At 44.6% G+C, this 144,179-nt stretch overlaps 2 protein-coding genes across 5 annotated transcripts; one reads left to right on the forward strand and one right to left on the reverse strand.

The window, feature by feature from the left end:
- Window positions 1-11,228: 11,228 nt before the first annotated feature.
- On the forward strand, window positions 11,229-42,306 carry LOC144509866 (putative glutamate receptor). The gene is made up of 11 exons (XM_078238789.1): window positions 11,229-11,364; window positions 14,107-14,183; window positions 17,184-17,215; window positions 21,648-21,710; window positions 23,479-23,661; window positions 24,829-25,055; window positions 31,683-31,780; window positions 35,985-36,202; window positions 38,184-38,409; window positions 38,956-39,200; window positions 41,989-42,306. The coding sequence occupies exons 2-11, from the start codon at window positions 14,117-14,119 to the stop codon at window positions 42,070-42,072; spliced, it is 1,443 nt and encodes a 480-aa protein (XP_078094915.1). The 5' UTR covers window positions 11,229-11,364; window positions 14,107-14,116; the 3' UTR covers window positions 42,073-42,306.
- An 8,547-nt stretch (window positions 42,307-50,853) lies between these two features.
- On the reverse strand, window positions 50,854-118,268 carry pank4 (pantothenate kinase 4 (inactive)). Of its 4 annotated transcripts, none has more exons than XM_078238790.1 (20): window positions 118,106-118,268; window positions 107,820-107,902; window positions 106,130-106,177; window positions 105,820-106,028; window positions 97,741-97,924; window positions 96,504-96,596; window positions 94,795-94,948; window positions 91,140-91,321; window positions 90,867-90,948; window positions 90,005-90,105; window positions 85,824-85,979; window positions 80,855-80,967; window positions 77,809-77,896; window positions 71,799-71,950; window positions 69,489-69,544; window positions 68,757-68,806; window positions 65,462-65,566; window positions 55,608-55,708; window positions 53,902-53,970; window positions 51,070-51,518 (listed from the first exon to the last, which is right to left on the reverse strand). In XM_078238790.1, exons 1-20 carry the CDS (start codon window positions 118,245-118,247, stop codon window positions 51,305-51,307), a joined length of 2,382 nt encoding a protein of 793 aa, XP_078094916.1. In that variant the 5' UTR covers window positions 118,248-118,268; the 3' UTR covers window positions 51,070-51,304. The 4 variants fall into 4 exon arrangements, 3 of the variants coding, with proteins under 3 accessions (XP_078094918.1, XP_078094916.1, XP_078094917.1); XR_013500533.1 differs by having other exon boundaries at window positions 51,238-51,518; window positions 65,462-65,532; XM_078238792.1 differs by lacking the exon at window positions 65,462-65,566 and having other exon boundaries at window positions 50,854-51,518.
- Between the last annotated feature and the right edge of the window lie 25,911 nt (window positions 118,269-144,179).

Consider the following 144,179-nt stretch of genomic DNA (forward strand, 5'->3'; position numbering starts at 1 on the left):
GGAGTCTGCACGTTCTCCCCGTGTCTGCGTGGGTTTCCTCCAGGTGCTCCAGTTTCCTCCCACAGTCCGAAAGATGTGTTGGGTAGGTGCATTGGCCATGCTAAATTCTCCCTCAGAGTACCCGAACAGTACCAGAGTGTGGTGACTAGGGAATTTTCACAGTGGCTTCATTGCAGTGTTAATGCAAGCCGACTTGTGACACCTAATTAAAAAGTTAAACTGCGGATCTTAAGCATACACCTGAGAAAGCAAACAGACCATCTCATCCAAAACAGCATCTTAGACAATGTGGCAATCCCTTCGTATTTGCACTGGGTATGTCAGCCTGGATCCTACATTGAACGGCTTGGGGCGGGATATGAACCCTAAATATCCACCATGTAGAGATGAGAGTGGCAGTCAATAAGCCACAGTTGACACCAGTAAGCAAAGGGCTGACACAACATTTCCTTCACCACAGTCAGATAGGACAACGAGATTGGACCGGCAGTGATGAGTTCGCCTCTGGGAGAGTTCCCAATTACTGGTGAACGACACCATCTATAATTTTCTTTTCCTCCATTCGTGCACAAACCGTGATAAGCTCCCACACCCTGAGGCCCTGCAGATTAATGGGCCAGGAATAGCTGTCCAGGTTCTGCTTGTGATATTCAAGCTCAGAGTTTTATGGTATGTTTCCGTTCTAAGAAATGGTGCGTAAAAATCCAACTGAAATCATTATTTTGAATCCTGTGCCTTTGACCTGGCTTATTTGTTTGCTGAAATTGGCAAACGTTGAAGTGTGTGAACCCAGTTTATGCCCATTGTACATTCTGTCTACACTAACAAGCGGCAGGGCATGTCTCCATGCAGTCAAACAGCAGGGGGACATCACCGCTTAGGAATATTTACAAGTAGGGCCAAGGGAACTTATTCTCTAACAGGGTGAAGGCAGCCTTGTTCCTTCTAATTGGGGTGAACAGCACTCATCACTCTGCACTGCAGTCGACGATGGAAGGGCTTAAGCTCACACAGCAGAAAACTCCTAAGAGATTACACAGTGATCCCAGGTCACCTACATGCTGAACAAGCCACAGACCAAGTTCTGATTCAACTGTGTGTGTGTGTGTGTGTGTGCAATTGTCACAGCTTGCCGTGACGGACTTTGTGAGCTCATTAAGGACTTCTCAATAGAGGACTCGGTGGGAGTGCATCCGAATGAGCCTTCATTCGGAATGCTTGAGCGCTCCGAATAACGATGATCAACCTTTGCGCTCTGATCGAAAGGAACCTTGTCACCACGTGTCCAGTTCTGTGAACAGGGGCGTGGGTGAACAAAGAACAAAGAACAGTACAGCACAGGAAACAGGCCCTTCGGCCCTCCAAGCCTGTGCCGCTCCTTGGTCCAACTAGACCAATCGTTTGTATCCCTCCATTCCCAGGCTGCTCATGTGACTATCCAGGTAAGTCTTAAACGATGTCAGCGTGCCTGCCTCCACCACCCTACTTGGCAGCGCATTCCAGGCCCCCACCACCCTCTGGGTAAAAAACATCCCTCTAATATCTGAGTTATACTTCGCCCCTCTCACCTTGAGCCCGTGACCCCTCGTGAACGTCACTTCTGATCTGGGAAAAAGCTTCCCACCGTTCACCCTATCTATCCCCTTCATAATCTTGTACACCTCTATTAGATCTCCCCTCATTCTCTGTCTTTCCAGGGAGAACAACCCCAGTTTACCCAATCTCTCCTCATAGCTAAGACCCTCCATACCAGGCAACATCCTGGTAAACCTTCTCTGCACTCTCTCTAACGCCTCCACGTCCTTCTGGTAGTGCGGCGACCAGAACTGGACGCAGTACTCCAAATGTGGCCTAACCAGCGTTCTAAACAGCTGCATCATCAGACTCCAGCTTTTATACTCTATACCCCGTCCTATAAAGGCAAGCATACCATATGCCTTCTTCACCACCTTCTCCACCTGAGTTGCCACCTTCAAGGATTTGTGGACTTGCACAACTAGGTGTGTTTCTATACTCCTTATGACTCTGCCATTTATTGTATAACTCCTCCCTACATTATTTCTTCGAAAATGCATCACTTCGCATTTATCCGGATTAAACTCCATCTGCCACCTCTCCGCCCAATTTTCCAGCCTATCTATATCCTGCTGTATTGCCTGACAATGCTCTTCACTATCCGCAAGTCCAGCCATCTTCGTGTCATCCGCAAACTTGCTGATTACACAAGTTACACCTTCTTCCAAATCATTTATATATATCACAAATAGCAGAGGTCCCAGTACAGAGCTCTGCGGAACACCACTGGTCACAGACTTCCAGCCGGAAAAAGACCCTTCGACCACTACCCTCTGTCTCCTATGGCCAAGCTAGTTCTCCACCCATCTAGCCACTTCTCCTTGTATCCCATGAGCCTTAACCTTCTTAACCAACCTGCCATGTGGGACTTTGTCAAATGCCTTACTGAAATCCATATAGACGACATCCACGGCCCTTCCTTCATCAACCGTTTTTGTCACTTCCTCAAAAAACTCCACCAAATTTGTAAGGCATGACCTCCCTCTTACAAAACCATGCTGTCTGTCACTAATGAGATTGTTCCTTTCTAAATGCACATACATCCTGTCTCTAAGAATCCTCTCCAACAACTTCCCTACCACGGACGCCAAGCTCACCGGCCTATAATTTCCTGGGTTATCCCTGCTACCCTTCTTAAACAACGGGACCACATTCGCTATCCTCCAATCCTCAGGGACCTCACCCGTGTCCAAAGAAGCGACAAAGATTTCCGTCAGAGGCCCAGCAATTTCATCTCTCGTCTCCCTGAGCAGTCGAGGATAGATGCCATCAGGTCCTGGGGATTTGTCAGTTTTAATGTTCCCTAAAAAACCTAACACTTCCTCTCTTGTAATGGAGATTTTCTCTAACGGGTCAACACCTCCCTCCGAGACACTCCCGGTTAACACGCCCCTCTCCTTCGTGAATACCGATGCAAAGTATTCATTTAGGATCTCCCCTATTCCCTTGGGTTCTAAGCATAATTCCCCTCCTTTGTCCCTGAAAGGTCCGATTTTCTCCCTGACAACTCTTTTGTTCCTAACGTATGAATAGAATGCCTTAGGATTCTCCTTAATCCTGCCTGCCAAGAACATCTCGTGACCTCTTTTTGCTCTTCTAACTCCCCGTTTGAGTTCTTTCCTACTCTCTCTGTATTCCTCCAGAGCTCCATCTGTTTTCTGTTGCCTGGACTTAACGTACGCCTCCCTTTTCATTTTAATCAGATCCTCAATTTCCCTGGTTATTCACGGCTCTCAAATCCTACCTTTCCTATCTTTCCTTTTTACAGGTACATGCCTATCCTGCAGCCTTATCAATAGTTCCTTAAAAGGCTCCCACATGCCAGACGCGGACTTACCCTCGAACATCCTCTCCCAATCAACATCCACCAATTCCTGCCTAATCCGGCTATAGTTAGCCTTCCCCCAATTTAGCACCCTGCCCGTAGGACAGCACTCATCCTTGTCCATTACTATCCTAAAGTTAACAGAGTTGTGGTCACTATTTGCCACATGTTCCCCTACCGAAACTTTGACGACCTGACCGGGCTCATTTCCCAGAACTAGGTCCAGTATAGCCCCCTCTCTAGTCGGGCTATCTACATACTGTTCCAAAGAATCTTCCAGTACGCATTTTACAAATTCCTCCCCGTCTGGACCCCCAGCTCTAAGCACTTTCCAGTCTATACCAGGGAAATTAAAGTCCCCCACTACAACAACCCTATTTTTTCTGCACCTATCCAGAATCTCCTGACATATCCTTTCCTCCACTTCCCGTGGGCTGTTGGGTGGTCTGTAGTACACCCCCAGCATAGTGACTGCACCCTTCCTGTTTCTGAGTTCCACCCACAGCGACTCAGTACATGGCCCCTCTAAGTTGTCTACCCTCTGCACTGCGGTAATATGCTCCTTAACTAATATCGCTACTCCCCCACCTTTTTTAGCCCCTCCTCTGTCTCGCCTAAAACACTTATACCCCGGAATATTCAGCTGCCAGTCCTGTCCTTCTTTTAACCAAGTTTCCGTCACCGCAACCACATCCAAATTCCGCATAAGCATTAAGGCCCTAAGTTCATCTGTTTTACCCGTTACGCTCCTCGCATTGAAGCAGATGCACTCCAGACCTCCAGGCCCACTCAGGTCATCCTCCTCCAGAGTGCTCCTCTTCTTAGCGAGCCTTGCCCTGACCCCCAGCTCAACCCTATTTCAATAGTCAACCCTAGTTCTGGGAAATGAGCCCTGTCAGGTCGTCAAAGTTTCGGTAGGGGAACATGTGGCAAATAGTGACCACAACTCTGTTAACTTTAGGATAGTAATGGACAAGGATGAGTGCTGTCCTACGGGCAGGGTGCTAAATTGGGGGAAGGCTAACTATAGCTGGATTAGGCAGGGTTTTAATCAGATCCTCAATTTCCCTGGTTATCCACGGCTATAATCAATATGATCAATAGTTCAGGCAGGGTTGATGCTCTCTCCACTCACATTGTTTTGTTTCTTAAAGACTTGATTAGCTGTAAGTATTCGCATTCCAACCATTATTCATGTAAATTGAGTTTGTGTCTTTCTATGCTCTGTTTGTGAACAGAATTCCCACTCACCTGAAGAAGGGGCTTAGAGCTCCGAAAGCTTGTGTGGCTTTTGCTACCAAATAAACCTGTTGGACTTTAACCTGGTGTTGTTAAACTTCTTACTGTGTTTACCCCAGCTCAACCCCAGCCTCAGTATTTACTGACCTACTGTTTTGTTCCCCACCCCCCTGCCACACTAGTTTAAATCCTGCCGAAACACTCTAGCAAAACTCCCAGCCAGGATATTTGCTCCCTTCCAGTTAAGGTGTAACCCATCCTTTCTGTACAGTTGCCATCCTGACTTGAAGATTTCCCAGTTATCTATGAATTTAAAACCCTCCCTCTTGCACCAGTCCTTTAGCCACGCGTTCAACTGTAGAATCTCCCTGTTCCGAGCCTCACTTGCACTAGACACCGGGAGCAGTCCAGAGATTGCTACCCTGGAGGCCTTACTTTTTAGCCTAGCACCCAACTCCCTGAATTTCTCTCGTATGACCCCCCTGCTCTTCCTACCTACATCATTTTCACCAATGTGTATAATCACATCCGTTTGACTACCTTCCTTTTTAAATATGCTTCCTACCCTCTCGGAGACATCCAGTACCCCGGCACCAGGGAGGCAGACTACCGTCCTGGATTCTCGTTCACTCCCACAGAACCGCCTGTCCGTGCCTCTAACCATTGCGTCCCCCACAACTATCGCTCTCCTAAACCCCTTCTTTCCCTTCCGGACCCCTGAGCCTGTCTCCGTGGAGGCGATCTGGTCCTCGTGGCTTACCCCTGGAGGGTCATCCCCCTCCACAGAATCCAAAACAATATACTACTTTGGAGGGGGACAACCACAGGGGATCCCTCCACAGACTGCTCACTCCCTTCCCTTCTCCCATCTGTTGCCCATCCCTTTCTTTTATGGGAGACTGCCACTGGGGTACTTTCTGGCACATCACCCTTCTGACTATTACCCCTCCTAACTGTGACCCACGTGTCTTCCTTCCGAGACCCTGGTGTCACTACCTGACTATAACTTTTATCTATTAATCTCTCATTTTCCCTAACTAAACTGAGTTCATCGAGCCTCAGCTCCAGCTCCCTTACACGATCCTTCAGGAGTTGCAGTTCCACGCATCTGGCATAGATATGGACTTCCGGGAGGCAAGTTGTCTCCAGGAACTCCCACATCCCACACCGAATGCAGTATACTGGCCTCCCACTCATACCAGCCATGTCCTTTTTAGTTTTTGGGAGATAAAACAAAAAAGGGGGTGTAACAGAAGAAAAACAAACAACCTTCTTCGCCTTCGCCGAAGCCCTGTGAGCCAAAGCCCTTACAGCTCACACTCTGCTCCCTGCTCACTCCACTGCCCGCTCCAGACGCTGCCCGCTCAAAAGTGCGGCCTGCTTTTAAATGCTCCAAAAAACCTCCCCAGGCTGCTCCTGGGCCTACTTCCTGTTTTGAAAAAAAACCTCCGATTTTTAAGCCAAATTTAACTGAAAAATAAATAAAATGCAGACACAATCTCTCTTTCCCTCAGCCTGCTCCTGTGGAACAATGGGTGGGGGTGGCTTGGGGGGGGGTGGTGGGGGGGGGGGGGGGGGGGGGGTCGGTGGGAGTGGGGGGGGAGAAATGAATCTTCCCTGTTTTCTTGGCAATCCCACAGCCAAGGCAGGAGAGTACAACAGGGCACAGGAGTGGGGTTGCAATGTGTATGTTTGTAGGTCAAGCAAAAGTATTAGTTTACTCAATGAGTCATCAATGGATTGGAGGGGTGGGGGGGGGGGGGGGGGGGGGGTGGTGGGGGGGGGGGGGGGGGGGGGAGGATGGTGGGGTGGAGGATGGTGGGGGTGAGGGTGAGGTTGGGAGAGGGACAGGACATTGAACCCATTCACCAAAACAACAGCTTTAATGTCGAGAGATATCCGCCCCCCCCCCCCCCCCCCCCCCAAAAAAGATAGAACTTGAAAATGTCACACAGTACGATCCAAACCCAAAACCTGGCTTAAAGAAGCCGGGGTAAGTGGAGGGGTGGTGGAGTTCAGAGTGGGTGGCGACGGGGACTGGTTGTGTTCCTGGGGGGGTGGTGTGGAATGAACAGACACCGAGCAAACTGGTGGATGCTGCAATAGGCTGACATTAGGGTGTTTCGATGTGGAGATGCCGGCGTTGGACTGGGGTAAACACAGTAAGGAGTCTAAGGTGTTGTTAGACTCCTTATTAGGGTGTTTCATCAGGGAGGGATCACCTTTACAGAAAACCACGCTTTGACCTCCACAGCAGATTATTCTGATTTTTAAAAAATATTTGTTTTAAATCTTTACCTCTGGGGGGAGGAGAATTTCTGGAATCAGAAAACCGGGTGATTTTAGCCTAATTCCATTCCCCACATCTGCCAGACTCCGCTCTCTCTCTCTCTCTAACTCCGGTTTGCCTCATTGAGTCTGCTTGAAGATGCACCTGAGCCTGTATCTATTGCACCGGGTTTTACCTTCAGTAACAGACACACTGTTACAGCACAGTGGTCAGCACTGCTGCCTCACAGCGCCAGGGACACAGGTTCGATTCAAGCCAGGGGTCACTGTCTGCGAGGAGTCTGCCTGTTCTCCCTGTGTCTGCGTGGATTTCCTCCGGGTGCTCCAGTTTCCTCCCACAGTCCAAAGGTGTGCTGATTCGGCTGAATGGCCATGCTAAAGTGACCCTAGTGTCAGGGGATTAGCAGGGTAAATATGTGGGGTTCTGGGAATAGGGCCTGAGTGGGATTGTGGTCGGTGCGGACTTGATGGGCTGAATGGACTCCTTTTGCACTGGAGGGATTCTATAATTCTATGTTTCGGGTTCTCCTTCCATGGGTTTGAAGGAGAAATCAATCACCAGCAACTTCAATCTCCTGACAAAGAGGATGGTGGGGAAACTTGGTGAGGGTCTTTAAGATTTTCGTGGGTGGATAGAATTTTGACCCATGGATTTGAGGACTAGTGCACAGAGTCTACAGTGGGAACAAAGAAACTATGCTGAGTGCGTGCACACCTGCCTGTACTGACTGTGTACACATCCACCGGTACTGTGTACATGCCCACCTGTACTGAATGCATATATGCTAGTACTGAATATATACTCACCTATCCATACTGTGTACACACCCACCAATGCAGTGTATATACATGCCTGCATCGACTCTACACACACCCACCCTGTATTGAATACACACCTTTGGAATACAACATGTGTGGGGAAATAGAGATCAGTCGCAGAAGTTTACAGCACAAAGAGAGGCCATTGGGCCCCTCATGCCTGGGCTGGCTCCATAGCAAGAGCTATCCAATTAGTCCCAATCCCTTGCCCTTTGTCACTGGTCCAACAAGTTTCTCCCTTTCAAGTATTTACCCAATTCCCTTCTGAAAGTTTCTATTGAATCTGTTTCCACAGTCCTTTCAAACAAGACATTCCAGATCACAACAACTTGCTGCGTTAAGAAACAGAATTCTCCTCATTTCCCCCTCTGGCTCCTTGCTCGCGATTTTAATTGAATGCTGGAACAGGCTCACTGAATGGCCAGCTCCTGTTCCTGTGAGATGATCAGACTGGGAATGAGAGGTACAAAGTGCAGTTTGACTTTGAGCTGTGAAGATTATGTAACGCAGAAGAATGTTCAGTGTTTCAGCCTGTTCTGGGTAGCATTAGCACAATAAATCAATTTTTCGAGCAAAAGTTCTTTGCCTGCAGCTTGAGTTGGACGGTCTGACTATGTCTCTGCCAGCGACAGAGGCTGAAAAATCCAGCTCCAGCCAAACAATGTGCAGATGGATCTAGGCTACAACTCATCTTGGTTAACAATTTAACTCCCTGGTTACGAAGGCCTAAGACAGAGTGAGAGTGACCTTGCGTTACTCGTTCTCTGTTGGAAGCACTCAGAGACACCAAATACCTTACAACACCTCACAACAACAACTTGCAGTTACATTGAGCCAGTAAAAACCTCCCAAGGAGCTTCACAGGATTATGAAGCAAAATTGACCTCCGGGCTCGGTGTTGATCTTTCATCTCAGGTGGTGAATGAAATAACTCACCCTGGGCGGCACAGTGGGTTAGCACTGCTGCCTCAGATGCGCCAGGGACCCGGGTTCGATTCCCAGCTTGGGTCACTGTGTGGAGTTTGCACATTCTCCACATGTCTGCCTGGGTTTCCTCCGGGTGCTCCGGTTTCCTCCCATAGTCTGAAAGACGTGCGGGTTAGGGTGCATTGGCCATGCTAAATTCTCCCTCAGTGTACCCGAACAGGCACCTGAGTGTTGGTGACTTGGGGATTTTCACAGTAACTTCATTGCAGTGTTAATGTAAGCCTACTTGTGACACTAATAAATAAACTTTAAACTTGCTTGTGAAGGGCCTGTTCCACTTGCAATGCACACAGGTCCAATGTCAGTGAAAACTGGTTTGAAAAACAATATAATTTAGCCAGTAGAATGCTTGGCAAATAAATAAAATCCTTGACTGCATCTATCTTTCCTGACCATGCCTTCATTGATAACTTTAATAATCACATGGAGTACAGATGTTCAAGAAGAAAGTCCACTCGCACTTTCTCAGGGGCAACTAGGGATGGTCAATAAATGACAACCTTGTGGCCATCTACTAGTGTTGGTAGTTGGGGGGTCTTATGGTTCAGGTCAGAAACTCCAAAGTGTTTTATGGAGCCCACCTGGATCATAAGTTTTGCATTTGAATTTGGTGAGGATAAGCATGATAGTTTCACTTCAGGTATGATTCAAATGACCCGCTGGGGTGCTTTTATCAAACAAAGTTTAATTAAGAATGTAGTTAACATGTGTGGAAAGAAAATTAGCAATAACTTTTAACAATTACAAACAAAATAACAAAACAACCAAGATAATGTATAATCTTTAACAAATATATCTAATGTCTTCCAATCAAAACCAAACTTCCTTCAGACAAAACACTTTAAACAACTTCAACACAGCAGAGTCTAACGCTCACGTGATACTGCAATTGATCCTTTGGGTGAATTCTACTGTTCCCTTGATAGACTCAGAACAGTTTGAAGTCAGAACAGCTTCCCCAGAACCCCAGGGCGAGACTCTGGTCATGCCACCAACAGCAGATTTTCTACTCCAGGAAGGCAAGACCTTGTTTTCAGATAGCCAGCAGAATTTCCAAATAAAACAGGGAGAGAGAGAGAAACACTCCTTTCAGCTTGCTGTCCCTTCTAAAAACTAACCCTTGCAGCACAGAACTGAAAATGAAAGAGTTCCTGTCATCTGACTTCAATCATTCTCCCTCCTGACAATGCAGGGCCATAAACATCCCAGTAAAAATGAACAAAGTCACTGGGTCAAATCCTGGAATTCCCTCCCTAATGGCATTGTGGGGCCAACCCACAGCAGGTGGTCTGCAGCGATTCAAGAAGGCATCACGACCACCTTCTCAAGGGCAACTAGGGATGGGCAATATTCGCTGGCCACCCATGTCCCACAAACAAATTTTTAAAAAACCCCGTTTAAGCAGCAATAAAAGGATGTCTCCGGACAAGACGGCAACCATGACATCAGATAAGGCTGTGAGCATGATTTTTCAAAAAAATCTCTTGAAGGCACACTAACGTCACAGGGAATAAACATTCGTCAGCACACCAGAGGAGAACTTCCTTGCTCCTGTTCAAAATAGAGGATATGGGGAGTAGGCAGGAAAATGGAGGCGAGGATTATCAGGCCAGTCATGATCACATTGAATGGCAGAGCAGACCTGATGGGTCAAGTGTCCTAGCTCTACGTCTTATACTCCCTGTGTGACCTTCGCACCAATCTAAGAGAGTGGAGGAGGCCTTGGTTCAACATCTAACCTGAAAGATGGTATCTCCAATAATGAAGCACTCCCTCAGTACTGCAGTGTCAGCCTAGAAGGTAAAGGAGCCCAGGTTTCCCACAGCATTCTGATCCAGAACATAGAACATTACAGCGCAGTACAGGCCCTTCGGCCCTCGATGTTGCGCCGACCAGTGGTACCAATCTAAAGCCCCTCTAATCTACACTATTCCAAATTCCAATAATTCCAGAGGTGAAGGTGCAATCAATGAGTCATGGAGCTGACGCTAGGATGCAGGCATATTCAAATATATATGATCCTCCCCTACAGGTTGTATGAACAGAATCATGTGGGGAACTAGTGCGTGACTCAGAAGAAATCTTCTGACTTTCTGCTCACTCCTAACTTGTTTGAATTTCTCGTGAGCTACATAGTCAGCACCCCTGGGTTTTTCACTCATCAATCTTGCTGCCATGCGACTAGGGAAGACTGCATGCAGAAATTGCAGATTCACTTGCCACCGCAATACATTTTGTTTCTCTCCAGTAGAACATGGGTGGTGGGGATGGCCTTTTACCAGCTTCAGAGAGAAGGGAAAATAAGGAGTTGGGAATCTATCACTAGTCAGTTTAGTCACCCACGGACAGCTTGCAAACTAATTTAACATTCAGAGCTCCAAGTATCAACGCTGTTCCAGTTGCTAAGGGTTCCTAAACTGGCTCCTCCCAGTCATCCCAAACCCTCCCTCGTTCCCAAAACACTCTTCATTTACATTTCAACTGACCTGAACCATTCATATGTTGGGCTGCTTACACAGGGACAGGAAAGGAGAGAAAAGTAGCTCTTAACACTGATGCTCGCATGAAATGTGTTGACTGAAGTGAGGAACTCTGCAGTTCTTTCTTTGCGACATCACATTTATATCTGAGTAAGTTCTTGTTACTGATCTTGGGGTGGGTGGGGGGGGGGGGGTGGCGGGAGGGAGGCGGGTGGTCTATAGGAGGTGAGAAAAAGTGGAGGATTGAATTATCTTTTTTTTTAAAAAAAGAAAGTGTTCAGAGCACATAATAAGGTGATTCTAGCCCTCTCTCGCTCTCCTGCCTTTGCTCATTGGGCTGAAGTGCAGCAGGACTGAGAGAGTGAGTGAGATCCACACTCTGTGTCTGTCAACCCCCTTCTCTTCCAATTTAGTGCTTCAGGACTCACTGAAAATTGGAAAATCGGTGAGGGCTCTGGCTCTAAGCTTGCATTTTTAAGCAATAACATATGGATCCCTGGAGCTCTGAGAACAATTGTGATCAGCTGACTTCTGTTTTTCAAAGCTCCTGAGGGTTTTTTTTTTATTAACTGTCTGCTGCACTCTTCTAATAACTTTGTGATATTACAACAAGAAAATAATTGCAAATCAAGTGCTGGATTGGAGCAGGATGATGTGTCAGATGTTATATGCTGCAGAAAGCAAAAGAGAAAATGCTGGAAAATCTCAGCAGGTCTGGCAGCATCTGTAAGGAGAGAAAAGCAGGGTCATCTGGACTCGAAACGTCAGCTCTTTTCTCTCCTTACAGACGCTGCCAGACCTGCTGAGATTTTCCAGCATTTTCTCATTTGGTTTCAGATTCCAGCATCCGCAGTAATTTGCTTTTATCCAATATTAAATGTTACAAAGTGGAAGTAGCTGGGTTAATCTTTCCACTCTCGGTCCACGCAATGGCTTTGCCATCTCGCTCTGCATCGGAGGGCACTGTGGGCAACATTAACCCACTCATGCAAATTTGGTGCAAAACGGACTTTAAACACTCTGACTGATTTTACTTTTCAATTAAGTCAATATTGGACAGGGGCGTAAAGTCCACCCAATACCAATGGGAGGGTTATGTTAAAATTGGCCTCATATTTGGTCCTCAGATTGGTTCATTCTTCTCAAAGGGTGGGTGGGGGGTTGCAGGGTGGTGGCGGGGGGGGGGGGGGGGGGGGGGCGGAATAAGCACTTGGACTGAGAGCAGCCCATGTCCGACAAACAGGAACCCCTAAGCCAAAGTTCCAAAATGCTGGACACCGGGAAACCTCGGCGTTGGGACAGCTAATACTTTGCCTGTTGCCGCAGGCATTATGCTTGAGGGACACCTTTGAGACACACATTAAAGAAAGTATCTGCATTTATATGGCACCTTTCATGAGCATCCCGAAGCTTTTCACAACCAATGAACTGCTGTAATGCAGAGGGATGCAGCAACCAAATTATGCACAGCAAGGTTCCACGAGGGGAGGAGAAATTTATATACCGAACGAGTTATCAGGATCGGGCATTCACCGTCTGAAAGGGGAAAGTGTGGAGGGATGGAACTAATTGAATACATTAACCAAAGAGAGCGGACTGGCCTCTTCCTTTGCTGTCTAAGGGCGGGATGTGCTCGCCCCAAGACCGGAAAATCCAGCCCAAGATCAACAGACCTTTGCATGGTCTGCCCCTCCCCGCCCACAACGATTGCCGTGGCGGACAGGACAGGAAATTCCAGTCTATGAGTCTACGATCATTTGTTCTGGTGGTGTTGGTGGAGGGATAAATGTTTCCCAGGGAGAACTCAACTCCCCTTCGAAATAGTGCCACACCTCATCTAAAAGACAGGACTGCCGGTGCATTGCACTGAAATGCCCACTTGGATTACACACTCAAATATCTGGAGTGGGCTTGAACCCACAACCTTCTGACTCACAAACATGAGAGGGACCCACTGAGCCACCGGCAAAACACAAGGGTAGCAAATGTAAATCTAAATTTGTCTTAGACTAAATTTGCCGTAAGTCCACATCCACAGTAGATTAAAGCACATGAATCTGGCAATATTTATTAAATAGAGGGAAATTGGGTCGGAGCGATGTTTAGGACAGACCCGGGAAAGGATACGAGTGAACCAGAAGATCCTTTACATCAATCCAACAGCTTCATGGCCACTTTCAGTGGTAGCTGCTTTACTAAACGGAATTCTCAATCCACCTGATTAGGAATGAAACTTGTGTTCTAATGAATTATTATTGGATTACCAGATCTAATAACATAACAACAACACCAAGTCCCTGCTGTCCTTCCAGAACCCCAACTCAGGGCAGCCCATGCTACTTAACTGGACAAAAGGTTATCATAGAGCCCCGACAGTGCAGGAAGAGGTGATCCGGCCCATCGAGTCTGCACTGACTCTGCGAAAGAGTATCCCACCCAGGCCCTCCCCTCTGCCCTATCCCCGTAACCCCGTGCATCTACCATGGCTAATTCACGTAACCTGCACATCTTTGAAATTGTGGGGGGGAAACCGGAGCACCCGGAGGAAATCCACGCAGACACGGGGAGAATGAGCAAACTCCAGTCACTCAAGTCCGGAATTGAAACCTGGGTCCCTGGCGCTGTGAGGCAGCGCTGCTATCCACTGTGCCACCCAAAGTTAGGAACCAAATCCTATTTTCCTGCTTGCCCCTTGTCACTAATTGGAAATGACTCGGATGCTTTGGGAGGTGACAATCGGCCAAAGGTACAGGTGTTTGTCAGGATACTGTCAATCTTTCACCTCAGTCTGAAAGCAAGGGGGAGGGCCTTTGTCCTGTCTCTTACCTAACACAACGCTGTTCCCAACCCTGGGCCAGTGCTTCTTTCACTGTTGTGTTTGTTTTGTTTCAGCTCGATCATTATGAGGGACGTTATGAAGTTATTGCTCTCCGTGATTGTCCTGCTGTCCTTCACCACCACTAGGACAGGTATGAAGATGAAATATTGTAATTTCTGGATTATTGAAAGCAGAACAGTTAAACAGAATGCTCTAAGCCTTTTTAAATGGAAGAAATTGCATTTCTACGACGCCTTTCGCAATCTCAGAATGTCCCAAAGTGTTTCACAGCTAATGAAGGGCTTTCAAAGTGTACTCACTGTTGTAATGTAGGAAACATAACAGCCAATTTGTGCACAGCAAGCTCCCGCAAACATCAGTGAATGACCTGATAATTTCTTTTTAAGTGTTGTTGATTGAGGGATGAGGATTGGTCAGGACAGTAGGGAGAACTCCACTACTTTCTTCAAAATAATGCAGAGAATAGGGTTCCCAATTGAGAGGGTGACCACAGCTCAGTAAGAAGTCCCACAACACCAGGTTTATTTGGCAGCACAATCTTTCGGAGCACTGCCCCTTCATCAGGTGAGTCACGGTCCGAAAGCTCGTGCTATCAAATAAACCTGTTGGACTTTAACCTGGTGTTGTGAGACTTCGTAATGTGCCCCACCCCAGTCCAACGCCGGCCATCTCCACATCTTGATCATAGCTGAACGAGATGGACCATTGAGATGGACCAGTTAGAGAGACCATTAGTCCACAAAGCACCTTCACGAAAGTTGGGGGAAATTTTGTTATAGGCAGGGTTATTTTCCTTTCTTTTATCATCTCGCACTTGCAGCACATTCCGTTGAGAGTCTTTTTGCGCTCATCATCTCCTTGAATTTGGGCAAACTGCAGTGGGCATTCTTTCATTATCTGTCTGATCTGCAACCCGGATGCAACCCTCTCCCCACACCCACCTCTCGGGAGCTCTTTAGTCCATCTCGGAGTGAAATTAATTAAAGTAAAGATGGCCCCAGTGAGATTCTGCACTCATACTCTGATTCAGACAGCAATGAAGCAATTGAAAGCTGGGATTCTTTTTTTTAAAAAGACAAGTCTGTTTTTTTTTCCTGAATGATTCAGCGACCCAGCGTGTTGGCTTCCTTTCTGCTCTTCATTCAATTGTAAACTTCCCTTTTTTTTTGGAAAGGAGTGAAAGGCCTCTCTTGTTCAGCCTCGGCTGTTTTATCAGTTTCATTGTCAAGATTCAGAAGTGGGAGAGGGACAGAGTGAGGGGGGGGGCAGGGGGGGGTGGGGGGGCGTGGAAGGGGGGGCGAGAGTGTGTGAAGAGTGCCACTGGGGGGATTTCTGGAATAAAACACAAAGAAAACAAGAGGTCATCGAGGACAGGTCTTCCAGCCGCTCTCAGGATGGAGAAGTGATAGCATCTTATTCACCTTCTAATGCAGAAGATTTAGAGATGTCAGGGATCAGTCTGTAAAGACTGTTGGAATACGAGCGAAATTCCCTTATTGATGCGAACTAGTGGGATGCATCAACTTTTCTCTGCCTAATTAGCACATTCTCTGAAGTTAGGTTTCAAAACAAATCCGTGCAAAATCATGAAGGGGATGCGCTGGGGTAAATGAGGTGAAGGCGCTTTCGCTGGTGAGAGTCTGAGGTGACAATTAAAACTGAACAGTGTTATCCAATGTTGGGGGCAGCACGATGGCACAGTGGTTCGCACTGCTGCCTCACAGCGCCAGGGACCCAGGTTCGATTCCCGGCTTGGGTCATTATCTGTGCGGAGTCTGCACATTCTCCCCGTGTCTGCGTGGGTTTCCTCTAGCTGCTCCCGGTTCCTCCCACAGTCCCAAAAGACGTGCGGGTTAGGTGCTTTGGCCAGTCTAAATTCTCCCTCAGTGTACCCGAACAGGCACCGGAGTGTGGCAACTAAGGGATTTTCACAGTAACTTCATTGCAGTGTTAATGTAAGCCTACTTGTGATACGAAGAAATAAACATTAAATAATAAATCTGTGGAGATAGCCTCAATCCGTTTGCAATCTGAGTCTCAGGAACCTTGGAGCCCAAGGTTCTGAGTGCATTGGGAAGGTCAAGGACACACTGCAGGGGGTATCATGAATGTATGGACAAGCTGCGGGGTCTTTTCCTGCCTGTCATTTTTTTTGCACGTTCTTTTGCAGCCTGGGGACGCAGAATTAAGATAATTCAGGAAAGGACCAGATGGGGAGATGAGGAGAAATGTTTTTATGCAGCAAGCTGTCATGATCTGGAATGCATTGCCTCAGCGGGTGGTCGAAACAGATTCAATAGCAACTTTCTAAAGGGAATAGGATAAATACTTGAAAAGGAGAAATAAATAAGTATTTGAGACTTTTCAAAGAGTAGGTACAGGGCCAAATGGACTCTTCCTGTACTCTAAGATTCTGACACCCAGTCCTGCGATTTTGTTGGCGGGGAACTGGCATTTTCTTGTTTTTCAGTTAGGACAGTGTTGATCGCTGAGCCATACAGACCAGCCTTCACTGATTTCAGTTCAGCAGAAGTACAGAGCCCTACAATTGAGCTCGGTGCCTCTTGAGCTCGGAACGGGGGTTGTGGGAGTGGCCCGGAGTTAGTGGGATAGAAAAATGAGCTGCTGATCGTTAGCCACTGCCTTCTGCTGGGTGCTCAAATGAGAACAGAATATTGCTTGGTTCTGCTGTGCTTTACTCGTAACATGGGTGGGAGGGCAGTGGGGATGGGGGTGGGGGTGGGGGACGGTGGGGGCTAACCCAACTTTCCCACAGTTCCCCTACAGTCCAATGCCCCCCCTTCCACCATGAATGACATGATTTCCCAATGACCCTGCATGGGTGGCCAGTGAGGCTTAAGATTAAGCTTGACTGCGATGCTCCCATGGTCGAACAGCTGGCTCCCACTGACTCTTTTGACTGGTCACCTGGACAAGGTACCAGGGAGCAGTGGGCACTCACAGAACCGCAGCTCAGCCTGATTTACAGCCTCGGAGGAAAAACGATTTCCTTCTGCATTTTTATGTCTACGAAGAACCAGGTTCTTCGGTATTCAAATCTTAGATAGTATTTCGGACGCCTTTGTTGCTTTGATGCCAGCCTAAGATCGGGTCCCTTCTCTTTTCACAGGTGCTGTGGAGGATCATGACATCCCTCGAGAGGTTAGTGTGACCTTTTCACACTCACAGGGCCAGGGGGCATGTGACATCTTTAATATTCCCAATATATCATAAATATTACAATATAAATAATTGTCCCATCTATATATTGCCCATATATAAATATTCCCTGTGTCGATAAATAATCCCTGTATAGACAAATGTTACTTATATATCAAAATATTGTTCGTATAAATATAGCCAATATATAATTTTCGCTCTACGTAGAAATATTCGCTGTGCATAAATGATTTGTCTATCTAAATATATTCTGCACACAAATAAATACTTTCTCTGAAAAGATGTGTTCTCTATGTACATAACTCTAAATGACTTGGACTTGGCACATTACCAAGAATTGCAACTGACTCATAAAAAGAAAACATAGTTAATTGAGGAGAGGGTTGTAAGTAATCTCAGGAGTATATGATCAGATTGTAGATCTAGATACAGAAACAAAATCCAATTTGGAGGAATGCAAGATGATAGATTTGCAGAGGATAAATAAGGAGAGGGCAACGCATATCTCCACTGAACAGTGGAGATCTAAAAGAAGAATAGAAAGTCTTTGTGGTGTACCCAAACACTTGATGGAAAGCAGTTATAAAAGTGTGAATAAAGCATATAGGATCTTAGGTTTTATAAACAACAGCTTGTATTTATCCAACAGCACCACTGAGTGGGTGGTACAGTGGCACAGTGGTTAGCATTGTTACCTTACCTGTGGAGTTTGCACATTCTCCTCGTGTCTGCGTGGGTTTCCTCTGGGTGCTCCGGTTTCCTCCCACAGTCCAAAGATGTGTGGGTTAGGTTGATTGGCCAGGTTAAAAATTGCCCCTTAGAGTCCTGGGATGTGTAGATTAGAGGGATTAGCGGGTAAATATGTGGGGGTAGGGCCTGGGTGGGATTGTGGTCGGTGCAGACTCGATGGGCCGAATGGCCTCCTTCTGCACTGTAGGGTTTCTATAATTCTATGACAGCACCAGGGACCCGGGTTCGATTCCCGGCTTGGGTCACTGTCTGCATGTTCTCCCCGTGTCTGCGTGGGTTTCCTCCGGGTGTTCCGGTTTCCTCCCACAGTCCGAAAGACGTGCTGGTTCGGTGCATTGGCCATGCTAAATTCTCCTTCATTGTACCCGAACAGGCTCCTGAGTGTAGCGACTAGGGGATTTTCACAGTAACTTAACTGCAGTGTTAATGTAAGCCTACTTGTGACACTAATAAGTAAGCTTTAAACTTTAAGTAGTAAAACATCCCGAGGTGTTTTACACGAGTGTTGTGAAACAAAATTTGACATTGAGCCACGCAAGAAGATATTAGAATAGGTGACAAAGAGCTTGGTCAAAGAGGAACATCTTAGAGGAGACAAAGAGCGAGAGATGAATTCCAGAGTTTAGGACCTTGTCAGCTGAAGGAATCACCACCAATGCTGGGGAGATTCAAATCACAGGGCTGTGCATGAAGCTAAAATTGAAGGAATGCTAAGATTTCAGGGGGGTTGTAGGGCAGGAGGAGGTCACAGAGACAGGGAGGGATGAAGTCCTGAAGAGCTGAGAATGTTAAAATCAATGTGTTGCTGGATTTCATGCTCTTTTCCACAAAGCTCTGTGATTTGCTCCACTTCAAGCATTTATTCAATTTCCTTTCAAAGTTAATATTGAATCTGCTTCCACCACCTTTTCAGGCAAAGCATGCCAAGTAATATCCATAGAATCCCTACAGTGCATAAGGAGGCCATTCGGCCCATCAAGTCTGCACCAACTCTCTGAAAGAGCATTTTGCCCAGTCCAAACCAATGCCCCCGTCCTATCCCCATAACCTTGTGAATTTTTAACATTGCTAATCCACCTAACCTATACATTTTTGGACACTAAGAGGCAATTTAGCATGGCCAATCCACCTAACCTGCACATCTTTGGACTATGGGAGGAACAGTCAGAAGTCTCACAACACCAGGTTAAAGTCCAACAGGTTTATTTGGCAGCACAAGCTTTCGGAGTCTCGCTCCTTCATCAGGTGAGTGAGGAGTTGTGTTCACAAACAGGGCATATACAGACACAAACTCAATTTACAAGATAATGGTTGGAATGCGAGTCTTTACAGGTAATTAAGTCTTAAAGGTACAGACATTGTGAGTGGAGAGAGCGTTAAGCACAGGTTAACGAGATGTGTATTGTCTCCAGCCAGCTCAGTTAGTGAGATTTTGCAAGCCCAGGCAAGTCTTGGGGGTTACAGATAGTGTGACATGAACCCAAGATCCCAGTTGAGGCCGTCCTCATGTGCGCGGAACTTGGCTATCAGTTTCTGCTCAGCGATTCTGCGTTGTCGTGTGTCGTGAAGGCCGCCTTGGAGAACGCTTACCCGAAGGTCAGAGACTGAATGCCCGTGACTGCTGAAGTGTTCCCCGACAGGAAGGGAACACTCCTGCCTGGTGATTGTTGTCGAGCGGTGTTTATTCATCCGTTGTCGTAGCATCTGCATGGTCTCCCCAATGTACCATGCCTCGGGACATCCTTTCCTACAACGTATCAGGTAGACAATGTTGGCCGAGTCACAAGAGTATGTACCGTGTACCTGGTGGATGGTGTTCTCACGTGAGATGATGACATCCGTGTCGGTGATCCGGCATGTCTTGCAGAGGTTGCTGTGGCAGGGTTGTGTGGTGTCGTAGTCACTGTTCTCCTGAAGGCTGGGTAGTTTGCTGTGGACAATGGTCTGTTTGAGGTTGTGCAGTTGTTTGAAGGCAAGAAGTGGGAGTGTGGGAATGGCCTTGGCGAGATGTTCGTCTTCATCGATGACATGTTGAAGGATCCGGAGAAGATGCCATAGCTTCTCCGCTCCGGGGAAGTACTGGACGACGAAGGGTACTCTGTCCACCGTGTCCCGTGTTTGTCTTCTGAAGAGGTCGGTGCAGTTTTTCGCTGTGCCATGTCAGAACTGTCGATCGATGAGTTGAGCGCCATATCCTATTCTTATGAGAGCGTCTTTCAGCTTCTGTAGGTGTCTGTTACGATCCTCCTCCTTTGAGCAGATTCTGAGTATATGGACAGCTTGTCCGTAGGGGATGGCTTCTTTAACGTGTTTAGGGTGGAAGCTGGAGAAGTGGAGCATCGTGAGGTTATCCGTGGGCTTGTGGTACAGTGAAGTGTTGAGGTCACCGTCCTTGATGGAGATGCGTGTGTCCAAGAATGCAACCAATTCCGGAGAGTAGTCCATGGTGAATCTGATGGTGAGATGGAACTTGTTGATGTCATGATATAGTTGTTTCAGTGATTGTTCACCATGAGTCCAAAGGAAGAAAATGTCATCGATGCATATGGGAGGAAACCGGAGCACCCGAAGGAAACCCACGCAGACACGGGGAGAATGTGCAAACTCCACACAGACAGTGACCCGAGGCCGGAATTGAATCTGGGTCCCTGGCGCTGTGAGGCAGCCGTGCTAACCACTGTGCCACCGTGCCGCCCTAAATATTTTTATCACTAAGCTATTCCCAATTGCCCGCGTTTGGCCCAGAATCCCTCTATACCCATCTTACCCATGTAACTGTCTAAAAGCTTTTTAAAAGACAAAATTGTACCTGCCTCTACTACTACCTCTGGCAGCTTGTTCCAGACACTCACCACCCTCTAAGTGAAAAAATTGCCCTTCTGGACCCTTTTGCATCTCTCACCTTAAACCTATACCCTCTAGTTTTAGACTCCCCTACTTTCAGGAAAAGATGTTGACTATCTACCAAATCTATGCCCCTCATTATTTTATAGACCTCTAGAGGATCACCCCTAAGCCTCCCAAGCTCCAGGGAAAAAAGTCCTAGCCTATCCAGCCTCTCCTTATAACTCAAACCATCGAGTCCATCAATTATTCTACTGACTTTCTACACAGCAGAATAGGGAGCTCCACGTTCTCTCTCAGCCAGAGGTGGGCAAGCCCAATGCTGGGAACGTTGATGAATAAGGCTCTACATCACCAACATTAGCTCATTGGGGTGGCACGATGGCACAGTGGTTAGCACTGCTGCCTCACAGTGCCAGGAACCCAGGTTCAATTCCCAGCTTGGGTCATTGTCTTTCTGGAGTTTGCACACTCTCCCCATGTCTGCGTGGGTTTCCTCCAGGTGCTCCGGTCTCCTCCCACAATCCAAAGATGTGTGGGTTAGGTGGAATGGTCATGATAAATTGCCCCTGAGTGTCAGGGGGGCTAGCTAGGGTAAATGCATGGGGTTAAGGGGACAGGGGCTGGGTGGAATCGATGGGCCAAATGGCCTCCTTCTGCACTGTAAGACCCTGTGATTCTCCCATTGCTAAATCCTCCTGTCTGTCCACATGGTCAGCAGAAGCTTAGCAATCTTTGCATGTTCTTTAATGAAAGGGAATGGTCCCACTTGCTAACAAGGAGCTGGCAGCAAATAAAATCTTTTTCTTTTACTTTTCAGCTGGCGCAGGGGAGAGAAAAGAGGCAGCTTCCAGAGCAGACACTGATGGTCACCACCATTATGGTAATGTTTCCTCTATCGGCATCTTGTTACACACACAGCACAGCCACACAAACCACAGCAATCACTTCTCACTGCCAAACATTACACACAGGAACTTTTCCCATTGGATAAATGCATCAGTTTCTCCCTTCACAATTTTGCTTTCGAAGAGCAAAGCCATAGTCCTTACCATGGACTAATTTTAGCAAGGAATTAGCTATAGCTCTTGGGGCTCAAGGGATGAAGGGATATGGGGGGAAAGGCAGGGTCTGGGTATTAAATTTGATGATCAGCCATGATCAGAATGAATTGTGGATCATGCTCGAAGGGCCGAATGGCCTACTCCTGCTTCTATTTTCTATGTTTCTGTGACTCAGCATCGAGACAGGTTAGATAGGCAGCTTTTCACTTTAAGGTTCAAATCCAGCCCGCAGTTACTGGCAGACAATCTGCTCGGCCTGAGTCAGGCTCCTGTGTTGAAATGAGGACTTCAGCCAGCTCTCCGTGACCATGGACTTACAGCACCAAAGTACCATTGAATTGGCAAATCTTGCTTGTGCAGGTCAGAAGGAAGACTGATGCAGGGAAATCGTTTTGTTGAGTGAGGTTACTGTGAAATGATGGGATTTGCCTTTAGAAATTTTGGGGGGATGGTTGGGGGTACAGGCCCAAAGGTACTTTGAGAGCCTAACAAAAACAACACTTTCATCCCATCGGTTCTGAGATACATTCACAGATTGTTCTCCCTGCGGCTGCTCTAATGCGCTGCCTCATCCCACCGTCTTCACCACCCCACCCCAGTGTGGACTTTTTGAATGACAGGAATTCTCGGCCTTCACATCAGCATCACCATTTGTACAAAAAATCTGGCATCCTCTGTATGACTCCTGTACCAGGACATTCCTGTATATCACAATAATGCAACTCAGTTTATCTCTGGGGGCAAAACATTCAGGGCTGTCTTCTCCTTTTAAGACTATGAGGGGAATTTTCCCGTCTCGCCCGCCATAGCAGGCTGGGGGCTGACCATGCAAAGGTCTGTTGACCTCGGGCGGGATTTGGGAGCGAGCGAGGCCGTAAAATCCCGCCCAGTGAGCCCACAATCTAGGTTGACGCACCCAGTGCAGTGCTGAGGGAAGGCTGCAGCGTTGGAGACGCTTGTGTTAAAAGGAGAGCCCCTGGTGGCTGTAGAAGATCCCACATCCAATAACATTCCCGGTTAACATTTATCCCTCAGCTGAATCACTAAAGCAGGCCGCCGTGTTATCATCACATTGACGGCTGTGGGAAATTGTGGTGGGAAATTTGACTGCCACGTTTAAAACTATCACTCCACTTCAACAAGACTTTCAAAAGGCTTTGAGGCGCTTTGGGACGTCCTGAAGTTGTGAATGGTCCCACAGAAATGCAAGACTTGCTCTTGAAAGCAAAACACCCACCTCTCGCTTCAGGATGTTCTTAAGGATATTTTCAGGTCTCTTCAGATTAGTCTTCAGTGCCCAAAAGATTCCAGCTTAGAAAAATATATTCTACCTTCCAGACAAATCTCAACAAGATTACCAGCTGAAGTACATTGAATGTTGACTTGCATGGTGAGGTTATCATGAACCCAGCAACCAGAATGGATGAGACTAATTGAAAGGTTCAAACACCCGGGTGAATAATAGCCATTTGGACGCTATTCACCCAGGCAAGAAAGAAAAGACTTGCATTTCTATACCATCTTTCATTGGTAGGATTGGTTCAGTTCACACGCTAACGCAGTTTCCTTGATGTTTTCATCCAAAAGCAAAACCCATTTATAATGGCCAAGTCCACAGGAGGTTTAGAAGGGTACTGCATCGACCTGCTCCAATTACTTGCAGAAAGATTGAAATTCCGCTATGATATCAAGCTGGTGAAGGACGGTTTCTATGGCAGCAAACTGGGAAATGGCAGATGGACTGGAATGCTGGGAGAACTGATGTCAGAGGTAAGCTTTTATAATTCACATTTTGGATGCGAGTGAGATTCATTGGCCATTTGTTGTTGCCTGTGGTGGTGGTGGTGGTGGTGGGGGGGGGCTTCTTCTCGTGGAGTAAATTCGGAGCCTGGGCCTCCGCATTACTAGTCCAGGACCAGAATCTCTTTGCTGTTCCCTGTTCAGCAGGTTGGCTTTCCCTCTCCGTGGGCTGACGGGAGTGAATTGCAGCGATTCGAGCTCCAGAGGTCAGTGGCAGAATGGCTGAAGTTGCCGTGATGCTCACGATGCACCTCCTGCACGGAGGTTGCCGAGTTTGTGATCTGGCCTGAGTGATGAGGTGCCGGGTTCGTGGTTTAAGACAGAAGCATCATATCTGGTCCCGGCTCCTAGCACACAACAGCCCTTCGTGAAATCAGAGTGTGCGGATGACAAGGAAATTCGCCTCAGCTTAAGCAGCACTAGTAAAGCAGACACATCCCTCAGGCTGTGGAGGAGGCACGGTTAGCTTACCGTGAAGCAGTACAGATTCAGTAAAACAGTCTATTCACTGAATATGGTAAAGGCAGTTAAAAAGAGGGAGATGTTTCGACAAAATGTCATGCCACGCTTTTTGGGAGCAGCAGAGAGTGTCAGTAGGATTGCCAACTGGGACTAAATGTATTCCTGGAGGTTTCATCACATGACTTTCCCCCTGCTCCAGCCATTAGTCAGTCAATTTGTGATATACTGCCTTCCTACACCAATTGGATGATGCATGACTGTTCGAGAGAAAGACCAGGGTTTTTTTTATTCATTCGTGAGACATGGGCGTCGCTGGCTGGCCAGCATTTATTGCCCATCCCTAGTTGCCCTTGAGAAGGTGGTGGTGAGCTGCCTTCTTGAATCGCTGTAGTCCACGTGCTGTGGGTTGACCCACAATTCCGTTAGGGAGGGAATTCCAGGCTTTTGACCCAGCGACTGTGAAGGAATGGCCATATATTTCCAAGTCAGGATGTTGAGTGGCTTGGAGGGTAACTTGCAGGTGGTGGTGTTCCCCATGTATCTGCTGCCAGCTTGTCCTTCTAAATGGAAGTGGTTGTGGGTTTGGAAGGTGCTGTCTAAGGATCTTTGGTGATTTACTGCAATGCATCTTGTAGATAGTAAGAACTTTGACATCCTCTGGTTGACTCTTGGCAGGAGGCAGATGTAGCCATCGCTCCACTGACCATCACCAGGATGCGCGAGGCGGAGTTTGGCTTCACCCGACCGTTCATGTCTGTGGGGATCAGCATCCTGGTGCGTAAGGACTACAACTCCCAGGGCACCAGCCTTTTCCAGTTCCTGAGCCCATTCTCGGTTGAAGCCTGGCTTGGTCTTTGCATCGCCTACGTGTTGACCTGCTTCTGCCTGTTCCTCGCAGCAAGGTATTCTTTAAATGTTAACCAGATTCAGTTCAAGAAAAGTGCAAGCGAAGAAGGGCTGCACGGTGGCACAGTGGTTAGCACTGCTGCCTCACAGCACCAGGGACCTGGGTTCAATTCCCAGCTTGGGTCACCGCCTTTGCGGAGTCGGCATGTTCTCCCTGCGTGGGTTTCCTCCGGGTGTTCCGGTTTCCTCCCACGATCCAAAAGATGTGCTGGTTAGGTGCACTGGCTATGCTAAATTTTCCCTCACTGTACCCGAACAGGCGCCAGAGTGTGGCGGCTAGTTGATTTTCACAGTAATGGCATTGTGGTGTTAATGTAAGCCTACTTGTGACACTAATAAACTTTTTTTTAAGATTAGTCAAATTATAGTAGATGGCGGGTACAATTTTGTTTTTTAAAAAGCCTTTAGACAGTTACATGGATAAGATGGGTACAGAGGGATGTGGGCCAAATGTGGGCAATTGGGACTAGCTTAGGGGTTTTAAAAAAAAAGGGCAGCATGGACAAGTTGGACCGAAAAGCCCGCTTCCATGCTGTAAACCGCTATGACTCTATGATTCTAAATCAGATTCCCATTGAGGAAGAGAAAGGAAGGAAATTGTGTGTGTGGGGGTGGGGGAGGAGGGGGGGAGAAGTAAGAGAATTTTTTTGCACTCCTCCATTATATCTGTTCATTCCAATGCAGCTTACATTTCCTGGCTGGCACAGAAATTGCCATATCAACAGCTATTCCTATGAACCATTCATCATGTTCAGAGAAGATAGAGTTATATATAGAATCATAGAAACATTGACAACACAGAAAGATGTTGGGAGTGACAAGGGAGAGATGTGGTGTAATGTTTGGCAATGCAGACACTGCTATATCACCTCTGGGACACAGACCCAAATATAGCCACGCGTCAAGGGATGAGGAAAGGTGCTCGATGGCCAGCGCAGGCACGATGGGCTGAAGGGCCTCTTTTTGTGCTGTAAAATGTAATGACTTTATGAAATGCCAACAACCATTTCCGAGTTGATTTTGGGTTTTTTCAAGCCAGTGCAGTGACTGAAAAATGCAAAACTTGCCCGTAACAAAGAATAAATTGTCAACTTTGTTAAGGAAGGTCATAATAAAGGCCTATACAAGAAAGGGAAAGGTCACATAGGGTGGGGTGTTCGTAACAGTTTGGAATTAAGACACCTTGTCGGCAGAACCGACATAGCATTTACCCCAACTGCAAACAGTGCCACAGAACTGCGCTTATCCCCTCTGGTGGTACGACTGAGAATGGGAGCTTACAGCAGCTCAGTTGTGCCACCGACTGGAATTTAGTTGGTATAACAAATGTCTGTAACTTTTATAGGTGCAGCACAGGGTTAGATATAGAGTAAAGCTCCGTCTGTATAGTCCCTTCAAGCAGACCCAGGGCAAGGACAACACGAATAAGATACACAAAAGTAAACATTGCACATTAAAAGTTCATAGGATCCCTATAAAGAGGAAGGAGGCCATTCAGCCCATCGAGTCTGCACCAACTCTCTGAGTAAGAAGTTTAACAACACCAGGTTAAAGTTCAACAGGTTTATTTAGTAGCAAAAGCCACACAAGCTTTCGGAGCTCCAAGCCCCTTCTTCAGGTCTGAAGAAGGGGCTTGGAGCTCCGAAAGCTTGTGTGGCTTTTGCTACCAAATGAACCTGTTGGACTTTAACCTGGTGTTGTTAAACTTCTTACTGTGTTTATCCCAGTCCAACGCCAGCATCTCCACATCATGGCCAACTCTCTGACCCAGGCCTTTTCCCCATAACTCCATGTATTTACCCTGCTAATGCCCCATGTGAAGCCACAGGACATTGGAAGGGTGTTAAATGAATACTTGCTATTGGTCTTCATACAGATTTCATACAGAGTGGCCAAAATTAGTGGGGAACTAGAAGATTCGGAAGGCTTTAAAAAACAACAAATAACTACTAAGAAAGCAATAAAGAAAGGAAAGATAGATTATGAAAGTAAACTGGCACAAAATATAAAAACTGATAGTAAAAGTTTTTACAAATATATAAAATGGAAAAGAGTGGCTAAAGTAAATGTTGGTCCCTCAGAAGATGAGAAGGGGGATTTAATAATAGGAAACAAGGAACTGGCCGAGGCCTTAAACAAGTTTTTTGTGTCGGTCTTCACAGTGGAGGACACAAATAGCTTACCGAAAATTGACGGTCATGGGACTGTAGGGGGTGAGGACCTTAAAACGATCACTATTACTAAAGAGGTAGTGCTGGGTAGGCTAATGGGACTAAAGGTAGACAAGTCCCCTGGTCCAGATGGAATGCATCCCAGGGTACTAAAAGAAACGGCAGAAGAAATAGCAAATGCATTAGTTGTAATTTATCAAAATTCACTGGATTCTGGGGAGGTGCCAGCTGATTGGAAAACAGCTAATGTAACGCCACTGTTTAAAAAAGGAGGTAGACAAAAGACAGGTAACTACAGGCCGGTTAGCTTAACATCCGTAGTTGGGAAAATGCTGGAATCTATCATTAAGGAAGAAATAGCAGGACATCTGGAAAAGAATGGTTCAATCAAGCAGACGCAGCATGGATTCATGAAGGGAAAGTCATGTTTGACGAATTTACTGGAATTGTTTGAGGATATAACGAGTGCGGTTGACAGAGGGGAACCGGTGGATGTGGTGTATTTAGATTTCCAGAAGGCATTCGATAAGGTGCCTCACAAAAGGTTGCTGCATAAGATAAAGGTACACGGAGTTGGGGGTAAAGTGTTAGCGTGGATTGAGGATTGGCTATCTAACAGAAAGCAGAGAGTCGGAATAAATGGGTGCTTTTCCGGTTGGCAATCAGTGACTAGTGGTGTGCCGCAGGGATCGGTGCTGGGGCCTCAACTATTTACCATATACATAGACGATCTGGAAGAGGGGACCGAGTGTAGGGTAACAAAGTTTGCGGATGACACAAAGATGAGTGGGAAAGCAAATTGCGTGGAGGACACAGAGAGTCTGCAGAGAGATTTGGAGAGGCTAAGTGAGTGGACAAGGATCTGGCAGATGGAGTATAACGTTGGTAAGTGTGAGGTTATCCACTTTGGAAGGAATAATCGTAAAGTGCACTATTATTTAAACGGTGAAAAATTACAACATGCTACTGTGCAGAGGGACCTGGGGGTCCTTGTGCATGAATCACAAAAACGCAAGTTTGCAGGTGCAGCAGGTAATCAAGAAGGCAAATGGAATATTGGCCTTTATCGTGAGAGGGATGGAGTATAAAAGCAGGGAGGTCATGCTGCAACTGTGCAGGGTACTGGTGAGGCCGCACCTAGAGTATGGTGTACAATTTTGGTCCCCTTATTTAAGAAAGGATATATTAGCTTTGGAGGGGGTACAGAGAAGGTTCACCAGGTTGATTCCGGAGATGAGGGGGTTAGCTTATGAGGAGAGATTGAGTAGACTGGGCCTGGACTCATTGGAGTTTAGAAGGTTGAGGGGAGATCTTATAGAGACATTTAAGATAATGAAAGGGCTAGACAGGGTAGAAGCAGCGAGGTTATTTCCACTTACAATGGAAACAAGAACTAGGGGACATAGCCTCAAAATACGGGGGAGTCAATTTAGAACAGAGTTGAGGAGGAACTTCTTCTCCCAGAGGGTAGTGAATCTTTGGAATTCTCTGCCCAATGAAGCAGTAGAGGCTACCTCGTTAAATGTGTTTAAGTCACAGATAGATTTTTAACCATTAAGGGCATTACGGATTATGGGGAGCGGGCGGGTAAGTGGAACTGAACCCACAATCAGATCAGCCATGATTTTATTGAATGGCGGAGCAGGTTTGAGGGGCTAGATGGCCTACTCCTGCTCCTATTTCTTATGTTCTTATGTCTTCTCTCAGGAGAAGGAGGACGTAGGTACAGAATTCAGGAAAAGGGACTGTGAGGACCTTGAACTGTTTGACAGAGGAAATGAATAAGTATTAGAGAATCTGAGAGGCTTAAAAATGAACAAATCCCCTGGCCCAGATGAACTGCATCCCAGGCTGCTGTGGGAGGCGAGGCAGGAAATTTCAGGGACTCTGACACAAATTTTTAATTCCTCACTGTCCACGGGAAAATGCCAGAGGACTGGAGGATGGCTAATGTAGTTTCACTTTTCAAGAAGGGTGGTAAAGATGAACGAGGAAAGTACAAACCAGTGAGTCTCACATCAGTGGTAGGGAAACTATTGGAGAAAATTCTGAAGCAGAGAATTAATCTCTACTGGGAAAAACATGGGTTAATTAGGGATAATCAGCATGGCTGTGTCAAAAGGATATCATGCCTAATAAATTTGATAAAATTTTTGGAAATGCGATCAAGTGTGTGGATGAGGGAAGTTCAGTTGATGTAGTTTATATGTATTTTAGCAAAGCCTTTGACAAGGTCCCACATGGGAGACTGAGTGAGGTTAAAGCACATGGAACTCAGGGAAACTTGGGGAGATGGGTCCGAAACTGGCTTAGTGATAGGACGCAAAGGATGGTGGTAGAGGCTGTTTGAGTGACTGGAGGCTGGTGTCCAGTGGCATACCTCAAGGTTCAGTGCAGGGTCCCTAATTGTTTGTTATATACATAAATGATATAGATGATAATGTGGAAGGAATAATAAGCAAGTTTGTAGATGACACCAAAATTGGTAGGGTGGTTAATAGTGAAGACGTTTGTAGGTTACAGGAGGATATATATTGGTTGGTTAAATGGGCAGAGCAGTGACAGATTGTATTTAACCCTGATAAGTGCAAGGTGATGCACTTTGGAAGAAGTAACAAGACAAGGGAGTATTTAATGAATGGCAGGACACGAGGAAGATCAGAGGCACAGATGGATCTTGCAGTACTTATTCACAGATAACTGAAGGCGGCAGAGCAGGTGAGTAGAGTAGTAATTAAGTCATATGGGACACTTGCTTTTATCAGTCATGGCATAGTGTATAAAAGCAAGGAGGTAATGTTGGAGCTGTACAGAACGTTGGTTAGGCAACAGCTGGAATACTGTGTTACTTCACTATAGGAAGGATATGATTGCACTAGAAGGGGGTACAGGGAGAGTCACCAGGATGTTGCCTGGGATGGAGCACTTGAGCTATAAGGAGAGACTGGATAGGCTTGGATTGTTTTCTCTAGAACAGAGAAGGCTGAGGGGAAACATGATTGAGGTGTATAAGTTTATGAGGGGTATGAACAGGGTGAATAAGAAACAGCTGTACTCTTGGTTGAGGAATCAATCACATTGTTTTAGGGCAAGAGGCAGGAGATTCAGAGATTTGAGAAAAGAAATCACTCAGTGCTGGGATTCTGGATTTTTTTTAATTCATTCATGAGACATGGGCATCACTGGCTGGCCAGCATTTATTGCCCATCCCTAGTTGCCCTTGAGAAGGTGGTGGTGAGCTGCCTTTTTGAATCGCTGCAGTCCATGTGCTGTGGGTTGATCCACAATGCCATTAGGGAGGGAATTCCAGAATTTTGACCCAGCAACTGCATAGGAACGGCGATATATTTCCAAGTCAGGATGGTTGGAGGGGAACTTGCAGGTTGATGTTCCCACATATCTGCTGCCTTTGTCCTTCTAGATGGAAGTGGTCGTGGGTTTGGAAGGTGCTGCCTAGGGATCTTTGGTGAATTGCTGCAGTGCATGTTGTAGATAGTACACACTGCTGCTACTGAGTGTTGGTGGTGGAGGGAGTGGATGTTTGTGGATGTGGTGGCAATCAAGCAGGCTGCTTTGCCCTGGATGGTGTCGAGCTTCATGAGTGTTGTTGGAGCTGCACCCATCCAGGCAAATGGGGAGTATTCCATCACATTCCTGACTTGTACCTTGTAGACAGGCTTTGGGGAGTTGGGGGGTGGGGGGAGGGTTTACTCACCGCAGTATTCCTAGCCTCTGACCTGTTCTTGTAGCCACTGTGTTTATGTGGCGAGTCCAGTTGAATTTCTGGTCAATGGTAACCCCAAGGATGTTGACAGTGGGGCATTCAGTGATAATTACACCATTGAGTATCAAGGGGCGGTGGTTAGAGAGTGTCTCCTATTGGTGATGGTCATAGCCTGGCATTTGTGTGGAGCGAATGTTATTTGTCACTTGTCAGCCCAACCCTGGATATTGTCCAGATCTTGTTGCATTTGAACATGGACTGCTTCAGTATCTGAGGAGTTGTGAATGGTGCTGAACATTGTGCAATCATCGGCGAACATCCCCACTTCTAACCTGGGAAGGTAGTGGAGGCCGGGAACCTAACAACCTTTAAAAAAATATTTGAATGAGCACTTGAAGCATTATAACATTCAAGAATATGGGACAAATGCTGAAAAATATAATTAGCGCAACTTCAGCAATAGTTATTGTTGGTGCAGGCACAATGGGCCAAAGGGCCTTTTCTGCGCTGTGACTGTGACTAAAACATGTAAACTCCACACCGTCAGTCACTTGAGGCCGGAATTGAACCCAGATCCCTGGCACTGTGAGGCAGCAGTGCTAACCACTGTGCCACCCCACTGCCTAGGGATATAAAAATAGAAAGAGCAAAAATATTATTGCTGCAGAGATTTGCCGTATGGTATTACTTGACAATATGCAGTCTGTGATGTGACTATTATTTTGCAGACTGAGCCCCAATGAGTGGAATGAGCCTGAAGTTGAAAACAGCCGTTTCTCTCTGCTTGACAGTTTCTGGTTTGGAATCGGAGCTCTCACTCTACAAGGTAAGGATCTTTTTGATTTGATTTATTATTGTCACATGTATTAGTATACAGTGAAAAGTATTGTTTCTTGCGTGCTATACAGACAAAACATACCGTTCATAGAGAAGGAAACAAGAGTGCAGAATGTTGCGTTACAGTCATAGCTAGGGTGTAGAGAAAGATCAACTTAATGCGAGGTAGGTCCATTCAAAAGTCTGACGGCAGCAGGGGAGAAGCTGTTCTTGAGTCGGTTGGTACGTGACCTCAGACTTTTGTATCTTTTTCCCGACGGAAGAAGGTGGAAGAGAGAATGTCCTGCGTCCGTGGGGTCCTTTGCCAAGGCAGCGGGAAGTGTAGATAGAGTCAATGGATGAGAGGCTGGTTTGCGTGATGGATTGGGTTACATTCACGAACTTTTGTAGTTTCTTGCAGTCTTGGACAGAACAGGAGCCATATCAAGCTGTGATACAACCAGAAAGAATTTTTGAAATTCTTTGAATTTATTCAAAGAACCTTTGTGTATTGAGGGCCAGCAGCTGCCAGTGGGCCTGAATGAGCCTCGAGCCTGTTTTCTGTCCTGCAGATGGTCATATTTTCTATTACTTGATTTTTGCCAAAGGGTAAAAGGCCAGGCAGTGCTAACCTTCCAATCCAGCTTTGTGTCCAATTACCAAGTGATGTGAAATAATGTAACAACCCAAAACCTCTTCAATTTCTGTGCCTCAAGTATCTGGAGCTTTCACTGGCCCCTGCTCTTCATGGGATTCAGGGGAGAAGAGTCAGTAAGAGTACCGTAGATACTGACCTAGGCAAGCATGTTCTTCAACAGTGATAATAGTCTTTGGCAGTGCAGCATTCCCTCTGTATTGCTCTTGTGAGTGCACACACTTTCACGCCAAACAGTGCAACACTTCCTCCATACGGCCCATTTGACTGTGCAGCATTCCCTCAGTACTGCACTAAAGTGTGGCTCTAGATTCTGTGCTCAAGTACCTGCAGTTAAACTTGAACACAAAGCCTGCTCACTCAGACGCACAGTGCTGCTGCTGACTCACAGTTGATGTACTTTATAGGAACAGAACTAGGCCCATTCAGCCATTCGTTGAGATGATGACTCACCTGAACCTAGCTCCTTGTCGCCTAATACCTGTAGCTAACAAAAGTCAATCAAACTCAGATTTAAAATTAACAATTGACCTGGCTGACATCATCAATTTTTGTGGAAATTAGTTCCATATTTTTACTACCTTTTACAGTAAAAAAGTCAAAATATTTAGGCAACACCAACCACTCCTATACCCCTCAGCCAGCAGAAATAGTTTCTATCTACCTGATGGGCTCTCCTTAACTTTGTGAAAATGTCAATCAAATAACCCCTTAATCTGCTCATTTCCAGCGAATACAACCTTAGTTTGTGTAACCTCTTCTGTGTAGGCATCATTCTGGTCAATAAAAACGAAGAAACTTGAAGCAGGTAGGCCAATCGGCCCTTTGAGCCTGCTCCACCATTCATTTTGATCATGGCTGATCATCGAATTCAATACCCTGATCCCCCCCTTCCCCCCATATCCCTTGATCCCTTTAGCCTCAAGAGCTATATCTAATTTCTTCTTGAAATCACACAATATTTTGGCCTCACCTACTTTCTGTGGTAGTGAATTCCACACATTTACCACCCTCTGGGTGAAGAAATTTCTCCTCATCTCAGTTCTAAAAGGTTTACCCCTTATCCTCAAACTATGACCCCTATGACTTCCCCACCACTGGGAACATTCTTTCTGAATCTACTCTGTTAGAACTTTATAAGTTTCGATGAGATTCCCTCTCTCTTCTAAACTCCAGTGAATATGATCCTAACCGACTTAAGTCTCTCCTCATACGTCAGTCCTGCCATCCCAGGAATCAGCCTGGTAAGCCTTCACTGTACTCCCTCTATAGCAAAGACATCCTTCCTCAGATAAGGACACCAAAACTGCGACACAATACTCTAATGCTACACAATACAATGCTGCCCTCTCTTCAATGCTAATATATCCTTCCAAACATGTGCTGTCCTGAATTGCTCAATGTTCTCCAGGGGCGGTCTAACTAGATTTTCATATAGCTGCAACTTAACCGCTACCCTTCTGTATCCTAGTTTTCTAGGTATAAAGCCCAGAATTTCATGAGCCTTTCTGAATATTTTCGGTACTCACCTATCACTTTTTAATGATCCATGTTCATTGGCCCCCTCAGACTCTTCCGAATTCCCACTGTTCCTCATTTTTCACCATTTAGAAAGTACTCCGCTCTATTCCTTTTAGGTTGCCTACATTGAAATCTATTCACCAGCTTTGCACATTCACTGAATCTATTAATAACTCGACAATTTTATACTTCCGTCTACAACTACTTGAACATTTATCCCACATTTAGCAGAGTAAAATGCCCAATCCCACACTGAATACAATGCCGCACAACTGTGTCATCAGAAAACTTAGAAATGTTTATATTTCATCATCTATGTTGTTAATGAATACGCCAAATAGTTGAAGCTCCAGCACTGATCCACTAGTCATAACCTGTCGATTAGAATGCTTGCCCATTGTTGTTCACCTTTGTCTACTGCTTTTCAGCCCACTTCCTAACCAGGTCAATCATTTGTTTTCAACTCCTTCATTGTGGAATGGCCTGTCTGAGTTCACAGAGACACCACAGGGTGGCTGATAGTTTTGGAGCTATATCCCAGCTGAATTAACCCCTGTCAATGTTACAACATAAAGCAAGAGCCCATGGTGTAGAGGAAAACATGTGAGCGTCATCGATAGAGGATTGTTTAGCCAACAGGAAGCAGACTAGGCATAAACGGGCTGGCAAAATGTGATGAGTGGAGTGCCACAGGGATCATTGCTCGGGCCTCAACTATTTACAATTTATAGCAATGACTTGGACGAAGTTTCTGATGATATGGTTGCTAAATTTGTCGATGACACAAAGATAGGTGGGAAAGTAAGTTGTGAAGAGAACAGGGAATTTGCAAAGGGATATAGACAGATTAAATGAGTGGGTAAGAATTTTACAGATTGAGTTTAATGTGGGAAAATGTGAACTTACCCATTTTGGCAGGAAGAGTGGAAGAGCAGCATTTTATTTAAATAGAGAGACTATAGAACTCCGAGGTACAGAGAGATTAGGTGTCTTGGTACATGAATCACAACAATCACTAATATGCAGATACTGCAAGTGATTAGGAAGGCAAGTAGAATGTTATAATTTGTTGCAAGGGGAATGGAATCTAAAAGTAGGGATATTATGCGAGAGTACAGAAAGAGATCAGGCAGGATATTATGGCCTTGCTTGTCCCGAAACCACAAAATCCCGCCCGAGGTCAATGGACTTTTCCATGGTCCACCCCTCGCCCACTACGCTTCCTGTGGCAACGATTAGCACCACTGCCTCACAGCGCCAGGTACCCGGGTTCGATTCCCAACTTGGGTGACTGTCTGTGTGGAGTTTGCACGTTCTCCATGTCTGTGTGGGTTTCCTCCCACAGTCCAAAAGACGTGCTAGTTAGGTGCATTGGCCAAGCTAAATTCTCCCTCAGTGTACCCGAACAGGCACCAGAGTGTGGTGACTAGGGGATTTTCACAGCAACTCCATTGCAGTGTTAATGTAAGCATACTTGTGACACCAATAAATAAACTTTAAAACTTTATTGGAGTGGTGGCGTGCAGTTCTGGCCTCCATAATGCAAAAATGTTAATAAGTCACTGGAGAAAGTGTAACAAATACTTACAAGGATGATACCAGAGCTGAGAAGTTATAAGAGTCGGAAAGACCAAATTGGCTGGGGCCCTTAGAAAACTGGATAAGGGGTGATCTAGAAGTTTATAGTTATGAAGTGATTTGGTAATGTAGATGTAGAGAAGATATTTCTACTTGTTGGAATCCAAAAATTTGAACAAAAATAAGATTGTAACTAGTAAATCCAGTAAGGAATTCAGGAGGAACATCTTTACCTCGAGAATGTGGAACCCATTGCCACATTGTGACTGAGCTGAGTAACATCGACGTTTCTGTATGTAAGCAAGGGGGAGAAAGGAACAGAAGGATATGCAGATTTGGTAAGCTGAAGTAGGGTGGAAGAAGGTAGATCATGAAGGCAATTATATTCAAAGTGGGCCGAATGGCCTGTTTCTGCACTGTAAATTCTAATGAAAACAATGCCCTTGTTGTATTCCAATAGGTGTGGGGCCACACCCCAGAGCTCTATCCACACGCATCATTGGAACCATCTTGTGGCTGTTTGGCATAGTTTTCCTGGTCGCGTACATAACGTTTTTTGCAGCCTCATTGAAAGCTGAGACTCACAGCCCGCTCATCAGTTCCTTCGAAGACCTTGCAAAACAAAATGAAATTGAGTACGGCACAGTGTATGGTGGCTCAACATTTGCATTCTTCAAGGTATGTGCCTATGTCCAGTGCCAGCATTTTATTTTCTCAATCCAGCTCTTCCCACAATATAGGAGAGAAAAGTCAATAAGAATGCAACAGAAATCAACCTAGGAGTGCCTATTCTTCATCAGTTGTAGGGGTCTCCTACTCAATTGGAAAAGTTTCCATGTAACAACCTATACAGGTGGAGCAGTTGACCTCTTGAGGTGCTTTATTAGGGAGGCATGAGCACTGAAGAGAAATAGAGGAGTTCAGACTGGTGACCCAAAGCTTTGAGGAGACTTTCAACAGTGAGTAGTAGCAACGTGGAAACATTTAGGGAGGAAGACAATTTAGGTACTAACCAAAACTTATGGATATGGTACTGTAATGGTTATGATACTGCACCAATAATCCAGGCACACGGGACTTATAATGATCACAATGCAAGGTCAAATCCCAACATGGTAGTTTAAGAATTTGAGCTCAATTTCTAAAAATAAATCTAGAAATAAAAATTGGTTTTAGTAAAAGTAACCAAGAAACTGTGAGGTTGTCATAAAAAGCCAACTGGTGTATTCATGTACTTTAGGGAAAGAAATCTGCCATTTCTATACGTGACTACAATCCCACACCAATGCGGTTGACTCTTGATTGCCCTCTTAAATGACCAAGGAAGCCACCCAGAGGCTTGAGAAGAAGGCTCACTTTGGGCGGCATTAGCACTGCTGTCTCACAGCGCCAGGGACCTGAGTTCTGATTGCTGGCTTGGGTCACTGTCTGTATGGAGTTTGCACATTCTCACCGTGTCTGCTTGGGTTTCCTCCCACAGTCCAAAGATGTGCGGGTTAGGTGGATTGGCCATGCTGAATTGCCCCTTAGTGTCAGGGGGACTAGCAGGGTAAATGCATGGGGTTATGGGGATAGGGCCTGGGTGGGATTGTGGTCAGTGCAGACTCGATGGGCCAAATGGTCTCCTTCTGCACTGTAAGATTCTATGATTCTTATCATCTTCCCAGGGTAACGTGGGATGGGCAAGAAATGCCAGCCTTGCTAGTGATGCCCACACAGAGAATGCAAAGTATTGAGGATTTTTGAAGCCCAATAACTTGAATGATTAGAAAAGCCTTGGTAGATATTCAGTGAAGAACAGCTTAGTAACCATCAATATAAAGAATTTTTGGCTGATTAGGAGCTTTTTTAAAAATTCATTTGTGGGACATGGGCATCGCTGGTTGGCCAGTATTTGTTGCCCATCTTAAGTTGCCCTTGAACTGAATGGTTTGCTAGGCTATTTCGGAGGGCATGCGAGAGCCAATCACATTGCTGTAGCTCTGGAGGCACATGAAGGCCAGACCAGGTACGAATGGCAGATTTCCTTCCCTAAAGGACTGAGATTTTCTGACAATCGACAATGGTTTCATGGTCATCAATGGATTCTTATTCTGGTATTTTTTACTGAATTTAAATTCTACCATCTGCCCTGGCGGGATTTGAACCCGGGTCCCCAGAACATTAGCTGAGTTTCTGGATTAATAGTCTAGTGATAATATCACTCGGCCATTACCTCCCCCGACGTCAGCTTAAGCATCAAGTCTAACATAATTAGAATCGAATAATGCAATAATGAATTCCATCTTTACTGCCAAAAAGTGAGGAAGATTCAGATCACCCAAAACCTCAGTTCTTTTCACAATACCACAGATTATGGAAATCTGAAATATAAGCAAGAAATGCTGGAAAATACACAGCAGGCCAAATAATACCTGTCGAGAGAGAAAACAAGTGTTAACAATTCAGGTCGATGACCTTGCATCAAAACTGGAAGTGGAGAAAGGAGAAGGAAAGAATCATGTAGGAAGATTTGCACCAGGGTGGAGAGCAGGGAATGAATACAAGATAAAAGTGGGGATGGAGCAAGGCAAAAGGAGGTGATAACAGCAAATATAGAAACACAAGATGGTTGTAGAGGTCTGAACTGCTGACTGTTTGGTATTTACCCTATTTCTAGAACTCAAGATTTCAAGTCTACCGTAAAATCTATGAAACAATGGATAGTAAAAGTGATTCCGTCTTGATGCGTACAATGGCGGAAGGGGTGCAACAGGTGCTTGACTCCAAATATGCCCTAATTGGTGAATCCTCAACAATAGACCTGGCTGTTGCTGAGCACTGCAACTTAATGAGGGTCTCAGGCTTCGCAGCTGTAAGGGGATATGGAATTGCTACTCGCCTCGGTAAGTTGCAGCCTATTTGCAGAACCCATTTGTTTATTTTAGATAGTATTTCTTCACATTCCAACTGGAATTGGGCGGCACAGTGATTAGCACTGCTGCCTCACAGCGCAAGGGACCCAGGTTCTATTCCCGGCCTGGGTCACTGTCTGTGTAGAGTCTGCATGTCCCCCCCACCCCACCCCCCGTGTCTGTGTGGGTTTCCTCCCACAGTCTGAAAGACGTGCTGGTTAGGTGCATTGACCCGAATCGGTACCGGAGTGTGGCAACTAGGGGAATTTCACAGGAACTTCATTGCAGTGTTAATGTAAGCCTTACTTGCGACTAATAAATAAACTTTAAAACTGCAGTTCACAGAAAGTACTTTTGTTGGTTGTAATGTTTTTGTAACATCCTGGTGGCATAGTGATGCTGCATATAAGCTCTCACCCCCTCAATGTTCCATGTCTTTCCCTCCCCAATCTCATATCCCTTATTCTCACACATCCAGTTTTAACAATTAATTGTATCTCAGGAATGTATCACTCTTTGCTTTGCTTTTGGCCCAAGGTGATCCACTCAGAGACAATTTAACCCTTGCCATAATGGAGCTCGAGGAGTCTGGAAGCCTCCAGCAGTTGAAAGCTAAATGGTGGAAATCTTCATGTAACAGTGAAAACTCAGCAGAATGGAGTCCACTGAAACCAAACCAGATTGGAGGCATCTTCCTCTTGCTCGCAATTGGGTTGTCATTGGGCTTGGTCATCGCCTGCATTGAGTTGGCTGTCAAATCAAGGAAGAAAGCCGATCAAGATGTATGTATTCTAGTAATTCCTCCCTGCAACCCATAAATTTGCTTTCTCCTCCTCTTCCCAATCTCTCTATACCATGCAGCAAAATGGACAAGGCAAAGTTCCAACATCTTGCCCCAGTCCTGTATTCCAGAGTCAGCTCTGGGGAGGTAGCTGAGGTGATACACTTTTGCAGTGGAACCAGGGGAAAGTTAACCACATTTACTGTTCATCCACCCCTCTCCAATGCACACACACACGTTCTCACGCATGTGCCCCCTCAGTCTCACACAATCTTACACATTCCCCATCTCACATTCTGACACACATGTTTTCTGTTATACACATTTCCCCACCCTCACTCACGCTTGTGCACCATCTCCCTCCCGGACACACATACACCCTACTATAAACAAAGCAGAAAGACCTTTATGTTAAAAATTGAGACAAGAAAACAACCAGATCGACAATAGTTACGTGTTGCCTCATAGTTCAGGTCCCATTTATCAATTTGTTTACTTTTCCTTGTACTCCACCAAACTCTGGAATATTGTCTCCTGTGGTACGGAGTTCAGAACTGTGTGCATTACGCGAAGTGGAGTCAGGCCTGTTATTCAACCTACCACTCTCTGGAACTTGTGTTCTATCCTTCATGCCATGAATCTTAAGATCCTTTCTTTTCCATGATGTCACATTGCACTCGTCCATTATCCAGTAAAATCTCATGGATCCCTCTCGTGTTGTTTCCTGTAAACTTTTTCCATTTAATTTACACTCCCCCTGTGTTTCCCTTTCCCACTTTGCATTACTCCAAATATTTCTCTATATTGCCCACTTCTTGGCCTAATCCTCAGATTTATTCAGACGCTGTAAAACTGCTTTGTGTGTTTCCTAATCTTCCTCGGTCGCTCTCATTTTGACTAACAAAATAGCTGGCCAGGTAGACAAGAAGGGATCAGATTCAATTTCTGGATTGTAGTTGATTTGGGCAGGCGGGCAGGGGAGGGGGGGGGGGGGGGGGGGGGGGGGGTAAGGAGAGAGGAAGCACAGGCAGGATTCTGACCCAGAGCTCAATCTACTGATTCCTGCTGGAAATTGTGTGTGTGTGTATAATTAGACAAGAACAGAATCAAGCTCCTTCCACCAACTAGCACCCAGTAGTCCGAGTTCACACACAAAGTATGGGAAGTTGGCTAGGACCAGAAATGACTATGTCCTACGCAAAGAACCTATGCTTTCAGGAGTGGGGGCAAAAGCATTGAGAAGGGTAATATGGTCGAACATGAATGCACCTCTCAATGGCATGCTTTAAACTATTTGTGACATGTTAGAGGATCAAGCAGCCTACTTCTGATGGCCCTGTAGAAATGTGCTCAATGGAACACTTGAGAAAACACAAGAAAATAGGATGCCACAAAAAATGCATTTGTGAGGATCTTGGAGAGATTTGTTTGAGAAAAGCGTTCATTTGTAGAATCATAGAATTCTACAGTGCAGAAGGAGGCCATTCAGCCCATCAAATCTGCACCGACCACAATCCCACCCAGGCCCTATCCCCATAACCCCATGCATTCACCCTAGCTAGTCCCCCCCGACACTAAGGGGCAATTTAGTATGGCCAATCCACCTAACCCGCATATCTTTGGGTTGTGGGAGAAAACCGGAGCAACGGTAGGTGGGATACTCACCAATTCATTTCTAGGGTTGGGGTTTGGAGCCCAGGTTAATGAGTGAAAGTCTCTCTGTCATCTGGTGGTCTGACATTAAGCTTCAGCAATATCAAAATTGGCCTACTTTTTGTTTGCACTTTAGTGATTGGCTTCTCCAAGTCCACATTCTCCACCCTTTAGTTTCACTTTGAATAATGAGATCCACAATGACTTTAACCTGCTGTCTTGCCTTGGGGAGAAGGGCCATTGGCTGTCCACTAACGGGGCTGTCCTGATAAGAGCTGGGGGTGGGGGGGTCCTTTCCATCAACTGCACTCAAATCTGGAAGCCCAGTTTCTTCCAGGCCATGATTCTCCAAGGTCAAGCAAAACCCCAAGGATAACAAAAAGGGTGGTAAATTGCACAGTCCACACCCCCCCACCCCATCACATGGTGCCAGCCCAGGACCAATCTTTGCCCTCTTTTTAGGTCAAACCAAATAAACAAACTCAAATTAAGTCAGGACAAAGTAAAAAGGGCAGCTCCCCAAAAGGAGGGGGAACAACCCGAACAGAAATCAAAGTAAAAAGGAAACTTAAAAACATCAAATTAAAATGTGATTATTAGGGTCAATAACACACCCCAACCCCTGCAGTGCCCAGCGGGCGCGGAAGGCGTCAACCGCACCCGTGGACACCGCATGCTCCCTCTCCAGGGATACCCGGCCGCGAATGTAACCGCGGTAGAGGGGCAGACAGTCAGGATGGATGGCCCCCCTCGATCGCCCGCTGCCTGGGCCGGTAAATGGCGCGTTTCGCCAGGCCCAGGAGTAGGTTCACGAGGAGGTCGCCATCCCGACCCTCCTCTCTCCGCACCGGGTTAGAGGGAAGTTCTGGACTTAATCTCAGACTGGATTCACATCTGAAAACATGCCTCTTTAACCTATGTGGCAATCCCATTTTGAGATACCACAAAAATAGGTAGTGTAAGCAGTAGAAATCTTTCACACTAGCATTGTAAAAGGGGTGGGCTTCCCAGGTTAGAGTTAAAGACAGTGCTGTATCCCTGGAGTGGGACCTTAAGCAGTCTAGGTGACAAAATTGAAAGAGCGTTTTCAGAATTGACTCAACGACTTGTCTTGTGTGTTCTTTTTTCATTTACAGAAATCCTTCTGCAATGTCTTCACTGAAGAACTTAATCTTCGGTTTAAAGGGAGAAGTGAGGCCAATACAAAAACCAAGGCTTGAGGACCACTCAACGAAAGATCACTGTTCACTCAGATGATCCTAACTAATCCATTTCAAATCTTCTCCTGACGCAAGTTACATGGAAGGGTGAATTTAACAATATATTAAAATACTAACCTAGAAAATTACAGCACATATATGAACATCCAACCTTGAAGTGGACTTAATTATTTCACGCAACTAGAAACCCGTAACTAAAAGGTTGAATTGCTTGGAAAGATATATAACAGGGCTTTGGAAATGGAAGAGGAATCACCATGGAAATAACCAGCAAGGGCACATGTCAAGTAGGGAAGCTTTTCAAATTAATTCGAAAGTTAAGTCTTGAAAGTAGAACGTTTATCTATATTCCAGCCTCTGCTCCTTCATCACTGTCACACTTACTGTATGACTCTTTTTAAATTGAGAAATCAAGATAGCGAGCCATGATCCACATAGTGCAAGGCACCACCAAGGCTGAAAAGAATACAATCATTGAATCTACAGTGCAGAAAAAGGCCATTTGGCCCATCAAGCCTGCACTGACAACAATCCCACCAGGTCCTATCCCTGTAATCCCACAAATTTACCCTCCTACTCCCTCTGAACTAAGGGGGAATTTATCATGGCCAATCAACCTAACCCACACATCTTTGGATTGTGGGAGGAAGCCGGAGCACCTGGAGGAAACCCATGCAGACACAGAGAGAATGTGCAAACTCCGCATAGACAGTGACCCGAGGCATGGAATTGAACCCGGGTCCCTGGCGCTGCGAGGCAGCAGTGCTTACTGTGCCGCTCCCAAATAAATAAATGAAGTAAATCAATAAGTCATAATAAATAAATGCCAGGCTTGGATTACAAAGCCTGTGGTTTGTAAGCCTGGAAGAAGAGAGGAGTTCCACAGTTAAAATTGAGATACAGCTGGGGTAGTGTGATATGCTTTAACTCTGAAATCAACGGAATTAAAGGTGCACAAGATTTGCAACAGATCTCTCCACTAGATTACCGTGTAAATTCACCTCCATGTCCCTCCACCGAGTTCCATGGCTCAGGTAAATGGCAGCTCACTGTGATATCAGCCCCTCAGGAATGCTTCTCAGAAATGTGCCACAGGAGTAAAGGTTAAGGGCACTGGCAGTGTCGTTTGAGGTTTCAACTTCGTTGTAGGTGGCTTCAATTCTACAACTGTTTTTGTGCTCACAGAGAGGAAATGAAGCCAGTTATCCTTGATTGCAGGCTGCAGAATCTGCAGAAATGATGTGGTGCCTGATTTTATTGTGCAAGGATTCTGACATCTTGCATCACCTCAAGCAGGAAATGCTGTATTTCAGTCACCTCTAGAACAAACTTACCATAAAGGAGTTAAAGGACACGCCACAAAATCATTTTTCTAATAGTGTTTTTCTAAATGATAGAGAAATGGAAACAAAATCTATTATAAATGATCCAAATGTGAAACGTATTATAAACACTGGAAAGCATACACAAGGCCTACTTCATCTAAGGGTTTAATTTGCCTGTGAAAATGCCGATGCTTCCAGCTAAAAGGGCACTGAAAGAAGCAAATCCAGCACGTATCGCGCACAATCCTTCTGGGCGCAGAACCAGTCACATTATTTCCATTTCAGTGTACAAACAGCATTGTCAAGTCTCTGGTCAGCTCTCCAGACAACTGGACCCAAAACTGGGTGTTGGTCAGATCATGGTGGTCACAGCCTCATAGTAAATTGCACAAACACCCTTTCCCCACCACACCACAATCCAGACAGTGTGTTTTGTTTGTACTCACCCAAAAATGGCTGAATCCATACCGCAGAAGCCCTTGCAATCGTCTTTCACCTGGAATTCGCTCCTCAAATCTCTCCACATCCCAGGGCGGCACGGTAGCACAGTGGTTAGCACTGCTGCTTCACAGCTCCAGGGAGCTGGGTTCGATTCCCGGCTTAGGTCACTGTCTGTGCGGAGTTTGCACATTCTCCTCGTGTCTGCGTGGGTTTCCTCCGGGTGCTCCGGTTTCCTCCCACAGTCCAAAGATGTGCGGGTTAGGTTGATTGGCCATGATTAAATTGCCCCCTAGTGTCCTGACATGGTAGGTTAGAGGGATTAGTGGGTAAAATATGTAGGGATATGGGGATAGGGCCTGGGTGGGATTGTGGTCGGTGCAGACTCGATGGGCCAAATGGCCTCTTTCTGTACTGTAGGGTTTCTATGATTTCTATGCTCCATAAAACCTACCTGTTTTTGGCCACCTGTCCCAAGGTCTCATGGTTTGGTGTCAATCTTTGCCTCATTATGCTCATCTGAAACACTGAAATGTTTAACTTAGTGAATGATGGTGCAGGCTTGAAGGATCGAATGGCCTACTTCTACACCCAAGTCCTTTGTTCCTATGTACGACATGAAAGGCAATATATAAATGTGAGTTGTTGTTGGTTACTCATGCTGGGAAACCACTACGGGAATGGAAGAACATGATACTTCAGTGTAGCTAAAGGGAAGCTAGCAGCTACATTACTAAGCTGATACAGTTGGGCTGCAAGGAATAGGGGGAAATATTTATACAGTCAACACATGTTGAGATTGTAAATGCCTGGAATAAGTTGGTACATTGACTTCTGACTTCGAGGAGCAAGGTTCAATGCAGCCTGGATCGAAATGGTATAATGGTATAAAGAGAAATGAGTTTGAGCAGTTTCAATCCTGCTTTTAGATGGGTCTACAGTACAAAGCCAACCTTAACTTTGCACAAACAGGCAATGCCACTTAGACTGGTCAAAGAATAGCTGCTCCCAAATATTGCAAACACTGGTGCAGTAAGGGACATTCTTCTGGAGGTTAGCACTGAGGTATCTTGTGCAGTCAAGATTAAAAAAGCTTTAATCTCTATCTGCGTGTTATACCTGACCTGGGAACACAATGCCTAAAAGAGGACAGTGCTTCATTCTGCAGCACCAACATCCCTTAGCTTAAATGAGAACATTCAGTACATTTTTAAATATCTTTAGTAGTCACAGTATTTTATCTATTACCTGTGCTGTACTCACGATTAGCATTCATGTCATGCCAGTGTTGATTTTAGACTCAATAAAATCTTGTACAACACACTTGTACTAAGTATCATTTTTTGTTAAGAAGGTTATTATCTAACTCTTGTGGCCATTTTACTTCTGACTTTACCTTCGATAGCCGTGCTTAAACAATAAAAATATTTATTTGTGATGAGTAAGTTTTATATCCTAACTGAGGAGACCTTTCATTTGCAAGGTGAGCAGGACAAAACCCAATACCAACAGACTTTCTGCAAATTGCCGAGAGTTTGAAGTGTGAGAGATTTTATTATAAGCAGGTAGGATAGAGAGAAAATGAATGGACTAAAACAACAGGAACAAAAAGAAAACTTGCACAATGGATATTCCTATGCTTTCTCTGCTAAAATCTATCTTGAGGTAGTTCACTCAAGTGTGAAAATGACCTGGGATTAACGAGTTGCAACTGAAGGGAGCAGAGTTTACATACAAATAAAGGGAAAAGATCCCCTGTCCATCCCATACATGTGATATCTTATGCTTCATAATATATACACTTTCCACCCCGTCCAAGACTATGTGATCTCCTGGAAGAAGTGAAGATCCATGTGAAAACCCAGTTCGTTTATACATTTGGCATATTTTATAAATCAAGGCAGAGGCAAAAATCACAAAACAAAATACTCCTTCCAAAATAATCTATATTTAATCTATACACATGGTGGTATCTAGTTGATCACATAAAATACAGCAAGGTTTTTCCTTTTCCAATCCATTCCCTTGGCTCAAGTGTGATCTTGGCAACACCATATCATACTGTTTGTGCAGTGTGGTCTGGGCCAATCCAGAATAGCTTTGACCTTTTATTTCTGCCTCGCATGACAGTCAAACACCATATAAAATTGTTGGTCTAAATAGGAATCCATTCTTACAGATCAGAATATAACCTACTTGACAGTGCTGCCCTGAGGTTGGCAGAAGTGACCTGAGTACATTACGAGATCTGAAGTCTCTGACCTAAGGAGTTAAACTGCACCTTGCTGCATCTTACCTGTTACCCTGGTCACATTACTGTAGCAAGGTGGCCAATTGTTCTCGCAGATAGTTTACACACACACAGCATGTGTACACGGCTACCTGTTGCCTTGCTTCAGAATGAATTATCAACAAAAATAGCTTAAATTGAACACATGATGTAACATATAAGCTGACCACAATAAGCAGCAGTGAATCTGGACGGGTCAGTGGCAATATCGCTGTATGTTTCACGGCTGTATCAACAGTGCCTCCCCCATGGACTGATGCACAAATATGGTGAAATATAGTAGAATTCCTCCCTTCTCGCCATCTCACCCCCATAACCTTACACCCATTCAGTTGGCTTCATTCACTTTTAACTACCAGCACAACGGGGCTCTGCACCAACTAGGACTGCAGACTCAGCCAGAAGGGGGTGACCTGCTCAGCAACAGGGAAGGGCTGCGAGTTGTGATGAGCTAGAATCTGGAGAGATCAGTAGCCTAGATCAATTTTCAATTAATGCTTCAAGTTTAAAAGTAGCGCCATCCCCGAAATAATTCCCTTACAAAACGTTCTGCACACCTTTGAATTTTTTCCTGAAAAACTTCACTCTACAACTAAAGGTTTTCATCGGAAAAGGGTACAGTAAAGGTAGTGCTATTTCTGCAGTTCCTTATTAAGAGGATTAATTGAGTGGCATAGCTCAATACAGTTTGTTCCAGCCCATACCCTATCAATCCACAGAATACTGATTATAATTATGAAGAAGCGTTAAAATTAAATGGTGTATAATAGATCTATATCTCTCAGCCAGAAAGTGAAAATTATATTACATCCATATGGCCAGGCTGGGATTTTTAACTAACTAATCTATTATAAATTAAATTCATGGCTGGTCACAATCAAGTTATTTAATGGAGCATTTCAGCCATTCATTACAAATGCCCACTTTATTCAGTGGGTAGCACTCATCTGAAATTCAGATGGTCGTGGGTTCAAATCCCCACTTTGACCTGGACAGTAAAATGTTGTGGGACTGCTGCATTGCTGGAGATTCAGTCTTTCAGCACAGGGCATTAAACCAAGGCCATGACTTCCTGCTCAAGTACATATTCTAAGAGAAGGGAATTCTCCTGGTGTCCTACTCAACATTCCTTCCTCAAACAGCACCAGCCAGTCATTCAGCGGTTGTCTGTGGGACCGCACTGCGAAAATTGGCAGCTGTTTGGTACATTTCTTTTAAAGCACTTTGGCGTGTCCTTGCATAAATTTAGTTGAAGACAAAAGAAGGATTCTAAAGACAAAGAAGGATTCCTCTATTTAGGGCTCCAATACAATGAGAAGGATCTTTCGACCCATCTTAATTCATAATTAATAATAGTTAATACCTTCGCCCCCAACTCACAGCACCCGACAGCTTCTGAAATGATTAGTGCCCCCGTTACCCCTACCTGCTAGCCATTTTTATAGTGTGAAGAACTTCTTGATCTTCATTCTGTTACCTTTAGTCAGCTTCAACCTGTCCTACAGTCACGGTTCAATTTGAAGGGCTGCTGCCGATGTAGCATTTACTATTTCGCAAACCACTCTGAGGAAGTCAGACCACTTCCCGAAGACAGCTACCTGGCTCAACAAGGAAGAGACCAAAGCAATAATTAATTGGGGTCAATGTCCTCTCTAAACTGTGGGTGTGCGCAGTAATCATGAAAGTAACACATAGGCTGTAGTTCACAAGTTGTTCCCCTTTAAGGCACCCCACGTGCACAACAGTGGCCACGCAAAAAACATTTAAATGTTCCACACACTGAAATAAACGAATCACGCACAATGAAGAACATTTACAGGGATCGTTAGTTGGGGCTTAAAGAAAGAAACAGAGTGAATATTGGCACCATTGTGTCAACCAGCAAGTTGGTGCGGGTCAGAACTTGTGGTTCAAATTCACAGAGTCTCCAAACCCATGATGGAAGCTGGGGAAACAATCTTGCCGCAGTTAAGTGGAGAATAATTACAAAACAAATGGTGTGCGTAAAATCAATTCCAATTACTTAACAGCAGTGTGGCCTCCAGGTCTGACTGACAGGGAAAATACAATAACATCTCCTTTCTGGCCAAAGCTTCACTATATTCAGCCAATAAGAATATCATGCAACTATCTTAGTGCTGGTTCTAAATGAAAAAGGCACGATTAAAATAGTTTTCCCACTTAACTTAAAAGAAGACCCATTTCGTGGTTTGATTGGGTCAGTTGCAACACATTGCCACAGAGATCAGGAAGAGCTCAGGTTTGACTGATGTTGACTGAGCTGATTTCAGCCAGAGGGATAGTACAAGCTGAACAACTGGTCAAAGCTCCCCCCAGAACTACGAGTGGGAAAACCAGCTCATGGTTGCTGCCTGACAAGTGCCCGAATGCACAAATGTTGGGCAAGAAGAAGACCAAGCTCGTCTATGGTATGGTCAATGTGGTGAGAAACTTTGTCTAGGCACATGTATGTGGAATGGTCACCTGTTGAAGTGCTGCTGGTGCATGTGGCACTGTAAAGGCAGCAAGAGTGAACTTTCTGGGAAAGATTTTAATAATAGCAACAGCATGAGAATCAATGCTGAAAACCTCCATCACTCCTCTGACCATTTAAGCAATACTGTCAGGATGTAGTTGCAAGCCTGCATGATTACTAACACTCTGCAGAAGATCCCACATTTGCAGTAGAGTTAAAATCACCAGTTTCACTTCCTTTCAGCCCCTCCTCCTGAAGTCCACTCTCGCTGGCATTGCTTGTGCGTGATGGAAGCAGATTGATTAGTAATTTTCAAGGGGAATTGGGCAAACACTTGAAATGACTGCTGGGCTACAGGAAAAATGCAGGGGAATGGGACTAATTGGATCGATCTTTCAAAGAGTTGCCTTGGGTGATTCCATGACACTCCAGTCACAAAGATAGAAACATTCTGCCAGGGTGAGACAAGTAATGACTAGCCATGAACAATATCAGTTACAGTGAGCTTGGGGGAGAAATACTACACAGAATGTCTACTTCCAGGTTACAGAGGCAAGAGTAAAGCAGGTTGAGCATCCCTCAGAAACAGATACACCAAATTAGGATTACAGTGCAAATCAAGATCTTTAAATAGTTCCTCTCAAGTCAGTTGTGATTACTAACATTATCAGCTGACAATCAGTACTCCGGGATCTCAAGTCTTCAACAGGGTGTTGGTAAAGGGAAAACTGGAAAAGTTTGGTCATGGCAGTTCAGAAAACTAGCATGTTGCACCCTTTAACATTTTTTTAAAGCTCCCCATCTTTCCTGACCACACAAGCGTACAGATAAACAGGGACTAACCCATCCTCCAGGAGTTGGTCCGATATGGCCACAGTTTGTATGCAAGCCTAGACAGTAAACACTGGTGGGCACTTTTGAGATTATTTTAAATTTGACCTCCATGCATTGCATCATCTACCAATTAAAATAAATTATGCATATCTACCGGACCATAATCTTCATCATCATAGTCTCAACCAGGACTCCTTTGAACCTTCACAACTCCTGTCCCCCTTTCCCCGAGCTCTTGGTCCCTCCACACTGAGTTTCTGTGGGTCTCACCCACCCACAAACTATCTCAAGTAATTTTACACTTGTAAACCCCAGTCCTGGGAACACTCTACTGAATTTACACTGCATCTTTTCCCATTGATTTTATATTCCTGATATAATGAGGTACCTAAAACTGCATATTCATGTACTCAGTAGTGCTTACATTGAAACACAAGAAGGGGCAGCAAATAAATGTAATACTTGTAACCTGACCAGCCTTTTAGACTAGCACATTGCTTACACCCCAAAGCATGAGGGGGGATAGCAAATAAAAGTAATACTTGTAACTTAACCAGTCTTTTAGACTCGCACACATTGCTCACACCCCAAAGCAAGAGAAGAGATAGCAAATAAATGTAATACTTGTAACCTGACCAGCCTTTTAGACTCACAATTTGCTTACGCCCTAAAGCAAGAGAAACACATGCAACACTGAAATCGCCAAGTAGATGATCAATCCTGCAAAAAGGTGTCGGTTTCAGCTCACACACACCGCAGTTCAAAACAGGTTTTGGTTTTGAAAACTTTTGAATCCGTGCTTACAGATTTAAGTCAGCAGTTTCAGATCATAAATAGACTTTACCGGCTGCGCTGAGGGTACATTTCTAGTACCAGTGTCAGCATAGTTCAGTGGGTTGGTTCCGGGTTCAAGTCCAACCCCAAAGAGTTGAGCACAAAATCCAGACTGACACTGACAAAATCTAGCACTGAGGAAGTTCTGCACCATGAGAGGTGCTGCCTTTCAGGTGAGAGAGAGACATCAGACCCAAGCCCCGTTCTTCTCTCACGTGCTACTTCCGAAAAGCACAAGGGAGCTTTCCTCAGTATCATGATTAATATTAAACCCTCAACAGCATTAAAACAAACTCATTATCTCATTGCTGTTTGTGGAGGTTTACTGCGTGCAAATTGGCTGATGTATTTTCCTACATTAGAAACAGTGACTACACTTCAACAGTACTGGTTGTAATGTTATATAACGACAGACCTGTCCCCACCAATAATGCACCCAAAGTGCTACAGTAACAGAACAATACCCACCAGTACTATACCCCTACTGCTATATTGGGGCAAATCTTTACCCAGTAGCTTGGTACCCACTGTTACTATAGCTTCAATTGTTCTTTCCAAACATGATTCAGGGTTTGAAGCAATTTGGTGATCATGCTGCTGACTGTTATTCGAAGTTCCAAGTGGGTACAGTGTGAAAATATCCCCCATGCATCATTACACTTTATTGGTACCCTAATGGCAACACTGCCATCTGCAGACCACATTATCCTTTAAACTGGATTTCTTCAAGGGAACAGCTTGTGAAAGGGATAATATTTCACCTGATTGTCGAGTGACCAAAAGCAAAACAATGTTCGTTTCCACAAATACTGTGTCTATACAATAAACATTTGTTTAAAACAAGGATATGGTTGCTGTACATATATAATATATATTATTGCTTCTGACACAAAAGCTTTACTGATCCATATTGACGTTTTTTTTTTCAAACTGCAATTATATAGTCACAGAAAAAAAAATACAATTACATTCCACAGGGGACATCTTAGTGCCAGTGCAATGCCAAGTCCTTCCTCAGTCGGGCAGTCTTCACTTTCACTTTGGCGGCATCTCGTATTTAAAAACCACGCTGAAGATTCTTCCACCAAGTCGCTCTGCCAACCAGGCATTCTTGATGACTGCAAGCTTGAGGCTTTCGCAACGTAATGCAGCGTAATAGTTTGTGTGAATGGCTCGACCCATGCCTTCGATGATCACCAGGTCAGTCTTCCTCTCCCACACTACCGTCGCCAGTCCTTTGTCCAGCCGACTGAGAGAGAAAGAGACATTAAAGATGGTCACTTGCCTTTACTCCAAGGCTGACCCTTTGTTTGGGAGGGGATGGTTGTCGGGAGTGGGAGAGTTCAGGGCTATCGTTCGGTTTAGCCTATTGCTATCGGCTGCAGAAGAGTCATGGACTGAACAAGGGGCTGTCGAGCCTGACGAAAGTTGATCCTCCATTACCCAGACATTCCCTTATCAACTTGCAACAGAACTGGAGGGAATCGCTACCAGACTCATCCATTAAACAAGGTGACTTCACACTCCAGCGTCCTCCACTGACAGTACTGCCTACACCCACCACAGCATCAGCTACATTCTGAATTCCTTCCATCACCCCATCTCACATATTATTCCAACCTATTGAGAAAATTAAGTTCTTCTGGATTTATCTTTAAGCGGTAGTTTTTCACCAATTAAAATCTGCATCCTCTGGTACTATGACTCTCAATTACTTCAGTCAGGTGTCCCCACTAAACCAATCCCTTTCTAAAACAGAGAGCTTAAGACTCTCTAATCTATCACAACCCTGTTCCCCTTTACACTGGGGTAGGGGGGGGGGGGGGTCTTGTTGCCTTCATCTGCCTCTTCTCCACATTTGTGTGTGTTGCGTCAACTGGACTTGAACACAATGTGGCACAAATGTGTCAGCTGTTTGCTGTCACATTGGCTCAGTTGGTAACACTGTTAGCTGACTAAGAAGGTTGTGGGTTCAAGTCCCACTCCTGGACTTGAACACATCAGTGAAATACTGAGAGCACAAACAGAAAATGCTGGAAAAACTCAGCAGGTCTGACAGCATCTGTGGAGAGAGAATAGAGCCAAAGTTTCCAGTCTGGATGACCCTTTGTCAGAGTTGGAGTGCTGACAGCTGCTGTCTTTCAGATGGGGAGTTAAACCAAGACCTTGTCAGTTTAGCCCGACATTTAAAAAAAATCCCTGTTTCAGGATTTGAAAATGGGCCGGGAGTTCTCTCTGTGCCAAGACCAACATTCTTCACCCTGTCCCCACCATCACCAAAAACGGGCTAATTAGTCATTGGTCTCATCTTCTGATTGACAGACTTTGCTGTGCATAATTTGACAAATTGCAGGGGTAATCAGAAAATGGCAGTGACGAAACGACACCTTGCGATAACAAGTGAAGCACTGTACAACATCTGAACAATGTTAAGGTGATAAATGTAAGTGCTTGCTTATTGTAAGCCCTTAGAATCATCTCTGGGCACTCTAATGTCTGGGATACAAATCTTACCATTCTCAGCTTGTAGAACAATGGTGTAGAATGAAATTGCATTTCAAAGCAATGAATTTTGGTCCGATTACCTACATGATTAACACCGGAGACAGACTGGCGCCCTCTAGCATTCTACTCAACGCTAAGTCGTTTAATCAAAGTCCAAAGCAAAATGAAAAATCTTGCAATTCAGTTTTTTTTTCGGTTCAACAATGAAGATGACAAATGCAAGCTAACTGTTTTGGTAATAATATTTTTATAGTTCTTTTAAATCATAGATGATGAAGTGGTCAGGAATGGGTACACATTCACAACCAAATGTACGGGCAGCTCCAGGCTCCCTCATGCTGATATAGAGAGCAGCTGAGTGTGTGCAAGATTTTCTTTCCCTTGGGAAAAGACTTCCAAAAAAAAGATGCAAGAGAACGCAAAAAACAATCGTCCCCTCTCTCCCCTCCCAGCAATTATTGGCAGAATTGACAGCAATTTACTTAGCCCGTGTGAGCAACAGAATAGCAGAATGTTTTAAAAAGGGTAACAACTCCCCAATGGTTCAGTTGCTACAGGCAACATAGCCGCACAGACCAGAACGTTCCTGAATTCTTGCCAGGCAGCTGACCTCAACTAGGGCTGCAGCTTCGATCCTACAATTGGGAAGGCAGTCCCGGATTATTAGGAAGGAAAAATAAGAAAGCCAGTGTTCAGTTTGTAATTAGGCATTTAACCTGCGTGTATGAGACACAAAATATGGAGAGAGACAGAGAAGAAGGAGGGAATGAGCGAGTGAGAAGGGGGAGTGGGAAGAAAAGGAAGAAAGAAGTTTCAAGGTTAGTGAGGGAAAAAGAGAGGCTCACAATGGCAAGTAATGAGAGCAGATGGCACCAAAGAACGGTGCATTGGAGCGAGAGTCAAATGGAACAAGGTCCATCAGTTTGTTCTTTCATAGCACCATTAAAATAAAAATGTTCACAAAGCAGTTTAGAGACAAAAATAACCAGGCACTGAACAGCAGTGGCAGAAAGTGAAGGAGTGACTAAAATCATGGCGAGGGAGTAGGTTTAAAGGGCTCAAGAATAACATTAATTAAATAGGGGTTATTTTAAAAAGATGGACAAAAATAAATCAATAAATCTTACCTCAGATCCAGACAAGGTGAACTGGAGCCACTCTGGACCAATAATAATTTATCTTCTTGTAATGCTGTCCTGCAAGGAGGAATGGGGGCAGAGTTAAACACTGTTACCAGCTCAAACAGTTACAACAGCAAACTGCAAAAGGGCCAAGGATGGTCCAACAGCAACAAAAATAGATTCTAAAGGCACAGGCTTTGAATTTCCACATGAACCTCTTGGCTTAACTTCAGCAAAAAGCTCAACAGTGTAAGGGGACAATTTAGCTATTGCTCTGGGGTTTCTGCCAATCTCATGCTGGTGAAACGTGGCAGGTATTGCAGCCCTAGAGTTTAAATCTCAGCACTATGACAGGACAGTAAATCTTTCATTCAGTTCTGCTCCCCTTCCTCCACTAAAAGCGTACTCACGCTGGAGCACAATTCCAGAAGGAGCTGGCCTTCTTCGGGCGTGAGCCCAGACAAAGTGTGCAACAGGAGGCAACTCAACAGTGGAGGGTGCCATACTTGCAGCTGGTCTTGGCCTCACTTTTCAGCCTAGGGTCCAACAACCAAGTTACTGGACTGACTGCACTTTAGACCCTGCAACTAACAGATGGTGCTTAACAGCTGCTCTCCATTTCAGGATGTACAGAATCATGTAACACAGGAAGAGGCCACTTGGCCCACCAGCCCTTTGAAAGAGTTATCCAAATTAGTCCCACTCTTTCTTAATAGCACTGCAAATTCACCCAAATGCTACAAAGTAAACTGAAAGGCAAAGTGCTCATTTTATCAACACTCCTTCGGCCACAAGTCAGTCTTCTACCTAAACCAAAGGCATGATGTGGAGATGCCGGTGTTGGACTGGGATGGGCACAATAAGAAGTCTCACAACACCAGGTTAAAGTCCAACAGGTTTATTTGGAATCACGAGCTTTCGGAGCAGCGCTCATTCCCTCCTTCTTCTCTGTCTCTCTCCATATTTTGTGTCTCATACATGCAGGTTAAATGCCTAATTACAAACTGAACACTGGCTTTCTTATTTTTCCTTCCTAATAATCCGGGACTGCCTTCCCAATTGTAGGATCGAAGCTGCAGCCCTAGTTGAGGTCAGCTGTCTGGCAAGAATTCAGGAACGTTCTGGTCTGTGCGGCTAAGTTGCCTGTAGCAATTGAACCATTGGGGAGTTGTTACCCTTTTTAAAACATTCTGCTATTCTGTTGCTCACACGGGCCAAGTAAATTGCTGTCAATTCTGCCAATAATTGCTGGGAGGGTAGAGAGGGGACTATTGTTTTTTGCGTTCTCTTGCATCTTTTTTTTTGAAGTCTGGTGTTGTGAGACTTCTTACTAAACCAAAGGCAGCAGTAGTTGATGCAACTAATGGGTGGCATGGTGGCACAGTGATTTGCACTGCTCCCTCACAGCGGCAAGGATCCAGGTTCGATTCCCGGCTTAGGTCACTATCTGTGTGGAGGTTGCATATTCTCCCCGTGTCTGCATGGGTTTCCTCCGGGTGCTCCGGTTTCCTCCCATAGTCCAAAGATGTGCGGGTTAGGTTGATTGGCCATGTTGAATTGCCACTTAGTGTCAGGGGGACTAGCAGAGTAAATCCCGTGGAGTTACGGGGGTAGGGGCTGGGATTGTGGTCGGTGCAGACTCGATGGGTCAAATGGCCTCCTTCTGCACTGTCGGGATTCTATGATTCTATGAACTCTTTCAAGTTGCTTACCTGATGATTGAATCCATTGCTGCAATCCTCTCTGTAACAATTGCCAACTCGCTGCAGGTAACATCATTTAATGCTGGTCCTGAGTTACTGGCTAAAATGACCTGTGTTGGAAGACAGTCATGTCAGGCAAGCTTAATGATATAAAACCGCAAACAGATCCACTGAAGTACTGTTTAGACATGTTTAGTAAAAGCCAAATAAGCAAAGCACGACTCGGGAACTTCCTTCATCACATCAAACTATTTATAGTGGTGATGGGGCAGCAAAGTATAATGCCATTGAATAGCAATTTCCCTTTTATGGTGCATTTGAGGGGAGGGTGAAAGAGAAACCCCCAGAGGAGGTTAAACACAACAGGAGGTAATCAGACAACAGGAAGGTGACATGGTCACGATAAAGTAGTTTAGCACAACTGCTCGCAAGCATGGTCAGCCTTAGTACGATCAGCCTTGGCACAGGCACCACCAGCTCAGAAGATAGTCAATATATCACAAAAGTAAATGCATTCTGGAAGTGATTCACTCCCTCCAGAAGGTTGCATTTCCATTATAGCTGGCACAGAGCAAGATGAAGGTCTGCTATACACCATATGACAATGACATTTATGGACCAGGTTAAATTTAAACTGGAGATAACACAGCCAGAGAATTTTAAATGGTATTTATTCTGTAGATATGTGTGCATTCATATTGATAGCCTTGATTGCAGCATAGAATTCCTGCAAGTGTCACACTTACTTCCTGTAACATTTTTCTGTCACACTGTTGATAAACCAATAACTGAGCAGTGCATCCTCTGAGTCAACAAACAACATCACACGGGGGTAGACAAGCACACAGCCGGACACAATCTGTGTTAGGGTTTGTGATATTAGATAGCTCACAATTGTTTAACATATAGAGGAATCTCTTGTGGAGTTGTTCAATTAATCTGGAATCTACAGAATGGTTGTAAAATTGAATTCTCAGTCTTATCCAGCTATTTAGGACCACTGTTCTCAAGTGTGCCCTGTTGTAAATGCACCTGCTTGTTAACATTTAATTTACCTGAGAAATTAAGTTTCAGGTCAATTACTTCTTTTTAAATCTGTAACAAACTGTGACATTTAGTGTATAACAGACTGGTGCATCCAAGTTAGAAACCCATTTGATGCTTCAAAAGCTTTGCAACCTTATGGAAGATTAAGGCCATGTTACATGGCAGTTGTTGTGTGCCAAGGGCAACAGCTCTCAGTACATATTATAAAGTTTAAGCACATGTACAATGCAGTTCATAGAATCTCTACAGCGCAGGAGGCCATTCAGCCCATCGGGTCCGACAGAGCATCTTACTGAGGCCCTATCCCAGTAACCCCACATATTTACCCCTCTAATTCCCCCAAACCTATGCATCTTGGGATAGAGTTGGTTTATGGGTGTTATACTCCAAGATACATCTGTTCGTGCACAGAACAATTTGGAAGGGGACTGCTCGGTCACTAGCCATGAGGAATCTGTTCACTCACAGGTCAACATGGAAAGGGGCTGCACGTACACAAGACACTAGAGGGGGAAAGGATCCATTCACATACGCACAACATGCTTTTAAAGACTTGGCAGCAGGAGTATATGAAACAGAGCAGAAACAATTATTGCTCACAATTATAAGCAGCTTCCCCCATAAGATGGACACACAGTCAACCCCTGCTCCGTACGTCATTAGCAACTGGTCTTTTGCAAGAGCATGTGATCAAGGCGTTCACACAGAAAACGGCGCGCTGCACTATACATCCGCCGGCACTATACATCCTCCGGCACTATACATCCTCCTGCACTATACATCCGCCTGCACTATACATCCTCCTGCACTATACATCCGCCGGCACTATACATCCGCCGGCACTATACATCCGCCTGCACTATACATCCGCCTGCACTATACATCCGCCTGCACTATACATCCTCCTGCACTATACATCCTCCTGCACTATACATCCGCCTGCACTATACATCCTCCTGCACTATACATCCGCCTGCACTATACATCCGCCTGCACTATACATCCGCCTGCACTATACATCCGCCTGCACTATACATCCGCCTGCACTATACATCCGCCTGCACTATACATCCTCCTGCACTATACATCCTCCTGCACTATACATCCGCCTGCACTATACATCCGCCTGCACTATACATCCTCCTGCACTATACATCCTCCTGCACTATACATCCTCCTGCACTATACATCCTCCTGCACTATACATCCGCCTGCACTATACATCCTCCTGCACTATACATCCGCCTGCACTATACATCCGCCTGCACTATACATCCGCCTGCACTATACATCCTCCTGCACTATACATCCGCCTGCACTATACATCCGCCTGCACTATACATCCTCCTGCACTATACATCCGCCGGCACTATACATCCTCCTGCACTATACATCCGCCTGCACTATACATCCGCCTGCACTATACATCCGCCTGCACTATACATCCGCCTGCACTATACATCCTCCTGCACTATACATCCGCCTGCACTATACATCCGCCTGCACTATACATCCTCCTGCACTATACATCCGCCTGCACTATACATCCTCCTGCACTATACATCCGCCTGCACTATACATCCTCCTGCACTATACATCCGCCTGCACTATACATCCTCCTGCACTATACATCCTCCTGCACTATACATCCGCCTGCACTATACATCCTCCTGCACTATACATCCGCCTGCACTATACATCCTCCTGCACTATACATCCTCCTGCACTATACATCCGCCTGCACTATACATCCGCCTGCACTATACATCCGCCTGCACTATACATCCGCCTGCACTATACATCCGCCGGCACTATACATCCGCCGGCACTATACATCCTCCTGCACTATACATCCTCCTGCACTATACATCCTCCTGCACTATACATCCTCCTGCACTATACATCCTCCTGCACTATACATCCTCCTGCACTATACATCCTCCTGCACTATACATCCTCCTGCACTATACATCCGCCGGCACTATACATCCGCCTGCACTATACATCCGCCGGCACTATACATCCTCCTGCACTATACATCCGCCTGCACTATACATCCTCCTGCACTATACATCCTCCTGCACTATACATCCGCCGGCACTATACATCCTCCTGCACTATACATCCTCCTGCACTATACATCCTCCTGCACTATACATCCGCCTGCACTATACATCCTCCTGCACTATACATCCGCCTGCACTATACATCCTCCTGCACTATACATCCTCCTGCACTATACATCCTCCTGCACTATACATCCGCCTGCACTATACATCCGCCTGCACTATACATCCTCCTGCACTATACATCCTCCTGCACTATACATCCTCCTGCACTATACATCCTCCTGCACTATACATCCTCCTGCACTATACATCCTCCTGCACTATACATCCTCCTGCACTATACATCCGCCTGCACTATACATCCGCCTGCACTATACATCCTCCTGCACTATACATCCTCCTGCACTATACATCCTCCTGCACTATACATCCGCCTGCACTATACATCCGCCTGCACTATACATCCGCCGGCACTATACATCCTCCTGCACTATACATCCTCCTGCACTATACATCCGCCTGCACTATACATCCTCCTGCACTATACATCCGCCTGCACTATACATCCGCCTGCACTATACATCCGCCGGCACTATACATCCTCCTGCACTATACATCCGCCTGCACTATACATCCTCCTGCACTATACATCCTCCTGCACTATACATCCTCCTGCACTATACATCCGCCTGCACTATACATCCGCCTGCACTATACATCCGCCGGCACTATACATCCTCCTGCACTATACATCCTCCTGCACTATACATCCTCCTGCACTATACATCCGCCTGCACTATACATCCTCCTGCACTATACATCCGCCTGCACTATACATCCGCCTGCACTATACATCCGCCGGCACTATACATCCTCCTGCACTATACATCCTCCTGCACTATACATCCGCCTGCACTATACATCCTCCTGCACTATACATCCTCCTGCACTATACATCCTCCTGCACTATACATCCTCCTGCACTATACATCCTCCTGCACTATACATCCGCCTGCACTATACATCCGCCTGCACTATACATCCGCCGGCACTATACATCCTCCTGCACTATACATCCTCCTGCACTATACATCCTCCTGCACTATACATCCTCCTGCACTATACATCCGCCTGCACTATACATCCGCCTGCACTATACATCCGCCTGCACTATACATCCTCCTGCACTATACATCCTCCTGCACTATACATCCTCCTGCACTATACATCCTCCTGCACTATACATCCTCCTGCACTATACATCCTCCTGCACTATACATCCGCCTGCACTATACATCCGCCTGCACTATACATCCTCCTTCACTATACATCCTCCTGCACTATACATCCTCCTGCACTATACATCCTCCTGCACTATACATCCTCCTGCACTATACATCCTCCTGCACTATACATCCGCCTGCACTATACATCCGCCGGCACTATACATCCTCCTGCACTATACATCCTCCTGCACTATACATCCTCCTGCACTATACATCCTCCTGCACTATACATCCTCCTGCACTATACATCCTCCTGCACTATACATCCGCCTGCACTATACATCCGCCTGCACTATACATCCTCCTGCACTATACATCCTCCTGCACTATACATCCTCCTGCACTATACATCCTCCTGCACTATACATCCTCCTGCACTATACATCCTCCTGCACTATACATCCGCCTGCACTATACATCCTCCTGCACTATACATCCGCCTGCACTATACATCCTCCTGCACTATACATCCTCCTGCACTATACATCCTCCTGCACTATACATCCTCCTGCACTATACATCCTCCTGCACTATACATCCTCCTGCACTATACATCCGCCTGCACTATACATCCGCCTGCACTATACATCCGCCTGCACTATACATCCGCCGGCACTATACATCCGCCGGCACTATACATCCTCCTGCACTATACATCCGCCTGCACTATACATCCTCCTGCACTATACATCTGCCGGCACTATACATCCGCCTGCACTATACATCCGCCGGCACTATACATCCGCCGGCACTATACATCCTCCTGCACTATACATCCGCCGGCACTATACATCCGCCGGCACTATACATCCTCCTGCACTATACATCCGCCGGCACTATACATCCTCCTGCACTATACATCCGCCTGCACTATACATCCTCCTGCACTATACATCCGCCGGCACTATACATCCGCTTGCACTATACATCCTCCTGCACTATACATCCGCCTGCACTATACATCCTCCTGCACTATACATCCGCCGGCACTATACATCCTCCTGCACTATACATCCTCCGGCACTATACATCCGCCTGCACTATACATCCTCCTGCACTATACATCCTCCTGCACTATACATCCGCCTGCACTATACATCCTCCTGCACTATACATCCGCCTGCACTATACATCCTCCTGCACTATACATCCTCCTGCACTATACATCCGCCGGCACTATACATCCTCCTGCACTATACATCCTCCTGCACTATACATCCTCCTGCACTATACATCCTCCTGCACTATACATCCGCCGGCACTATACATCCGCCGGCACTATACATCCTCCTGCACTATACATCCGCCTGCACTATACATCCTCCTGCACTATACATCCGCCGGCACTATACATCCGCCTGCACTATACATCCTCCTGCACTATACATCCGCCTGCACTATACATCCTCCTGCACTATACATCCGCCTGCACTATACATCCTCCTGCACTATACATCCTCCTGCACTATACATCCGCCGGCACTATACATCCGCCGGCACTATACATCCGCCGGCACTATACATCCGCCTGCACTATACATCCGCCGGCACTATACATCCTCCTGCACTATACATCCGCCTGCACTATACATCCTCCTGCACTATACATCCGCCGGCACTATACATCCTCCTGCACTATACATCCGCCGGCACTATACATCCTCCTGCACTATACATCCGCCTGCACCATACATCCGCCTGCACTATACATCCTCCTGCACTATACATCCTCCTGCACTATACATCCGCCGGCACTATACATCCGCTTGCACTATACATCCTCCTGCACTATACATCCTCCTGTACTATACATCCTCCTGCACTATACATCCGCCGGCACTATACATCCTCCTGCACTATACATCCGCCTGCACTATACATCCGCCTGCACTATACATCCTCCTGCACTATACATCCTCCTGCACTATACATCCGCCTGCACTATACATCCTCCTGCACTATACATCCTCCTGTACTATACATCCTCCTGCACTATACATCCGCCTGCACTATACATCCGCCTGCACTATACATCCTCCTGCACTATACTTCCTCCTGCACTATACATCCGCCTGCACTATATATCCTCCTGCACTATACATCCTCCTGCACTATACATCCTCCTGCACTATACATCCGCCGGCACTATACATCCTCCTGCACTATACATCCGCCTGCACTATACATCCGCCTGCACTATACATCCGCCTGCACTATACATCCTCCTGCACTATACATCCGCCGGCACTATACATCCTCCTGCACTATACATCCTCCTGCACTATACATCCTCCGGCACTATACATCCGCCTGCACTATACATCCTCCTGCACTATACATCCTCCTGCACTATACATCCGCCTGCACTATACATCCTCCTGCACTATACATCCTCCTGCACTATACATCCTCCGGCACTATACATCCTCCTGCACTATACATCCGCCTGCACTATACATCCTCCTGCACTATACATCCGCCTGCACTATACATCCTCCTGCACTATACATCCGCCTGCACTATACATCCTCCTGCACTATACATCCGCCGGCACTATACATCCTCCTGCACTATACATCCGCCTGCACCATACATCCGCCTGCACTATACATCCTCCTGCACTATACATCCTCCTGCACTATACATCCGCCGGCACTATACATCCGCTTGCACTATACATCCTCCTGCACTATACATCCTCCTGTACTATACATCCTCCTGCACTATACATCCGCCGGCACTATACATCCTCCTGCACTATACATCCGCCTGCACTATACATCCGCCTGCACTATACATCCTCCTGCACTATACATCCTCCTGCACTATACATCCGCCTGCACTATACATCCTCCTGCACTATACATCCTCCTGTACTATACATCCTCCTGCACTATACATCCGCCTGCACTATACATCCGCCTGCACTATACATCCTCCTGCACTATACTTCCTCCTGCACTATACATCCGCCTGCACTATACATCCTCCTGCACTATACATCCTCCTGCACTATACATCCTCCTGCACTATACATCCGCCGGCACTATACATCCTCCTGCACTATACATCCGCCTGCACTATACATCCGCCTGCACTATACATCCGCCTGCACTATACATCCTCCTGCACTATACATCCGCCGGCACTATACATCCTCCTGCACTATACATCCTCCTGCACTATACATCCTCCGGCACTATACATCCGCCTGCACTATACATCCTCCTGCACTATACATCCTCCTGCACTATACATCCGCCTGCACTATACATCCTCCTGCACTATACATCCTCCTGCACTATACATCCTCCGGCACTATACATCCTCCTGCACTATACATCCGCCTGCACTATACATCCTCCTGCACTATACATCCGCCTGCACTATACATCCTCCTGCACTATACATCCGCCTGCACTATACATCCTCCTGCACTATACATCCTCCTGCACTATACATCCTCCTGCACTATACATCCTCCTGCACTATACATCCTCCTGCACTATACATCCGCCTGCACTATACATCCTCCTGCACTATACATCCTCCTGCACTATACATCCTCCTGCACTATACATCCGCTTGCACTATACATCCGCCTGCACTATACATCCTCCTGCACTATACATCCTCCTGCACTATACATCCGCCTGCACTATACATCCTCCTGCACTATACATCCTCCTGCACTATACATCCGCCTGCACTATACATCCGCCGGCACTATACATCCGCCTGCACTATACATCCGCCTGCACTATACATCCTCCTGCACTATACATCCTCCTGCACTATACATCCTCCTGCACTATACATCCGCCTGACTGATCATAGCACCGGGTAAAGCAACTCCGAAAAATTGTCAACATGCACACCAAGCAGATTTCTGCGAGTTAGAAGTTGGCATGGTCCAATGTCCTTAAGCCAATGCAGCATACAAACAGCACACATTCAAATGACTGTTCACACTACATCAGTACAAAAAAGTAACTGCTCAGATATACCCCTGTCCAAATACATCACGTGTAAAATTTGTTTATTTTTGACAAACGGGATCGAAAGTTCCCTGGGCTTTTTTTCAAGAAGAAGAAACAAGAATTTATGCAAATTAGGAAATGAGGAGGAATAAATAAACATCGGACTTCTTGCTTCCCGTGACAAAATGAAATCAAGCTTGGCCCTTCAATTTTGGCAGGAGGGTAATCTGAGCAATAACGAGTACTGTTACAGTTCTTGTTAGGTTACAGGTGCATCTCACAAAGGGACCTCATCTGCTTAGAATTGGACAATTCGAGCGAATGTTCCACTTTACAATTTGTTTACATGAAAAGATGGAATATAAATAATGAGAATCCACTCTGAATACAGAACCCGTAGTCTAACAGGAATGAAGCACTTGTGGCAGGGGAAACTCCTACTTTCAATAATTTTATTGACAAGAGGAATTTCGCCCCCCATGGCATGTTTATCCAGGTTATAACCAATTCTCACCCATCTAGAGGCAAGTGCTGGGACGGTGGGAGTAGGGTGACATTGTGTTAAGCCAACGACAAAGTTAGCAACATTGAGTACAGATAAAAGGGCTGGAATCTGGCCACTTCCAATCACCCACCTTAGGTCCAGTGAAAGGCTGAATGAGGACCAATTTGGCCAATAGAAAATAAGCTACCCGCTTCCCGATTCTCCTGTTTCCCAGCCCACCACCCTCACCCTTCCCAAAGATGCTGCCGAAAGTAGGCTGCTCTCTAGAGTCTTGCCTACATGACCCTTTGATATAAACAGGTTTACAGCCTGATTGTCAGGCTCGGTATGGTAGCACAGTGGTTAGCACTGCTGCCTCACAGCGCCAGGGACCCAGGTTCGATTCCCGGCTTGGGTCACTGCCTGTGTGGAGTTTGCACATTCTCCCAGTGTCTGCGTGGGTTTCCTCCGGATGCTCCGGTCTCCTCCCACAGTCCAAAGATGTGCAGATTAGGTGGATTGGCCATGCTAAATTGCCCCTTAGTGTCAGGGGGACTCGCTAGAGTAAATGTGTAGGGTTATGGGGATAGGGCCTGGGTGGGATTGTGTTCGGTGCAGACTCGATGGGCCGAATGGCCTCCTTCTATGATTCTACTCAATTCTGACAATCGGAGAATCGAGCCTCATCCTGTCCTCATCGGGCACACTGCCAAGCAGTTGCCATCAGTTAATGATGGGAAACCAATCTGCCACCTCATCATCCCAGTGCCATGGAACACGACAGCTGTGCCGATTACTGCCACCCTGACCATGATCAACTAGTTCAGTAGAGTTGAGATATTGAACACTAACTAGGCAGAAACTAGTTAGGCAGAAAATTTACCATTGAAGCCATCAGGGGCAGCCCAAGGAAAGGAATCATGGAGTGAGAATTTGTTAAAACCACGGAACAATCACACTATTTCTCAATCAGATGGAACAATTTGCTGTACTTTACCTCAGTGCCTTTGGACAGCAGCTCCCTGACAAATGGGAAAACTCCAAGTATTATGTCTATTCCACTATTATCTACGAAAAATAAGGCACATTTGTGAGGAGGACCCTGCAAGAGAAAGCCAGTAAGATTTGGTATTTGATCACTGAATATTTCCTGTCTCTGTTTTTTAATCTTTAATCACGTATCATAAAGATACGTAGATATCTGTAAGAATTTCCTGCTGACCCATTACAGATTATATTTCAGTAAAACAGTAGCACTAACCACAGAAGTTAATGGCATCACTGATAGCTGCTGCTGGCATATTAAACTGACAGAAACGGAATGGAGTTGACACTGAATAACTAACATCAGGAAATGATTTATGGCTGTAGTCAAGTTGTAGAGTTCCAACAAGACAGTTCCAACTGCCTTGCGTTTTGAACTCGGAATTTATGATGTATTAACTCTTCAAATACCGTGAACGTCCTATAACTAACTTCAGGTTTCCAAGGTATACAGTGGGATGCCCCAGGATTGGTACCACTGCTTTTCTGGATATATGATCTAGACTTGAGTGTACAGGGCACAATTTCAAAATCTGCAGATCACACAAAGCTTGGAAGTATTGTCAAATGTGAGGAGGATAGTGATAAACTTTTAAGGGGATTAGACAGGCAGACATTTGGCAGATGAAATTTAACGTTGACAAGTGCGAAGTGACATGGTAGGAAGAAGTCAGAGGCAATGGGGGGAATTTGCCCATCCTGTCCGCCACGGGAATCGTAACGGGCTGCGGGGGGGGGTGGGGGGGCCATGATTTTGTGGTTTTGGGGCGAGCACAGCTGAATAAGCCCGTCCAATATGAAATAAAGGTGCAATTCTAAAATGGGTGCAAGAACGAAGAGACCCTTTGCTATATGTGCACTAATCATTGAAGGGGGCAGGGCAGATAGACAAAGTGGTCAATAAGACATACATGATCCTAGGGTTTATAAACAGATGAACAGAGTACAAAAGCAAAGCTATTATGGTGTACATTTATAAAACACAGAACACACGTTTAGCTTCAACTGTAGTAGAGTCCCCAGTTCTGGGCACCACAATTTGAAGGCATTAGAGAGGGTGTAGAAAAGATTTAGGAGAATGGCTCTTGGGATGAGGGACTCAGTTACACAGATAGATTGGAGAAGATGGGTCTGTTCTTCTCAGAGAATTTTGCAAGGAGTTTTGATTGGTGGTGTTCAAAATCATAAGTGGCTCAAAACAGCTCCCCTTGGCAGAAGAGTCAAGAACCAAAGGACAGGGATAGAAGCTGAACAGCAAAGGAACTAATAGCAACATGAGCAAAAACTTTTTTCCCCCCGCAAGTTGTTTAGGTTCTGGAATTTTCCCAGTGTAGTGGATGTAGATTCACTCATGACATTTAAAAGAGACTTGCTTGAGCACCTGAAGAGAAAGAAAGACTTAGGAATACAGGAAAAGGATTGGAAAGGACTGAAACCATTGCCAATTGTCAGAAAAATCCATCCGGTTTGCTAATGTCCTTAAGGAAGGAAATCTGTTATCCTTACCCAGTCTGGCCTACATGTAATTCCAGAGCCACAGCAATGTGGTTGATTCTCAGCTGCCCTCGGGTCAACTAGGGATGGACAATAAATGCTGGCCAGCCAGCCAGTGGTGCACATGTCCCATGAATGAATTAAAAAAATATTTTTTAAAAAGAACAAAAATATAGATTGTTCAGGAAAGAGAGAGATAATCAGAGGAGGGAAGGTGCAGCTTTATACATACAAGATGACTCAGGTGTCAAGAAACTGGGTAATTCTGTTTGGCATACTTCAAAAATGACCAGTGAGCTCATTGGAGGATGCAGAGCGAGAATGATTCCAAGTTGAGAAGGGATGAGTTACATGGAAAAGACAGAGCGGCTTGAGTTCTATACTTGAGGTGGCTGAGGCGGAAGATTGCATTGTGGTACACAAATTATTAAATAGCACAGACAAGACAAATCCAAAATATTACTTTATTCCAGCTGACAGAACAAGAGAATGCCACTCTGAAAATAGTTCTCAGAAGATTATTCCCCTACTCAAATGCAATTATTGTGTGGAACAACCCAACTACTAAAGCAGTGTAATCGAAAGAAATAGCAGTGTTCACGCTGTAGTTGAACAATCACATGCTAGACTGAGTAAACTGAAGTACCAGAAGAACAAGCTCAATGAGCCAAAGGGTCTTTTTAAAATCATTTTCCTAATTTGATGCATTAAAGGGAAGTTCTATAAATATGCAAGTGAGAAAGGAATAGACGGTTATGCTGAAATGATTCGATGAAAAGAGGTGGGGAGAGGTTCATGTAAGGCATGAAGGCTGCCACAGACCAGTTGGGCTGAATATCCTATTTGTGTTGTAAACTCTGTGAGTATGATTTATGCATCAAACCTTAGATTGCAGATTGGCATATATGTTGGCTCTGGAAGCTCTTTGATCTCATGATGAACATGTAAGAGGGCAACCCAGAATAGAACCCAAGTTTTTTTTGAAAGCATAAGCTTTTGGGCAGCCATGATACCAAACCACCAGAATACCAAAGGAGCAGAATGGGAATTCCTGCCCAAACTCCCCTTACATGGGAGGTTTAGCAAGTGGAAGAGCCCGTTTGAGCTTCTTCCATGAATGTTCCTGTCATGTATTTTGAAGAAGATCTTTTGAAGAAGGTTCTTGCTAATTTCAATTCTGCGACGGCTAATCTTTTAAACAAATTGCAGAGTCATAACATCTAAAAGTCACGTAACATTGTTCACTTCTGTACACCGCAGAGCACAATTAAGTGCAACAGTTCAGCTGAAATAAACAGAGGTGCAATCACAAAGCATGCACCAATAGTGCTAAGTGTTAATGATTTGGTAGGAATATGGGCGTAAGCCTTTTACACGATAGTCAGGCTAAATAGGCTAAAATAGAAGGTGAATGAATAAATGAACAGATTGTCCATGTAGGTCCAGGAGGTTCCTCAGCATCCAATTCAGGAAAGAACTGGATAGATACTTAGTGGCATGAATGTGAGAAAAATGTATAGTATTTTTCAAATTAGGGCCTGGCCTGATTGACTGCAATGATCTCTTATGATTCTGCATATCTATATAAATCCCTCTTACTCTACAACCTTGTAACTCACTCCCAGGCATCATAACCAATATGAACTATTTAACACTTTAATCCATATTTCCAATACTCAGGAGCACTACACACCCAAGTCCAGTATCCTGACAATAGGAATACAATTAATTGAATTCTTTCTACAAATTCCTACCTTAAGTCGTTCTAACCAATCATTATATGCATCCACCAGCCACGGACGTGCTGAGAAATACAAGAGCACATATTTCTGTTAGTCACTTCCCTCAAACGCCTTTAGGAACAGGCTCCCAAGTATTTCAATCTTTATTAAAGGGGTGCTTCGGCATCACATTAAGTATTGCGGCAATGCGCATCCCCTCTGACATCAGTCTCAGAGGTGTAAAGAAAAATCGCGATTGCCATAAATAGATGGCAAAGCGAGAAGACAGGTTAACATTTCAAATGGGAGATGCTTCAAGAGCTTCACCTGAAACATTAACCTGGCTTTCCTTGCTACAGATTCATACCATCTGTGTTTTGCTGAAGGCAGTCTGGGGGAAAGGGGTCACTGGGCTGGTTTAGTCCTTTAGTACTGAATTGAATTAGCCCGGGATATAACCCTTGCTGCATTTACTACTCCCCTCCTTTCAAAGATGTTAAAGAACCATTTGAGTATAGAGATAAGCAAACATCGCCCATGGAACTATACCTCATAACTTTACAGTCATTTCAGGCACATTTGGTGGGTTAGCGAGAAGAATTATAATCAAGGGGTGATTTCAATAATTCTTTTACATTTCAATTACTCCAATTCCCTTAGTCTCTAAAGTGCAACACCAAAGCACACAGGATATCAATCTCATTTGCAGAGTTGAATTAACTTTAATTTCTTACAAAAATCAAATAATGTCTCATGGCTCCTTACCTTGTAATTGCTTCTTTGCTTCTTCGAAGCCGAACGCCGAATTTGTTTCCAGAACACTAAATGTGACAAAAAACATGATTTAACAGATTCAGGGACAGGATACTGCACATACAAAATTAGAAAAAAGGTTTTCAAATGGTTTCCCAATTGGGCAGCACGGTGGTTAGCACTGCTGCCTCAGCACTAGGGACCCAGGTTCAATTCCGGCCTCAGGTGACTGTCTGTGTAGAGCTTGCACATTCTCCCCGTGTCTGCGTAGGTTTCCTCCAGATGCTCCAGTTTCCTCCCACACTCCAAAGACGTGCAGGTTAGGTTGATTGGCCATGGTAAATTGCCCCTTAGTATCAGGGGATTGACGGGGTAAATGTGTGGGGTTACAAAAATAGGACCTGGGTGGGATAGTGGATGGTGCAGGCTCAATGGGCCAAATGGCCTCCTTCTGCACTGCAGGGATTCAATGATTCTATTACATTCTTCTAATATGGTATGGTTATGCCTTTCAATAATCAGTACTCCATTTGTTTGTAAAAGCAGCACCTATTGTGATATTGAACCAAGTTCTATCCTTGGTCTAAGCTCTATTTACTAATGGCTTCCAGAACTACAATAAGAATTACATCCCATAGGCTAATGTTCCTACTGCTGATTACTACTAAGTCACCCCTGCTGGGAAATTCACAGGTGCAGATGTTAAATAACAGCAGACTGGAGGTTCAGTTGCAACCTCTCCTGTGTACCACAGTCAAATGGGCTGCAAAACATCTGTGGTCTAAAACTCGAGACAAAAAGAATGCACAGCAGGCAAATGCTGAACAACAGCAAAGGTACAAGATGGATAAGAAAATTAGGAGTAAAAGAAACAAAATATGCACTTTGTCCATAGAAAACTAAAATCATCAAATCACAGAGTCCCTACAGTGCAGCAGGTGGTAATCTCCACCGAACCTACACATCTTTGGACACCAAGGGCCCGATTTTACCATTTTCATTCTAAGTGCCGAACCTGGGCGTAGTACAGATCCAACTTAGAAATCCGCTTTCAGGCACCTCCATACGCTCTCCGCCATCTCCAATCCGGTGGTGGGGGGGGCGGGCACGCACGCATCACTGTCCCCCTTACCCACCCCCCCTCCACTACCCAGACTGATTGCCACCCCTGCCCCCCCACCAGAGATCCATCTGCCCCTCCCCGCCAGAAGTCCATCTGCCCCCCCCCCCACGATTGCCACCACTGCCCCCCCGCCAGAGATCCATCTGCCCCCCCGCCCCCCCGAGATACATCTTACCCGCCTCCCCCCCCCAGACGACGATCTGGCCTCACTTCCCCCCCCCCTCCACCCCCAGAGAATGGTCTGGCCACCCCCCCCCCCCCCCCCCCAGAGAATGGTCTGGCCTCACTCCCCCTCCCCTCCAGAGGAACATCTGCGATCTGAACTCACTCCCTTCCTCCCCCCTCCAACCAGAGAATGTTCTGACCTGCCTCCCTCCTCCCCCCCGCCACTGATCTGAGTCAGAGAGCCGTTGGAAGCACTGAACGTGCCCTTCAGGGACTGGAGCACCCGACTCAGACTTTTATTTAGCAGGTCCGTAACGGCGCGGTTCCGGATCGGCAAATGCGGTGGAAAAGGGGGAAATGCTGATAAAGTTGGGCGGGCAGTTCATTAATTCAATTTAAATGCATGCAAATGCATTTAAATCGCCATTTCGCCCTTTTTGGGCACGAAGCGGATCACCGCCATTCCCGGGTTTCTGTAAAGTGGCAATCTGCGCGGATGCGGGTGCAGATCGCAATAAAGGCCTCACACCCGACTTTACCACGATTTCGCGCCCGAAAACGGACACAAATTGTTGGTAAAATCGGGACAATTTGCCATGGCGAATCCACCTAACCTGCATAGCGTTGGAGTGTGGGAGGAAGCTGGAGCAAACTCACACAGACACAGGGAGAATGTACAGACTCCACACAGTCAGTCACCCAAGGTCAGAATTGAACCCGGGTCCCTGGCGCTGAGGCAGCTGGGCTAACCACTGTGCCATCATGCAGCCTTTTTTTTTTCACAATCCCAACAAGAGACTGCTTGCTGCCTCAGAGGTCAGGGTACCCAATCGGAGCAGACCTATGGATGCTATATTATAGGTGCAACCTCAACAAACCGGTATGGAGATGGACATGAACCAGGATTCACCCAAAACCTGGGTACTAATCGACACATCAAGAAACAAAACATCCTCTGGCTCTTCAAAATGTCACCAACCCAGTTAAAATATTACAGAGCGTAACAGCTCCCATCAGCTCTCATTCCAACTTACTCTGAAACAGCTTTGGCTCCCCAGTCAAAGACGTTCCCCGCTAAGAGACCTTTCACTAATGCAAACTGCCGCTCCTCCATGCTCAGTGACTCCAAGGCCTGCACAACTTTCTGAAAATGCTTCAATGCTATGTCATTTTCCCTCTGTTTCACCTGTAAAACAGCAAGGGCAGGAGGTTGTTGTCAAATATTACGAGAGAAATACCAGCAGAGAGAAAAAAAAATGCACAGGATCAACCAACACGGAGAAATGATACACGGATCGCAAACAGGCCAATATGGTAATCACAAGCAACAGTCAGCATCAAGGGAGGGGCATAAATCAATGCTGCAATTTCAGGACTGCATCAGATGTTTCTCTTGTGCTCTGTGCCAAGAAACACTCTTGTAAATGAGTTCCCACTTCAAACACACTAAAGTCTAACTGCATACACATCTGTTTACCAGGCGCAATATCAGGTAATATAGATTTTCCTTGACTCAAACTAAATACCCCAATTACAGGAATTGATACAAGACTTTTTGCATTCTCCAAACTCTCGGATAACAAGAATTGGTTTAGGACTGTGATTGGGTTGTAATCTACCAAACAAACATATTAGAAAAATAAATTACCGGTATATTTCACACTCGAGGTACAATTGTTGAGTTTCAACAATAAAAGGTCACGATACTCAGTTAATTTCGCAGTAATATTGAACACAGACCAATTCTCGCAATACAGAAGTTGTAGGAAAGGTTTAGTTTACCCACAGGGAGGCATCTGTCTCAACATCGATGAGTTCTGAATACTGCTGCAGGCTCGAGTCCAGGTGATTTTATCATGCGTTTCATGACCCCAGGACAGCCCAGAGCACTTCACAGCTAATTAGTTGCTTTTGAAGCGTAGCCACTTTTGCAATGTAGGGAAATATAACTGTCAACGTGTGCACTGTGTGGTCCCAAAAGCTGCAACATGATAATGGCCAAATAACTTATTTTAATGAGCAATGCGATAAATGTCAAGATAATCTGTTTCAGTAATGTTGGTTAAGGAAGAAATACTGGCTAGAACACCAGGAGAATAGTCATAGAGTCACAGAGGTTTACATGGAAACAGACCCTTCGGTCCAACTTGTCCATGCCGCCTCTTTTTTTTTAAACCACTAAGCTAGTCCCAATTGCCCGCATTTGGCCCATATCCCTCTATACCCATCTCACCCATGTAACTGCCTAAATGCTTTTTAAAAGACAAAGTTGTACCCAACTCTACTACTCCTTCTGGCAACTTGTTCCAAACACTCACCGCCCTCTGTGAAAAAATTGCCCTCTGGACCCTTTTGTCTCTCTCCCCTCTCACCTTAAAACTATGTCCACTAATTTTAGACTCCTCTACCTTTGGGAAAAGATGTTGACTATTCACCTTATCTATGCCCCTCACTATTTTATAGACCTCTGAAAGATCACCCCTGAACTTCCTACGCTCCAAGGAAAAAATTCCCAGTCTATCCAGTCTCTCCTTATAATTCAAACCATCAAGTCCTGGTAGCAATCAGTAAATCTTTTCTGCACTCTTTCTAGTTTAATAATATCCTTTCTATAATAGGGGGACCAGAACTGTACACAGTATTCCAAGTGTAGCCTTACCAATGTCTTGTACAACTTCAACAAGACGCCCCAACCCCTGTATTCAATGTTCTGACCAATGAAACCAAGCATGCCGAATGCCTTCTTCATCTGTCCACCTGTGACTCCATTTTCAAGGAGCTATGAACCTGTACCCCTAGATCTCTTTGTTCTATAACTCTGTCCAACACCCAACCATTAACTGAGCAAGTCCTGTCCTGGTTCGATCTACCAAAATGCATCACTTCGCATTTATCTAAATTAAACTCCATCTGCCATTCATCAGCCCACTGGCCCAACTGATCAAGATCCCGTTGCAATCCTAGGTAACCTTCTTCATTGTCCACTATGCAACCAATCTTAGTATCATCTGCAAACTTACTAACCATGCCTCCTAAATTCTCCTGGCTCTTACTTGAGTTGTGGCCTCGGAGCTTTTACATTCACCCAAGAAGGTAGATGAGGCACCAAGTTAGCTCATTTAAAGATGTCACTCCCTTCAGACTGCATTGAAGCGCCAGATGATATGGTCAAGGCCCCAGAGTAAATTTTAACCCATAATTTGTCGACTCCTCCCTTCCCTGGGATGCAATCAACCTGCCAAATCCTTTGACGCTCGAACTAACACAAAAGCAATTGAAAAGGATATTGGTCAGGGCTAACCCCACACTGCCCCACCTCTGCATCAACTGAACCCAGCCAACTGCTACGCATTGGAAAGAGATATACCTCTTTAAGGATCATATTGTGACAAAGGAGATCAGAGATTACTTTTCCATTATTGAATAAAGGGGTTAGTCATGCTAGGGTTTCACTTTGCGACACCACAATTCCCAGTCAGAATGGAAATGATTGCACAATTCTCGTTAACCACTGCGGGGATTAATTTTACACATATCATTTTCAGTATAACTATTCTCCACTCACTGAATTTTGCTGCAGAAATCACCATGATTTGATTGGGTGATGCTGCTGTAGTTTACATCACAAATTGGGTTTGCTGTAACCTTTATCGGCACTTTTTAAATAGACTCTGTCAATCATTTGTTGTCATGCTGTTTAGATTGCTGAGTAAATAGACTTTTGTTTTCTGCAAAACAGATTGTTTTAGCTGCAAGTTTTGCTGCAAGTCCCATCCCACCCACTACTCACTGGCTGATACGGTGACAATAATAGATTCTGAATATCCAGGATTCTGTCAAGCCTATATAGAAACAGTGCCTTTGATTTGAAAACTGTCCCCTTTAAGTAATTTTCAACAGACATTTTCGAAGAAAACAGCAAGGCAAAAGTGCACACTGCCAAAGGAGGAAGCAGGGTAATAATTAAAATAATTGTTTAACTCCAGCATTCTGCAACTGCTTAGACTCTAGAGATATTGGGCAGAATCTTACCAAAATGGCAAAGTGTCAGGATCTGACTGAAAACCGGCGTGTTTCTCTCCAGAGAAACAGGCAGGTTTTCTCTCCAGATCTTACGACTCTTTGTCAAAAGAAAGTAGAAGGGAGGTGTTTTACGCGGTCATTTTGAGCAGCGGGGCCTAAAGACGCTGGCGAAGTCGGCTCCACAGAGATCGGGGTGCCGTTTTTAAAGGGCGCCCCAATCAGAGCAAAAAATTATCTTCCCCCAACCCCCATCAGAGATATATCAGGGGCTCAATCCCCACAAAGTCATTGCCAGCATCTGCCTCTCAAACTCCCCCTTCCCCCCCACACACAATCATCACCGGCATTTCCTCCCTTTCAGTGCACGCTCTCGCTCTGCCCCCCCCCACACACCTACATGATACAACTCCCCCCCCCCCCCCACATGAGGTTCCCATGCACAGGTTGGCACTGCCAGGTTGGTACCCGGGAAGGGCAGTGCCCAGGCATGTCCCTCTCCCCCAGGGGCTATGCTCACTTTTGCACCCCCCAGAGGGATCCCCACAACAGGTTCACGTTTGGGTAACCCCGTTGTGAGCCTCGCTGACATGACGGCACACCGGCAAGGTTTGAAAATACAGCAAGGGGGGGTGGGGGAATATGGAGGGGGGTCTGATAATTAAATTAAAATTTATTCAAATACATCTCACCCCTTGCCGGTGACGAGGGGCGGGGAAAATCACGGAACACGATCTCTCCGGAGTAAAACGCATTTCCCGACTCTCTCCTGATTTTCATTCTGCACCATCATTCTCTCTGATGGCAAATGGGGGCTGAAAAATCGCTCCCACCGACACTGGTTGAATGAATGTTCAACTTTCAGTCCAAATGTTAAATTTGTTTAAACAAACCCATTTTAAAATTAAATATTGTAAAGGGGGCAGCAAGGAAAAATAACCTATTTAATCAGATCTCACGTATTCTGTTTAGGCCATAAGTTAAGCAAGTAGATTAAAAGAATCAACTATTCTTTTGAATTTTGGTCTCACCTTTGATTTGGATGAGAATATAGGAGGCATGGTTAGTTAGCTTGCAGATGACACCAAGACTGGTGGCATAGTGGACAATGAAGAAAGTTATCTCCAATTGCAACGGGATCTTGATCAATTGGGCCAGGGGGCTGACGAATGGCAGATGGAGTTTAATTTAGACAAATGCGAGGTGATGCATTTTGGTAGATTGAACCAGGGCAGGACTTACTCAGTTAATGGTAGGGCGTTGGGGAGAGTTACAGAACAAAGAGATCTAGGGGTACATGTTCATAGCTCCTTGAAAGTGGAGTCACAGGTGGACAGAGTGGTGAAGAAGGCATTCGGCATGCTTGGTTTCATCGGTCAGAACATTGAATACAGGAGTTGGAACGTCTTGTTGAAGTTGTACAAGACATTGGTACGGCCACACTTGGAATACTGTGTGCTATTCTGGTCACCCTATTATAGAAAGGATATTATTAAACTAGAAAGAATGCAGAAAAGATTTACTAGGATGCTACTGGGACTTGATGGATTGGGTTATAAGGAGAGGCTGGATAGACTGGGACTTTTTTCTCTGGAGCGTAGGAGGCTGAGGGGTGGTCTTATAGAGGTCTATAAAATAATGAGGGGCACAGATCAGCTAGATAGTCAATATCTTTTCCCAAAGATAGGGAAATCTAAAACTGGAGGGCATAGGTTTAAAGTGAGAGGGGAGAGATACAAAAGTGTCCAGAGGGGCAATTTTTTCACAGAGTGGTGAGTGTCTGGAACAAGCTGCCAGAGGTAGTAGTAGAGGCGGGTACAATTTTGTCTTTTAAAAAGCATTTAGACAGCTACATGGGTACGATGGGTATAGACGGATATGGGCCAAATGCGGGCAATTGGGACTAGCTTAGGGGTTTTTTAAAAAAGGGTGGCATGGACAAGTTGGGCCAAAGGGCCTGTTTGCATGCTGTAAACCTCTATGACTCTATGACCTCAGCCACCACTACCCACCCCCCGCCGCCCCCCCAACCTTCAGTAGCATTTTGTTTAGAACCAAGTTCTTCTAATAGTATTTGCAAATGTCCATTTCCACTGCATTTGATTTTCGATTTCCAATTTGTCCTGTGTAATTTAATAATCTTCTCGTTGCTGTGTCTTGCGTTGCCAATTCTGTGTTGAACTTTATCCTTACCGTGTCCAGGAATTAAGAAGTAATTTCGAACGGTTTCGAGAAGCTTGTCAGTGGGATTGTGGAGTGGAGGCTCGTCATACCCCCAGGGGGAAGGGAGCAGTGAAGTTTTGTACACATGATTTTAAAAAAAACAAAAGTTTGTTGGAAGGATGGGGTGGCAGGAGGTGGTGGAGAGAGAGAGGAAGCCGTTGTGCCGGTTATTGATGTACCATTGTTATCATTCACCAAAAAAAACCCACACACACTTTCCTATATCTATAAATATAAAGTGGTGTTTGCCCATTGATTTAAAAGACAATTCACGGTGTTGTTAAAAAAAAAGGCTAACTTTAATGATGCGGAGATGCCGGCGTTGGACTGGGGTGAACACAGTAAGAGTTTTAACAACACCAGGTTAAAGTCCAACAGGTTTATTTGGTAGCCAACACCATTAGCTTTCGGAGCGCTGCTCCTTGGCATCCATCTGACGAAGGAGCAGCGCTCCGAAAGCTAATGGCATTTGCTACCAAATAAGCCTGTTGGACTTTAACCTGGTGTTGTTAAAACTCTTACTAACTTTAATGAGGCAGTTGACTGCAAATGTTTCTAATAACTTTGCAGAGGATATTTTCTCTCAGCATTGCCCTCTGGTAGCAGGTTTGGCACCAGTACACACTTGAAATATTACAGGAGCTTTTTTAATCCTCAAGTGTAGCATCATCATCACAGGCCCCAGTTTGCCATAACCAATGCAACAAAAGGATCAAAGACATTCGGCCAAAGCTTTCTTCCGCAAGGCAAATTACTGATATTTCTTTCTGAGGAAAAGTAAAGGAAAGCAGGAGTGCCTACTTTTGAGTAAGGATCTGGAAAGTTGAATTCATTCAGACAGTGCTCCCGCGTGTCCAATAAGCTTCTGACTGTTAGGGATCCGTACGCACTGAGAGAAAAGGGAAGTGAAAAAGCATTTTCAGGATATACCAGGACAGCCAAGTGCACAGAAATCTACGTTTAAAAAAAATACACAATCGTAATGCATCCCAAGGCTGCTGTGCTTTGTAACTAAGCCCAGAGAAAGGTGGAAATGTAGAAGGTGTGGCAATAGCAGGATCAGGCATTGCATTGATGCCTTCCGTATTGAATTGTCCACTGACATTCATTGTCCAGGCTCCTCCATGAGTAGCAGCTACTCTCGTGGAGCATTGGAAGACTCCCACTACCTCCAGTGCAGGGTCTGGCAAGAGTCTGCATCTTCAAGAGGAGGAGGAGGAGGGGAGAAAATGAATGCACAATACTTCAAATTGTGAATTTTTGGTCTGACATATATAATTTAACACTATAGAAAAGAAAGATTTACCAAGTCAAGGGTTTTTGTCCAAACAATTATCCATCTATTTGACAGCAATACTTTGTAAAATAGCAATTCTGATTGGTCACAAGCCTTGCTGTGACTACTTAATGATCGGAATATAGGAACTGCTAGCCAACAAAAAGACCAAGGTCCCTTGAGTTCACCTTCTACCATCCTGGCAGTCGTCTAATACAAGAATAATGAAAATTGTTGAGCAATCATAGTAATTGATCACAGCAATTTGGCATGTCCTCTACGACTCTCACCAATTTTTACAGATGCACCATAGAAAGCACTCTTTCCGGATGTATCACAGCTTGATATGTCTCCTGCTCTGACCAAGACCGCAAGAAACTACAAAGGGTTATGAACATAACCCAGTACATCACGCAAACCAGCCTCCCATCCACTGACTCCATCTACATTTCCCGCTACCTCAGAAAAGCATCCAGCATAATCAAGGACCCCACACACTCTGGACATACTCTCTTCCACCTTCTTCAGTCGGGAAAAAGATACAAAAGTCCAAGAATACGCACCAACAGACTCAAGAACAGCTTCTTCCCTGCTGCCATCAGGCTTTTGGAAAGACCTATCATACATTAAGCTGATCTTTCTCTACATCCTATCTGCAACTGTAACACTATATTACGCACCCTCTCCTTTCCTTCTCCCCTATGTACCCTATGAATTGTATGTTTTTGTCTGTATAGCGCGTAAGAAACAATACTTTTCACTTTATCCCAATACATGTGACAATAATCAATCAAATCAAATCTATAATTATTCTATAACAGATTCAGACATGAGGCAAGGAATCTCCCAGTGATGGTAAATTTTGAAACAATAGAACCAAAGTTACTTATTTTGCCCAAGCATGCTTCACGTAATAAATCATTTACACACCAATAGCAAAATATTATTTTGTGAAAGGAATCTATCGGATTTATACTTGAATGAATCAAAGCTATCTAGCTCCACCATTTTCCAATGGATTCTGTTCCATCAACTTACCACTAACTTGGTGAAATAACATTTCTGCAGATTACTTCTGAATTTAACATCTTTCTAGTGTAGACTGTCTCCTCAGGTCCTACTATTCTGGATAAGGGGGAACACCTGGGCGGGAATTCTCCCAAAAAAATTCTAAGTGTCGAATTCGTGTGAAAACTGGAGTAATTCACGCTGGTTTTTTCAGTGAAAATTCAAAGAATCTCCCACACTCTGTGCACTGCAGAGGTCACAAGTGTGAATATCATTAAAAATCAGTGGGCAGGGCCTATTCCCGCTGGAGAGGCTGGCAGGCAGCATAGCTGAGCGGGCCAAGGCATATGCGCCAATCTGTCAGCGCCGAGATAGGTGCATGTCCTGTGGCCCCTGTCAGCTGGCTTTCTAATTGCTGGCCAGCCCCCTGATCCCTGCAGTGCCAGCTCTCCGAGCCCCCCACTGCCAGCTCTCCGAGCCCCCCACTGCCAGATCACTAGCCCCTTGACCATTCCCGGGCCATTGCCATTTTATCGATTTACATAGAATTTACAGAACAGAAACAGGCCATTTGGTCCAACTGGTCTATACTGGCATTTATGCTTGACATGAGCCTTCTCCTATCTTCTTTCAAAGTTTAAAGTTTATTTATTTGTGTCACAAGTAGGCTAACATTAACACTGCAATGAAGTCACTGTGAAAATCCCCTAGTCGCCACACTCTGGCGCCTGCTCGGGTACACAGAGGGAGAATTTAGCACGGCCAATGCACCTAACCAGCACCTCTTTCGGACTGTGGGAGGAAACCGCAGCATCCGGTCAGGGAGTCCAGAACCAGGGGTCACAGTCTGAGGATTCAGGGTAGACCATTTAGGATGGAAGTGAGGAGACATTTCTTCACCCAGAGTGGTGAGGCTGTGGAATCCATAGTTGATGCCAAAACATTGAATGTATTCAAGAGGCGGCTGAATATAGCACTTGGGGTGAATGGGATCAAAAGTTATGGGGCGAAAGCAGGATTAGGCTATTGAGTTGGACGATCAGCCATGATCGTAACGAATGGCAGAGCAGGCTCGAAGGGCCAAATGGCCGCCTCCTATCTTCGATGTTTCTATGTTTCATCCGGAGGAAACCCACGCAGACACGGGAAGAACGTGCAGGCCCCACACAGACAGTGACCCAAGCTGGGACTCGAACCCAGGTCCCTGGTGCTGTGAGGCAGCAGTGCTAACCACTGTGCCACCGTGCTGCCATTCACCCATGAGGATATCCTCCTTCTCCTTTCTCCCTCAATTGCTTTTCTAGATTCCCCTGAAAGCATCTATGCTAATTTCCTCAACCATTCCTGTGGTAGCATGTTCCAGCTCAAATTGACCATTCGATATATCCCAACATCTGACTTGTTGAAAAGTCAAATGTTTATATGTATTGCAGCAAAATAAGGATTTAGTCCCAGACACTTGGAAGTGGTAATGTTTTCAAAACTGGCAACACCACTGAACTGTGAACTTTTTATATTAATCTACAAATACTTTGGATTCACATAGAGCACCGCAATACTCACAACGGTTGATGCCTCAATGTTTGAAGTTTGTGCCTGTATTTTTGCCGAAATTTCTCTGCTCGCTCTGTGGCATCCAGTGACTGTGGTTGGCTAGCGACAGCCCGCTTTACTACCTGAAACAGAAGTAGTAAAAACACAGCTTCATATTGGAACAACCTCGTTTAGCTGATCTAATAAAGTTTTATGGTACAATGCTTTGGAACAGAGCGAGTTATAAAGGAAGAACTCACATTTATGTTGTGTCTCACCATACCCAGAATATTCCAAACTGTTTCACAACTAATTAATTTGTTTTCATAGAATCCCTACAGTGCAAAAGAGGCCATTCGGCCCATCAAGTCTGCGCCAACTCGCTGACAGAGTATTTTACCCAAGCCTTCTCCCCAGCCCTATCCCTGTAATCCCACATATTTACCATGGCTAATCCAACCTAACCTACACATCTTGGGACACTAAGGGGCAATCATCTTTGGACTGTGGGAGGAAACCAGAGCACCCAGAGGAAACCCACACAGACATGGGGAGAATACGCAAACTCCACACAGTTATCCAAGGCCAGAATTGAACCCAGGTCCCTGGAGCTGTGAGGCAGCAGTGCTAACCACTGTGCCACTTTGATGTGCAGACTGCTCTTATGCAGGGCAATGTGACATCCAACATTCAATACATTAGTTGACTTAAATGAGCAGGTCATTTGTAGTGTTAATTGTGGAAGAGCATTTCTTTCATCATTCCCAAACAGCCCTGGATTTTGCCTCTAATCTTCAGAGTTTGTTGACAACTGACAAAGACATAGAATTCCTACAGTGCAGAGGAGGCCATTTGACCCATCGAGTCTGCACTGGCCACAATCCCACCCAGGCCCTATCCCCGTAACCCCACATATTTACCCCGCTAATCCCCTGACACGAGGGTCAATTTAGCACGGCCAATCAACCTAACCCACACACATCTTTGGACTGTGGGAGGAAAGCGGAACATCCAAAGGAAGCCCACGCAGACACGGGGAGAATGTGCAAACTCCACACAGACAATGACCCAGGGCCAGAATCGAACCCAGGTCCCTGGCGCTGTGAGGCAGCAGTGCTAACCACTGTGCCACCCCGGTGCATCTGCATCCTCAGATGCTAAAGTTCCGGAATTTCAGCTCTCAACCTGTCCGCCTCTCTCCACATTTAAGACACTCCTTAAACCCGCCATTTTGACAAAATGTTGAGTAACCCAGTGTAATACTTCCTTCTTCAGTCTGGTTTCATTTTTTGTCATGATTACACTTATGTGAAGTGCCTTGGTACATTTTACTACACTGAAAGCATTATGTCCACCTCAGCTGATATTGGGCAGCCAGCTGTAAATTCATTAACAACGCAAAAACAGAAAAATGCTGGAAAATCTCAGCCGGTCTGACAGCATCGGTGGAATGAAAGTAGAGCCAACGTTTCGAGTCTGACGAAGGGTCATCCAGACTCGAAACGTTGGCTCAATGCTGTCAGACCTGCTGAGGATTTTTGTTTCAGATTCCAGCATCCGCAGTATTTTGCTTTTATAAATGCATTAAGTTTTGTCCATTTGAAACTCCTTCATAATTTATCAGTCCCATAAAAGTTTAGTGGCTTACTCAGCAATAATACATCTGCAAAAACAAGTAACAAAAAGTACAAAAAAGACAACAAGCGCACTTGTCTGTGCTTCAGAGAAGAATGTATTTCCCAGAATCTGGCACACAGTAAGCTCTCAAATCTGGAATGTTTGTGACCAAGGCATTTCTGGATTTCAGAATCATGTTAGGATGCCCAATCACAGGTATGTGAATTGGATGCAAATATTTCCCTGAAACGTAAACAAGATAAAGCATTCGGAAGCAGTAATACAAGTGCTTTATTTATTAAAAAGAGATGAAACTTGCAATATATGGGCAATATATATTCTGAAGAATTGAAAAAGGAGACAGAATTAGCAGCAGACCTCAATGACCTTAGTCATGGGCGGCACGGTAGCACAGTGGTTAGCACTGCTGCTTCACAGCTCCAGGGACCTGGGTTCGATTCCCGGCTTGGGTCACTGTCTGTGTGGAGTTTGCACATTCTCCTCGTGTCTGCGTGGGTTTCCTCCGGGTGCTCCGGTTTCCTCCCACAGTCCAAAGATGTGCGGGTTAGGTTGATTGGCCAGGTTAAAAATTGCCCCTTAGAGTCCTGAGATGCATAGGTTAGAGGGATTAGCGGGTAAATATGTGGGGGTAGGGCCTGGGTGGGATTGTGGTCGGTGCAGACTCGATGGGCCGAATGGCCTCCTTCTGCACTGTAGGGTTTCTATGATTTCTATGATTTTTTCTAATCCATCTTGCATCCAGAATGCCCTTACATAGTGGTTCCCAAACTATGGGTTGCAACCATAGAATAGAATCACAGAATCCCTACAATGCAGGAGGTGACCATTCGGCCCATCAAGCTTCACTGACAACAATCCCACCCTATCCCCGTAACCCCACGTATTTACCCTGCTCCTATCCCTGACACAAAGGGACATTTTAGCTCGGCCAGTCAACCTAATCTGCACATCTTTGGACTGTGGGAGGAAACCGGAGCACCCGGAGGAAACCCACGCAAACACGGGGAGAATGTGTAAACTCCACACAAGTCACCCAAGGCCGAAAATGAACCCGGGCCCCTGGCGCTATGAGGCAGCAGTGCTAACCACTGTGCCACCCCGATGGACTTGCAGAGATAGCTTTTGGGGTCGTGGCAAATCTTTAAATTGCCCCTTATTTGAGATTTTCATTATTTAAGAAAATTGCAAGATTTTCCTGATTATTTTCCAAAGCCATTTTCAAATTTCAACACTATTCAGTTCTAACACTAATGTCTGTACAATTATTCCTATTGTATTATCTAATAAGTTATTTCCACATTTATTTATATACTATACTGGAGGGCTTGTTTGTATAAATAGGGTTGTTCCAAAATGAAGACTGGGTTACAGATCTTGGAAGATGACAAATCTCTCACCACGATCTGATAGCTTCAGGTCAATGGGCTAGAAAATGCATCTTTTGAGCAACAAGGCTGACCACTAAGTGAGCTTTTAATTACTCAAAATACTATTGCATTCCTTACTGTCTAGCTTATCTGAAAAGCATAACAATCTAGGCATCTGCTCCGCCTGGCCTCATTCAGATTGAAGGGATTCTAACGTTTCTCAGTATGACCACTGAAAGGCAATGTTGCTCGTGACAGGATCATTCTCATTATGTTGCAGCAACACAAATGTCCAGTCTGGGAGTTGCATATGCACTCAAAAAACAAAATTCCAGCTGGTGTTGCTAGTTTTGGAGTTCCAGCTTCAAGAGTGTATTGATCCAACCTCCCCGTATAAATGCAGACACTGCAGTATTGTGCCAGTGTGGTGCCACACAGTGGCAGGATGTGGGTTTCTGCCTGCAGATTTCCCAGCAGAAGGTTGCCAACCACAGGGCTTTGCAGAAGACTGGGGTTAAATCACTCACCTTCCAGCAAATGGCAAGTCTACGAAGGTACCAATTTCACCAATGTAAAACGAACCGTAAAACACAAAACAAAAGGTCAATGGACTAAATCCAGGAAATCTTTGAATCCGAATAGGATTGTCTGGAAACGTTTAGCAAGTCAGGTATCGTCTGCAAAGAAAGGAAAGTGCTTTCTCCTTTCAGGCATCACCCTTCATCAGAACTCCGACGCTGAGCGTTTCCAGCATTTTCTGTTTACGTTAAAAACAAATAAAAAGACCTTCAATTCTCTACTGCCTTTTATCGCTCGACATCCCTTATTGTTATTAATGAAGCACTTTTGAACTGTAGTCACTGTTGTAAAATATGCAAAACACAGCAACTTATTTGCCCATAGCCAGGTCCCATAAACAGAAATTAAATAAATGACTAAATATACTGCTTTTTAAGTTTTGGTTGGGCGACAAATATTGGCCAAAATACTGGGGAAAGTTACCCTGCTCTTTTTTGTAATAGTGCCATGAGATCTTTTATGGCCACCTGGGAGGCCTTGGTTTAATGGTTCATCCTAAAGACAGCATCACTGACAGTGTAGCACATCCTCAGTACAGCATTTTAAGTGTCAACCTGGATTATGTGACCAAGTTGCTGGAGTGGGACTTGGATTTTCACAGTGTTAATGTAAGCTTACTTATGACTTATAAATGAACTTTAACTTAACTTTAAATCCAAGACTTAATGCCTCAAAGGTGAAGGTCTTACTCACCAAGGTGACTAACAGAAAAGTAATAAATATTCCAATTTACTGGATATTGGTTTTGAAAAGTCCTAATTTTATTTCAGTGGCTTAGTGGGCACAAGGTGTGTACCAATCTATACAGACATTACTAGATCCAATTTCTAATGCTGATCTCAGCTGATGTAGCTTCTAGGGACCATCATCTTTACCTTTGTTGGGCTAAGGAGGAGGAAATAAAAATGAGTCAGGATTTCTGTCTCTGATAATTACCCAGCAAATCTTCCTGAAAGTGTAGGACGTGGATCTCAACAGAGTTGAGGGTCAAACAGCTCTGTGATGCCCAGCATCCGGACATCCATTTTTCAGGTTTACACCTACCGACTGCCTTCATGGACAAGGCATTGGGCAGCTGCCAGTGTCTGTGGAACTGAACCTTGATGGGAGGGAACATCCTAAGCAAGAGAGGGAAGGAGGGTAAAAAAAAAGAGGGGGGGGGGGGAAGAATTGTAAGAGCAAAACCTGGAAACCAACAGTTCCTGATTGCACCTAAAGAGATCAATAGCTCCTGAGGCAAATAGAATGGATGCATTTAAGGGAAAGTAAGAAATAGAAGATTACTTTGATAGGATTAAATGAAGAAGAATGCCAAGGGGCTCATGTAGAGGGTAGACATCAGCATAGACCAGTTGGATCAAATGGCCTGTCTCAGTGCTGTAAATTATACGCAACTCTATTTATGTAAAACTTACACCATCTAAAGCATCCTCGAAGCAGCTCAGCCAATACTCCCTTGCCATGGCATCTTCGGTAAGGTCAACCGTATCTGGGACATATGATGATGCATCTAGAAGGAGAGGAAGGTTCACCAGCTGCCGTTCCAGTCGGTCCATCTCCAGCATGTCAAACTACCAATGAATCAAACCTTCAGTTTACTGCATGAAGCAATGATTTCCTTTAATTCCTTATTAGACATATTTTGTAGCATCTTGAAAATGTGAACATATTAGTGGGGGGGGGGGGGGGGGGAGAGAAAAAAGAGAGAGATAGAGAGCACACACGCCAGACACTGCATTGCTGTTGGTGTTTATGCTGGCAAAAATCAGAGTTTCTTCCATTTTTTGCTCAAACCACTTGTGTTGTACTAGAACCAGCTCGAAACATATGGAAGACTTTTGAAGCATTGTAGCCACAAAAGCTGGACAACAAAATTCACTTACATCTCTCTTTATTAAAATGAAGGTGCTGCCACTGTCACAATAGGAGGTAGTAGAAAAATCAGTTCGGATAAAGTAAAGAATTAAAATGTTGACCACACCCCAAGTGGAAAAGTCATCCAATTATGATGGGATGCATCCTTTTGATTGCTGTGGAAGGATGGAAACTGTAGAGGCTCTGACCATAATAGTCCAACCATCCTTGGACATGGAGCAATGCCAAAGGATTGGAAATTGATAACATTTGGAGTCATTAATTTAGGACAAAATTAAGTGACACTTGGAAAATGAAGTGTCAATAAATGAAAGCCAGCATGGATTTGTTAAAGGAAAATTATGTTTGACTAACGTGACTGAATTATTTGATGAAATAATGAACAGAGTGGATTGTGGTGGTATGGCTGATGTTGTTCATAAGGACTTTCAGAAGGTGTTTGATAATGTACCACATAATAAGAATTCTGGTGAAATTAATGGCCATGTCATTAAAGAAAAGGTGGGGCAACATGAGGGGAAAAATACGCAGCAAGTAATAATCTGAAACGTACTTTCTGAAAGACCAATAAAAGCAGATTCAATAATAACTTTCAAAAGGGAACTGGAGAAATATTTAAAATAGAGACATTTACTGGACTTTGGGGAATATCAAGAGAGTGGAATTAATTGGATATTCTTTCAAAGAGTAGCCATAGACATGATGGGCTAAATGGATCCTTCTGTTATATCAGACTATGATGTGGAGATGCTGGCGTTGGACTGGGATAAACACAGTAAGAAGTCTCACAACACCAGGTTAAAGTCCAACAGGTTTATTTGGTAGCAAAAGCCACTAGCTTTCGGAGCGCTTGCTGCTTCATCAGGTGAGTGAGTCACTCACCCTGACAAAGGAGCAGCGCTCCGAAAGCTAGTGGCTTTTGCTACCAAATAAAACCTGTTGGACTTTAACCTGGTGTTGTGAGACTTCATACTATATCAGACTATAACATGAGCCCCATCACCCACCCACTTAGAATAATTCTTTTAAAGCACATACTTTAAAAATTACAATTTTGGGGGCATTTTAAGTGCAAGGATCACAAGTCCTTCTATTCCTTGCTGCTTAATACCAAGACACCCAAACCTCAGTCTCACTGTTGCTTGACAGGTGGTATCAGTGCACACACAATTGGCACTTTTTGAAAAACTGGAAGATATAGGAGTAAAAGCCAACCTGCCTATTAGTGTCATTCAAACTGCAGCATCGACACATCATTCCGAGCACAGACAAGCCAAACAGGATTACACCCTCCAGTGATTTCACGCCCCCCCCACCCCCAAACCCCCCCACCCCGCCACAACCACCCCCAGAATATGCAAACAGTAGGAGCAATTGCAGTCAAACGGACTCCTATCTATACTGCAGTGGGGAGTAATGGGCAGCAATTGAAGGGCATGGCTATTTAACCTGCTTATTCTCAACGTCAACTATCCCCGGCAGCTGTCAATTATTCCTTTCTGTTCCCTCTTTCAACAGGATGAAAATTATTCTGCAGAGTTAATGCAACAAAGCAAAGGGGAGAAAAGAAATGAACAGGATCACTTACTGAAAACTGTAGAAGGATTAACAGAACGTGGAGACGACCAGGAAAGGAATGAAAGATGCAGGTTAGAACTTAAAAGTGCAAAATGAACAAAAGAAAATAAGTGAGCTATCCCTGCAAACCCCTGCACACAAGATGCTTGCAGTATTCATCCTTCTCTAGCCATCATCTTAAGCTTTCCAGAAATTCTGGCACCTCAAATTATATGGGCAAGACTTTTAGGATCCATTTCGGGGAAGGGAGTGGATGACTTTCTGCTTTTTAAAAATTACTTCAAGGCTTAAACAGCTTTCTTATCGCCCCGAATTCAATACGCTCGTTTTGATTAAGAAAACTTGCTACTTTAACTGAACATTGTACTCGGGTGTGGGTAGCGACAACCTAACAAAACTTAAACCTGGACAATATACAGCCAGGGGGATAAAATTAACCTCATGTCTATGGTATATGACTTGATGTCACATCCTGATATGTAGACATGATCTTGTAACATGATTTGAGACAAAAGTACCACTGTTTCACACAAGATGTGCCTGAAGTGGCAAGAACGCCTGTATCTGGGCATATCTCAGCGACCTAAATTACTCATATTATTTCAGAGATACCAGAAAGACACTGGAAACAGCCTCTGTACAGATTAATGTTCAAGTCTCAAATGTTCTGTACATGTTTATATTGAAGCAAGAATTAACATCCAATTTCAAAAACCATTATAAACAAGGGTAGATGGTGGTGTAGTGGTAATGTCACTGGACTAGTAAACCAGAGAACCAGGCTAATGCTCTGGGGACATGGTTTCAAATCCCAATACAGCAGCTGCGAGAATTTCAATTAATAAAATCTGGAATTGACAGCTATGCCGGAAATTTACCGCCTTGCCCGCCCGAGGTTCGTAAGACCCCGCCCAAGGCTAACAGAGAATTCCGTTCTGCGAGCCTCAGAATTGGGGCGGGCGAGGCAGTAAAATTCTGGCCCTAATCTCAGTAATGGCAACCACAACCATGGTAACATAGGGGCGGCACAGTGGTTAGCACTGCTGTCTCACAGCTCCAGGGACCCGGGTTCGATTCCCGGCTTAGGTCACTGTCTGTGTGGTGTTTGCACTTTCTCTGTGTGGGTCTCCTCCGGGTGCTCCGGTTTCCTCCCACAGTCCAAAAATGTGCAGGTTAGGTGAATTGGCCATACTAAATTCTCCCTCAGTGTGCCCGACGGGCACTGGAGTGTGGCGACTGGGTGATCCTCACAGTAATTTCATTACGGTGTGAATGTAAGCCTACTTGTGACTAATAAATTTTAAAAATTAATAAAATAAAACTAACATCGATTATCATAAAAACCCATCTGACTCATTAATGCCCTTCAAGGATAGTTAGGGATGGACAACAATGCTGGCCTTGCACACGATGCCCACATCTCATGAAAAAAAACAGCACGCTTCTGGAATAAACAATTAAATGCGCAAAACAGTCTCTGGGGGTGGACTAAAGAGGCATCTGCTGATTTCAGGAAAAGGGTTTTTTTTTCTCTTCATGATGGGGTTAAAAAAAGGTTTGCTTCAGAATAAACCAAAGTGCTGTTAATAGCCTGCATATGAATGAATTCACATTTGGGTCAAAATTGTGAGGTGCATTTACACTGCAAGGTGAGGTGCAAGATGCATTTACACTGCAAATGCAGTCCCTATTTCTGTGGTGTAGAAGTAGCCAGAATGGATTCACAGCCCGGTGCAATACCAACCAGAGGTATGTGGAATGAACGTGGAGAAAGGAGCCTCCTACATCTCTCCAGTGTCAGGGTGAGCCTCCGCACTGCATTTAAACTACACCAGCATTGAAATTATATGCACAAGATGCTCAGCGCGTTAATCTACTTCTCGAGAAAGCATTATAAACAAGGCCTTTCTGCAACTCATTTGAAACAAATTCCACAAATTTTGAAACAGCATGGATTTGTTTTGTTCCGTCGTGCTGGACGGGAAGGTTAAAATGTCACCTTAACTCCCTGCTTCCACGACAACTGCTCTCTACTTAAAGAATCCGGTGAATGCCCGCTCCATAGGCTAGTCTTTTGAAGGTACCAGGTTTTATATAACTCATGTGGTTCACGAAATACATGATTCTCATTACAGATGCATACCGTTCCACTTCGCGTTCGCTGCAGCGGATGCACATCAGGAGAACTGTTCATTAAACCTGAACTGCCAGCATAGTTCTCTCCCCAGCTGTACTGATTAGGATCTGAAAAATCAAACATGAGAGGGTAGGCAGTGGGTAACTTAGCAGCTGGAAGTGTGTATTTCTGGGAACAAAGAAAAGTTTGGAGAAACTGCACTGAATTGATTTTCCACAACTAGCACACGCTCCTAGAATCCCTCATAGCGCTGCCTTGGAGTATCAAACCCGATTTCATATTCAAGGTCCCACTGGCTGGCTTGAATCATTGAACTTCTGACAGGGGAAGCAAGAATGCTAGCCAAGCCAACCAATGTAATTTGGTGTTTGATCAATTTTGAAGACAGGTTGTAAAGACTAGGCTTGTATTCCCCCTGACCATGGAAGCACAAAGAGTGATGTAAATGAGGTGTTGATGATGAACAAAGGATTTGAGAGGGCAGACAAGAGAGAAACTACCTCCTCTGGTGGGAGGTGTCTAGAACAAGGTGACTTCGCCTTAAACTTAGAGCTAGGCGGTTCAGGTTTGATGCCACATGGCACTTCTTCACAGAAGAAGTTGCACCTTTCTTCCCCCAAAGATTTGTTGAGATTGGGATGAATTGAAAGTTTCATAACTGAAATTGATAATGTTTTTGTTGGTTACAGAACCAAGGTGGCTAAACAGTGCTAAAATACAGATCAGCCATGATCTAACTGACAGAACAGGCCCAAGTGACTGATGGTCTAGTGCTAATACTATGGCCTAAGCACAATGCAGGGATGAGAACAAGGTGCCAGATTTTTACCACAACTGAAAAAGTGATACACTGAAAACAAGTACTTACTGTCCTCTTCTGCTCCCTTTAGAAAAGCCCCAATGGCACCCAGGTATCCTTCATGTCTCAGAAACAACGCCTGAACTTCACCCTAACAACCAGGCGCAATAAAACCAATGATAAACCAGTCAGTGACAAATTTGTTTTTACACAGTAACTTCATTGTAAAGAGGTTAGAGCAGCTGGATTCATGGCCAGAGTTAATGTTAAAACAGTTTAGGTACTTTCAAAGACCCCACTAAAATAAGTGCCGCACCACCGCATCCACCCTGTGATTATTACCTTTGTGAAGTAGTTAATACTGTAAGTAATAGTGTGCATGGTAACAGGATGGCCTCGGATAAAGAAACCACCAAAATAGACTCTGCTGAGGTTGTGAAGCTTGGCATACAGGCAGGCCAGCTGGCCAATGTCATTGCTGATCATATGGAGTAAACTCTTTGCCATGTCCTCTTTGGTGAACTCTAAACACACAAAAAAAAGTCATTTAATGATCTGTAACATTGGGCGGAAGGGAGAAAAACAGAGGGGGAAAGAATGCGGTTCATATTAACAGTTATTACTAACCTCTTGCAAGATTCCTGAATTTCTATCAATGTCTAACTTAACAGCCACTATAAAACAAAGGATTCCCACATGGAGAGCTACTAATTTCAGTCATATCGCTATCGCTATCCTCAATTCCACATCAAATTAGTGATTTGACTGAGAGCTGTCACGGTGAATGGTAATGGGGAATGGTACACTGGTTTAGAAACGCACACATATTAGCTTGGTCCTTAAACATTGGTTGGTGAAAGGGTACAGAAGCTTTACTCTGCATGAAATCATGGTTCCCCTAGACATAGAAGGCAACAAGGATTCTGTATATGTAAAGCATGAATTATTCCACTCTCAGCATCAACATCTCCCACCTTCATAAGCTTAAATCTTAAAAGTAAAGGCAACAGGTCAAGTAAGAGCTTTGGCTCTGGATTCTACCATTATCACTTACTTATCATCAGTCATGTTTTATGCAAGATTCAGTTTGATGTACAATTTTGTATTCTAATGGTAGTTCTATTGGGCAAGATCACAGAACAGCAATAACTTCTAACATCGTTACTCAGCTAAATGGATTTCTCACACTGAGTACATCTATAAAAATATAAGAAACAGGAGCAGTAGAGCCTGTTCTCGTATTCAATATCATGGTTAAATTACTACTTCAACATCACTTTCCTGCCTGCTCCCTATATCTCCTAATTCCCCAAGAGACCTAAAATCTGTCTATCCCTGCCTCAATGATGGAATAACCACAACTCTCTGGAGTAGACAATTCCAAAGATTCACAACCCTTTGAGTGGAGAAATTTCTCATCTCAATTCTAAATGACTGACCTCTTGTTCGGAGACTTCCCCTGTATTCTAGATCCCCCAGGCAGAGGAAACAACCTCTGTGTCCATCCTGTCAAGCCCCTTCCTTTCAGAATCTTGTATGTTTCAATGAGATTACATTTCATTCTTCTAAACTCCAGATTATAGGCCCGGTTTACTCATCCTCTCATTATAGGACAACCCTCACATTGTAGGAACCAATCTATGAACCTAACTGTGCACAATGCTCCAAGTGGTCTCACTAAAGTTCTATACAACTTCAGCAAGAATTCTTTATTCTTGCATGCCAATCCCCTTATAGGCCAACATGCTATGCCTTCTTGATTGCCTGCTGTTGCTGCATGCTAACTTTGTGTTCCTTATACAAGCATTGTACATCCAAGTCTCTCCAAACATCAACATTTAGAACACCATACCCGTTCAAAAAATGTAAAATTGGTACTTTTATAACAGCGTTCTAAAGCAACCTACGCAAATCGTCCTGGTCTTATAATGCCATTTTATTTCCCCCATTACCATTGGAAAAAAGTACTTTAATCTCATTTAACAGACTTGGTTTTAAGTCCCCTCTTAAGGTTTCTCTTTATTACTATATAAAATGTTGGACAGGCATTATACTCTTGTCCTATCTCAAGCCAGCCGATGGTATGTATGCAAAGCAGTAACACTTTGTACAACTGGATTCAGTGCATTGTGAGGCTCCCATTTTCCAACGTGTAAGGAAAATTCCTGTCTTCCCTAATTTAAAGTTCACACTCCTCTAACTCCAATTTTCACTTTGCCCAGCCAAGATGGATCCATCAGTCACCAGGTCACTGGCCTCTGAGTAGATCAATTTGTACACTAGTTATCTCACTATCTTGAAAAAAGACTCCCAAAGATCCCTCTCTTCCTTCCCAATTTTCCCCTATTTTAGCTGTTCAAGGTCCACTGGCATAACTTGGAACTTGGAGAGAATTATGGTTATGTGTTGTGCTTTATAACAAAGTGAATGTTCACAGGTTTTGAAACAGAAACAGCAACAGACTGCAGGCATTGAAGATGCATATTGAAACCAAATGACTTCCTATACTTCAACCAAGACAATGAGAGACAACTGACTCATACTAGACTCAAGTCACTGTTGTTTTTATTCATTTTGAGAATAGCGGGAAATATCTTTCAAAGTCACAACACAAAAAGGAGCAGGACAGCTATCAGTTTTAGTTTTATTCACATGGCGTATTGGCAAAACACTGAATAAATCAGAGGGACCGATTTTCCACTGATTGGGATCTCAGAAGAAAGGGCAAAGAGTTGTAGACTGACTCTACAAGTCAATCTACAAGTTCACTCAACTTCCAGGTCAGTCAGAATCAGAAGGATAAATTATGCAAGGCAGCCGAGACAGAGAGAGAGAGCACGGCATGATCTTCATTGTTCATATTCTCAATTGGGGTTTAGCAATTAGTTGAATCATGTTCAGATTCGATTATGTCTTGCTGTTTGGAAATCTAAACAGTTTTACAATCGTATCACTAAAGTGTTTCAGTCTGCCTTAGGAAAGACTGGAGAATTGCATGAGGGCATGTGTGCAAGACCTGATATCCACTTCAGTTACATGGAATCCTACTGTTGCACTCCCAGGGTTAGACTATTGTATAATTAGATTTTATGCAGTACAGTAAATAATCTGATCACAAATCACTCCAAATGCTTACGGAAGTGGCACTCACTGTCGTTCCTGAAAAAATATCTAAAGCAGATCTGAAAGTTCTGACATCTACCCTTTCCTTGAGCATCCAGGGTGTTGCTTTTAGACAAAGTGTTATGTAAATACACGTATGTATGCAATTGGTGAGATACTGCTTTTTATTTATATTACCATTTTGTTAAAATCAGCAAGGGTAAGATTTTCAGTTAGGTATTTTATGTACTGTAACTTCATAGGATCCCTACAATGCAGAAGGAGGCCATTCAGCCCATCAATTCTACACCAACAACAATCCCACCCAGGCCCCATCTCTGTAACCCCACCTATTTACCCTGCTAATCCCCCACACTAAAGGGCAATTTAGCCAATCAACCTAACCCACACATCTTTGGACTGTGGGAGGAAACCGGAGCACCCGGAGGAAAACCACGCGGACACAGGGAGAACGTGCAAACTCCACACAGTGGCCCGAAGCCAGAATTGAACCCGGGTCCCTGGCACTGTGAGGCAGCAGTGCAAACCACTGTGCCACTGTGGTGCAGAAGACCACCCTACACAACTCTTTCCATTTCCCACTTCAGCTATCTTTGTCCATGAGTGAGAGGAATATATCAATATCAATTTAGCATTAGTTCTGGGTTGTGAAATTATGCTTACTGGGAACTCGATCAAATCTACTTCACATGGGAATCTTACAGACAGGAAGAGACTTTCATCCCATAAATTTGGGTTTGATTCAAAACCAAAGATGAAAAGTAAAAAACAAATTCAACTGCTGAGTACCTCTCCCTAAAGGTTCTCTCAAGAAATTGCCTCCAGCTGAAGAGGATGTAAATCAAGACATAACTATTAACCAAGATGCACTTACCTTTATCAGTAGTGGCAGATTTTCCAAAGCTGCTGGCAATAAGATCCCCAGTCAGCCCAAAGGATTCGTACGCCCCTCCATAAATATCACGAACTAACATGTCCACGTTCGTGTGCTGTCCTTTTGATGCAAGCTGCAATAATTCATCAAATCTCTGCAGAATGAAAATAAAAAGTTAAATGTAAGCCATCATCAAATCAAGTCAGCCTTTGAGGCATAAGAGTTGAGACAGGAAGAATAAAGGAAACAGCTTTCATAAAACTTAAAATGCCATGAGTCTTAAATAATGTGAATTTTACAGCCCTTTGTGTGGGTTAAGAACACCCAAAATCAAAGAAAACCCTGAACTTAAAATTGCAAATCATGTTAATTAAGTGTCCCGTTTGCATACCGTCCTCCTTCATTGATTCCTTGATGAAATATAGGTCCATAAGTGCTAGCTGCCCTACAATATCTATCAAGTCATCAGTCTTTGCCTACATAGCAGTGTCATCGCCCTTAGCCTATCCTCATTACAGATCCAACCCAGTACAGGCAATGACCACGAGCAGGCACAATGAGCAATTCTGCTCTCATTCACCCAGTAAACAGGGGCAAATTCTCACACCCCGTACTCCACCCCACAGCAAAGATCAACTAGCTCAGGAGAGGCTGGGGATTAAACCTCATCGTCTGGGTCTTCATCTAAATTTATCTGGGTCAAATTATTTCCTCCCGCAATATTATATGGCAATCCTTCCACTGAGTGACCAGCAAAGGAACCAACAATCTCACTACCAATCTCCTCCATTAACGCCCAACAATTATGTACAAGGAGCTATAAAATAATAATTTTGGCTGAACTGTGCTCAGCTTAACCATCATTATGAAAGGGATGCTTGCATCACTGCTTCAACATTACCCACTGATGGCACAGGAATGATCAGGACCACCACCCCCCCCCCCCCTCACAAAAAAGGGCTTGGTTCAATCTTGGTCATCCTTGGGGTTGCAACAATACTCTAAACAACTTGAAAGAAGCAACAAAAGAAATAGCAGAAAGCAGCATTGGAGCAAAATGGGAAATTTGCTGAATAACAGGCAAAGTAATTAATGGAAACCAACAGCATTTTAACTGGTAACAGAAAAGAGAATAGCTATCATCATTACCGGTGTTATGACAGCTAGCACTCTCTTGCCCCCAAGTCAGAAGGACTTGGATTCAACTCTCATTCCAAAGACGTGAGCACAAATGTTAGCAGTGCAACAGTGAGGGACTCCTGCACTGGCGGAGGTGCCATTTTTTAGATGAGGCATTAAACCTTTGCCTAATCTGCTCCATCAGGTGCATGTAAAGGATCCCATGGCTATCCTAAAACCCCACTGAACTTCAAAGAAAAGCAGCCTTGTTATTCTGAATTTACTAATCAATGTGCATCCTTCAGTACTGTGTACAAATTGGCTGCCACGTTACATCAGAAGCCATTATATTTCAAGAATACATGGGAGTCATAGGATCATGAAAGGTGCTCTGTAAAATGCAGCATTTTCCCCTTTTTACTGCATATGGGGAAGAGGCAACCATCTTAAACTTCTGGATACTTGACTCGAGGGCAGAACCCGCTGATGCCTGAAGACAGTTTCAAGCCCATATTCCTGACCTCAGCCAGGAATGTGAGGAGGAGAGAATCTATAAAGGACAAAAAGGAGGGGTAGGGGGGAATGACCACCTTTGTTTTTGTCAGCAAGGCTCCGAGTCCCCAGAACGTACCACCGCCTATCGAGCTTCCTCCAATCCGCTCAAATTGGTCTTCTGACTCCACCTGTATGGATGAGAGGAATTAAAATAAACACAGGTTGTTGTTCAGTTTGCTATTTCTAACCCACTTTGAGACATCACAAGGCAATGTAAGCTGGGTTTTTTTAAAGTATTACTGAACCAGGTAGGACCTGTTCTTTTTAAAAAAGGTTTAAAATTTAATTACACATTTCTTCCTTCATTGTTTCCACCACAGAAGCATAAAGTAAAGTGAAAGTAAAGTTTATTTATTAGTCACAAGTAAGGCTTACATTAACACTGCAATGAAGTTACTGTGAAAATTCCTCAGTCGCCACACTCCGCCGTCTGTTCGGGTCATTGCATCTAACCAGCACGTCTTTAAGACTGTGGGAGGAAACTGGAGCACTCGGAGGAAACCCACACAGACACGGGGAAAATGTGCAGACTCCACACAGACAGTGACCCAAGCCGGGAATCGAACCTGGGTCCCTGGCGCTGTGAAGCAGCAGTGCTAACCACTGTGCCACCCTATGCATGATCTGCATCCATGCAGATCTGAATCTTCATTTGAGAAATCATCGATCTGTTTAGGATTTATATGTTGAAAAAACAAATTAGTTGATCTCAGACAGCACATCAGTTTGATGTCACAATCAGCTTATGTGTCTCCAGAATGGGGGAAGGGATGAAATTCAAGGTTCCAAGTATTTGCAGCCCTTTCTGGAAGCTGCACATGCATCGGATGAAGGGCAGGATTGGGTTCAGCTGTGATGTTCTCTTCAATCAAGTAGCTGGCTGACCCTCATTACAAGCTTACAAAATGTCAACCTTGGCGAAATACTGGAAGGCTGCCAGCTCCTATTGGCTCCATTTCCAAATAACAGTCAGTACCTTGACCAGTCCAGGGCAGAAAATTAGGAGAAAGGTGAATATCAGCTTTAAAAGATCACAGCCACGATTCTACATCAATTACCTGAGCCAGCTCTGTTTTGAAAGCTAATGGAGAAAAGATAGCAATTAAGAGAAAAGAGGCAAAGTACACAGCCGTATCCCTTTATAATATTGAAGTATGATAATTTAGTGGAATGCACCTTTTCAATCCTTTAAAGAGGCAAGGCCAGGAGTAGACGTGTGGCACTTTGCCAGTCACTGTGAGCGCCCAGCTATTCTATACAGATCCTACTCACCCGGACTATAGATACTCCCGACCCAATGTTCACCAGTAGATAGGGGAAGATATCTGGGTGCGTCGTCTGAAAGCGGAATTCAGGGTCGGCATGCTTCACATACACAAAGGCCTCATGTGGGATATTTCGCAGCACAAAGTTGCAACCTTTGATTAAGCAAGTCATTTCATCTTCCTTATCCACTCTGCAAAGAATTTGAAAGGAAAATCTGTCTCACTCATTTAGAAAGCCAAAGTGTCACATCCATTGGGAATGGATTATACATACAAGACTCAGCATTAAACACAAGCTACGGGAAAGCTACCATGTAATCTGTCCCAACACAAAGGGAGCCAACTTAAAAAGAACCCGGAGGCTGAAATAGTGCACTGTCCCAAGTGTGTGAAGAGCATTGCACTAGCAAAACCAAAGAAACGATGTATTCTCCTCCAAAGTACAAACCATACAACCTGACAAAATATATGCAACTCTCCACCCCACTGTGCAACCTCCCATCACATCCCACTGAATGCAACTCCCTCCCTGCCTTTAAAACCCTCATCAAAGCCTATCCTTTGTCCATTCCTTCCACCACTTCTCTGAAGCATTCCATCAGTGCTCACCATCCTTTGGCCCTGAGAAGCTCCTGTGTTCTTGTAAAAAGATTTTGTAAATAATATAAAATCAAATTTATTTTTTTAAAAAACTAAAATGAAACGTGTGCTACTGGAATAGGATGCTTATATTTTCAGAATAAAGAATAATTGCTGGGCAGAAATGTGTACTAAGATCATTAACTCATTTAAAGGACAGAGTCTTAAATATACACAATTTCCTTTTCCCCAAAACACAGCAGTTTACAAATTGAAAGCCTTTCTTTATTTCCACTTCCGATCAATGACCATTCCTTGCGTTAACTGACAGGGAAAGGGAACTTATATGATTATAATTGATGAAGATTTTGACTGAGATACAGGGCATGGTTTGGGGATACTGGATTAATGGCATAGTGGGTACTGCAGACAGGAGCATAAAATTACACAAGAGACATTGATAGATTGAGTGGGTAAAACGTAAGTAGATGAATTTCAACACCATGAAGTATGAAAAGTTAAAAAAAAGTTTGTTTATTAGTACAAGTAAGGCTTACGTTAAGGTTAGATGATAAAGAGCAAGAGGTTTTGCTACAAAAAGCACTGGCTGGACCACATCTGGAGTACTGTGATCAGTTCTGGTCACTACATCAGAGAAAGTATATACTGATGTTGGAAACAGTTACAGCACAGATTCGCCAGGTTATCAAGGCTCAAAGGGTAAATGAATGAGGAGAGATAACATAAACTAAGTTTGTGTCCCCTGGTATATAGACAGTTAAGGGGTTTTAGTTGAGTTTCTTTTTAGGATTTTGAACAGATTTGAGAGATAGAGAAAACTTTATCTGCCACTAGGGTACTCTACGGACGTAATCAACATTCAAGTAAGGTGAGTAGAACTGTGGAACTCTCCCACAAAAAGTTGCAGATGCAAACCCAATTAAAATTTGAAAGGGATTTTTGCTAGCCAAGGGCAGGCGATGGTGGTAATAAGGCTGAGCATAGCTGCCTTCCAAGCCGTTGACCCGGGTTTGATTCCCGGCCATCGCATTGATGATTTATTTTCAATGTTTCTATAAAGGATATGGGGGAAAGGAGGGATCAGGCTATCGAGTTGGATGATCAGCAATGTTTATAATGAATGGCACAGCAGGCTCGAAGGGCTGAATAGCCTCCTCCTGCTCCCATTTTATATGTTTCTATGAATTATGGAGTTGGAAACGATCAGTCATGCTCTCACTAAATAAATGCCAGAACAGGATCAAAGGGGCTGAATGGCTTGTTTGTGTTCCTGTTATACTTTGATATAAGTTGTGAGCGTATCTTCAAACCCATACTGGTTGTTTTTTTACCCTTTTGACGAATAGCAGGGGAAGTGGTGGAAGGATTTCCAAGCAGATCATCAGTCCGTTGAACCACACTGAACACTCTTTCCATGGCCAACAAGTCCTGGCGTTGGACTCAAACCCGGAGCTTCTGGTCCACTGGTAGGGACACTGTGCCACAAGGCCTCCTATGATATCCAGTAATGCTGTTTCCGTCAGACACACACCTTTTCCAGAAACATAATACCAACTACTATGGTTATAGAAAGGTCACAGAAACACAGGAAGAGCAGCAGACATTTTGGTTCCTCAATCGTGTTTTGTCATTCAGTAAGGCTAATCCGTGACCTAAACTCCATATGACTGCCTTTGTCCCATATCCCTTAACACACTTGGTTAACAAAAATTTGCACATCAGTAAGATTATGATAGATCATCGTATCTGAAAGGAGGCACTTGGGGAGATGGCATCTTAGGGTAATGTTACTGGACTACTAAGTCCAGAGTCCCAGGCGAACACTCTGGGGACATGGGTTCAAATCCCAATGCATTGAGTCATAGAGCTTTACAACACAAAGAGGCCTTTGCCACATCGTGTCTGTGCTGGCCATCAAGCACTTATCTATTCTAATCCCTATTTCCAGCACTTGGTTTATAGCCTTGCATGCTATAACTTTTCAAGTGCTCATCTAAGTGCTTCTTAGATGTTGTGAGGACTCCCGCCTCTACCACCCTTTCAGGCAGTGAGTTCCAGATTCCCACCACTCTGGGTGAAAAAGATTTTCCTCAAATTGCCTCAACATCTCCTGTCCCTTACCTTTAATTTATCACCCCCCCCAACATCTATCCTATCAATGTCCCTCTCCGCTCCAAGGAAAAACCTCAGCCTAACAAGTCTAACGGCAGCTGATAGAATTTCAATTCAATTAATAAAAATCAGGAAGGGAAAGCTCGTCTCAGTAATTGCTGTAAAAACCCATCCGATTTACCGATTCCCTCTAGGGGAGGAAATCGGGCATCCTTACCCATTCTGCCTCACATGTGACTCGATTCACAGCAATGTGGTTGACTCTTAACTGCCCTGTGAAATGGCCTAGCAAGCCACTCTGTTCAAAGAGAAAAAGGGACGGGCACCAAATGTTGGCCTTACCAGCAACACCCACATCCCATGAAAGAAGAAAAAAATCTTTATTTTAGGACCAGGGGAATGACAATAACATCTCATTTCTTTAGGTTTTTCACTATAACAGCCTAATACGACACTCACACAGAACTGGCAGTGACATTTTAATAGTAATAAGACTTTTATGGCCTGATCAACTAAAGGAGCCTTGTTAAGAATTAAGCCCATCAAAATGATAGATTACATTTCTTTTGCATACTTTAGTTTAATGTATAACTAATGTGCAACCAAATCATTAAAAGCTCTAACTAAATGCTGGTTACTATCGAAGCAAGGATCCGTAAAAGAGTTTGAGATGAATATGTTAAAAAATGTTTAGGTTTAGGTTTCTTTCCAAAGGGAAAAAGTAATAAATTCACTTCAGGCACTAGATCAACAACAAATTCCTATCAATGCAGAAATAAAGAACATCTATATATTTGATTTATTTAACATCTTTCAAATCTTGCTAAAATTTGCTTTTCCAAACCCACACCAGTGGCATGATACCATTCCTGTCCTGCTTCCCCTTTAGATCTCATACAGGGGGTGGGGGGGAGGTTAATGCCACCTCCCATGGCGAATTTGATGGTGGGGAGGGCATTTAATCAGGTGGACACCCTGCTACCTTCCTGCTACTGCCTCAATAAATCTTTGGCAGAAGGGTCGTGGATGGTCACGTGGGAAGTCTGAAAAGCAAATGCTGTTGGAATTTCTTGCAGGTTTCCTGGAGAGGTCCTTATTCAAGGGCACTCAGTGCTTGATTAAGGGACCTGGCATTGGGAATGCCAAGAGACATTCCCCAGCTGCCGACTTCCCTCCCCCATGACCCCCGCTACCCCAATCACTTAGCTGTGGCCTGGATCTCTCAGCGATCCTGAACCTCAGGTGGGTGCATTACCAACAACTACCATCACCTCTACAGTGCAGCTCCCAAACTATAAAGAGCTGCTTGACTCTGGCGGAGGCCCACTGCCGCCCAGTTTAGTGTTTGATTGGCACTCAATGAAATGTGCCTTCCTGAAAAAGTACCTTGCTGGATCTCCAGCCAGTGGGCAAAGTCCTTTTTACCTGCATTAAATTCCGTCCATAATTTAACATAAATTTGTCCATTACACTTAAAGACAAAACGCATAAAGAAACAATGGCCATCATTTGGAATATACATACACAGGAGTGAGTGATTGTTAGAATGATAGGAGCATCTTAAACGCCTGTGTATGAAATAAACTTGTGATTTGCTTAAAAGCAATTAGACTTTGTGGGTTCAAAGGAAGTCCACTTCATAATTACAAATTGTGCATTTCACCCCATAATAGTATCATATAAAAATAATTCAGATCCAAGAGCGCACAATCCTTAGCACTGCTGCATCACAGTGCCAGGGACCCGGGTTCGATTCCCGGCTTGGGTCACTGTCCATGTGGAGTTTGCACATTCTGCCCGTGTCTGCGTGGGTTTCCTCCGGGTGCTTCAGTTTCCTCCCATAGTCCAAAGATGTGCGGGTTAGGTGGATTGGCCGTGCTAAATTGCCCCTTAGTGTCAAGGGACTGGCTAGGGTAAATGCATGGGGTTATGGGGATAGGGCCTGGGTGGGATTGTGATCGGTGCAGACTCGATGGGCCGAATGGCCTCCTTCTGCACTGTAGACTTCTATAATTCCATAACAGTGACTGGTAATAAAAAAACGAACACATTCAGCTGTACAATATACTAGTGGAACTCTGATACTATTGCTCACATTGAGTCAGTGTTTTATATCAACAGAAGCTTTGCAGTATATAACGCAGAATGTATTATTTGCTGCGTATGACCTTATTCCCCGTCTCCGATTATGGTTAAACAATTGCCGAATGAGGTCACAAATTTAATAGTTCTTCAGGCTGTTGATGAATGCTTGAGCTGAATGGCTTGGCTTGGGTTCTCTTTTATTTAAAAGGTGCAATTCCTAAGAGCAGGCAGACATGTCAGACATTCCAACTCGTGCGTTAATTTTCTTTAAACAGTGACAGCCAAAAAAAGGAGAAACCATTTAACAGCATGACCCAGCAAACATCCTTCGGGCTCAGTTAAAGGGTGTACTGTCTTATAAAGAAAGAATCATTACATCACGCAAAGGGTAATGCTTCACTCTCCCACCAGAGCGCAGATGTGCATCACTTTAAGTAGGAATTTTAAAATTATGAAGGTGTTTGATAGGGTAGATGTAGGAAAAATATTTCCACTGGTGAGGCAGACCAAAACTAGAGCCCATTAATGTAAAATAGCTACCAACAAACCCAAGTAGGAATTCAGGAAAAACTCATTTTACCCAGAGAGTAGTTACAATGTAGAAATCATTATCACACATAGTAGTTCAGGCGAATAGCATGGATGCATTTTTAGGGGAATCGAAATTAGTAACTGAGGGTAAAAGGAATAGAAGGATAGGATTAGATGTATTAGGGCGGGAGGAGTTTCATGTGGAGCATAAACACTGGCATGATTCAATGGGTCAAATAGCCTGTCTCCGTGCTGTACGTTTTCTGTATTATGTAAAGTTTAAACACTACTAGTTACGTACTGCAAATATAAAAAGATCAATGAAAGAAGTTGCTGCTGTTCAGAGACTACTGCCATCAATCTACGGACTGTTGCCATCATAGCTCCAGCATTTTGTGTTCCTGAAGAGTTCCTTTGTTTCTTCATACATTCATTTGAGATTTATTTGAGGTAAGACGGACAGAAAATGCATATTTGATATACCAGTTTTAACCTACCTGTCAATCTCCTATGGCATTATACACAAGGTGATCCTTACCCAGTCTGCCCCATATCGACTCAATCCACAGCAATGTGGTTGACTCTTAACTGTCCTGTGAAATGGCCTAGCAAGCTGCTCGCTTCAAGGGCAAAAAGGGATGGGCACCAAATGTTGGCCTTACCAGCATCCCATGAAAGAAAAAGTATAACCGTCATGTGAAGCAGTTATATTGTGGGGAAATCAGATTAAACATAATTCCAGTCCTTTTTCAAAGTTATACTGCTCTTTATATTTCCATTTCCAATTTCTATGTTCCCATTTCCAATGGTATGGTAAATGGCGTACTGCAATTATACCCAATCACAAGTAGTGGTGCTACAGCACAATTGTCTGGAGAGCGGTATTACAGCTGAACAAATTTGTTTGGATAATTTCCATTCTAAATACTGACTTATGGCTCGAGTTGACTGGAAGTGCATGTAGATCACACTTATTTTAGAAGGTAAATAAAAATACAAGAAATACTTGTAGCTGAATTTTTATCCTTGCGGCAGCCGATAGCAGGATTTGGGAAATTTCCCGGCTCAGTCCGCCGGCTTCGGGAGAAAGTGCCCGCAAGGATGGGATTTTCATTGCTGGGGGATGGGTGTGAGCTGAAGTTGAGCTAGGTGACCTGGGAAAGAATTCAGAAGCAGGCACAGGGAACCCCAGGTGCTGTTTAAAAGGCCCACCTCAATGCTGTTGGACTTCATCCTAGTTATAATGAAAAAGGTCCTCTAACCCTCAACCCTCCAAACACTGCTACTTAAGGCCTCAACCCACTTCCCATGGCCCTCATGCCCCCAGTGCAAGGTATGGTACCACCTATCCACTATGGCTCCTCACTCCAATGCACAAACTCCCACACACCTCCCATGACTCCTCATGCCAATGTACGACCTGCACACACCCCCGGCTCCTCATGCCCCTCCATGCCAAGCTATTGGAAATTACATGCCCATTCACCCACTATACACTGTATAGAACCAATGAACTCCATAGTGATAGTAGGTGTGAAGAAACAGCTGTAAAGATTCGGCCACTGATAACTTCCTATTTTCTTTAAAAAATACTCCTTTTTACTATGAACCATTAAAAGTGTCAATCATCCAGACCTGTTAAAGTATCAATGGTAGAAACTGGCTATTTGAAATCTCTTCACCCTGTGTAAATAAACATTGTGCAACTGACGGCACAGATCAGAAAGCTAGAGCCATCAATCATACATTGTTTTCTCTGGGGCTCAGGTGTTTCAACAGGTTAGTGGATTTCTGGGCACTCAGCTAAACCTCATAATGTATCCATTAGACATCCAGCAGACTACAACGCAGCAAAACCATGTAATTCATAATTGACAGTTTCAAAGGTGAAGTTTATCACCTGTCTAAAAGAGAGCACTTACCAACAAATATATGATTTATATCCCAATTTAAAAAATAATAATTTTAGTGTGCATAATCCCAAGTACTAAACAGAAATGAAGCAAAGAATTTGCATTTGAATAGCACCTTTCATGATTTCAAAATACCCCAATGGTCTTCACAGCCAACAATGCAATTTTGCTTTAAAGGATGGTCAATTTTATAATGTAGGAAATGTAGCAGCTAATTTACACACAAGATTCCACAAATATAAATGAGATAGGAGTCAGATGCTCTGTCACAGGAAAGAAAGATTTGTTTAGAGACTGTGTGGTTCAATGTACCCTGTTACCGATTTCATTTGTTCTCACCAAAACCTTTCAAATTTATTCTTTCATGGGACGTGGGTGTTGCTTAGCAAGGCTAGCATTTGTTGCCCATTCCTAAATTGTTTTTGAAATTAGTGGCCTGCTCAGCCATTTAGGTTGGGCAGTTGAGAGTCAACCTCATTGCTGTGGGTCTGGAGTCACATGCAGCCATGATGTGGAGATGCCGGCGTTGGACTGGAATCCTGAATTCTGAAATCCCACTCACCTGATGAAGGAGCAGCGCTTCTAAAGCTAGTGGCTTTTGCTACCAAATAAACCTGTTGGACTTTAACCTGGTGTTGTGAGACTTCTTACTGTGTCACATGTAGACCAGACCAGGTAAGATTGGCAGGTTTCCTTCCCTAAAGGACATTAGTGAACCAGATGTTTTTTTTTACAACAATTGTTTCATGGTCACCGTTACTGAGATTACTGGTTTAGATGACTGGATTACTAGTCCAGTAACATTACCACTGCACCATCCCTCTCCCCCACAAGCACTCACTTACTTTAGTCCCAGCTTCTTCTCAATCAGGTTCTTAAACTTGTGAGCACCGCCGCCTGTGGCTTTAATTACTTTGGTCTCTGTGTTCACCAGGTGGGCTTTGATGAAGTCCAGACATGTTTCTATATAAGCATTTTCAAATTTAACAAAATGAAGTCGGGCAGTGATCTCTTCCTGAACAGAGATCTCGTATAATGGTTCATCATCAGGGACCTTAGAAAAACACAAACACAGCATCATGGTCTGAAATACAGGCTACGCAAAGGGAAAATTTCCAGGAGAAACATAACACAATTGAAACAACTAATATCTACCTCAATGGCATCCACTCTACTTGTCTCCAACGGATGCTCAGGTGTGTCCTATAAAGACTCAAAGTTTAAAATCAACCTTCCCAGTAAATTACAAATGTCTTAAGATGCTGGCAGTAATAAAGCTTGATGTTTTAGTTTAAGATGATTTCAGCAATGAAGTAATTGTGATAAGCATAGTCCTATCCTAGCAACATAAAATTGATATCAATCAGCAGGTAACAAAAGCACAAATAGGACTAAGCTGCTTGGATTTAGTGGACCAGGCTGTGAGGGCCTGGGAGGTACATTTTGGACTAAAGGTCGTAGCTTGGATATCCTTGTACGGCAAGATGTTTTTAAATGATCACCAAACAAAAAGCTCAAAATTTACACAAGTTTCTAGTTATTTCATCAAAGCTGTCAGTTTTGGTTTTGATTTCCTATTCCTTGTTCATTTACTATTGTATCTGTCACAATAGCTGCCTAGAATGAAAAAATAGAATGATTAAAAAAGTAACATCTCAAATGAATTCTATTTAGCACTCAATAATGTGAATCAGTTGACCTGCTTACCATCCGTGTGGGGAACAAGTGCTTTTGGAAATAACTCTGTGGTGTGAGTTACAAAGACACCACTATGGACGATGTTTTTCTATTGCATGCGGTGGTGCTTCTGAATGTAAACTGTATGGACCAAGAACCACTTTCACCAAGTTTCACAGGTACGCAGATAACACTCAGATCTAGCCCACCACCATCCCTCTCAAACCTCTCCACTGCCTTTGTGTTGTCCGACATCCAATCCAGGAAGTGCTAAATTTAGAAACATAGAAGCTAGGATTAGGAGGAGGCCATTTGGCCCTTCGAGCCTGCTCTGCCATTCATCATAATCATGGCTGATCGTCCGACACAATAGCCTAATCCTGCTTTCTCCCCAAACCAAAACCTGGAAGGCCAAAAGGCATCATTGTTCAAAGGCCCACGTCACAAACTCCGTTCCCTAGCTACCAATTCTATCCCCATCCCTGCCCATTGCCTCAGGTTGAACTGGATGCTTTGCAATCTTGACATATTATCTGACCCTGAGCTGAGCTTCTATTCCAATCCATCAGCTCTTTCCACCTCTGTAACAACACCAGTCTCCTGCTTCCACCCTTGAAAACTCTCATCCATGCCTCTGTTGATTCTAGACTCGAATACTTCACTGCATCTCTGGCCAGCCTCTCATACTCCACTACCTGTAAGCTTGAAATTGTCCAAAGCTCTGCTGTCCGTTTTGCTGCTCACACACCGTTCTTTTCATCTATCACTTCTGTGGCCTATAGACACTGTCCTATACTGGCTCTTGGTCAAGCAATGCCTCAATTTTAAAATGCTCATGCTTGTTTTCAAATCCCTCTGTGGCCTCCCGTCCTTCTCTCTGTGATCCGCCCAGACCAAATACGTACCGAGGTGTGGGTGCTCCTCTAATTCTGGCCTCCTGAGCATCCCTGATTTTAATCACTCCACCATTGAGGCCGTACCTCTTTGCCCATCTAAAACGCTTCTTCAAACCCAACTCATTGGTAACGTTTTCAGCCATCTGCCTAATTATCACCTTATGTGGCTCAGTGTCAAACTTTGCTTTATAACATTCCTGTTTGGGATGTTTTATTCCGTTAATGGTGCTGCACGAATTTAAGTTGTTTTTATTGCTACACATCATACTTACTTTGCCATAATGATCGAAGGATCGTACTTTGGCGACCTTATGTTGCACAGTTGAATAGTAGGCCAGCTTTGTCAAGGAGCCACCTGTTAACAAAAGACATTGTGCTGGTTCTTTAAATATGTGGCATAACAGCTCAGAAACTACAAAAGAAGAACAGCTTTAAAAGCACGCAGCAGTGCTAACCCACTGTTGTCACTGAACATAACTGATTTGGTGTCAATACACCAGAGAAAATTATATTTGTGTCAATGTGATTCAAAGCTGTGTGCTGTTCTGCTCAAGCAGCTCCTATTTCCAATACCAGATGGGTTTGTAACCACTGGTAATTCAACTTGGGGGTTATCTTGGCTCAAAGTCTTGGCTGAAAAAAAAACTAAATTCATATGTTACCGTTGAGTGCTCTGCACAGTTCGAAGAGCACAGCACAAAATGTCAGCATCCTTCACTAAACTCCTAAACACCAAGCTACATACTAACTCTTCACTTATTTTTATTTGGCTGCAGCTGAAACAGAAAGCTGCGGCTGCCAGATCCTTTCATCGCTTTGTACTATACCTGCGCAATGTCATTCTCTGTTGGAGAAACAACAGAAAGTTGTCCACAATTTCTGTACCTGCAATATCCTCTCTCCGGTGGGAAATGCCTCCAGAAAATGGAGATGCAACCAGATTACCACCAGCTCTTATTGACAACACACTACCAATCTGTTTCTGGCTCAAGAAATAGGAATTGCAAAGTAGGCCGTGCTCTAATGTTTTATATATAAGATATTTCCATTGTTTCTCACTCTATTTTTGATACCCCCACCCCAATATTTCTGCTGCAACGAGGTTGAGTTGTTACTGACCTTGTTAATGAGAACATCGGGGATTACCAGAGAACTGTTCTGGAAGGGGGTCACTAGCAGAGGAAGGGTTGAATAAACAAATACAATATGTGGCACAGAGGTTAGCACTGCTGCCTCACAGCACCAGGGACCCCAGTTTGATTCCCGGCTCGGGTCACTATCCGTGCAGAGTTTGCACGTTCTCCCCGCGTCTGTGTGGGTTTCCTCCAGGTGCTCCGGTTCCTCCCACAGTCTGAAAGATGTGCTGGTTAGGTACATTGACCTAAACAGGCACCGGAGTGTGGCAACTAGGGGAATTTCACAATAACTTCATTGCAGTGTTAATGTAAGCCTTACTTGTGACTAATAAATAAACATTACATTACAATCAGGTGAGTGGAGTTTGCACTAATCTCAGTTCTGTTCCTTCACAGTAACGTTCAATTAACTCCGCTCACCTTGATTTTTAAAGCACTTTGTCTTTGATTAATTTTGAGTTTAGCTAGTATGTTAAGTAAATAAAGCTCTTGGATCCACTCCATTGGGGAATTACTGGAAGAACGTATCACAATCTTTCTGGTGCAAAGCTGTCGTTCATTCGCTGCCACCCGAGCAACCAAGCTGACAAAACTCTCCTAAACTAAATTATAAGTGCAGAGAGGCAGAAGGATATTAACCGATCCCACCCATCCTGCAATTCACTCTCTCAGCTCCAAGGCCAGGCAGACAAACAACCTCATCTGCCAATGACCAGCTTTCCTGGTTTCTCTACTCCACTGACCAGAAGAAGCTGGCCTCTGCACACACTTCCCCGCCACAACAACTATTATCAAACACTTGCCATGCTGAAAAATACAAACACACAACTTAACTACCAATAGTTGGACAACTATTTTTACCCTGAAAAGAAACTCAAGTGACCATTCTTCATGTGTCAGCCTGAGTGGGATTTTTGCACTTTAAATACATCACAGCCAAGGTCAATCCTCACCCATTTTGGTGCACAGTTTGAGCAAAAATCACTGGATAAAATCGTAGGTTGAGGTGGTGCCCCTTCCTAGTAGTACACACCATTGCGAATTGTATTTCACCCCTTGCCCGCCATGGCTTAGATCATCCAACTCCGCAAAGACCAAAACTCAAATATGGTTCTGTTGACTCATCTACTGTACAGAAAATTTACTTGGATATGTAAATTAAGGCTAATTCTAAACTCCAGGGTTACCTCAGTTACTGTCCTGCAAAATAACAATTTTACAGCACAGCATAAGAGAAGGCCATTCAGCCCATCACACCCGGGTCAACCTTTTGTAAAAAAGCCACCTGATTAGTCCCAATTGCTTACCCCATTTAAAAAGAAAAAAAATGCAAGGCTTTTGAAAGTTCTGAATTCCCCTTTGAAAGTCACTGTTGTATCTGCTTCCACCACTCTTTCAGGCAAAAGGCCGTGTAAAGAAAACTATGCTCATCTGCCCTCCAATTCTTTTGCGAATTGTCTTAAAACTGATGTTGTTTGCTTTCCCAACACCCCTCCGCCGGTAGAAGATTTCTCCTTATCCACGCTTATCAACACCCCTTGCAATTTAGATCCATCTTTAATTCTTTTGCAGCCCACACCCATTTTCTCAAGTCTCTTCACATTCCTGAAGTCCCTCTTCCTTAATGTAATACAGTAAAGTAGGACATTTCTATCTCCAAGCCCCATTGGTAAACTATCTTCCAGTTGGTAGCTCAGGAAGGAACTGAAGCAGGAAGTGCAACCTTATCACTCTCAATTGCACATCAGCTGAACAATGACTCCCTTTAGCCAAATATTGGACCAACAATCACAGCTAAGCCCAAATTTGAAGCCAACATCCACACATTCTAGAAGAGGTCACTGGGTAGCAATGAGACGATATTTTTTTCTTGCCAGTCTGAGGAAAAGGAAGGAAGCCAAATATTCCTCCCAACTTTTGCCCCAGCTAAGATTAAATAATTCAGACTAAGTGTTCAAGCCTGGGACATGCCTAGTCGGTATCTCTCAGTACCCATGTGATGTAATGCAATTACACATTGAATAATTGGGAAACCTATGTGTGTGTCTCTTATGTTGCTATCTTTATACACACTACATATTTTAAAATTTACTGGTCGCAGACTTTTACAGATCATAATGAATAGCGGAGCAGGCTCAAAGTGCTGAATGGCCTCCTCCTGCTCCAATTATTTTTATTAGAGTCACAAGTAGGCTTCCACCACTTCATTGCAATAAAGTTACCTTGAAAATCCCCTAGTCGCCACACTCCAGCGCCTGTTCGGGTACACTGAGGGAGAATTTAGCACAGCCAATGCACCTGACCAGCACGTCTTTCAGACTGTGGGAGGAAACCGGAGCACCCAGAGGAAACCCACGGAGACACGGGGAGAACGTGCAGATTCCACACAGACAGTGACCCAAGCCTCAATCGAGCCCAGGTCCCTGGCATTGTAAGGCAGCAGTGCTAATCACTGTGCCATCCATTCTATGAAAGATGCCGTGTCAGCTGTTTGAAAGATCACTCCAAACAGTCCAATTCACCATAGTCCTAAACATTATCGAAGAACAAAAAAAAGCACTTTCTCTCGCACTAGACTCCTCCAATCATCATCTGCTCTGCCTGTGACAGAGACTATAGGTCACACTTTGGACTCCTCAGTCACCTGAGAACTCATTTTTAGCGTGGAAGCATCCTCGACTCTGAGGGACTGCACAATAAGCACTGATCTAAACCAACCTAAAGGACCTACTTCTTGAAGCCTGTAAAGACCACAGTTAACAAACAAAAACACAAACCACGGAAAACTTGAGCACCATTACTGCAATCTCACTGCTATCTCTTTAATTCTTTCATCGAAAATACAGTACCTTGCACTTATTTCTCATGGTAAAATGGAAAGCAGAGCTGTATTTATGTAGTATCTCATTACATTTCACATGTTATTTGACACCTCCAATCACAAAACATATGAAACAGGAGGATTACAACATATGGCCCAAAGCCTGCTCTGCCAGTCAATAAGATCATGGTTGAACTGATGCGGCCTTAACTCCATTTTCCTGGCTGCTCCCCCATTACCCTCAAATCCACTGTCAATCTAAAATCTGTTTAACACATTCTTAAGCATACTCAATAATCCAACCTCTACTGCTCACTGAGGGGGAAGAGAAATTCAGCCATCTAGACAAATTCCTTTGCGGCACGGTAGCACAGTGGTTAGCACTGCTGCTTCACAGCCCCAGGGACCTGGGTTCGAATCCCAGCTCGGGTTGCTGTCTGTGTGAAGTTTGCACATTCGCCCTGTGTCTGCGTGGGTTTCCACCGGGTGCCCCCGGTTTCCTCCCACAGTCCAAAGATGTGCGGACTAGGTTGATTGGCCATTCTAAATTGCCCCTTCATGTCCCGGGATGCATAGGTTAGAGGGGTTAGTGGGTAAATATGTAGGGATATGTGGATAGGGCCTGGGTGGGATTGTGGTTGGTGCAGACTCGATGGGCCAAATGGCCTCTTTCTGCACTGTAGGATTCTATGATTTTATTCGGCACACATCAAGATTTCACACAAATAGCAATACATTGAAGGGTTAATCAATCTGTTTTTGGTTGAGGTCAGGACAGTGTTCCCTGTTCTTCCTCAAAGGTTTTAGGAGAACTTTAAGCTTTCATCCACAACAACAGAACCCAGCAGATAGCTTGGTTTAACATCTCATCCAGAGGACCTCACCACCAACAATGTGGCACTCCCTCAACACTGCAATGGAATTATGCCTCAATTATGTGCTCAATCACTGGAGCAGGTCTTCAACCGACAACCAGTAACTCTGGGAAAAGAATTGTACCAGCCATACAAAGCAGGCAGAGAAAAAGAAGACAAAAATTACGAGAAATCATGTAAAAACTGAAGGTGCTAGAAATGTACAGCTGGTCATCAATTAGGAAATTATAAATGTGTACCTGTTGTGCTAAATGCCACTCTTGAAACATCACAACCTGTCTTTTCTCTTCACAGGTGCTGACTTGACTAACAAATTGTGTACCTCCCACAAGTTCTACTTTCACATCGATAAATCTACATCAAGAAAACAAGTCAGCAACTTAATACTTACAATATTTACCAAAGGCACCCATTCTATTGTGCCATGCATACTCAGGTCAATAAATACTATTTCCAAAAGATTTCCTTAATTTTCTTTCATCTATATACAAGCAACTACATGTCGGTATCCACACGATCCGACCAGAATGATGAACGTACAAGGATTTTAAATTATTTTACACAAACTTGCCAACAAAGGTTTTAAAATTCAGAATATAGACTGAGTAGCCGGAGTTCTACCGCCTCACCCGCCACGGAATCAGAGAGGGCGAGGGTCCGACAACGGAAATCTCCGTTGACCTCGGGTGGGAATTTCCAGTCTCACTCGAGCGAGGCCATAAAATCCCGCCCTTAATCTTATAATACTGTCTCTGTACTTTTTTTTAAGGAAAACCAGCGTATTGCTGAATCAAACTGCCCATTGCAAAATTGTCCATTCTGCCACTACATATACAATGGGGGCAGTCAACTTTATGGATTGCTGTTGAGTTGTCTTCCTATAGCAGGCAAGTCTTCTAATGGCTTCAAGTCTGATTATTTCTTCTGAGTTGGCAATGGGCAATTCATGCATGACTTCCTAAATAATTAATCATTTCCTAAGGGAGAACATTCAACCAGTATAACTGACTGGGAAAATGCTTTCAAACAATCTTTATAATTTATACGGACACAGATTACTCAAATAACTGTCAGATACTGGTGCAAAAAGGGTGGGAAAGGATGGATCTTATAGCATCCCTACAGTGCAGAAGAGGGCCGTTTGACCCATCGAGTCCGCACCAACTCTCCGACAGCCTCTAACCCAGGCCAATCCTCCCCACCCTAGCCCCATAACCTCACACATTTACCATGGCTAATCCCCATAACCTCCACATCTTGGGACACTGAGGGGCAATTTAGCATAGCCAATCCACCTAACCTGCACATCTTTGGACTGTGGGAAGAAACCGCAGCACCCAGAGGAAACCCATGTAGACACAGGGAGAATGTGCAAACTCCACACAGACAGTGGCCCAAGGCTGGAATCGAACCTGGCTCTCTGATGCTGTGAGGCAGCAGTGCTAACCACTGGGCAGTCCTTTTGAAGAAAATATATAAATAAATCAGGCTAAAATGCAATGAATTTTCCTATGACGTTCATTGTCTATTCCTTTTTTGCAAAAAGCACCAATTCCAGTTTCCCGGATGAAGCAGGTGGACAAGGCAATGAGCAGCTTCGCCATGAACAAACAGACATTTGGTCTCTCACGTGCAGAATTACATCATCTCAGCCAGGCTAGCAGTAGTCCATTATCTTTGGCATTAACTATTCTGGATCAAGAGGGAAGGAAGAGAGAGAAAAAATACATTGCTAGAGTTTCCTCCTTTGAATGCTATCCAGGAATACCAGCTGTCCAATAGTCTGGTCAACACTTAGCACCTAATTTCATGAGAGAGTAATTGGCACCAGTGGAAACATGTCCCAGCAGAGTCAGTGTCTTTGTGGGAGAAAGAAGGTTACTAAGATTGGCAAGAAAAAAAACATTTTCTTTGCATTCCTAAGTCAGAATTCTACTTATATGTCCTTAAGTGAAAGCAAGAAATAACAATAAGTATGTGAAAATTGTCCCATCACAAATGGAACCAAGGATAAATACATTGCGATCTTAAAGTGACTACAAAATAATTTGTATTTATATAGATACTTTACATAGAACATAGAACATAGAACATAGAACATTACAGCGCAGAACAGGCCCTTCGGCCCACGATGTTGCACCGACCAGTTAAAAAAAAAAAACTGTGACCCTCCAACCTAAACCAATTTCTTTTCGTCCATGAACCTATCTACGGATCTCTTAAACGCCCCCAAACTAGGCGCATTTACTACTGAAGCAATTCAGTACTACAGAACTGAATTGCTTCAGTTCAGTACTACAGAACTGAATTTACTACAGAAGCAATTACTGCACAAAGTTTGACAACAAACCACACAAGGAGAAATGAGGCCAGATGACCAAAGGTTAGATCAGAGCTAGGTTTAAGGAGTGTGTTGAAAGAGGAGAGATCGGCAGAGAGGGAAAGGTTTAAGGAGGTTATTCTCCGGCTTGAGGTTAATGGGTATGATCTTTTAGCCATTACAGAGACATGATTTCAAGCAGATCAAAGCTGGGAACTAAATATTCAGAGAAGTGACTTTTCGTAAGAGCAGGCAGGAATGAAAGGGGTGGGGTAGTTTTGTTAGTACAAAATTGAATAAGTACGATCGCAAGAAATGATCTTGGATCGGAAGATGTAGAATCCAAATGGGTGGAGGTAGGAAATAACAAGGGAATGACACTGGTGGAAATAGTCCATAGGCCCTCTAACAGTAACTATACCGTGGGATGGAGAATAAATCAGGAAATGGCAGAGCAGTTAAACAAATACATGTTACATGTTACAAATACATGTTAACAAATACAGTTAAACAAATACAGGGCGGCATGATAGCACAGTGGTTAACACTGCTGCTTCACAGCTCCAGGGACCTGGGTTCGATTCCCGGCTTGGGTCACTGTCTGTGTGGAGTTTGCACATTCTCCTCGTGTCTGCGTGGGTTTCCTCTGGGTGCTCCGGTTTCCTCCCACAGTCCAAAGATGTGCGGGTTAGGTTGATTGGCCATGCTAAAATTGCCCCTTAGTGTCCTGAGATGCATAGGTTAGAGGGATTCGTGGGTAAATATGTGGGGATATGGGGTAGGGCTTGGGTGGGATTGTGGTCGGTGCAGACCTCGTTGGGCCAAATGGCCTCTTTCTGCACTGCAGAGTTTCTATGATTTCTATGGTGGAAGACACTGATAACAATACAAAATCAAGGGGCAAAAAATGGGGGAGAAAATAACAATCACCAGAGAAAATGTACTCGGGATACTAACGGAGCTAAAGATCAATAAATCCCCTGGGCCTGATGGCTTGCATCCCAGGATATTAAAGTAACTACAGAAATAGCGGTGCACTTACAGTAATCTTCCAAGAATCTTTAAATTCTGAAAAAGTCCCAAAATTGCCAATGCAACATCTTTATTCAAAAAAAGGAGACTGAAAACAAGTAACTATAGGACAGTTAGCTTCACTGGGAAAATGTTAGAGAGTACACTATAAAGGATGTAATAGCAGAGCATTTAGAAATGCATAATTAAATCAAGCAGAGTTGGCATGGCTTCATGTAGGGGAAATCATGACTTACAAATTTATTAGAATTCTTTGAGGTGGTAATGAGCAGGACAGATAAAGGAAACAAGCAGATGTAATATATACTTGGATTTCCAAAAAGGTGTTCAGTAACGTACCATACGCAAAAGGTCACTTAATAAGATAAGAGCCCATGGTGTTGGGAATAGTATATTAGCATGGACACAGGATTGGCTAACTGACAGAAGACAAAGAGAGTTGGAACGAGAGGTGCATTTTCAGTGTGGCAATGTCTAACAGGGATCCGTACCGGGGCCACAATTATTTGCAATATATATTAATGACTTGGACAAGGGAAGTGAATATACCATTGCCAAGTTTGCGGGAGACACAAAAATAGGTGGGAAGTCAAGTGGTGAGGATGACAGAGTCTACAGAGGGATATAGACAGGTTAAGTGAGTGGGCAACAACTTGGCAAATGGAAAATAATGTAGGAAAATGTTAAGTTATGCACTTTGGTAGGAAGAATGAAAGAATTCAGTGTTATTTAAATGGAGAAAGACAGCAGAAAGCTGCAGCACAGGGGGATTTGGGGGTCCTTGTGCATAAATCATAAAAGCTAGCATGCAAGTTCAGTAGGTAATCGCGAAGGCAAATGGATTGTTGGCCTTTATTTCAAAGGGAATTGAGTATAAAAATAGGGAAGTCTTGCTAAAGATAAACAAGGCATTAGTTAGATCACACCTGGAATACTGTGAACAGGTTTGGTTTGCTTATTTAAGGAAAGATATACTGGCATTAAAAAGGCAGTCCAGAGAAGGTTCACTAGGTTGATCCTGAGTATGAAGGGATTTTATGGGGAGACATTAAGTAGCTGGGCCTGTTAGAGTTTAAAAGAATGAAAGGGAACCTTATTGAGACATATAGGATTTTCAGGGGGTTTGACAGGGTAGATGCTGAGAGGATGTTTCCTCTTGTAGGAGAGTCTAGGACCAGAGGGCATAATCTCAGAGTAAGGGGTCACCCATTTAAGACAGAGGTGAGGAAGAATTTCTTCACTCAGAGGGTAGTGAATCTGTGGAATTCTTTACCACCTAGAACTGAGTCTGAGTTAAGTATGTGAGATAGACAGATTTTTAATCAGCAAGGAAATCAAGGATCATGGGGATAAGGCAGGAAAGTGGAGTTGAGGATATCAGATCAGCCATGATCGCATTGAATGGCAAAGCAGACTCGATGGGCCAAATGGTCTACTTTTGGCACTATGATTTATGGTCTTAGGACCCAGACAGCTTGAGGGAAGGCCAGAAATGGTGAGGCAAAGAAAATCTGCAAAACACAAGAGGCCCAATTTGAAGGAATGCAGAAATCTTAAAGGATTGTAAATCTGGGGGTGGTTACAGAAATACACAAGGGGGTGAGGCAATGGATGAGTTTGAAGACAAGAATGAAAATATGAAAACTGGACTGGAAGCCAACATAGCTCATCAAGCTCAGGGGTAATGATCGAACAGGACTTGGCAGGAAATCTGCCGGGAGCATGCTGGGCACCCAAGAGAATGGCTCTGACAAAGGGTCATCCTGACATTGGCTCTATTCCCTCTCCACAGATGCTGTCAGACCTGCTGAGGTTTTCCAACATTTTCTGCTTTTGTTTCAGATTCCAGCATTCGCAGTATTTTGCCTTGAACGTTGGAATAGTCAAGTCTAGAGATGAACATTGAAGGTGTTCTGTCAAGGCAACTGTTTAGATTATTTACTGGTGCCACAAGTAGGCTTACATTAACATTGCAATGGAGGGACTGTGAAAATCCCCTAGTTGGGAGGGGGAGTTGTTCCTTGATAAATAACAACCGTGTGCTGAAGGTTGGTCAAGCCGGCAGCTTGCACTTACTTCACTAGCTCAGTAAACACCTGCACAGGTTTGTGTACTCTGGGCCAGGGCTGAGTTGTCAGAGCGATGGCTGACGGGAGTTGTAGTTCTGCTGCCCGCGCCTTTCAACGTCCACCAATCATCTCCGCCCCGCGGCGAGAACTACAACTCCCAGTGGCCCCCGCCAGCGGCCGCACATGCGCATCGCATCCCGTCCACACGTCGCATCCCCAATGCTCTCAGGCCACAAACAGTTCCCTGCCCCGATCATCACCCAGCTCGCACTCCCCAACACCGCCACGCCTATCTCCCTGCCCACCGATGTCAATGGCGAAACTCTTGGCATTCTCCAGGTTGCGGAAAATCTCGTCCGGCGGCAGCGTGATGCTTTTGTCCAGGCCGTCCCGCGCAGAGCGGGACGTTCGAACGCCCCCAGCCGCCTTCGTGCAATCCGCCGCCATTGCCGTTCCCACTGCCCCCCCTGCGTCATACGTAAGCTGTGCGTCATACGCAACCCCGCAAACCACTGCCGCAGCACGCAATGCAAGACCATTACGTCATCTGCAGCCCCTCTCATGAATTAAGTGTGTGAAACTTGACTGATAGAAGGATGTGTTGGTTAGGTGGCATTGGCCATGCTAAATTCTCCCTCAGTGCGCCCTAACAGGCGCCGGAGTGTGGCAACTAGGGGATTTTCACAGTAACTTCATTGCAGTGTTAATGTAAGCCTACTTGTGACAATAATAAAAATAAACTTTCACCAACTTGGCTGAACCAATTAACTTTTTGTTTCTTTAAAGTTTATTTATCAGTGTCACAAGTAGGTTTACACTAACACTGCAATGAAGTTACTGTGAAAATCCCCCAGTCGCCACACTCCGGCGCCTGTTGGGTACACTGAGGGAGAATTTAGCATGGCTAATGCACCTAACCAGCACATCCTTCAGACTGTGGGAGGAAACCGGAGCAGGCGGAGGAAACCCACACAGACACGGGGAGAACATTTGATTTGATTTGATTTATTATTGTCACATGTATTATCATACAGTGAAAAGTATTGTTTCTTGCGTGCTGTACAGACAAAACATTCCGTTCATAGAGAAGGAAACGAGAGAGTGCAGAACGTAGTGTTACAGTCATAGCTAGGGTGTCGAGAAAGATCAACTTAATGCAAGGTAGGTCCATTCGGTAGTCTGATGGCAGCAGGGAAGAAGCTGTTCTTGAGTCAGTTGGTACGTGACTTCAGACTTTTATATCTTTTTCCCAATGGAAGAAGGTGGAAGAGAGAATGTCCGGAGTGCGTGGGGTCCTTAATTATGCTGGCTGCTTTGTTGAGGCAGCGGGAAGTGTAAACAGAGTCAATGGATGGGAGGCTGGTTTGCGTGATGGATTGGGCTACATTCACGGCCTTTTGTAGATCCTTGCGGTCTTGGGCAGAGCAGGAGCCATACGAAGCTATGACATGCTGGTTAGCTGCATTAGTCAGGCTAAATTCTCCCTCAATGTACCCGAACAGGCGCCGGAGTGTGGCGACTAGGGAATTTTCACAGTTCATTGCAGCGTTAATGTAAGCCTACTTGTGACAATAAAAATAAACTTTAACCAACTTGGCTGAACATATGCTGTACCACTTAACTTTTTGTTTCTTTAAAGTTTATTTATTAGTGTCACAAGTAGGTTTACATTAACACTGCAATGAAGTTACTGTGAAATTCCCCTAGTCGCCACACTCTGGCACTTGTTTGGGTACACTTGAGGGAGAATTTAGCATAGCCAATGCACCTAACCAGCAAATCTGTCGGACTGTGGGAGGAAACCAGAGCATGCGGAGGAAACCCACGCAGACATGGGGAGAACATGCAGTCCACACAGTGACCCAAACCGGGAATCAAACCCGGGTCCTTGGCTTTGTGAGGCAGAGGTGCTAACCATTGTGCCATCGTGCAATTCCCTTCATATTGTTTGTCTTGTACTTTGTGATGAAGTACTTGAGAAACCCTGTCATTTATTTTTGTATCGAAAGTTTATTACTGCATGTTTTTAATTAATAAGGCAGATTGTTATTTAACACAAAAACAGAAAATGTTGGAAAAACTCAGAACGTCTGACAGCATCTGTGGAGTGAGAGTAGAGTCATATTTCAAGTCACCCTTCATCAGAGCTGAGTTTTGCTATTTAATACTATGAACTGTGGATTTGTTGCTTGAGTGACCCCCTTCCACAGGAGGAGGGGGGCACACACTTCATCAGTCCCCCTATAATATTCTACAAAGAACTAGGGATCCTTATGAATATTAACACAACACCACAATGAAATAATTTCTGAGAGGCCGGTGTCCCTTCACAAAAACTGATTTAATTACAATGGTTTGCAATAGTCAGGCAGATACTGTCAAATACAGATGATTCACCCCAAGTGTCAGTGACCAGACATGACATATTATATGTCTATGTAGATTGGGCAACCTTAACAGGCCTCAATTAGGGAGCTCATATTCCAGCAGGTCCAACTCATGAACTGCGTTGAAGTCATTACACACAGACTCACTGCAGAATTACATATAAAACTCAGAACCTTGTAAAATCAGAATCTCCATAACGTCCTCAGATCTTAAATTTCAAAAAGGATTGTCTCTTCATGAAGATAAGCAGCATTATTACTGCTCTAAACAGTATATTAAGATCTCAAACCTGAGACTAAGGGCGTTGCTTACCAAGCAGCAAGAATCCCCATGCTCATACATGCTTTGGAGGCTTGAATGATCTACAGCAAACACCTCAATGTACTGGAGAAGTACCCCCAGCAGTGCCTTGGCAAGATCCTCCAAAGGCAAGAAAGATGGTTCAACAGTAGCATCCTTTTCCAAGCCAACATGCCCAGCATCGAGGTACAAATTCACTGAAAACCAGCACTGCTGGGCAGGACAGGTTATTCGTATGCCTGACACCAGACTGCCAAAGCAACTGCCCATTCAAAGCTTGGTCAGGGCAGTCGACACCTAGACTAACAACAGAAATGCTTTAAGGTTGTCCTCAAAGTTTCCATGAAGAGATCAAACATCCCTGACAGGTCATGGGAGAACCTGGTTTGTAACTGACCAAAATACAGGTTTTACTCAGAAAGGCTTAAGAGACTTTGTGGAGAACATCTTTGATTTGATTTGATTTGATTTATTATTGTCACATGTATTGGTATATAGGGAAAAGTATTGTTTCTTGTGCGCTTTACAGACAAGGCATACCGTTCATTGAGTATGGAGAGGAGAAGGGTGCAGAATGCAATGTTACAGTCAAAGCTAGGGTGTAGAGAAATATCACCTTAATGTAAGATGGATCCATTCAAAAGTCTGATGGCAGCAGGGAAGAAGCTGTTCTTGAGTCGGTTGGTATGCGATCTCAGACTTTTGTATATTTTTCCTGATGGAAGAAGGTGGAAGAGAGTATGTTAGGGATGCGTAGGGTCCTTGATTATGCTGGATGCTTTTCCGAGGCAGCAGGAAGTGTAGACAGAGTCAATAGTTGGGAGGCTGGTTTGTGTGATGGACTGGGCTACGTCCATGGCCCTTTATAGTTTCTTACAGTCTTGGTCAGAGCAGGAGCCATACCAAGTTGTGATACATCTGGAAAGAATGCTTTCTATGGTGAATCTGTAAAAATTGGTGAGAGTTGTAGTGGACATGCCGAATTTTCTTAGCCTCCTGAGAAAGTAGAGGCGTTGGTGGGCTTTCTTAACAACAGCGTTGGTGTGGGGGGACCAGGACAGGTTGTTGGTGATCTGGACACCTGGAAACTTGAAACTCTCGACCATTTCCACTTCATCCCCATTGATGTAGACAGGGACATGTCCTTCCTAAAGTCGATGACTATTTCCTTCACAGAGGTGATGGAGAGAGCACACAATTTTCCCAACAACTAATCCATTTGAACCTTCAAGCACCACCCTATCCTGCATGTGGCAGAGGCTGCAGATCACACATTGGACTTGGACTGGACTCAGCCATCTCAGAATCCAAGGAACTGGAGTGGGAAACAAGTAGTTCCCAATCCTGAGGAACTGCCTAGGATGAAGATGGTAGCGGTATCACAGAAATGTAATTAGCATCATAGAATCATAGAATCCCTACAGTACAGAAGGAGGCCATTCAGCCCATCGAGCCTGTACTGGCCACAATCCCACCCAGGCCCTATTCCCATAACCCCATAACACCCCCCCCCCCCCCCCCACCCCCAGCCCTACTAATATCTCTGGCACTAGTGTCAATTTAGTATGGCCAAACCACCTAACCTGCACATCTTTGGACTGTGGGAGGAAACTGGAGCACCCGGAGGAAATCCACGCAGACACAGGGAGAACATGCAAACTCCACACAGACAGTGACCCGAGCCGGGAATTGAACCTGTGTCCCTGGCGCTGTGAAGCAGCAGTGCTAACCACTGTGCTACCATGCTGCCCCTGACATGCTCAGAAATTAGCACATACAAAAATTTAATGAGGGGCAGAAATATACTAACTTTGTGAAGCCCTTGCCATATTTTTTTAAATAATCATTCATCAGTTTTTGTGATTTGTTGTGAGGGAGTGATTTCACCAATGTGAATTTATTTGAATTCATTTACGGGATGTGGGTGTCACTGGCTGGGCCCCCAGCATTTATTGCCTTTCCCTAGTTGCCCTCAGAGGACATTTGAGAGTCAACCATTGCTGTGGCTCTGGAGTCAAATGCAGACCAGACCATGTAAGGACGCAGATTTCCTTCCCTAAAGGACATTGGTGAACCAGATGTTTTTTTATGACAATCAACAATGGTTTCATGGTCATCATTAGACTTTTAATTCCAGACTTTTTCACTGAATTCAAATATCACCAAGATGGGATTCGAACCCAGAGTATTACCCTGGGTCTCCGAAGTACTATTTCAGCGATAATACCTCTACACTACCACTTTCCCCTTGTTTGATGTTGCAAGCTTCCCTGTGATATGTCATTGTCTGTATTTTTGGAAAATTGGAATAAACAAGTTCCATTGTCAGCTCAAGGGGAAATGTTTGAAATGACACCAAGTCAATGATACTGGGAAGGTCCCAAGTTCAATCCCTGCATTTGCAGCGTTGGCAGATCTCAGCCAGCACACTGATGGAACAGCCTATTTGATAGCCAGTTTTCAAAATGTGCCTCTCTCAAGTGAAGTGTTTCTGGCTGCAGACGCACTTCTCGGAGACACATTTAACAAAATTGTAGGTTCGTATCCTGCGATTTTCCATCTATTATTCGACCTCTTTGTTCTTGGTTCTACTGTGTATAGATGGTTGTGGACGGGAAGGGAATCATTCACCAGGGTTTCCATTGTGGTTAAAATATACTTTAAACATGAAATATCTGGGAGAACACTACAAAACATTTCAAACAGGCCATTACAGGGAAAGTAATGGTATTCAAGTTTTCTACATAGATCTTGTTACACTCTGAGATGCTACAATACAATCAAAAGAACATTACAGACATTTCCAAACAAGTGCAATGGTATTTGAATTATCTACAGATAAATCATGTTGCACACTGCATTGCATCAATGCAATTGTGATACATGTAATATTCACTGCAGATATTCAATGTGAGTCTTACAGCCTGAGAGGTTCTACACAATTTCCAGCCCCTCAGTTCACTGAGGCTCAAAGGTCTTAGATAGTGACCTTTCCCCATTGTACCTCTGCAGCGGCTATCCCAAGCTTTAGTGCATCCCTCAGCACATTGTCCTGAGCTTTGGAATGTGCCAGTTTGCAACACTCAGTCAAAGACAACTCCCTGCACTGGAATACCAACAGGTTTCTATCATTGAAGCATAGAATCCTCCAGTGCAGAAGAAGGCCATTCCGTCCATCGAATCTGCACTGGCCACAATCCCACCCAGGCCCTATCCCCATAACCCCACACATTTACCCTAGCTAGTCCCCCTGACACTAAGGGGCAATTTAGCATGGCCAATCCACCTAGCCCACTCATCTTTGGACTGTGGGAGGAAACCAGAGCACCGGGAAAAAACCCACGCAGACAGAGGCAGAATGTGCAAACTCCACACAGACAGTCACCCGAGGCTAGAAATGAACCCGGATCCCTGGCGCTGTGAGACAGCAGTGCTGGCCACTGTTCCACCGTGCTGATATCATTCTGTGCTACACTAAAGCTTGGTATGGCTCATGCTCTGTCCAAGATCACAAGAAAATACAAGGGGGCATGAACAAATCCCAGTTCATCACACAAACCTGCCTCTCATCCATTGACTCCGTCTACACTTCCCACTGCCTTGGAAAAGCAGTCAGCACAATCAAAGACCTCACGCACCCCGGACATACTCTCTTCCACCTTCTTCAGCCAGGAAAAAGATACAAAAGTCTGAGGTCACTACCAACTGGTTCAAGAACAGCTTCTTCCCTGCTGCCATCAGACTTTTGAATGAATCTACCATGTATTAAGTTGATCTTTCTGTACAGCCTAGTTATGGTTGTAATATTAAATTCTGCACTCTCTCCTTCCCTTCTTTATGAACAGTATGCTTTGTCTGTACAGCATGCAAGAAACAATATTTTTCACTGTATACCAATACATGCGACAACAATAAATCAAATCAAAAATCTTGTGAAATGCCTTCAGACATTTTCCTACATTAATGACATGATACAAATGTCACTTGCTGTTAGCTAATTTAATCTGATTTCTTTGATTCCTTCTGTTTCACACAACCAACATGTTGAACTTCATTACATTCTGGTGGGATATCCTCTTAATATGCTCTCTTGAATAAAATAAATGATCAATAAAATAACAAATTGATGGTGACAGCCCCTGCTGGAGCTCTATAACTCTATCAAAACTTCAATGGGAACTTACAAATTCAAATTAAAATGTTGCTGCCAGTGCTGAGATGCACCCCAGCCCCATCCCCTATTTACATGTTTCTTTGAGTAGAACAAATTATCAGTGAAATGAACAAGTTAAAGGGAGGGTAACAGCCCCCAATGGGGCACTGTGACCTGAACAAATCATCAAAGGAAACTTAACTAACAAAACTAAAATATAATTGTTGTGGGTGACAATGCACTCCAGCCCCCTTGGTGCTCACCAGACACGGAAGATGTGTAGACACCTGTGCTCCCTCCCCAGGGTCACCCAGCCATTCATGTAGAATCTTTAATGACTTTAGTCAGGCCATTGAAGTTGGCCTATTGGAATATGAACCCCTTGATTAAGGGGCCAATTGATGGGCCAACCAGGGAGACTTTACTTTGTATATAACTGGGAGTGTCAGTTCCTCTGGCACTCCCGAAGGTAGACTGCTGACTGACAGCACTCTGTCCACTGCTGTTGGAATTGTAAACAAAGGGATCCTGGTGAAGGGATTTCTGCATCCGTGAACTTACTATGGAATCAAAGAATAGAATCATAGAAACCCTACAATGCAAAAGGAGGCTATTCAGCACCAACAACAATCTTACCCAGGCCCTATCCCCGTAACCCCATGTGGTTCTATGTAATTACCCCACTCATCCCCCTGACAATAAGGGGCTATTTATCATGGCCAATCCACCCAACCCGCACATCTTTGGAGTGTGGGAGTAATCTGGAGCACCCAGAGGAAACCCACAAGGACAACTCTGCACAGTCACCTGATGCCAGAATTGAACCTGGTTCCCTGGTGCTGTGAGGCAGCAGTGCTAATCATCATGTCACCGTGCCACTTGCGAATGTAGCCACGGCAGATGGGCACATAGTCGGGTTGGACGACCCCCCTCAAACGCCCGCTGCCTGGACCTGTTAATGGCCCGGCATGTGCAGCCATATCCTCATTTACATTCCTCCAAAAATAAGGATATGCTGATGGGTTTAGAGGAAGAGGGATGGGAGGTCACCTGTGTGGGACATAAACACCAACGTGTGGATCTGTGGGGCTGAACGACCTGTTTCTGAGCTGTGACTGCTTTGTAACTTTGAAATGAGAGTCTGATTGCACTCCGGAGTGTGGGAGTAATACAGGCAAGAGGTGGATTATCACATTCCCACATGGGCGGCACGGTGGCACAGTGGTTAGCACTGCTGCCTCACAGCACCAGGGATACGGGTTCGATTCCCGGCTTGGGTCACTGTCTGTGTGGAGTTTGCACATTCTCCCTGTGTTGCGTGGGTTTCCTCCGGGTGCTCCGGTTTCCTCCCGCACTCCAAAGATATGGGGGTTAGGTGATTGGCCATGTTAAATTGCCCCTTAGTGCCAGGTGGACTAGGAGGGTAAATACGAGGGGTGATGGATGGGAGTGTGATCTGTGCAGACCCGATGGGCCGAATGGCCTGCTTCTGCACTGTTGGGATTCTATGTTTCAATGACGAGCGGGACTTTACGCCAGCATAATCTTCCTGTCCCGCCCAAGTTAATGGCTCACCACATTTCATGGACCCCCCTCCCAAAAAAAAGCAAGGCTGTATGAGATGTAACACCAGCCCAATAGGAAACCAGGCTTAAAAAGCATTTAGACCATCATCTAACCTTTCTAATTTCATGCAGTTTCTTGAGGGAGAATTGCATCACACATGCTCAGGAGGGTGCAGATTCACATACCTTGTGATGCAAATCGAAGTCAATAGCTTATGAACAGTTCTCTGCGCCAACTGATCTCATTATAAAAGAAGCCTGACATTGCAAAAATGTCCCTAAACAACGCTCCAATCTATTAATGATTAATAGGATCACCTTTCAGCCTCTTCATCTGTCACCATATTGTATTAAATGTTTTTTTAAAAAATCTTCTTTCAATTTAATGCTTGAAAACACATGAGTGGGAGAGTATTTTCACCTTCTTTCTAAAGCCCCTTTTACTCCTTGTTTAATTTGCCCCAGCAGATGTTTGCCAGATTAAGCCCGCAACAATGGCAAAGAGTTTCTGTTGAAGAATGAAGTTTGATCCGGCCTTTGTCAGTCCTTTGAGCACAAGAAGTTCACAATGAAGTGTTTGTCCTGGGCGATGACCATAAACTCACTGCTGCCTCTTCACAAACTCCTTTCAACACTTTTGCCTGAATTCAATGGGGATGTTAATGCGCCTCATTGGGGCTTTCTGGGCTATTCATTTCCCCCTCAAATCAAACTCGAGTGACTTAAACAAGCTCCGGGAGAGTCCATCGAGGTTGTGTTTGGTCTTGAATTCTTTCAAAGACCGGTCGCGTGCCCCAAACCACCACCACCCCCCTTCCCCACCTTTTCAACCCGTTCCCAAAAAAAGCTGGCTCCAATTTCCCATTTCAGGAACTTTTCCTGGAGTATCGAATCGATTTTTCAGAGATTCTCCCACTTTAATTGTGCGCTCGGAGCTGGTGACTTGTCTCTCTGTCTGTCTGTGTGTGTGTGTGTGTGAGCACCGAATCGGGGTTGTGTGAACTCAATGAGACGGAGGCGTTTCCCCGATTCTCCTCGCTGTGAGACGCCGTCCTGGCTGAGGGCTGCTGTCAGGGACTGGGTCACATTTAATATGATAAACAGGAGGCTCCAAAAGGGTTTCACCTCTAAGCATAAAGATTTACATGTAGTGACATTCATGTTTGTCACTAACTCCTTGAAATAAAGCTATCGAACGCTTCTAGAATTGTACAATGATACAGCACAGAGGATGTCATTCCTTCCATCCTTCCTGAGACATTGGTAGAATGATCCCCAACCCTTGAAGAATTTATTAGGTTAAAATTTACTATTAAACCAACTTGCACCAACTTTTCACACCGTGCACGTATTGTAAGATTTAGGCCAGAACTTACAAAGAAACATAGAAGATAGGAGCAGGAGATGGCCATTCGGCCCTTCGAGCCTGCTCCACCATTCATTAAGATCATGGCTGATCATCCAACTCAATAGCCTAACCCTGCTTTCTCCCCATAACCTTTGATTCCATTCGCCCCAAGTGCCATATCCAGCCGCCTCTTGAATACATTCAATGTTTTGACATCAACTACTTCCTGTGGTAATGAATTCCACAGGCTCACCACTCTTTGGGTGAAGAAATGTCTCCTCACCTCTGTCCTAAATGGTCTACCCTGAATCCTCAGACTGTGACCCCTGGTTCTGTACTCCCCCACCATCCTCCCTGCACTATTATTCCTCCCTGGACTATTATTTAAATGGTGAAAAATTACAACATGCTACTGTGCAGAGGGACCTGGATGTTCTTGTGCATGAATCGCAAAAACTCAGTTTGCAGGTGTAGCAGGTGATCAAGAAGGCAAATGGAATAGAACATAGAACATAGAACAGTACAGCACAGAACAGGCCCTTCGGCCCACGATGTTGTGCCGAGCTTTATCTGAAACCAAGATCAAGCTATCCCACTCCCTATCATCCTGGTGTGCTCCATGTGCCTATCCAATAACCGCTTGAATGTTTCTAAAGTGTCTGACTCCACTATCACTGCAGGCAGTCCATTCCACACCCCAACCACTCTCTGCGTAAAGAACCTACCTCTGATATCCGTCCTGTATCTCCCACCACGAACCCTATAGTTATGCCCCCTTGTAATAGCTCCATCCACCCGAGGAAATAGTCTTTGAACGTTCACTCGATCTATCCCCTTCATCATTTTATACACCTCTATTAAGTCTCCCCTCAGCCTCCTCCGCTCCAGAGAGAACAGCCCTAGCTCCCTCAACCTTTCCTCATATGACCTACCCTCCAAACCAGGCAGCATCCTGGTAAATCTCCTCTGCACTCTTTCCAGCGCTTCCACATCCTTCTTATAGTGAGGTGACCAGAACTGCACACAATATTCCAAATGTGGTCTCACCAAGGTCCTGTACAGTTGCAGCATAACCCCACGGCTCTTAAACTCCAACCCCCTGTTAATAAAAGCTAACACACTATAGGCCTTCTTCACAGCTCTATCCACTTGACTGGCAACCTTTAGAGATCTGTGGATATGGACCCCAAGATCTCTCTGTTCCTCCACAGTCTTCAGAACCCTACCTTTGACCCTGTAATCCACATTTAAATTAGTCCTACCAAAATGAATCACCTCACATTTATCAGGGTTAAACTCCATTTGCCATTTTTCAGCCCAGCTTTGCATCCTATCTATGTCTCTTTGCAGCCTACAACAGCCCTCCACCTCATCCACTACTCCACCAATCTTGCTGTCATCAGCAAATTTACTGATCCACCCTTCAGCCCCCTCCTCTAAGTCATTAATAAAAATCACAAAGAGCAGAGGACCAAGCACTGATCCCTGCGGCACACCGCTAGCAACCTGCCTCCAATCCGAAAATTTTCCATCGACCACCACCCTCTGTCTTCGGTCAGACAGCCAGTTACCTATCCAATCGGCCAACTTTCCCTCTATCCCACACCTCCTCACTTTCATCATAAGCCGACCATGGGGGACCTTATCAAATGCCTTACTAAAATCCATGTATATGACATCAACTGCCCTACCTTCATCAACACACTTAGTTACCTCCTCAAAAAAATCTATCAAATTTGTGAGGCACGACTTGCCCTTCACGAATCCGTGCTGACTATCTCGGATTAATCTGCATCTTTCTAAATGGTCGTAAATCCCATCCCTAAGGACCCTTTCCATCAATTTACCAACCACCGAAGTAAGACTAACCGGTCTATAATTACCAGGGTCATTTCTATTCCCTTTCTTAAACAGAGGAACAACATTCACCATTCTCCAGTCCTCTGGCACCATCCCCGTGGACAGCGAGGACCCAAAGATCAACGCCAAAGGCTCTGCAATCTCATCCCTTGCCTCCCAAAGAATCCTAGGATACATTTCATCAGGCCCAGGGGACTTATCGACCTTCAGTTTATTCAAAACTGCCAAGACATCCTCCCTCCGAACATCTATTTCCTCCAGCCTATTAGCCTGTAACACCTTCTCTTCCTCAAAAACATGGCCCCTCTCCTTGGTGAACACTGAAGAAAAGTATTCATTCATCACCTCGCCTATCTCTACTGACTCCATACACAAGTTCCCACTACTGTCCTTGACCGGCCCTAACCTCACCCTGGTCATTCTTTTATTCCTCACATAAGAGTAAAAAGCCTTGGGGTTATCCTTGATCCGACCCGCCAAGGACTTCTCATGTCCCCTCCTAGCTCTCCTAAGCCCCTTTTTCAGCTCATTCCTTGCTAACTTGTAACCCTCAATCGAGCCATCTGAACCTTGTTTCCTCATCCCTACATAAGCTTCCCTCTTCCTTTTCACAAGACATTCCACCTCTTTTGTGAACCATGGTTCCCTCACTCGGCCATTTCCTCCCTGCCTGACAGGAACATACCTATCAAGGACATCCAGTATTTGTTCCTTGAAAAAGTTCCACTTTTCATTAGTTCCTTTCTCTGACAGTTTCTGTTCCCAACTTATGCCCCCTAATTCTTGCCTAATCGCATCATAATTACCCCTCCCCCAATTGTAAACCTTGCCCTGCCGTACGGCCCTATCCCTCTCCATTGCAATAACAAAAGACACCGAATTGTGGTCACTATCTCCAAATTGCTCTCCCACAACCAAATCTAACACTTGGCCCGGTTCATTTCCCAGTACCAAATCCAATGTGGCCTCACCTCTAGTCGGCCCATCCACATATTGTGTCAGGAAACCCTCCCGCACACACTGCACAAAAACTGCCCCATCCAAACTATTTGACCTACAAAGGTTCCAATCAATATTTGGAAAGTTAAAGTCCCCCATGACAACTACCCTGTGACCCCCACACATATCCATAATCTGCTTAGCAATTTCTTCCTCCACATCTCTATTACTATTTGGGGGCCTATAGTAAACTCCTAGCAACGTGACCGCTCCTTTCCTATTTCTAACTTCAGCCCATATTACCTCAGTGTGCAGATCCCCCACGAAGTGCCTTTCCGCAGCCGTTAAACTATCCTTGATTAACAATGCCACTCCTCCACCTCTTTTACCAGCTTCCCTACACTTAGTGAAACATCTATACCCTGGAACGTCCAACAACCATTCCTGTCCTTGTTCTACCCACGTCTCCGTAATGGCCACAACATCGTAGTCCCAAGTACCAATCCACGCCCCAAGTTCATCTACCTTGTTCCGGATGCTCCTTGCATTGAAGTAGACACACTTCAACCCACCTTCCTGTCTACCAGTACCCACCCTTGACCCTGATACCTTCCCCAATACCTCACCACCCTCACTGACTTCTGGACTACAACTCCCTTTCCCACTCCCCTGACAAATTAGTTTAAACCCCCCTGAAGAGCCGTAACAAATTTCCCTCCGAGGATATTGGTGCCCCTCTGGTTCAGGTGCACCCCGTCCTGTTTGTACAGGTCCCACCTTCCCCAGAACGTGTTCCAATTATCCACGTATCTGAAACCCTCCCTCCTACACCATCCCTGCAACCACATATTTAACTGCACTCTCTCCCTGTTCCTCAACTCGCTATCACGTGGTACCGGCAACGTACCAGAGATGACCACATGTTTCGTCTTGGCTCTCAGCTTCCAGCCCAGCTCCAGAAATTCCTGTTTTAAATCCCCGTCCCTTCTCTTACCTATGTCATTGGTACCAATGTGCACCACGACTTGTGACTGTTTCCCCTCCCCCTTCAGAATCTGGAAAACACGGTCTGAGACATCACGGACCTTGGCATCCGGTAGGCAACATACCATCCGTGAGTCTCTTTTGCTGCCACAGAACCTCCTATCTATCCCTCTAACTAACGAGTCCCCAATAACTATCGCCCTCCCGCTCTCCCCCTTTCCCTCCCGAGCCACAGAGACGGACACAGTGCTGGAGATCCTCTCACTGCGGCTCCCCACTGGTATGTCATCCCCCTCAACCGTATCCAAAGCGGAATACTTGTTGCTAAGGGGAACGACCACCGGGGATCCCTGCACAGACTGCTTCCTCCCAGCCCCTCTCACCGTCACCCATCTGTTTTCAATCCTCGGAGTAACTGTATTCCTAAAGCTTGTGTCTATGGCCATCTCTGCGTCCCTGATGATCCTAAGTTCATCCAACTCCAGCTCCAGTTCCCTAACACGGTTTTGGAGGAGCTGCAGATGGGTGCACTTCCCACAGGTGTAATCAGTAGGGACACTGTCGTCGTCCCTCACCTCAAACATAGTGCAAGAGGAACATTGCACTGCCTGCACACCCATCCCCTCTAGATACCTTGCCAGTACCAGGTAGAAAGTGCAAAAATGAATTCAACTCAGCCCTACTCGCCCTTTCAGCCTAAGCCCTGTGAGCCAAAGTCTTATAGCTCACACTCTGCTTCCCACACACTCCACTGCCCGCTCCCGACGCTGCCCGCTGTATACTGCAGCCTACCTTTTATACTTCACGCGCTTAAAAAAAAACCCTTCCCAGACTCCTTTGCTGCCCACTTCTAGTTTTCACTTTAAACTTGAAAAACTGCTGTTAAAGTAAAGGCCAAAAAAATACACACACTAGCTGACTAATTAAATAAATAAACAATTCAATTAATCTCTCACCAGCACTGCTGCCTTCAATCACCCCTCTCAGCTTGCTCCAGTGGATCAATGAGGGGGAACCTCCCAGGTAACTGACTCTTAAAGTTAAAATGTTGGCCTTTATCGCGAAGGGGATGGAGTATAAAAGCAGGGAGGTCTTGCTGCAATTGTACAAGGTACTGGTGAGGCTGCAACTGGAGTACTGTGTGCAATTTTGGTCCCCTTATTTGCGGAAGGATGTATTGGCTTTGGAGGGAGTACAGAGAAGGTTCACCAGGTTGATACCGGAGATGAGGCGGTTAGCTTATGAGGAGAGATTGAGTAGATTGGGGCTGTACTCGTTGGCATTTAGAAGGCTGAGGGGAGATCTTATAGAGACAAATAAGATAATGAAGGGGCTCGACAGGGTAGAGGCAGAGAGATTCTTTCCACTTAGAAAGGAAACAAGAACCAGAGGACACAGCTTCAAAATAAGGGGGAGTCAGTTTAGGACAGAGTTGAGGAGGAACTTCTTCTCTGGAATTCTCTGCCCTTTGAAGCAGTGGAGGCTACCTCGTTAAATATGTTTAAGTCACAGGTAGATAGATTTCTGATCAATAAGGGAATTAAGGGTTATGGGGAGCGGGCGGGTAAGTGGAACTAAACCACTATCAGATCAGCCATGATCTTATTGAATGGTGGGGCAGGTTCAAGGGGCTAGATGGCCTACTCCTGCTCCTATTTCTTATGTTCTTATCTATTCTGTCTAGACCTATTAGAATTTTATAAGTCTCTATCAGATCCCCCCTCATTCATCTGAACTCCAGGGAAAACAATCCTAACCTAGTCAACCTCTCCTCATATATCAGTCCCGCCATCCCTGGAATCAGTCTGGTAAACCTTTGCTGCACTCCCTCGAGAGCAAGAACATCCTTCCTCAGAAAAGGAGACCAAAACTGCACACAATATTCCAATTCATTGCATTTAATTCAATACACTTTATCTCTTATTATGAATGGGTTTTATCGTTGTAACTTTAGTTAGAATATCACTCTACCTCGGAAACATGTGGTGATACAAACATATGAAAATACAAAATAGGAGCAGGAGTAGGCCATTCAGCCCCTCAAGCCTGCTCCACCATTTGTGAAGATCATGACTGATCTGCTTGTCTTTTAAGTTTTGCATTGCCATCTCCTCCCGATAACCTTTGATTTTCTTGCCTAACAAGAATATATCTACCTCCATCTTAAAAAGATTCATTGAACCCCCTCCACCGCCTCCTGGGGCAGAGAGTTCCAAAGTCACACAACCCTCTGAGAGAACAAAACCCTCCTTACCTCCTAAAAAGGTGACCCCTTAGCTCTGGACTCACCCACACCAGGAAACATCCTTTCACATCCACCTTGTCAATGAACCAATTGTTTTTAAAAATTATCCTAAAGATAATTAATTGCAATTAGTTGCAATCTATACCCTCTGATTATTGATCGCTCTAAGGGAGATAGGTCCTTTGTATCCATTCTAGCTAGGTCCTTCCTAATCTTCGGCACAGTAGCACAGTGGTTAGCATTGCTGCTTCACAGCGCCAGGGACCTGGGTTTGATTCCCGGCTTGGGTAACTGTCTGAGTGGAGTTTGCACGTTCTCCCCGTGTCTGCGTGGGTTTCCTCCGGGTGCTCTGATTTCCTCCCACATTCTGAGAGACATGCTGGTTAGGTGCATTCACCCCAACAGGTGCCAGACTGTGGCGACTAGGGGAATTTCACAGTAACTTCATTGCAGTGTTAATGTAAGCCTTACTGGGTGGAATTGTTCACAGTGCAGGCTCAATGGGCCAAATGGCCTCCTTTTGCACTGTAGGGATTCTATGATTCTGTGTGAATATGTGATCCCTTCAAGCAGCTTGAGAGATGAAACTCCATCAGAAAGCCAATCCTGGTTGATTGGCAGGAAGTTAATCTCTAAGAGTTGATACAGGAAGTATTGTCTCAGACTCTGTCCCTTTAGGTCTCGGGGATGGGGTAGTGAAACAGAGTAAAATGAGGGCACAGATTGAGTTTGTTATCTCTGTGCCAACAGGAAAAGAGCTATCGAGCTAAAACCCACTTTCCCGCTGTTGTCAGTAGCCCTGTAGGTTACAGCCATCAAGTGCATGTCCAAGTATTTTTTTCAATGTGATGAGGTTATCTTCCTCCACCATCCTTTCAGGCAGTGAGTTCCAGATTCCCACCACCCTCTGAGTGGAACAAATACTCTTCAATACCCCGCTAATCCTGATCACTGATCACTTTAAATCGATACCTTCTGGTTATTGATCTCTCTAAGGGAGATAAGTCCTTTGTATCCATTCTAGCTAGGCCCTTCCTAATCTTCCTATGGATCTATGGACTGAGTTTTAAGTTTATTTCTGAGTGTCACAAGTCAGCTTACATTAACACTGCAAAGAAGTTACTGTGAAAATCCCCTAGTCGCCACACTCCGGTGCCTGTTCGGGTACCTTGAGAGAGAATTCAGCATGGCTAATGCACCTAACCAGCACATTTTTCAGACTGTGGGACGAAACCAGAGCACCCGGAGGAAACACACGCAGACATGGAGAGAACGGGCAGATTCCACACAGGCAGTGACCTGTGACATTAATGTACCTTCAACAAAGATTTTTAAAATAATGTTCTCTGCAGCTCTCACAGCTTCAGTGTTTTTCATTGTGGCACCGGGGTGTCTCTAGAAGTCCTTTTATTGCTACTTAAATGGGGTTTGTTTATTTTTATTTTGGGATCTTTTATGACTCTGCATTGTTAGGAGGAAGGTCATGTGTCTTGGACAGGTTTTTGTGCCTTCCTCGTGACTTTAAGGTTTCATTTTCTGTTTGGCTGACAGAGTTCTAGTTTTAGAAGGGGCATCAAACTGAAAAGAAGTGTCTCTCTCTCTCCCTCTCTCCCTGGTGTTCTGGGAAGCTGTTCTGAGTGTATCAAGAGAACTGCAACATTCATCCAAAGGACTCAGTTCCAGTATCACACGAGCATTAGTCTTTGCAGTTAAACCTGTGAAATGGTTTTTTTTATCTATGGGAAGTTTTTGTTTGATTGGAACATCTTAGATATATTTGTTAAGGGTTATGCGTCATTGTTCTTATTTTGTTTTTGTTTATAATTGATAAAAATTATTGCCAATTTTCTTACTATACATGTTAACTATGTTCTTAAATAAACTTTGTTTGATGAAAGCTCCCTAGTGGGTCATTAGAATCATACCTGAGGTGGAACATATCACGCTTATCCTGGCCAAATTCAAATGAAAAACTTATGATTCAGACAGGCTCCATTGAACATTTTGGAGTTTCTGATCTGAATTATAACAAACCCAAGCCAGGAATCGAACCCAGGTCGCTGGCGTTGTGAGGTAGCAATGTGAACCATTGTGCCGCCCATAATGAATGTCCTTCCAGGAAAAAGACCTACTGCATATACACTGTCTGGTCTGCTTGTGCCTTTGGTCCCACAACAATTGCTGATTTCTAACTACATAAAGCTCATAGAGTCATAGAGTCATCGAGGTTTACAGCATGGAAACAGGCCCTTCGGCCCAGCTTATTCATGCCGCCTTTTTTTTAAAAACCCCTAAACTAATCCCAATTGCCCCCATTTGGCCCATATCCCTCTATACCCATCGTACCCATGTAACTATCAAAATGCTTTTTAAAAGAAAAAATTGTACCTGCCTCTACTACTACCTCTGGCAGCTTGTTCCAGACACTCACCACTCTGTGTGAAAAAGCTGCCCCTCTGGACACTTTTGTATCTCTCCCCTCTGACCTTAAACCTGTGCCCTCTAGTTTTAGACTCCCCTACTTTTGGGAAAAAGCTCCTAGTCAAACCACGGATTACAATATTCAGCAAGGACCCACTCACCACCTTTTCAGGGTAACTAGGGGTGGGCAATAAATTCGATTGAATGAGGCCTCAATTTTAGTCACTTTGTTTTAATAATCCGTCTCAGTTTTCAATTTCACCGCTAAATATACAAACCCGTGATAAATAAACGGCACACATTTTTCGTGTCAAATACCGAGATGCTGTAGTTTATAATTTATAATGAAATGCTGCTTAAATTTACTAACTTATAGGATCTCATATATCAGATCGTGTAAGCGGTCTGAACACTTCTTTTGTCAGCAGGTGTCAGAATTGTGCAAAGGAAAATTCAATTCTCAAGCTTAAAAGTCTCCAAGCCACATAGAATCATAGCAACCCTCCCGAGCAGCAGAAGCCATTCGGCCCATTGAGTCTGTACCAACTCTCTGACAAGATGTCTGAGAAATGTCCAGGAGCAAACCGTTTCTGTTGAGCTGTCCTGCATTGCAATACACATAATATACAACTACTGGGAGAGGAGGTGCAGGTGGGGGAAAGCCAAGTCCGACAAGGAATCGCTGCAGCTTAACTGGATTGATGGATACATTTCGAGAGGTGTGTGGGGGGATTGGCTGCCTCGGGCAGGCTGTGGCTGGGAGGCTCTGGGAAGCGGTGAGGTCGGGGAAGGGGGAGAGCTGAAGGGGGAGGTAGCTCAGTAAGATCCTGGAGCAGAAAATTGTGATTGTGTCGGAACATGGAGATCATTAGCACGGCGCTGGCTTTCAGAGCAAAGCGTGAAATGGATTTGAGATTTACCAGAGAGCGAGAAATGAGCATTGAATAGCAGCCCCACACACACACTGTGACATTGGCCGCCAGCCCTGTCTCACACACACACTGATCAGCAGTGGCGAGTTTTCAATTCTTTTTTTGTTGTTTATGAAGGAAATGACTCCAAAGGTGCTGCATCCTCCCACTTCAGTGAAGTGAGGGGGGGACATGGTCATTTGTGTAAGTCATTCAGTTCCTCCAGTCTGTTCTGCTGTTCAATTAGACCATGGCTGATATGTATCTCAATTCCATTTACCCGCCTCGGTTCCAGTGCCTTTGCCTTAAAAAAAAGACATTCTACCCATCTAAGTTTTTACATTTTCAACTGACATTCCCCACCCCATCTTCGACAGCTGTTATAGGGAGAAAACTTCCAGATTGCTACAACTCTTTGGTTGAAGAAATGTTTCTTAACACCGCGCCTGGCTGGAATTTTAAGATTATCCTCTCTGGGTCTGGTCTTCCCGTCCGTTCTATTTGATTTGATTTGATTTATTGTCATGTGTATTGGGACACAGTAAGAAGTGTTGTTTCTTTTGTGCTATACAGACAAAACATACTATTCATAGAGTACATAAGGGAGAAGGAAAGGCGAGGGTGCAGAATCAGATCCTTCATGATTGGAAAGTACCAGGCCAATCTTCTGATCTATGGAGTAAGTCAACTGCAGCTAACTAAGATAAGGCAGCATGGTGACACAGTGGTTAGCACTGCTGCCTCATAGTGCAAGAGACCCAGGTTCAATTCTCGGCTTGGGTCACTGTCCGTGTGGACTTTACATGTTCTTCCTGTGTCTCCATGGGTTTTCTCCGGGTGCTCCAGTTTCATAGAATCCCTACAGTGCAGAAGGAGACCATTTGGCCCATCAAGTCTGCACCGACCACAATCCACCCGACCCTATTGCTGAAAACCCACATATTTACGCTATTAATCCCTGACACTAGGGTCAATTTAGCATGGCCAATTAACCTAGCCTGCACATCTTTGGACAGTGGGAGGAAACTGATGCACCCGGAGGAAACCCATGCAGACATGGGGAGAATGTACAAACTCCACACAGACAGTGACCCAAGGCCAGAATTGAACCCGGGTCCCTGGCACTGTGAGACAGCAGTGCTAACCACTGTGCCACCGTGCCGCCTTACCTTCTTAGTTGAATTATTCCATAGATATGGATCAGGAGACTGGTGCTAACCACCGTGCTGCCCCAAAGTCCTCCCACAGTCTGAAAGACGTACTGGTTAGCTGCATTGGCCATGCTGAAGTCTCCCTCAGTGTACCCGAACAGACGCTGGAGTGTGGCGACTGGGGGATTTTCACAGTAACTTCGTTGCAGTGTTAATGTAAACCCACTTGTGACACTTAAACAAAAGCAATGATCCAATGGACAGTCCCGCCACTTTATACATCTCTGTCTAAGCAGCATTGTCTCATGGTATGGGCAGGGATGTAAATGTACAGGGTACATATTGCCCGCTGAAATCAATCTTAAACAGGAGAATGAAGAAACTGGTGCTTGCATGTAAAAAAAAGTGCATCAATCGTCTCACTAGCGTTTGAATACCAATGACATTTCAAATGGGACAAGACAGATAACTTGTTCCTGATATTATAAACCCAAATCCAACGCAAACCAGCTCTCCTTGTACCTTCACTAGTCAAACTATTTCTCCACCTTCTTCTCACTCCCGAAGTTTGCTTGTATCTTTTTATCTCCACCAGCAGATGTTTTCCACATCAGCCCACAACAATGGGAAGCGGCTCATGTTTAAGAATGAAGGGCTGCTTTTTTTTCGCGAAGACAATGAAGTGTTTGTCCCGGGCGGTGGCCATAAACTCACCGCAGCCTCTTCACAAACTCCTTTCAACTCTCTCTTTTTGGCCTGAACTCAATGGGATGTTAATGCGCCTCATTGGCTCTTTCTGGGCTATTCATTTCCCCCATCCAGCTTTTATGTCTCCAATCAAACTCGAGTGACTTAAACAAGCTCCGGGAGAGTCCATCGAGGTTGTGTTGGGTCTTGAATTCTTTCAAAGGCCGGTCGCGTGCCCCCAAACCCCCCTTTTCAACCCGTTCCCAAAAAAAAACTGGCTTCAATTTCCCATTTCAGGAGTTTTTTTCCCTGCTGGAATATGGGATGGATTTTTCAGAGATGCTCCCACACTGACTGTGCGCCCGGAGCTGGTGACTTGTCTGTGTGTGTGTGTGTGTGTGAGTGTGAGCACCGAATCGGGGTTGTGTGAACTCAATGAGACGGAGGCGTTTCCCCGATTCTCCTCGCTGTGAGACGCCGTCCTGGCTGAAGGCTGCTGTCAGGGACTGGGTCACATTTAATATGATAAACAGGAGGCCCCGGGGATTCGCTCCAACTCAGCAAATTGCTCCTTTTGATACTTAAAAGAAGGGGAAAGAAAAACCATAAAAGAGACAAGAGCCTCTTGGAATGCGAGAGAGAGTTGAAAAGCCAGGAAGAAAAATGGATCAACAAGAGGAATCAGTGAAGTTATCAAACAGAAAAGGTTCATCCGTCTGAGCGTTTAACACATTGAATTTTTCCTTTACCAACAGTGCAAGCGGTGCTGGAATCCAACTCAGATGTCAGCAGTTGCTTTGTCTGCTGAATACATTGAAGGAAAATGTTGGAACCATTTCTATGCAGAATACATACAGCCCGCCCCCGTGATGAGTTTGCACTGGAGCCGGATTGTAACATACCGAGTCCCTAAAATTAGTCAAGGCCCCAGACAATAAAAATCAAACGTTATTATTCTCAGAGAAAGGGCACTGGAACTATAAGTAAACAACTTCTCTATTCGCAAATATACAAAGGCACAAAGAAAATATATATCATCTAACAAAAACACATGTCTTACAGAATACCTGCTTGCATTATAGAGTGTTGCCAAATTAAATGTGTTCATGATTTCCGGCCATAATGTTGGTTGCTTCCATCATTGGGATAAGAATGGGATAAGAAGTCTGAAATCAGGTTGCAACCAACTCAAGAACAGCTTCTCCCTGCTGCCATCAGACTTTTGAATGGACGTACCTTATATTAAGCTGATCTTTCTCTACACCCTAGCTATAACTGTAACATTATATCCTGCACCCTATATTTCCCTTCTCCCCTGTGCACTCTATAAACGGTATGCTTTGTCTGTATAGCGCGCAAGAAACAATACTTTTCACTGTATAGCAATACATGTGACAATCAAATCAAATCAGGTTTCCTGATTGGAATTCTGGACAATACTTATCCCTCATCCAGAATCTGGACATGATCAGTTACTGTCTGTGGGAGCTTGCTATGCAGTTTGACAGCTGTGTTGCCAATAACACCGCACCTCTGCAGTAGCACTTCCATCGATTGGAATAGTGACAGGGGAGATGGTGGTGAAATGTCACTGCATCTATAATCCAGAGGATTGGGCTAATATTCTGAGGACATGGGTTCCAATCGAATTATTCAAATCTGGAATTGAAAGCTAGTCTCGGTAACCATGACAACTATCATCAATTGTCATAAAAAAACACATCTGGTTCACTAATGCCCTTCAGGAAATGAAACTGCTATCATTTGCTGGGGTGGTTTACATGTGATTCCCCATCCAGAGCAATGTGGGTGATTCCAAAGATGTGCAGGCGAGGTGGACTGGCCGTGCTAAATTGTCCCTTAGTGTCCCAAATTGTGTAGGTTCGGGAAATTAGCGGGGTAAATATGTGGGGTTACGGAGATAGGGCGGGGTGAGAGGTGCTCCTGGGTAAGATACTCTATTGGAGAGTCGGTGCAGACTCGAGGGGCCGAATGGCCTCCTTCTGCACTGTAGGGATTCTATGATTCTTAACTGCCGTTTGAAATGGTCTAACAAGCCACTCAGCTCACAGGCAACTAGGGATGGGCAACAAATGCTGGCCTTGCCACACACACATCCCACAAATGAATAAAATAGACTTTTGGAGAACTGAAAGGCGCTATATAAATGTTGTAAGTTCCTGTTTTACAATGGGAAGTCTAGATTTCCCACTTGTGGAAACTTCATGATCATTGTTCGGGAAAGGTTGATTGCGGGTGATCTTTTGAGTGTTCCTATAGCAACAAGTCCTCACAACAGATAATATGAAAGAAAACCCATTATTTTATTTTATTCGAACACATTCGCTACATACAATCTTCTTAATATAACCACAAGCTCTCCCCCTATCTCTCTGTGACAGCAGGCACCGTGTGAATGATATCAATGGGAGGCTCACACAAAAATACCTGAGCGGATACCCCCATCACGCTTCATCAACTTGAATAGATCCAACTTGCAGCAGAGTGGCGGGAGAGTGAGCATCACTGGGTCAATGTGCCCAGAGAGGGATGATGGATGGAAGGGAGGGTTTGTGGATAAGGCCAGGGCCTCGCTTGGGGAATGTGGCCATTTACTGGGTGTGGGAATGGGAGAAGTCACTAATAACCGTAACATGGAGACTCATAAAGAACAGAGCCCGGGCCCTTCTCCCTCTCAGGGACAGCTGGCAGCTTTCCATTCAGCTCACCCCCCTCTCTCTGTACAAAGTAGGCTGGGCCCTGTGACCGAACCTCGGACAGTTTTGAGCTAACTCAGAATGGCCAATCTCCACAAACACCGGGCTCACTGCTAGCCCAAAATTATCAATGGAATAAAAATCCACTGGCGTAAAATTTCCTTAAACCATCGGGATGAACTATTTACCATAATTATATATTAACAATTAATTAAAATGATATCTAATCATCCAATTTAGTATCCCATTGCCATGTCATCTCCCATCCTCGGAGCAGGAATATTGTGCTGTTGTATTGCTTGTTAGATACCTTCATTCATTAGTGACACAGTCACACCATCTTAACTTCACCCTGAATCAAACTGAATAATCTGTCACAACGCTGGCAATCTGAATTGCTGCCCTCAGAATGTTTATAACGGAGGCTCCTCGAATCTTAAAGGCCTTCATTAGATTTGATTTCATCCTGTTTGAATGTAATTTGTTTCCCAAGGTTTGCAGGATGTTTGTTCAAATATAATTCAAAAAAGCAACGGCTCAGCGCACTCCAGCGAAATGAATGATGCAGTTCTGTGTCACAAGTAGCGGTCCCATTCAGTAACATCAGTAGGAAGTTTATGTTAAACTGGTTCTATCTCCCAGAGAGAGAGAGAGAGAGAACCGGACGAGTAACATCTGGCTGGGAGAGGTGTGAAGGGGAGCTTGCAAGTTGCTCAGAGGGCCGGAGGGGTGGGCAGGGCTATGGTCGGGCTGGGGGGTTGGGGGGTGCTGCTGTGTGAGATTCAGGAGCAGAAAATTGTGATTGTGTCGGAACATGGAGATCATTAGCACGGCGCTGGCTTTCAGAGCAAAGCGTGAAACGGATTTGAGATTTACCAGAGAGTGAGAAATGAACATTGAATAGCAGCCCCACACACACAGTGTGACATTGGCCGCCAGCCCCGTGTTGCCCACACACACACACACTGATCAACAGCAATTTTTCGGTTAATTTTCCGCCTTGTGAGGAACATTACTGCACAGAATGCGGATCCCTGACCCTGGAATGTTGTCATTTATTGCAAGGGGAATGGAATATAACAGGAGGGAGGTTTTGCTACGGTTGTTATAGGACATTGGAGAGACCACATCTGGGGTACTGTGCACAGTTTTGAGCTCTTTATTCCAGAAAGAGTTAGAAGCAGTTCAGAGAAGCTTCACTCCACTGACATCTAGGATTGAGAGGGGGGGGGGGGGGTAGGGGGTTAATTTATAAAATAAAGTCTGGCCTGTATCCACTGGAATTCAGAAGAATAACAGGTGATCTTATTGGAACATGTAAGATCCAGAGAGGGCTTGACAGGGTGGATGATGAGACGATGTTTCCCCTTGTGGCAGAGACCAGAATTAGGGGACACAGTTTTAAAAACAAGGGGTCTCCCATTTAAGATGGAAATGAGGAGAATTTTGTTCTCTTGGAGGGTCGTGAATCTTTGGAAGTCTCACCCATGGAAATGGGGATGTCAAGATCAGTGAATATTTTGGAGGCGCAAATGGGTAGATTCTAACGGGAGGGTCAAATGTGAAGGCAGAATGTGGAGTTGAGCATACGGTCAGATCAGCCATTATCTTGCTGAATGGTGCAGCAGGCTTGAGGGGCCGAATGGCCTACTCCTGCTCCTAATTCACATGTTCATATGTTGTGGCCACAGAGTCAAAATGAAAGACCAACATATCCAATTCCAAAAGGACAAGTATAGACTCATAGAATCCCTACAATACAGAAGGAGGCCATTTGGCCCATCGAGTCTGCACTGACAACAGTCCCACCCAGGCCCTATCCCCGTAACCCTGCATATTTACCCAGCAAGTCCCCCTGAAACTAACATGGCCAATCAACCTACCCGCACATCTTTAGAGTATGGGAGGAAACCGGAGCACCCGGATGAAACCCACGCAGACACGGGGAGAACGTGCAAATTCTGCACAGACAGTGACCCGAGGCTGGAATTGAATCTCGATCCCTGGCGCTGTGAGGCAGCAGTGCTAACCACTGTGCCACCGTGCTGCCCCATTTCAAAGGGACAAGTAGTAGAATAAAGTTCAGAAACACAATCCTTTTTAAGTAATCAGGTCCAGTCATCTCCCAGGATCAAAGATGCTCACTAAAAAGTGAGAAATCAGACAAAATGATTCAATAAACACGAGTTAGTCTCACACAGTTGGCTGGCCTAATTCATCATTACAATCTTCCACACTGAGTAAACCATTCTTACTTTCTGTGAGTATTTCTCACATTTTCTGTTCTTATTTCAGATTTCCAGCATTCACTGTATTTTGCTTTTGCATTGGCATCTCCTAATTTCTGTCTTCAAGTGTCTCCTCCTTTTTCAAATTTGCTGAGCTGCACTTGTTTACAGAATTACAGAACTGCTACAGCACAGGAAGAGGCCATTTGGCCTATCATTTCTGCACTAGCCCTCTGCAACTCACCTAGCTCCATTCTCCCACCTTCTCCCCATAACCCTGCTCATTCTCTCTTTTCAGGTAACAGTCTAATTTCCGTCTTGAATGCTTCAACTTAACTTTCCCCCACCACACTCTCAAGCAGTGCATTCCTGACCCCAACAACTCGCTGCATGGAAAAGTGTTTCCTCACATCACTTTTGCTGCTTTGACTAATTTCTTTAAATCTGCACCCTCTCCTTCTTGGTCCTTTCATGAGTGGCAA

This window comes from Mustelus asterias, chromosome 22 (assembly GCF_964213995.1).
Source record: "Mustelus asterias chromosome 22, sMusAst1.hap1.1, whole genome shotgun sequence".
Taxonomy (NCBI): Eukaryota; Metazoa; Chordata; class Chondrichthyes; order Carcharhiniformes; family Triakidae; genus Mustelus; species Mustelus asterias.

What these genes read in the sequence shown, in the direction of transcription:
- LOC144509866 (XM_078238789.1), top strand. Translation starts at nt 14,117, where the DNA reads ATGAGGGACGTTATGAAGTTATTGCTCTCCGTGATTGTCCTGCTGTCC. An exon ending in TGATGGTCACCACCATTATG is followed by an intron (nt 21,711 to 23,478) that starts GTAATGTTTCCT and finishes TTCATCCAAAAG; the next exon opens with CAAAACCCATTTATAATGGC. An exon ending in GGAAGAAAGCCGATCAAGAT is followed by an intron (nt 39,201 to 41,988) that starts GTATGTATTCTA and finishes TTTCATTTACAG; the next exon opens with AAATCCTTCTGCAATGTCTT.
- pank4 (XM_078238790.1), bottom strand. Translation starts at nt 118,247, where the DNA reads ATGGCGGCGGATTGCACGAAGGCGGCTGGGGGCGTTCGAACGTCCCGC. An exon ending in ACATTGAGGCATCAACCGTT is followed by an intron (nt 77,897 to 80,854) that starts GTGAGTATTGCG and finishes CTTTTCTCTCAG; the next exon opens with TGCGTACGGATCCCTAACAG. An exon ending in TGCTGTCCAAAGGCACTGAG is followed by an intron (nt 55,709 to 65,461) that starts GTAAAGTACAGC and finishes CTTCCAACACAG; the next exon opens with GTCATTTTAGCCAGTAACTC.